This window comes from Eimeria acervulina, genomic scaffold (genome assembly GCF_000499425.1).
Source record: "Eimeria acervulina Houghton genomic scaffold, Eah_scaff18, whole genome shotgun sequence".
In the NCBI taxonomy this organism is placed as follows: Eukaryota; Apicomplexa; class Conoidasida; order Eucoccidiorida; family Eimeriidae; genus Eimeria; species Eimeria acervulina.
This window is the reverse complement of record NW_013548921.1, coordinates 1-127,865: the sequence shown is the minus strand read 5'-3', so window position 1 is coordinate 127,865 and position 127,865 is coordinate 1. Positions and strand designations below refer to the sequence as shown.

Sequence of the window (127,865 nt, the reverse complement as noted above, 5' to 3'; positions counted from 1 at the left end):
GCTGTACAGGCAAGACAGAGATAATGAGCATCTGTGAGGGCGTATATGCATATATATATGTATATATGCATATATGTATATATGCATATATGTATATATGCATATATGTATATATGTATATATGCATATATGTATGTATGCATATATGTATATATGCATATATGTATATATGCATATATACATATATACATATATGCATATATGTATATATGCATATATGTATATATGTGCGGAGAATAGAACGGACAGACTAAAGAAGCGACATAACAAACCAAAATGCAAGCATTACAGCAAACGAATGAACACGCACAATAATAAAAATACTATACACGGAGCAGAATAAACAAACGCAGAACGAACAGAAAAAACAAACAAAACAGGAACCGTCGCCGTGTGCATGCCGTTTATGTTGTCTCCTTTGTCTCCTTTGCCCCGTGCTCACCTTCAGCGATTATTAAATAATAGCGAAGAGGCTCGCCTTGAGAAAAAAAACAAATGGCAACACATTCAACAAGACAGCGTGTGTGCTGCGCCTCAGCTGTACGTACACCCCGCGCGTGTGCAAATGTCTGCAGGACGTCTCCGGAAGCTTCACTGGGGCCGCCACGAAGGCCTTATCGACTCCCCTCATTGAACAGATTACTGCAGCAAGAAGGCATGCGAACAGACTGCAGCGGCTGCTGCTGGCAGCAAGAGAGAGGAGAATCAATCAACACGCACGCCAGGCGCAGCAACACCAAAAGATACAACACACAACGGCTCCCTAAGCACACCTCACACACAAGACACTAACTCTCCGTTACACTGAAAGCGGCAGGGCATGCAGCAGATTCTGCTGCCGTTGTTTCTGCAGCTTGTGCTGTGGCTCCTGCCGCGGTTTTTGCTGCAGCTTGTGCTGCTGCAGTTTCTTTCTGCAGCTTCTGCTGCAATTTCATTTGCAGCTTCTACTGGAGGTCTTGATGCTACGCCATATGCGCCTGAGGGCGTTGGAAGGAGGTGTGGATTGGTTTGGGCTGAGTAGTTGACAGCAGAGAGGCCCCTGAGCTGTACATTACTGGACTGAGTAGACTTTTAACTGCTACGAATGAAGAGAAGCCTTTTATTATTATTTTTAAATAGAAGGGGGTTGCTAGCCAACACTGATACAGGTAGTGTACGCCTAAAGGATTGTCTTCGTTTGCGGATTTGGGGTGGTTTCGCTGCTGAAGAGGCAGAGGAGAGACAGGCTGTACGTACTCAGGACAAAGAAAAGACAAGAGATATGAAAGAGACAAAGATGTCCTTTATGTTAACAGAGCAGCTTCACTACTTGGTACGGATATTGAAGCTCAGCGCATCTTCAATGAACAGCCGAGCGATCTGTTTTCATGAACTCATGGACGAAGAACTCAACACAAAGGCCCTGCTAAATTATAATGGCGATGGGCTTTACTATGAGACTTTTCGGGTCTTCCATGTCGCATATTACACTTGCTGGTGTATTTTCTTATTTATATTATTTGTTATCTTATTTGTTTGTTTGTTTGATTGTTGGTTTGCTTGCTTGCTTGCTCGCTTGTTTGTTTGCTCGTCAATTCGTTCGTTTGTTCGTTCGCTCGTTCGTCTATCTGTTGTTTGTGTGCGTTGTTTGTTTGTTGGTTTGCCTGTTTGCTTGATTGCTTCCTTAATTGAGTGCTTGTTTGCTTACTTGCTTGATTATTTGTTCATTTGTTTGTTTGGCTGTTTGTTTAAACTTTTCCGTTGCCTTCAACCGCCTGTTTGCAACAGGCGGTGGCTTCCTCCGTTGAAATCCTTTCCTACTGAGAAGTGCTCGCATCTATTTTAAATTAAAAAACACAAGCTCTCTTGTCACTCAGAAGCGGCATCTATTATTAGTTATTAAGTATTTACTGTACAAATAATTTAACTTGAAACAACTGCCCCCGCTGCCTGTCGTATTCCGTGCTCCTGGCAATGCAGTGTGGCACTGTTAGCATTATTTTCTTGTGTCTTTCTTTGTCTGCACTTTGTATTTGATTGTTCTTTGTATTTGTTTGTATTCTGCATTTGTTTGTACTTGCTCTCCCGGTGTTAAATTGACCTCCCCATTGCAGTTCAACTTTTTGCCATGTTCCATACACTAGACCCCGCACAGGAACAGCAATAAAAAACACTTACATAAAAATAAGAAAGCAATAACAGCCATAATAATCAGAAGAATAAAACAAGAAAATACGGACGGCAGTATGTAGACGAAAAACGAACAGGTCCAAGGGTACATCAAAGACGAAGCAATAACTAGCAAAAAAGACAAATGGTGGAATAAACAAATGGCCCTCCAGATGAAACAGAAAATGAAAAAAACTTGCCGCGGAACAAGGAGCCGCTCTGTCCGTCTGACTCCACTTTTCGCTTCAGTGTTTCGCTACAGTGGCAGCTCTATTGCTGCTTTTAACTCTCGATGCTGACGAAATCTTATTTCGAATATAAGACACAATTTGAGTAGCGTTCCTACTCAATACAGGCTTTAGGCATCAAGATACGATTCGTGTGACGTAAAGCAGTTGCATACGCCAAAAATGTAAAATATATAAGGGAATACACCTTACCAAATGTACCAATGGAGTACCAGTCCAGTCTTCTTTAACACAACACACAAACCCATCCAGTTTCTCCTTTGTCTTTCGATGTTGTTTTCTTTGCTCTTGAACGAGAATAGCCGTTTGACGGCTCAGCGTTGTCAAAAAAAAACACTTAATACCGTTTGGAGGTTCCATCTTGTTCAAGAAGAAAGGCAGCAAAGAAAAAGGCAAATCAGCCTCCTTTCTGATTAGCGGCACATGCAAAAAAACGAAACGAAGAAGCCCCGCTATAAAGCCATTTACTCGTATTACATGACCATCCGCAACAAGTGAGAACAAAAACTTGAATCTCCTAATGCATGCAGCAAGACCATATCGGAAGCACTCACGTTGTACCTTCACCGGCCCCAGTTGGTTGCAGCTGTCAAGCGGTGCTAGTATTCCCATTCAATGATGTACCCTAAGAGGCAGGCAGACTCTGCACAGCCTGTCTTCACACCGGTGTAATAAGAGTCTGTATCGACTGCCTTCATATTGATATGTGCATGTGAAAGTCTGTAATGACGGTCTTAAGGTTGCCATACTAAGCGCTAATGCCTTCGGTCCTCCAGTGAAAAATCGAAGAGGTAGCGAAGCTGAAACACATCGAAAGGCTACTGAGACGGCGTATGCACTCTGCTAATCAACTATCTCCGTATTCAACTTGATGATGAACGAATGCTGCCTGTTGTTCATCTTCCTCTACGCACCTTCTTGCGGCCGTAAGTCCTTCCATAGAAACTGCGTCCTGCTGTTGCCTCCTCTAAACGGTTCAATCACTAACTTCTCTTTCATCTATCCCTCCTCTTCTACGTTCTTATGCGCAAGCAGTAATATCAGATTGATTTGCTAAAACGGGCAAAGACACACAGAGACCCGGCGAAGTGGTAGCGAAGGACTGTGCGGAGTCCCGGTCTTCCTGCCTCTGCTGGTGTTGTTAAAAGCGTTTTCCATATTAACACAGAAGTCAATTCTCTTAAAAACCCTGCAGATAAAGAAATATTCCAGCGCTTCACACCAAAGACACAAACCGACACAAACCGTGTTGCAGTCCTGACTCCGCGCCAGCCAAATGGTGCAACCAAGCCCCAAAGCAATGAAAATAAAGTTTCTGAGAGCTTCTTCTACAGTATAAAGGCTTCATTTTCTAACCCATTGGTGTTAGTACTTCAAACAAAGAGCCTGTGAATCCAACGCGCACAGAAGGACCGGTGCCTAGGCAGTGTGGTGTGGTGCTTTCCTGCTTTGTAACGCCACAGGGCGAGCGACGCTTTCCTAATCTTTTTCCCTTCGAGATAATGGCATTGTTCGGGGAGGACAAAAGTAAGTGGAAATGCCAACAGATAGAACCGAGACCTGCCGGACCCCAACTAACGCCAAACCGCTTCCTTGTGGGAATGCTTCTATGAGTATTGTGTTGGAATAGCTTCACATGGGCAGCATTACACATACAAGGCCAGCATTCGCTGACTCCGGGGTCTAATAATATCTGCTAGCGCTACGGCATGCAGAGGGGAGCGGGGGCTGCAGTCGCCTCCTTGATTTTGGTGTGGGGTCTCCGCAGTTACCGAGTTGGAGGCGTTCGTTACGCTTGCACGCAATGACCCCAGCATCTTGCACAGGCCGGAATTGGCATTCTTCAAGGAGTACCTGCTCTCCCTAGGCGCCAAACTGCCAGACCCTCCAGCAGAAGAACCAGAGGAACAGGAAGTCCGTCAGGTGTAAAGATGGATAGACCCGATCGACACGTAGGAGCAACCCGTTCTCGTGTGCCTGCCCCAGTGAGCCATGCCCCCTCTCTTTGAGAGATGCACGCTGACATGTTACTCTGGTGTGCGTATGGCTCTTCTGCAGTCTGAGGAGGATACGTTCGAACCTGAGTCGCTGAATGATGAGGAGGTCGTCGTGCCTGAGTCTACGCCTGCTCCACCTCTAGCACCCGCTGAGGAGAGGGAGCTAACTGACGAAGACTACGAGAAGCTCGCCAAGGCTAAGGAAGCAGCCACAGAAGCAGCTGAAGTAAGGGCTGCTGGGAAAGCTTAGCGACTCCTACTTGGAAACACGGGGGGTTCCATCATTTTATTCATTGCTGGATACCCCAGGATTGGCATGATGCTGTGTGAGCGTACAGGCAGGAGATCTCAACAGGGCAGTTGAGTCTTACACAGAGGCACTGCTGGTCGGCAACCCCACTGCGCTTCTATACACGCGTAGAGCCGATGTCCTGCTGAAACAGAAGAGATATGCTGCCGCAATTAGGGATTGCGACGAAGCGTTGAAGCTGAATCCTGACAATGCAAGGGCCTACCGAATCCGTGGCACTGCCAACAGGCAAGGAGTTGCACAACATTCTGTATTATGAGGGGATGCATTTTGGAGCTTTCACGGGGGGGCTTCAGCAGCGACGCTGCAGGAGTTTTCGTGCCTTACTTCAGGTACCTTGGACATTGGAAGCAAGCACACAGTGATATAGAGATGGGACAGAAGGTGCGTGGATTGCATACCGGAAGCTACTTATCGATTGAGTCCTCTTGAAAGCTGGGCTAACCCGCGAGTGCAAGTCTGCGCTGAGGTGTGGACGCGCAGATTGACTACGACGAGAACATTTGGGATATTCAAAAACTTGTTGAGCAAAAATACAAGATAATAGAGGAACACGAGAGAGCTGCTCAGCGCAAGAAAGAAGAAGTAGGGCAGCGCAACCTCTTCCTGAACATGTCACCATCGTTGCGCTACGTCCCGTCGTTCCTGCTTCGCATGTATGCAGTTTGAGGGTGCACATTTCGTATTTCTCAGAAAGAGAGAAAGGAGCGCGAGAGACGAGCAAGGGAGCAGCGAGCCAATGCGCAGAGGGCGTACGAAGAGCAGAAGAAGCGCGAAGCAGGTAGGAAGGCTTGAGCTGATAAAATCAAATAGCAGTTTGAGCATATATAGTGTATCGTACTGTAGTTCTCGTAGCTAGAAGATCTGTCGATTTTCTACAATATTTTTGGATGGTTGAATTTGGATTGTTTCAGGTGGACTGCCTGGTGGAATGCCATGTGGAATGCCTGGTGGAATGCCATGTGGAATGCCAGGTGGAATGCCTGGAGGCATGCCTGGAGGCATGCCTGGCGGAATGCCTGGTGGAATGCCTGGAGGGATGGGAGGCCTAGGTATGGTTTGTTCTGCATGTCGTTGGTACAAATCGAACACTCTAGTTGTTGCTATATAAGATGGAATATTTACGTTTGGCTCTGTGCGCGGTGTGTTTCTGCAGGTGGATTACTCGGCTCCATGAATGATCCTGACGTCCAGCAGTTGTTTTCAAACCCAAAGGCAAGTTCTTGAGCTGCTTCGATGTATTGAATGGCACTGCACAGATTTTGTAGGGTTTTGCTTTGTTCTGCTGGAATTTTTGCAGATGATGGCAGCGTTTCAAGACATTTTGACGAACCCAGGTAACATGGCGAAGTACAAGGATGACCCGGATATCGCAGAAGCCATTTCTAAGCTAACTCGTAAATTTGGTGGAGGCATGTCAGGCGGCTTTAACGTTCCACATTGACGCACTAGCAAGTACGAAGTCAGTTACCGCGCTTTGCTTCTACTTGCATGCAGTCATCCTGCAGCGTCTACGTTTCCGTTCTTATCTACTATTGACCAGCCGGTCTAGAAAGAAACTGAACACAACCATTATTTTTGCAGCCGCGTCTCTTTGAAATGCGTCTGCACGCGAGAAATTGTGGCATGACTTGAGTTCACAAGTGCGTGCCAAGTTGGATACTGCTGCGTCTGGTGGTTGGCGCTTTTACTGCCATCCGCCCAGGCGTTGCCCTTCACCCTGTTCATGTTGTTTATTCTTCGTAGTCACTGAGTAGTTGGGTGGTAGGGAAGAACATACCTGGAATGGAGACCATCCTTTCCATCCCTCAGCACGAGCAGCAGATTCGGCCCAGCGGGGAAGGAAGGACCGCGGCCCACCTGTAGTTAAGGAATGTGGTAGAAATCAAGTAATTTTCCTATCAGAATTGTTTCCCTACGGTAGGTTGGCGAATCAAAAACGTATTGAAGTTGGAATAGTGCGAGGCAGGAGGCGCCGAAATCGAGCACGTAGAGGATGAACCTGAAATTTTGCGGTGACCCACTGTGATGAAAATGAGGGTAGTTTCATTCGGCTCACTCTAATTGTGTGACAATATCCGCTAGCCACAGTTGCTTCAAGGTGAGGAGTAATTATGCATATGGACGTGTAGAAACGTCGCCTTTGGGTACTTACAAGATGCGTAGATAACAATATGCTGAACCAGATGAAGCCGCTCATGAACAAGATCGCCAGGCCTGAAGTAAAAGGTGATAGAACGCGTTCCCAGAGTTGTTGCATATATGGTATTAGTGCATACTCATGCCTAATGCCAGCGTGATGCTGAGATGAGTAGGCTTCTTGGAGTAGTAGTACAGCAACCCGCCGAGAATAGCCATGGACAGCGCACCACCAACCTGGATAAAGTAGCATAGCGAGGGCACAGGGAGGATTCAGACAAGTAGCCTTACATCTTGGACGAAAAAGTGGGCGATCAGTGAAAGGAAGCAGTATCCAGCGATGGAGAGGACTCTTGGCTTCGACTTTTCGAACTCGTCGCCCTCAATGGGGATGTCCTCAGGGCCGCCCACAAACATCTTAGAAATGGTGTGATGTGTAAACAGTGGGGATCCTTAATGACACAGTCTTAAGGATGCATCAAAATCTGACCAAAATGGGATGGTAAACGTAAACTTATGGACAGGATACCATCACCGCTGGTGCAGCTCGCCATGGCTGTCTGTACACTCCAGCCGCCGGTGACTTGAGGGCCGCGATCGGATGCGCTAGTTTATTTCTTCCTACTGAACAGGGGTCGTTTTGATTATATTGTATTATTCAGAGGGGATTATTTACTAATTTATACCAGGTTCAGCCGTAACGTTGAACCCGTTCATATCTACTCCGTTCCACGGGTCACTCCCCCACTAACTGCAGTCCTCAATTACGAAATCAGCGTGAAAGCCCCAGTCCCCCGGGGAAAGCAAACGAAATGGCCTGCATTATTTCGATTCCAACTAGATGCAGCGGGATTTTTACGTGATAACTAGATTGAATGCAAATGCCTTCCCAAATTGCACCACGCTGAAGACAGCTGCAGCCGCCTGCAATCAGCAGGAGCAGTGAGCAGCTCAGTAGCAGAGCAGCTCGGCATTAGGGCTTTGCATAATACATGTATCACCCAGCAAGTGTGCCAATTTATTTGCTTTCTCTCGCACCAAGGATCTAGCAGAATCCCTTCATACCCGAATTCCCGACAGCTTCGGGCGCCTTAAGCACTTGGCCAATATTTTCCCAGCTTATGATTCGCTAAAATGCTCCAGCCATATTGAATGCATAGTGCATACCGTCACAATGGATCGTCCTAGCGTAGGTGTGAGCGCTGCAGTTGCTTCGCACGCTCTAACCGCAGAACTACTTTTTCTTTGGTATTAGTGCAGCCGTGAGCATTGTTGCATTGCTTTAGAATCTAAAAACAGGCGCCAGAGTCGGTTCAAAATGTATTCTCCCGGCAAGACGGAAGTGAGTATAGGAAGGGCTAGAACGGCGCCCGGGTCAAATGGGCGTGAGAGAACTCTCACCTTTGGGCCTGGGCCATGCCACTCAGCTGGGCTGATGAGTAAACTTGAAGGTTCGCGCAGTTACATACTTTTGCCCTGCTTCTGGAAGACTTTCGGTCTCACTATTATTACGCGAGCCACATTTCAGGGTGCTGCACATGCCCCCAGTTATTAGCATGAGTAATAGCAAGAACAGCTGGTCGCCGTTTCCTTTACCCCGTTCAAGAGCATGTACTGCACCGGTCGTCTGGCGCAGCACTCAACCAAGCTTTTGCACAGCCGTCCTTACATCTATGAACTGATTCTAGTTGAATCAGCTGCAATAAAGGAAGCTGCGCTTTATGCATCACCATTCAGCAATTTAGAGACCCTACGCAAGATTGGACTCCCCGAGAAGTTAATCATACTGCCCACTGTAGCTCAAGGCTCCTGTCTTACAATGCGGATGTAGGGCCTTCCAGTTGCAACCAACTGCACAGACTGCATGCGTCAAGGGGAAAAAAAGAGGAGGTTTGCGCGTACTTCTTAGCAGTTCCAGGCACCCTGGTGTTTCCAATTCCCAAAATCCATTTAAGCTAATGCGTCTGTCTGAATGGGTTGTATTAATCGAATGCCATGATGATCCCTTACGAATCATCAAACGCGTGATAGCGTCGTAGTATCCCGTAGTGGTTTCATATGGACAGGATGCACCACCACTTGTGCGGCTTCTTTCAGATCCAAAAAGGCTCCCCCACGCGCCGCAAAAGCGAAAGGACGGACGGCGCCAGCGTGTATATCACGGGCCGTTCGTATATTCAGAAAAATGGTTATGGCTTTTTGGAAGCATCAGATGAATGTCCTTTCGTGGTCACCCCGGACTGCATTGTGAGCCCCTCTGGAGTGTGCGCACCCCTAAGGAGCCTGTATCCTCCTGCCTCCCGAGAAGGAAACACCCACTTCTGTTTCGTTCAGAGATACCGTGAGTGCGGGGGTGGAGGGTGCAGGTGTTTGACAAGGTCATTGAAGGAGTCACCTATACCAAAAAAGTCGTGCTGCGGAATCGTGAGAAGGTTGGGAGGCGGCTGAGGCTGGAAGTCGACCCCCAAAGTCCTTTTCGCATTTCCCCTTTAAAGTACCCCGTCGATGAGGCCATCGTACAGCCGGCCGCTGCCAGCAGCGGAGAACGCCCGCTTGCCTCCCGCGCCTCAGGCCTCGTAGCTACAGGAATGCGTGTTCAGGTAGGCATGCAGAGGGGCGTATTAACTCCCCAGCAACGACGACCAAACAGAAGTGCATCACTAGGCTGGCATTGCTAATTTGTACATTCACGCTCTTTTCAACCTGGAAGAAGAACTTTAGGAGGGCTTTTCGAGGAGTACGCCCCCAATAGGGCTGATATGCTTTCTTCCTTCGCCAAAGGAAGAAAACAGCTGTGCCTGCAAAACCATATGCTTCAAGGGCTGGTTTCCGTGCACTCTGCAGGTTTGGGTGTCCTTCACAGCGACGCCGCAGGCGCGTGAGGCCAGGGGTGTGTTGGAGGTGCACACGGAGACCGGGTCCTTCGCAGTGCCTGTAAATTGTTCAGCCTTGCAGTCTTAATCAATGCCTCCACGCATATAGCCAACCCCCTGCTTACTCCCCCATCATTACTTTTAAGTCATTATTCATATGCTGCCTCTGTGGCAAGTGAGAGACCAACACAATGCGTGCAGCGTCCCACAAAGCTCCCAAGTTGAAATTTGCCTGAGTCCTCTCATGCGCCACAAACAATACATCTTCAGCCGCAAATTCTGAGCTTTTCGGGTGCTGCTGAGGAGAAAGCTCTGAAGAGCAGGTGCAGGCGTGCAGGCCCCTCCACGTTGGGGTTCTCATGGCAGCACACTTTTGTCAGGCGATGCCACTAAGGAGAGAGCAGCAGCTGCTGCTGCGTCTCGTTTGTTGGCCTCCGTTGGCCTCTTTCTGCAGGTGGTGGCCCGCAAGGAACGTCCCCTGTTGGAATTGCTGCCCCGCTGCCTGACCTTCAAAGCAGTACGTCCAGGCGAAGCCGCTGTTTTGGAGTGAGGCAGCCCTTATACACTGCTGCTTTTACCCCTTATAACAACTAAAAGCATTCAGAGCTTCACTACCTTCAGCTGCAGCAGCAGCAACAGCAGCAGCTGCAGCGGATGCTGCAGCTCCTGCCCTTTCAGGATTTCTTCCCAGGGGCTCCGCTCCCTTTTTCCTTGCCGTTTTCTGCCCCTGTATGCTCCTTCCCCCTCTTCTTCTCTCCCCCCTATTTCTCGCCTTGACGCCAGGCTCCCTTTTGAAGGGCCCAAGCAGCTGCATCAGCTGCTGAGCAGCCTTCAGGGCCCCCGACCTAGCCTGCAGTCCCACCACCGCCAAAGGCAAGCCACCACGGATGTTGCCTGGCGTCTAAGTGCAGCTGCTGCTGTTTTTGTGGCCCGCAGGCTGTGTTTGAGAAATGCAGGGGGAGAGGCAGTCCTGAGGCCCGTGGTGGTGCCCGCTGCCACCCCCGCCCCTTCAGCTGTGTCTGGGAGGCCTGCAGCAGCTTCCTTAGCCGGTGCTGACGCTGATGGTGCTGTTCCTCCTAGTATTGCTGCTGTTGCTGTCCAGAGGGGGCACTGCAGGGTGGGGAGTAGCGAGGAAGAACCCTTTGAAGTATCTGATAGAGAGGTGTTTTTGCCGCGGGGGCCCGACAGTTCTGCTCTACTGCTGCGTTTCGTTCCGCGACGTCCTGGGCATTTTGCTGCTTCTCTTCTGCTGTTTTCTGCGGGGACTCCACAAGATAAAGCATCTTGCCTTGGTTTTGTTGAACTGAGGGGAGTGGCTGAGGCTGCTGCGCTGACTCTTAAAGATTTCTGCGGAGCCCAGTGGCCTGTAGGCCGCCTCGTGGGGCTGTTCGCCGGGCTATGTTCTTCGGTTGAGATCGATACGCACAAGGTTGCAGGCTCCGGCACTCGGAGGCAGCTGCTCCGGGGGGCAACAGCAACAGCAGCAGCAGCAGCGGCAGAAGCAGCAACAACGGCGGCGAGTGCAGTAGTCGTAACGGCGACAGTCGCAGGCGGACTCAGTGACGGAGATCTCAAGGCAGGGGCCACGCTCCTTAGTGAGGCTTCTATCATCCGAACGATGGCCAACTGGATGCCACGGCTGCTAGACTTTGGATGTTCTCTGGTACATCTGTGCCATCAGTAGCAACACCAACAACAGCAGCGACAACAGCAACTGCAGCACCGGCAGTTGGCTGCCTCTTGGCCTTTTTATTTTGTTGTGAGTCTCAAAAAGAACTGAGTGCCGCTTTAACTCATTGTCCCCTCCTCTCGGCCTTCTCTGATGCGCTGCAGCGTCAGGGTCCCCCTGTACTTCGCACGGTGACTCTTTGCAACGAAGGGAAACTCCCCATACGCGTCCAGTGGCGCGGCCATGCAGCAGCAGCAGCAGCAAACTGTGCTGCAGCTGCGTCAAAGGCCTTCTCTGTGTCCCCTCCTGAGGCAACCATCTTAGCCCAAAGCGTTGCCTCGTTCTCCTTCTCCGTCGACCCCAGACTACTGCCAGCCTGCTCTGCAGACAGCAGGAGCAGCAGCAGCCACACGAAAGGCAACGGTAGTTCATTTTCGTCAGAAGTTTCTCTTTGGGTGTGTGGGAGATGGCCCATGAACGCCATGCCGCTGTTGTATTTTTGAATTTGGGCTGGCTCTCTTCCTTACTCTCTCTGCCTCACTGTCTCTATCCCTCTTTTATATTTGCTGCTTGTCCTTATCTGTGCTTATAGATTCTGGGCGTCTCTCGTGGCGCTCTGCTTCCCCCACGTGTGCTACTGAGGCATTGCAAGAGCCCCACCTTCATCTCCTCAGAGGCGCAGCAGCAGCAGCAACCGTTACAGGCGAACAGCGGTGAGCTGCTGCGTTGGCTGCCGCTGTTGCTACCTCCTGAGCCCCCTCCACAGGCTGCTGAGAATGCTGAGAGAAGCAGAGCGACGGCTATGGAGGCTGCGCCAGCAGTCGAAGCAGATGAAGGACTCAGAGACTGGCAGCTGCTGCAGCTGCAGCAGCGCGTCAGCCTAGAGACCCCCAAAGTGCGGGTCTTCCCTCCCCCTCAGCTGCAGGGCCGCCGCGTCGTTTTAAGGCTCAGGCCTGCTGCAGTTCATGCCATCCCCTTCAGAGTGAGGAATGAGGGACTCACGCAAGTCCTGATAGCTGTACACCCCACCGTGAGAGCCTTAAAAGTCAGGTGGCAAGGCCCCCAACGCTGTAACAACAGCAGCTGCACCAGCTGCCTCTGCAAGAGCAGCAACCACAGCAGCACCTGCTGCGGCAGCGGCAGCAGCAACAGCGGCGACAGCAACAACAGTTGTTGCTGCTGCTGCTGCTGCAATGGCAGCAACAGGTGCAGCGAAGCAATCGCTGAAGGATACAAGACCGCTTGGTTTCTTCGCCTTGAAAACGAAGAAATGGAGGATTTTGAGAGAGAGAAAGATACGGCAAGCAACTATCTTGCGTACACCTTCCACCCTGAACCCTAAGCCCAAGCCGTAAGCACTCCATTTAGCCCCTTATTTTGCGGTTGTTGGAACGCGAAAACCGTTAGATGCATTCTTTTCTGCAGGTCTTCGGTCAGGGCCCGCAGCCTTTCGGTTTCTTTTGTCTTTCCTCCGACGGCGGAGGCCTCCTGGCCCCTCTCAGTGAAGAACAGCTGCTGCTGCGGCTGCTGCCGCTTTGCTGCGGCACCATATCTATAGAGCTTCCTCTTTCAGTCTTCCCTCCTTACCTCATCAGCAACCCCCCTCTGGCGGCTGCTCCTGTGCCGCAAAGAGCAGCGGCAGCAGCAGACCCTGCCGTTGCTGCTGCAGGAGAGCCCAAGCCGACAGCTGCAGCAGCAGCAGAAGCAGCAGCAGACACTGAAGACCTCCTGCAGTTGGCTGTGCCATTTTGTGTGGAGGTGGCTGTTCCCCTTGTGGCGTCGTCTTGGCCCCCACAACTCCACTTTGGCACTGTGAGGGAGTCGGCTGATAGCTTTTTCTTTCATCTCACCTGAACCAGCATGACCCACCAGTGCTATCAGCAGCAGCCGTAGCAGTAGCAGCAGTAGCAGCAACAGCAACAGCGGAGCCGGAGTGGCTGGTGAAGGCCGGCATTTTCTGTTGCTGCAGCTTACTGCTGGTTTTGTGTGTGTGCGTGTCTCCGTTGCTGTTGGACTTTGCAGGTGAGGGCGCACACACGCAGCAGTCGGGGCCTTCTCGTCCGCAACATATCCCAGTTTCCTGCCGCCGTCCGTCTTCGCCTGCCAACAGCAGCAGAAGAATTCTCTGCTGCTGCCACTACAGACTCGGCGCTGCTGCAGGCAGCCCAGATGAGCGCTGCGGGGGCCTTTCCCTGCCATTTCGCATCTTCCCTTGAGCGCGCCCCCATGGAGCTGCCTGTTGCTGCCGCAGCAGCAGCAACAGCGGCAGGTGCAACGCCAACAACAACGACGTCCCCGTCACCACTAGCATCTACAACAGCACAGGCAGGTGTTCCTTCTGCGAAGGCCGCTGCTGCTGCTAGCAACACTGGGTATGGCAACCCAGCAACAGCAAGAGCAGTAGCAGCAGCAGCGGCTGCAGACGGAGGTCAAGATGCCTCTGTGACGGCAGCAGTAGAGCCAGATGCCCGCGTGCCCTCCTGCGTGAAGTGTCTTTGCGTGGACGAGTCGTTGCGTTATTCTGAGCCCTTCTTCCGCCACCCGCGAAAGGCAGCTGCCGACGCTGCAGCAGCAGCAGCTGAGGCAGCAGCAGCTGAGGCAGCGGCAGCTGAGGCAGCAGCAGCAACCGCACCTACAGCAGGACACGCTGTAGATGGCAATGAGTTCGCTACATTGCAGGAACAGCACCTGGCCTTGCAGCAACATTTGGTCGAGTGGCAGCTCCAACTAGTGACCGCGCAGCAGCACCAGCAGCAGCAAGAGCATCAGCGGCGGCATCAAGATTGTCTGGAGCCGCAGGTAGTGGTAGGTTTGTCTGGGCAACTGATGGTGTATCCTTCTTACTTGCTGCTGCCCCCCGGGGGTGCCGCCGTATTCTTGGTGACCTTGAGGGCCTCTCACCCCCAGTCCCTTCGTTCCTTTTTGTTCGTAAGTCTTCCTCGCCGGCTTCCCTCTGTGGTCTATGTAAACCTCATATCTACTCAGTACAGAGTGTGTACACCTGCTAGCCCACTGCATCTTACTGGCAGAGACTGCCCGCCAGCTATAAGGACTAAGGGGGCAGCAGCTGCAGCGCTGCGGCGGGTTGTGTGTTGTGCTGTTCAGCTGGAGACTCTTGAGGGCTGTGAACTTCTCCCCATTGCAGTTGAAGCCCGAGCGGCTCTCCCGCTGCTGCGCCTAAGCACCCACCATCTGCAGCTGCCGCCGCTCTTCTTGCTGCAGCAGCGGCTGCTGCAGCAAAAGCTGACCCTGTACAACGACGGAGACCTTCCAGTCAGAGTTCGATGGACATCGCTTACACCCCTAGGAGATCAAAGAACTCAAGAGCAGCAGGAACAGCAGCAGCAGCACCAGGGGAAGGAGGGATTGCATCAGCAGCAGCTCTTCGGGTCGCTTGCGCCGGTGTCTGTTGGCAGTCGACAAGGCAGTTTGCTGCTCTCCCTGTATCCTGATGATTTCGTTTTAGCACCCCGCAGCAGCAGAGCCGCAGACATCTCCTGCGTAGCTCTTGCGGTGTCTCCTCAGCTCGAGGCGAGAGCGTTCTGCAGCGGGGAGGGCCTGCTGCTGCCCCTGCAGGTCTCCTTTTCTGCTGCCTCTAGCGGAGCCTCTGTCACGTACGCCCTCTTCTCGCAGCAGCAACTCAAGGCCGCGGCTGCGCTGCTCCAGCAAACAAGGTCGCAGCACCAGAACCAACCGCACATCCAGCAGCAGAGCCACACCCACAGCCGACAGTCTCATACACTCCACCCGATTCAACAGCACCAGGAATCACAGCACCAGCAACTACACCAGCAGCAACAGCAGCAGCACGAGCAACAGCACGTGCAACTGCAAGAGCACCAGAGCCCCAGAGGTGAGGATCTCAGCGACATCTGCACTTTTTCTTTGCGCGTGGGTGACGATGGCACTCGAGGAGCATCAGACGGATCTGCAGCAGTTGCTCTCAAGGCTGCTGGCATCGGCCGTTGGTTCTTCTTGCAGCAGCAGGAGGGTGATGTGGGGCAGACAGCAGAGATAGCTGACGAAGTCAGGACAGAAACAATCACAGCAGGGGGAGATAGCGTTTTTCTTTACCTCCTCGCTGTCAACAATTCACCCATTCCCGCCTTTCTCCAGCTGCAGGCGCTCGCACACGGACACCTGCAGCAGCAGCAGCAGCAGCACATGCACCAGCAGCAGCAACTGAAGCATCCCACACACTGGGACGACGGCAGACCTGCTGGAACCTTCCTCTGCCCTGACTGCAATAGCAGTAGCACCAGGGACAATAGATGTGGCGTAGGCACGGGCTACTGCACCAGAAGTGGACTAATCACCTCCTGGGGAGTGCTAATGGATCCGTGCGCTACCGCGCGGACAGACGGCAGCAACAGAAGCAGCAACGGCAACAAAACAAGCAGCTGCAGTAGCAACGCAAGCAGCAGCAGTAGCAGTAGCAACAGGAACAGCAGCAGATGCACCAGCAGCGGTAGTAGCAGCAGCAACAACCATAGGGCATTAAGTCCCCCCTCTCCGACACCTGAGGCCTTGCTGCTACAAGCGGTTTCTGCTGTTGCTCCCCCTGAGCTGCGGCAGCTTCTGCCTGGTTCGTTTGGTTTGGTAGACCGGCCTTCCTTCAAGACAGCTTCGGGCGTAAGGAAACTTCAGGCAGCAGCAGCACGGCAACGGCGGCAGAAGCTGTACCGCGCAGCCCGAGGAGGCTTGGTGCTCATTCCCCACCCCGAAAGCCGGCTGTTGCTGCAACAGCATCACGCCGTGCTTCTCGCGATTGAGATGTTCGCTGCCGTCCCTGCAGAGTTTGCCGCTGTCTTGCAACTGTGTCTCGAGCCTTTGCCGCTGCAGCTGCAGCAACAGCAGCTGCAACAACATCTGCAGCAGCAGCTGCAGCAGCAGCTGCTGCCGCAAGTAGCAATCATTCCACTCAAGGTGCCAGCAAGAGGGCAGCTGCTGCTGCTGCCACCCCTTCAGGAGCGCCTCCGCCTCCGCAGTGGCCTGCCGCCGCTGATATCCGCCCAAGTGATGCTGCAGCAGCAGAACTTGGAAGCGAGACAGCAGCAGAAAAAACTGCGACAAAAGCAGCAGCAGCTCACAGGCCTCTTTTCATATAGAAGAGGAGACAGACTTCTCCCTCTCAAAAATGCATTCTTTAGCGAACGCATTCCCCTCAAAGCAGTTGCGGCAACAGACGTGCAGGAGCAACAACACCAGCAGGAGCAGCAGCAGCAGCAGCAGCAGCAGCAGCAGCAAGATGATGAAGAGCAATGTGTAAGCTTTAAGGTAGAGAATAACACCAACCATTGGCTGCGAGTTCAATGGCTCTTGTACGATATTGGCCTTTGGGAAATGCAGCAGCAGCTGCAGCAACAGCTGCAGCAGGCAAACACCTTGAAAGCGCTAGCGCTTGAAACGTTGCGCCGACGCGCAGTCGATATGGCTCGTGAGGCAGCGGCAGCGGAAGCAGCAGCAGAAGCAGCAGAAGCAGCAGCCGCTGCTGCTGCGGCTGCTGCCCCCGTGGCATCAGTTGCAGCCACGCGAAAGCCTCAGAGGTCGCAGCAAGCAAAAGCCCCTGACATGGCGGCTCAGGCAGCAGCATCAGCAGCTGCTGCTGTTGCTGCTGCAGAGGAGGCGTCGATGAAAGCTACAGAGGCTGCGGCAGCTGCTGCTGGTGTGGGGATAGCAGAGGCCAGCAACGGGTGGCAGGCGTTAGCAGTGGCGAGCTTGGCAGATGCAGAAACAGCAGAAACAGTGGAAGGAGCCGCAGGAACAACCTCAGCCAATCCGACAGACTGTCCAGCACAACGTGCTCCACAGATGAAAGTTTTAATTGGTGCTCAAGGATACATGGGTGCAGCACACGTTTTGAACACAGCCACAGGAGAAGCGGCAGTCTCACCGAAAGCCGCAGCCACAGCCGCAGCCGCAGCCACAGCGGCAGCAGGAACAGCAACGACGGCAGCACCAGTAGGACTGCAAGCAGCAGCAGGGGCTGCAGCAGAAGGATTCGCCGAAGTGGAAGCATCAGCAAGGCGTACAGCGGGGCAGATGGGGGAAAATGAAGCTGCGCTGCTGCCTCCAGAGCATTGTTTGGTCACTGCAGCAACTCCTCTCTCGCGCGAGACGAGACTTGTTGCTGCTGCCGTTGCTGTCCTCAGCTCCCTGCGAGATCCTGCTGCACGAATCAACCAGCCCCTCTTGCAATCCGCGGCACCAAGAGCAGCAGTTGACCTCACAGCGGAGGTTTGCCCTCCTAGTGCTGCTGTTGCGCATGCCGCTGCTACTGATGCTGCTGCTGATTCTGCTGCTGCTGCCGAGTCGGAAGGAGGGAAGGGTCACGGACCAGGTGCAGGGGGTGCGTGGACAGCAACAGCAGCAGCAAGGCGATCCTCTAATTTTCTCTTTCAAGCAAAGGTTCCCCCCGGAGATGCAGCATGCTGCAGGAGCAGCTCCATGAACAGAAACCATTGTTGCAGCGTACAGCTGCAGTCGGTTCATGGAGGCGACCTGGTCTTGAGCCCTGCATCAGGCGGCACAGCTGGCCGTGCACCAGCCTCTGCAGTTGCAGGAGGTCATGAAGCAGTAAGTGGAGCAGCAGCAGCATCGGCGGCAACAACTGTGGCGCCTGCACCAACAGCACCAGCAGCAGCAGCAGATGTTCAGGGCTTCGTCGTTCCACGCCTGGACCCTTCTCCTTGTATTATAGCCCCTCACGGCCTCGCGGAAGTCTTTTTGCGTTGTGGGGCCCTCCAGATGGTCCCTGGAAAATACAGGCTAAGGGCAATTGCTCTCGCACAACCCATTCCTGCCGATATCGCGCGGCAGGAAGCAGCAGAAGCAGCAGCAGCACGAGCAGCACCTGCCGTTGCTGCTCCTTCACCCGCGAACAAGATGACCCAGGAGCGCAACTACTCCTCGCAGTGTTTGCCGCCACTGCAGCCCCCGCAAGCTGCACTTAGAACTCTAGCTATTCCCGTGGAGAGCTCCGGCGCCCCCATCAGCACCGGCACACAGCAGCAGAAGCAGCAGCATCTACAGCAGCAGCAACAGAAGCAGAGGGTGCAGCGGTCCGTGGGGGCGAATAAGTGCAGCACTGCGAAGGGCCGTTCTCCTTATTTGCCTTCTCTGCAAGGGAAACAGCAGAATTCATTTCTGACGGGTGTTGGCGGGCACGCTGCTGCTGCAGCTGCTGTTGCTGACGCCGCAGCTACTGCTGCACCTGCTTCTGCTGCAGCTGCAGCATGTGCTGTGCCTGGCCCCAACGCTTCTGTGGCAGCTCCTGCACAATGTACTGCTGCGCCCTTAATCATAGACTTCAGTATCTGCACGCGCCCTCCCACCTTGTGCGTGGCTTTAGGGGGGGAGCTCTCGACAGCAGCAGCAACGCCCGCTGCAGCTGCAGCTGACTCCGGCGCCGCATCAGCTGCAGCGTTCGCCGCAGCGGAGGAAGAAACAGCAGAGACGGGTGATCTGGGCACGCTTTGGTTTGCTGCTGGGGAGTCTGCAGGAGACAACTGCGACAGCAAGCCAACAGCAGAGTCAGCTTCTGCTGCTGCCTTCCCTGTCTGTAAGGAGCTGCTGCTGCAACCCGCCAGGCACTGCGCCTCAGTCCGCTGCGCAGTCTCTGTAACAGGAAAGGCCTTTAAGCTAATCAAAGCCGAGTTGCTGCAACAACAACAACAGCAGCACCAGCAGAAGCAGCAGCCTCAGCGGCAGCAATTGGAATTGCCTATCACAGAACAGTTGGTGGGTCGAGCAGTCGCCGAAGGGCATATGTATCGCATTCCGGCGCTGGGCCCCCGGTTTTCTGCAGCGACGAGATGAATAAGGGCAGAGCGCAGCAGTCCAAGGATAATGAAATTACTGCTGCTGCTGCTGTTGCAGCTGCTTCCGGTGCTGCTGTGGCTTGTACTGCTGCTGCTGTTGCCCTTGTTATTGCTGCTGCCACTGGTATTGCTGTTGTTGATGCAGGAACTGACTATCAAGCGGCGGCAGCAGCTGCGGTTGGTGGTGGAGTTCTCTCCGCCGTTCGAGGACGCGCGGCAACAGGGAGGAGACAGCAGCTGCAGCAGCAACAGCTGCTGCTGTGGTGAGCTGGCCATTACATTCCCAGCAACATCGCCGCCTTGCCGTGGAGACGAAGACGCAAGATTAGCGCATCGTCTGATGTTGCTTGCACGGCAAGCCAAGCAGCAGCATCAGCAGCGGCAGCAGCTGCAACCGGCAGCACACAACGAGGAGCCCCTCTGTGAGGCTCTTCTCAGTGGCATACTTCGGCTCTTGAGGCCCCAAGAAGATCCCAGGGCTTTCTTTTCTTTAGGCCTTGCAACCCTCCGGCAACAACAGCAGCGTGACAAGCAGCAACAACAACAACAACAACAACGCCTGCAGGACCAGGAGGAGCAGGAGCAACCAGAGCAGCAGGAGCAGCAGGAGCAGCAGCACACAGAGCTCTCCCTGCTGCACTGCGAGCAGCTGGTGCAGCTCCTCGATTCGTTGTGGCCGGTGGCTTCAGAAGCAGCAGCTGCCGGCCTTGCAGCTCGACGATCCTTCGCCACCTCCTCCGACCTTGATTACTCCAGCAGGTGCGCAGCAGCAGCAGCTGCTGCGGCTGTAGAAGCCCCTTCTGTTGTTCCCGCTGCAGCGGGGCCGGTGACGACCCAGGTTGTGCCTTTAAAGGGCGTCTGCAGAAAGACGATGCTGCTGCTTTTGGCTCCGCCGCAGCCGTCCACAGCAGCATCAGTAACAGCAACATCAGCAGCAAAGGGGGCTTGGGCTACCTACTGCGACCCCCACTCCCCTCTCCTGATTGACTTCGGTACAACACACATCCAGGCCCGCAGGCGGCCTAGCAGAGTGCTGCAGCTGCGCGCCGTCTCCACGGCAGCTGTGAGTTGGCAATTCGGCTTATGCAGCACCAGTGGCATCAGCCGCAGCCGCAGCAATAGCGGCAGCATGCGCAAAGTTCCCAAAATTGAGGAGACTGCCACTAAAGGAAGCACTGACCGCGTCCGTCAATCATCCTGCTCCCTCTAGAACCTCAACCCTATACCCTAAACCTTAAACACGAAACCCTACACGCTAATCCCCCAACGACGAACGCTAGGTGGTGGGCCCAGGTCTAGAAGGCGGGGTGTCATATGTTTCTTCAGGCATTTTTATCGACCGAGGAAGAGATAAAAGGAAGTCAAGAAGAAGCGTTTGTGTTGAGTCCAGCAGCTGGTACACTGCCCGGCATCGCAGGCGGAAGCAGAAACGGCAGTGGCAGCAGAAGCAGCTGCACCAGGGGCGCCGTCATACGCATACATTTCGCGTCCGCAAAAGACACAGAAAATTGTTGTTGCACCGCAGCTGCAATCTGCTTGCTGGTGCAGTGCAGCAAACGGAGTGGCCTGAGGGGCTTTCTTCGTTCGGTCTTTGTCTCTGCCTTCGCCGCTATTTCTATTTGCATTGTCCCCTCGCTGTTTACTTCGACTGCATCTGTGTCTTGAGCTGATGCACTCCCTCATGAGCCCGCGTTATTCCCTGTGTTGCGTCTGCGTGCATGTCTCCTTCTCCTCCCTTATTTTCGTTTGCGTTCTTGTGTGTTATTTATCTCTTTCTCTGGCCTTCTTTCTGTCTGTCTGCACCTTCATGCGCTTACTGAATCGGTGCGTCTCGTTTGCGCCCATGGCCATTCGTAGTTTGCTACTCTCTTTGCTGCAACTGTTGCTGTTTGTCTTCGGGCCCAGGCCAACTCATGTGGGCCCTCACTTCTCTCTCTTCCGGCTGTCTGCGGAGTTCGCCCCCACCCAGTTCGTTGCCCTGCGGGGCTTCGCCACGACAGACGAAGCCGCCGACATCTCCGCCAGCCTAGGGCTCAGCGAACCCCCCTACCCCAACCCCCGACGGAATGAAACCTGGGATATTCATCCCCGCCATAACCCCCTCATTGGCATCTCCTGTGACACTCATACAACCCGTAGTCCCCTCACTGACGCCTCCTGAGGTATTCATACACCACTTACCCCCGTTAATGACACCTCCTTAGATATTCACACACCCATAACCCCTCACTTGCACATCATGAGATATATATACACCCCATAGCCCCCTGGCTGATACCTCCTGAAGCACTCATAAACCCCCAACCCCCTAACTGATATGTGCGATATTCATACAGCCCCTTATTCCCTTCACTAACACCTCCCGGGAAAGCCCATATGCGCCCTAAGTTCCCTTACTGATACGTTTTGACAGGCATATACACCCCGGGCGCAATTCAGCTGAGGCGCAGCTGCTCTTTGCTGACTACGGCCAAACGGGGCTGCCTGCTCGCAATTGACGACCAGCAGAACCTATCTGGCAGCCATTTGCTCTAAACTAGGGATTCGTTAGGGTCCCAAGATGCAATATGTATAATACTCAGTTTGATACACGCAATACTACGAAAGGGCCCCCTTGGGGCCCTGTGGGTCAGTTTCTCGGTCTATTTTGCGACAGCATAGCGCCGTGCTCTCACTTGCGCTAATTAGTTCTGCTTAAAGGTTGGCGAAACGCTCTAGAGTCTAGGCAGCCTCATTTGCGCTGCAGGGTTAACTTCCTGCTGTCTTTCTCCTCTCTGCGGACGGCTGCTCCAATGGCCTCTGTAACCAGAGACAGTTAGTTGCTCTTTGCATCAGTCCTAGGAGAATCCCCGCCGCACGCGCTGCAAGAGTGCAGGGAAAACGCCCCTCAGAGGCAACGCTCCGTGCGTTTGCTGCTGCCGCCACACCAGCAAAGGGATATACAGCACCAACCAAGACGGTTCTCTCGCCAAGCAGTACCGGCAGCAGCAGCTGCTGCTCTTGCTGCTGCTGCGGGCCCGTACTCGGTTTAGCAGCCAGTCCGCACAGGGGACCAACGCCACGAAGGATGGCATTATCGCCCAGACCTTGTTCTACAAGCAGCAGAGACTGCCTGCTGTCTCTGACACGCCTGCTGTAACATCAGCAGGAGAAAGTCGGTACAAGCAGGCGAGCTGCTGACCGCTACGCAGGGTGGAACCCCCGCAGCTGTTTGCGTGCCCTCTGCAGCTGAGAAGCATAAGACTCAGAGGAGCTTTGAGGGCCCGATGGATTCCTCAGCAGTCTTTTCCTTTCGCGTTGAAACGCAGAGATACGTACGAAAGCCAACGGCCAACACGCAGCTCCTATGTTCTGCTCCGATAGCAGCGACTGGCAGCAATACCTATATATACATACTTTCTAGATACGCGCACATACGTCTATACGCTACATATATAAGCTATCAGGTATAGCTTATACCTGACAGCTTATATATGTACTAGCATATATTTGTATACACATATAGCTTTACATGCATTTCTAATACATATGCATAAATATGCATGAAATGGGCTGCAGCATGGGGAAGCAGACGCAAGTTGACAAGAAAGCCTTCCTTCCCCCTTGTCCTCTCTCTGCTCTTCATTACAGAGGGGGCAGCTCAAACCGCTGCAGATGCTGTAAGAACCAAACGCCAGTGTTCGCCCAGTAGTCCGCATCCGTCACTGGGCCATCGAGGCTATGGTTATCCTCTGGATACCAAAGCAACTTATTCTCCTTCCCTGCAGCAACAGAAGAAGCATCAGCAGGAGGTATACTAACACTAACACGTGCACCAAAGGAGGCACTGGCGGTGTGGAGAAAACGATATTCGCATGACCCACCATGGGCATTGAGGAGTCGCCAGAAAAGAAGGCCTTGTGAGGGCGGCACCTGCGGTGTGGCAGTAAACAGATACACAGGCCCTGCACCCTAACCCCTACACTCGAAGCAGCGGAAGAGGCACCAGTAGACGCCAAAGGAAGGAAAACACCCCTTGGCTCCACAATGCGAACGCTGCATCATGTGGGGAGGAAAGGCGGTGGGCCCTCCTGGTGCAGCAGCAGACGAAACTGTTGCTGCTGCTGCTGCAGTAAAGGCTGTTGCTGCTGCAGCAGGAGGACAGCACGGAGAAGCGCACCCGCTGGTCTTTGGCGCCCAGGGCCAGGAGAAGAGGCGTCTGCACGGCACTGACGAACTGTATCGGAGACAGCCGCTGCATTTGCTGTAGAGACGTCTCCGAAGGCGTCTTTGAGAAGAAGAAGTCCTCCCCACAAGACACCGGGAAGACGAAATCTGTCCACACCAAACGGCACAAGTAATGGCGACTGTCAGAGATGAAGGAGGAAGCAGAGACTACAGCGAGGGAGATAGACGAGGCACAAAGGGGGACAAAGACAAGCATTCAGAGACAGAGAAACGGAGACATAGAAAGACAGGGATAGAGAGAGACTCACGCAAATAATAAGGCGCACGGACCCAGCAACAGACACGCCAGGAGACAGCGACAGGCAAGCAGGCAAGAGAGGAGGCCGTAGACAGACAAAGACAACGAGAGGCAAGCGATGGGGAGGCCAGCGAGAGACAGAGAGAGCAGACAAAGCGGAAGGTGGTGAATAGAACGCCTGTAGAACTGTACTGAGCAGAGGAGAAGCGGCCAGAGCAGAGAGCAGCAGGGACCGTTGCGTGTATCGAGACAGAGATGGAGGTGTCTGGGAGAAAGATAAGAGGGGCACAAATAACGGAAACTGAAGAGAACAGACACAGTGCACCAAAGTAGGATCGAATAGGCAGGCACGGGGATGAGGAGTGCTACTGCTGCCGCTGCTGCTGCTGTTGCTTTCGGAGCGCACCGGGAATGTCCGACGTTGCGTACATCCCCGGTATGTACGTCACGGGGTTGCGGGTGGACGCGGCGCAGAAGAGAGAAGGAAACTGCAAGGGGGCGCAGCAGAGGATTTCGCAAAACAAGGAATAGACGTGCCTATGCATATGCATTCAACACTGTAGATACACTTCGTTCAACAAAGGCAGAAGAACATATATACATGTATACCTATTATTGCATATCTATATATAAATGGACATACATTATGAGGAAATCAACGTCCAAAGGAAATGCTCGGGCAAAAGCACACAGACAAACGCCAAGAAGGGAGCAAATAACAAAAAAAAACCTAGGCCACGCCAATCCAACTTGCAAGCACAAGCGAATAGAACACACAGAAGACAAGCAGCTGCATAGAGGCAGCAGCAGCAGAACAAGCCGCTGTTGCTGGCCAGTTGATCAGCTGTACAGACATTCCAACGGTCCCTGTGTCACGCCATTCCCCACACAACCCACGAGCATGGGGAACCTTAGAAAAGAACGACGCCTCCACGAAACGAGAAAAGCACCAACCGGCCTGGCCATAGTCGCTTGCAGACACAGAAACCCGCAAGCACGCATGTATGCAAACCTGCCTCGTACACGCATGAATGCGGTTTTCCCCCTGCCTACCTGTCCAATGAGGTGGCAAGTGAGGAAACCTCCGTGGGAGCCTCCGGCAACGACGCAGCGCGTCGAGTCATAGCCGAACCTAAACACCAAACAGCAAATACAAGAGGCAGCACCGGGTTGCCGATTGTTTCTTAGGGAGATAAGAGACAACTGCTGTCTGGACCTAGAGGCTGTCTCCTCTTGTATTCCTCATGCGCTATGAAAACCCGAGTCGGACAGAGGAACAATTGCAGCGGAGACGCTTGCGATTTAGAGGGCTTGTTCACGCCCGGCACAGACTCGCTAAAGTGGCGGGGTCCCTCAAGGGACAGACAAACCGCGCCAAGCTTAACAAGGAAGGCAAAAATCATATTTTCTCTGGTGCGGCCTGGTCACTGCAGGCTGCTTCACCTGCCGATTACTTGCTGCACAATCTCCGCCACGTCATCCACGTCCTGCCGGCCTGCCCGGCCTGCAGCAGCAGCAGCAGCAGCAAGCATCCCTCTCTAGGGATTTAGAGGCCCCTATTCGCGCTACTCTTGTGCGTATGCAACGCAACAGCGCAGCTGCAGAGACACTCGGGAGGCGGCAACGGAACCTGCTGAACTACTTGGGGGCGCCGGCAGTATCGAACTGCGGTAGCCCCTCAGAAGCCTAACAGTCGTGATGCTGCAGCGCAAGTGCTGCAGCACCACGACTGTAGGACAGAAACAAAGAAACGGAAGCAACTGGGCTGCACAGGCACCGCGACGGACCGTGCACCGACAGCAACTCCTCCTGACCAAAGCCCGCAGAGCCGCGGTAGTTCACCACCAGAACGTCGAAGCCCAAAGTTGTGAGGAAGAGGACATATCGGCTGTATGTACAGCTCGCGCAAGAATGGGGGCCCCCGTGAATGAGCACAGCCAAACTCGGGGCCGAGGGACCCTTCGGGGGCGCCCCGAGGCGGACCAGCCAGTGGCGTTGGGCTTCCAAGTGGTACAGCGAAAGCGTCAACATGTGCAGCTGCAGCTTCTTGACAGCCTGTGAAACAAGCAAATGTCAGACACAACGACACGCACAAAAAATAATAATTAGGGCCACAGCTGCGTTCAGCCGGCTTGCGTGTGACACCCCTGCATCTTTGCGGCTGCTGCTGTTACTGCTGCTGCTGAAGCTTCTGCTTCTGCTGCTGCGGCTGCTATTGCAGCACCAAACCATGGCGAACGCACCCAATGCAGCACAGCACGCACAACAAGGGGGAACACGAACTCTAAACCCGCGGCACTGATGAACAGAAGCAGCAGAAGCAACAGCAGCAGCAGCGCGCGCGCCGCTTACTCCGTTGAAAGCCCCCTCTGGTCCTCCCCGAAGGGAGAAGGCATCGAGGAGTTCGGCGACAACGGGAGGCTCCAAGACGTCCGTTTCATCCTGAGGCTTTTCCAGCACCGTCGGGTCTTTTATCTTGGCAACCGCCAGCACAGGTAGATGCACGGGGCTGCTGGCCTCAACAAGCAGCCAGGACCCCCGGGTGTCTCGCAGCAGCACGTCGCCTGCTGCTGCTGCGGCGGCGGCGGCCTTTAAGTCTGCAGGTGCATTCGGGCCGTGCGCGCATTCAAACTGCACCCGCCGCACGGCCAGGCCGCCAGCTGCAGCAGAGCACCCCACACCTGAGTCCCATCGGTCCCACAAAGGAGTTGCTCTTGAGCTGGGTAGGGGCCCCCATCTGCGTTGGAGGGGCCCCCAGTCAGCAGCTGTTTGCAGGTTAGTTCAAGAGAGAGGGCAGCTGGACAGCGACGGCTGTTGGGGTAGGTGGTGCCAGCTTCAGGGTTCTCTCGTGTTGCTGTTACCTTCAGCGTTTGCAGTGTCTGTAGAGACTGCAACGACAACCTGGCGACAGCCAATAAAAGTATTTGTCAGAAGGAATCCCCGGCTCCTCCAGGGGGGCAGCCGAAGACAGGAGAGACCCTGAAAGGCGCGCAGCCGATGGGCCCCCGAAGGCCCTGGCTGCCGCATGGGCCCCGCCACGCAAACGCAAGCGAGCTGCAATGAGTTAGGGAAGGCCTCCATCTCTTCTTCTGTGGCTCTGAGCACCTTGCTCTCTGGCTGCTGCCGCTGCTGCTGGGGAGGGGGGCCCACAGGGTGTTGCGGGCTAAGGCCGACAACTGTCCGCCGGTCCGTCACAGCCCAGGGGGCCCCCAGGCCCGCCCGCGTCACCGTAACAACACGGAGGCGAGTGTTGCCGAAGTGAGGCCTCGTCTCCTGCACAGTATAAACGCCGCTGTACAGACGGTGGCCCCTCTTTTAAGTAAAGCCCTGCCCGAAACTGGTGTCTGTCTGCGTGGTGTGTGCGTGTTGTTTCCTCGGCCTTAGAGGGTCTTAAGCTCGTGAGCCAGGAGCGTTCCTCTGTATTACTTGTGGGTTGTTCGCCAGCGCCAAGTAAGCGACTTCAAAGCTCAGCAGGGGCCCCTGGGACTCCGCAGCCACCTCACAAACACGCGGCTCCCAGGCGGCCCAGTCCTCCTCTCCTGACAGGCAAATCCAAGAGGGCAGGATGGCCTTCGGAGGCCCCTTGTCTTTGGAGTTGATGCCGCGCAACGCCTGCCCAACACCTCCACACATGAATGAAGCTAACCATACAGAAGAACGCCGGTTAATACAGAAGCGCAGACCCAGTCTGGGGACCCCCCCGCACACACACACACACACACACACACACACACACACACACACACACACACACACACACACACAGCACACACACACACACACACACACACACACACACACACACACACACACACACACACACACACACACACAGCAACGCATGCCTTAAGCCCCTCTTACCCTGAACCCCTAGCCCATGCCCTAAACCCTTCCCACCTCAAGCCCTCGGTCCCTGCTACAAACCCTCAAACCACCGCCACACCCGTGCTGAGACTCAGGCAGACAAAGAATGGCTGCAGGTGCATACCTGTAAGGTTCGGAAGGCAACTCTGTGCAGACAATGCCAGAGCCATCAGGGACAAAAGAAGCCTGCACAACCCAATAGATGCAAACTGTCAACCCTAAACCCTAGACACAAATCCCCTAAAAACTGTCGGCACTCTAAATAAACTTCTGCTCGAAGGCGCCCGTCCAATTTGAGAGAAGAGGGCCCTCCAAGGCCCAATGCAGGCCTCGAGCAGATGCATAGAGGATGCAGCTGAAACCCTAAACCCTCAACCCTCAATCTACCCTCCTTGGTGAGGAGACGAACCTGCGCACAGCTAACTCCACGTTCTCTGTGCTGCAGCGGGGCCAAGGCAGGTGGTGAGATGCTTCCGACGAGCACTACTCCTCTTGAGTGCTGCAGTAGCTGCTCCCCCCAGGTGTCCTTGTAGCAGAAGTTGTCTAAAGGCGAAGGCGCTTCCTTTGGAGACTCTTCCGCAACGTACAAGAACCTGCAGCGCAACACCCCGTCGGTCACCAGCAGTGTGCGTGCGCGTGGGGCCAGAGCAGTTGCAGGTGCATGCGAATGCGCAGCAGCACTTCCGGCCTCTCGAGCTTGTAGCTAGTTGCTGCTGCACGTCTGCACGCGGCAGCAAGCCTCAGCCTGGCATCCGAGAGCAGCAGCAAGCATCGTAGCAGGGTCGTACAAGTTCTCATCCTGAGGGCAGAAGGAGCCGCCCCCATATGGCCCCAGCCAGGGAATGCTGTGGGGAGCCAACAGAGACAAGGCACAACCTAAGAAGCCGCTGCCCGCTGTGCCCCATACCTCCAGACGATGCGCAGGCGCCCCCGATGCTGCAGCGCCAGACAGAGCCTTTGCCTCGGGAGGCACAGAGCTCACCTGCGCCACGAGACGCCCTGCAAGACACCCCACAAATTTTAGGCCTCAAAGAATCGACGCAACTAACAAGAAACCTGGAATGTTAAATCCTGGCTCCGGAAGCAATAGACACACGCAGAAGTGGAAGCGCATGCATGAAGCATCAACCCTAAGGAAGCCCCCCACTGTTCCATCTACTCCTCTTTCCCTTTCTTTTTCTCCTTTTATTTTTTCTTTCTCGCAGGGTTTAGACGGTGGAGCGACGCGCCTGAAGGAGAATAAAACTCGAGGGCAGGCCGAGTCTCTACAGGCGTCGCCGTAGGCGGCAGCCTGGCGAAGGGGGTAAAGGAGACCAAGACTTTCTTCTTCCTATCCAAAATGTTCTGTAGAGACACCCCACACTCCACACTCCACACACGCGCCCAGCAATGGATGCAACAACAACAATGGGGGCGCCAGCAGCAACAGGTGAAGCAGCTGGGCCATCACTAGCTGCGGCAGCAGCAGCAACATCCACAGAGCATGCAATACTGTAGCAGCCGAGAAACAGCAGCAGCAGCAACTGCTGCCGCTGTTGGCGGCGCGTCCGTTGATTGTCGGTCCTGACCTGCGAGCCGCTGCAGCGAATAAAAGAAGGGACACCATCAGGGCCCTCAGCAAACATTTGTGCTGATGAGATGTCTACGGCGTTCGCGCTGGAAACCTGCAGCCGCCGCTGCACCTCCTCCTGAGCGCATGCCACGCTGGCCTCACGCAAACCCCAAACCCTAAACACTGACTCACCCAGTCAGCCCACCAAACACCCCAGAGCACTCCAGGCTCGTTGCTATAGCCGTCCAACTTGCTGGTGCATCAAGCAGCAGCAACTTATTGGCTGCAGCTCTAGGCAAACACCAGCAGTAGGCAACGGCTTACCTCAAGGTCGCCAGCAGGGCTAGACAACCCTGCTGGCAGAGCCTGCAGCTGGTGCAACTGGTGTTGCTCATATTGCTGCCTCTCCTGCTGCTGCTGATGTCGCTCATGCTGCTGATGCTGCTGCCGTTGCTGTTGCTTCTGCTGCTGCTGCTCTTGTAGCGCCTGTTGATGCGACTGCTGCCCTTGCTGTTGTTTTTGCTGTTGCTGCTGCTGTTGGTGGTGGCTCTTTTCGTGGCGCCTCCTGTGAGGCATTTTCACGTCTCCGGCCGTACTTGCCCACCGTGTGAATCGTCGTGGAGAAGGTACTTGGTGTATCTCCAGCAGTAGCGCCGCACCTTTCAACCGCCTCTTAAGCTTATACTACGGGTTTGCTGCAGTAAATACGCCTTTGATTAGAAGAAATACTAGAACAAGGGACTCACAGCCGCCTCGGTCGCCTCTGTACCGTAGTAGCGAGAGGCGACAAATACGGACACTAGGAAAGAGTCGGTGGGCCTCTACACATTGGGATGGTGTTGCACGCTTGCAATAATTTAGAAACTAAACTCACTTCTTAATTAAAAAACACTCTAGAGCTTGCCACCTCGTAATATGCTGGTATGCTCGGTGTCTTGCATCCAGCCGGGGCCGCATGCAGCAGCAGCAGTGGCTGCAGCAGCCCGTGCAGTGCAGCTGCTGCTGTTGCTGCTCTGTGCTGCGTTCTGAGGGCCTCTTATGAGCACAGCTCCGGTTGACTGCTTTGTCGTGAGGATTTCTCCTCGGTTTCTGGACTACTGACTGAATCCCCGCGTTGCGAGGCACTTGGCTTCCCCTTTCCTCCCCGCGTTGCTGCTGCTGCTGCTGCTGCTGCAGCGGCGGCGGCGGTTATTGCATAAGTTGGGCGGGGGGGGCCTGCTGTAGATTTATCGTAGCAGCTACGGCCCGTTCTGTGAGGCACTCTTAGGCTTGTAACTTTCACCCCTTTTGGGTTTACGACGTCCCCCGGGGCCTGCTTCGTGCTTGCGTGGGTACTCTACGCCAGGAACGGCAGCAGCAGGTGAGGGCGCCGCTGCATCTATTTTCATCTGTTTTTGCACCTTTTATCTCTGCTACCTCTGCGAAAATGAGCGCCGCAGTGGAGCCTCCGCAGCGGCCGCCAGCGGCGCCTGGGGCCGGCGCGGCTCCCGCAGCAGTTGGCCCCTCTGACGCCGGGGGTTCTGGAGGAGGGGCCCCCCCGCCTGATTTGATTTTCCCGCCTGCAGACATGAGGGGCGTGATCGAGAAGACGGCGCAGTTTGTGGCGAAAAACGGGGCGGAGTTTGAGTCGAGGGTGTTGCGCGAGCAGAGTGCAACTAAATTTGGTTTTTTGCTGCCTAATAATCCTTATCATGCATTTTATAAGCTGAAGGTGCGGGAGTTCACGACGGGGGAGGCGGCCCCAACCCCGCAGGTGCCTCAAGCCATCCGGGACATGCAGCAGAAGCAGCAGCAGCAAAAGCAGAAGCAGCAACAGCTGCTGATGCTGACGCAGATAGGGGAGAGCGAGAAGGAGGGGGCGAAGCAGAAGCTGGAGCCTCCTCCACCGAATCAGTTCGTGCTGCAGCACCCTTGGGTAGCCCCTGTTGACTTGGACATAATTCGTTGTTGTGCTCAGTTTGTGGCGCGGAACGGGCAGAAGTTCTTAGCGGGTTTGGCGCAGCGAGAGCAGCAGAACCCTCAGTTTGCTTTCTTGAAACCGTCTCATCACTTGTTTTCGTATTTTGCTTCCCTCGTAGACGCATATACAAAGTGCCTTTTGCCCCAGAAAGAAACTCTGGAGGCGCTGCGGGAAACCGCAAGTGACCGGCAGGCGCTGCTGGCGCGGGTCCGGCGGCGCATGCAGTACGAGCGGCAGCAGTTAAAGCAGCGGCAGGAGAAAGAAAGCAAATCGCAAGAGGAGCGTCGGCTGATGATGTCGTTGGATTGGGAGTCCTTCCACATTGTTGAGACCATCGAATTCACGGAAGAGGACGAACGGCTGCCGCTCGCAGCCCCCATCGACTTCACCTCCGCCCCCAAAGAGCTGCCCAAGGCGCTCCTGGCAGATGACCAAGGTGCAGCAGACGCAGCAGCAGACGCAGCAGCGGGAGACCAGACGGATTCCATCGCGAAGCTCATTGAAGGCGCAGATGCAGACGCAGAGGACGAGGCCATGGAGACAGAAGATGAGGAAGATGCCACACAGCAACAACCTGAATCAGACAAAATGCCCCCCGAGGCCCAGGATGGAGCAGCTGCGGAAGCTGCTGCTGCAGCGCAACAGCAAGACGTATGCCAATATAACAGTGTCTCCTGCTTAGCTTCATCTTTCCAGTTGTTTATTGTCTGCTCCCATGCAAAGCTGCATGATTTTTCACTTGCATGCGTGGAACCCGTTCGCAAACATTCATGCATGAATGCAAGCAAACAGGTGCTGGGTGGGGTTGTGGCCCGTTGTTGGAGTGGAAGGAACGTGGTGGAGGCTGGTGGACCGATGATGAGAAGACGCCTTTACAGGCGGCTTTTCGTTCTGAGGGCCTCGGGGTGTCGTTAAGAGACACAACCAGCCCGCTGACTCTGCGCAGGGGAACTGAGTTGGCCGCGCCCCTCCCAGCGCTCCCTCCAATGGTGGCCTCCATTTGGTGTACTCACATGGCGTTTGTCGCTTTTGTTTCAGTCGCACTATTTTGCGTGGATCTCGTTGAAACCCTAGCTGTTTGATTCTCTCGTGCTTCTATCGGGCACATCTCTGCTGTCGCGAGCACTGTCTTTGTATTTTTTCTGCATAGGGCGCTCTACGCTTGCGAGCTACTTCTTCTTTTGTTTTCCCTCCTTGCTTCTCCATTTGTTGGTTTGTGCTTGATGCCATTCTTGTGTTCCGTCGCTTTGCTTTGTTCGTTATTTTTCCTGCTTACTTTTTCTTTGTCAGTGCATTCACATGCGCTTGCTTGATTTTTGAGTGGGTTCGCTCGCTTCTTTTGCAACAGTATGTTTGGTTTGCCTGAGGGTGGGGTTGTTGCGCTCCGTAGGCAGCGACGCCGCCTGCGACGCTGCGCGTGGTGAAGGGCTACGTGCGTACGAAGAAGCGGCAGGCAGCCGCGGGGGCCTCCAGCGGTTTCCAGCGCTGCCCCATTACGGGCCAGTTAATCCCTGCAGAGCAGATGAGCCAACACCTCCGCATTCTGTTGCTTGACCCCAAGTGGAAGTGAGGACTGGCACAGACAACTCGCCGCCTAAGGCAAACGTACTGCCGACAATATTGGCGATCTAAGCCAGATGCTAGGCACGCAGTCGACGGACATACGCGCAGGCGCGACCACTCAAGAAGTGGAGCTCGGCTAGCTGATGCTGCTGCTTCTGGTGCTGTTTTAGAGGGCGCTAGGGAATGCGTTGGGGTATTGTTCTGGTGTGTCTGCAGGGAGCAGAAGGATCGGTTCCTGGAGAAGGCCCAGGCGGAGTCTGCATTTGCCCCTTTGGAAGATGTGGAGGGGTATTTGGCGCAGTTTGTTGCTAAGAGGCCGGATCTGTTTGGGTCTGTAGACGATCATGCGGTGGGGCATTTTCTCGTTTTCTCTGTCCATTCTGCTGACTTGTGTGGTGAACTGTTGTTTGGTGCACTGCTTTGGTGGCGCGGCCTGCAACGTTGATTCTTCTTCCTCCCTATCCGCTTGCTTCTTACTCCGTTTCTGCGTCTCGCTGACGCTTTGTGCGTCCTTTTGTCGCATGGGTCTGCACATGTTTGTTTCTTCTTTGAAGTGAACGTTCCTTTGCCGGATAGGGGTTTTAGCCCGATGAAGGCTTAGTACTTTTGCCGCGCGTGTGTTGTATCCTCTCTACACCTCTAGATCTTTTCCGTCTCCTCTACGGCCGCATGCGGCTTCTTGTTACATGCGCCGATGGTCGGACGGTTGGCATTTGTTTCTGCACCTGTTTGTTTATCCATAGTGTATGCCACTGTACTGTTTGTAACGTCTTTTAATGTACTGTAGTGTGGTGTTCTTTCAAAGCCTTACTAGGAGCTTATTTGTCCGATGTTCGTTCCCTTCTCTCCTTAAAACACCCCCAAGCAACTGTGTTTGCGTGCGTTTGCGTTTTTCTCTTCGGTTCTCAGCGACTTGAGGCTGAGGCAGAAGTCGATCCTTTGCGAGCAGAGGCGACGGTTGCTGGGACGCGGGAGGGGGGAGGCGGGGGTGCGGTACCCGAGGCGAAGAGGCAACGGGTGGAGGGGACCCCTTCGCCTGCAACGGCAACTGGAGGGGGGACGCCATCGCTCCTGCTGCTGACAGTTGTCTGTCGGGAGGGAGAGGGCCTCGAGGCCCAGGAAGCACAGGTGGAAGTCGACCGGTCATTGACTGGCGCGCAGTTGAAGCAGTCGCTGCTGGATGCGGGCATCGGTGCAGAGACCCTCAGGGCACGCGATCTGCAGCTCTCCACCAGCCTCAATGGCCCTGCAATGCTAGTGAGTTGGCTGGTGGCCTGCCCAGCAAGACCAGCTGCTTCGTCTTATTCATAACGAAGCCTATGCTGACAAGCAGCAGCTGCTGCACAGTCTCATCCACAGCAGATAGTCTCCTGACCAGTTGCGTGCTAACCCCGCAGGAGGCCGAAACCAGCGGATGCAGATGCAGCGCAGGTGCCAGGTGCCATAGTAGGGGCTGAATGGCAGGCTGCTGTGGGGGGCTGCTGTGTCGTTCCTGCAGGACCATCTCACCTTGGCGGAGGCGGGGATCCGATCCTCGGAGGGAGTTTTGTACCTGTCTGTCGCTTCCCGCTGACCCCATTGTTACTGTTTAATTACCAAGGTTCTGCAGAGATTTATGTTCTTTTAATATCATAATTGCCTTTGGTGCATTGATGCACTCAGCACAGTTATTTGTACCGAGGAACGCTGGAGGGCCGAGTCCGACCCGACTTGTAATGCAATTATTCCGCCCCTCTTGGCAATCCCGCACAGCTTGCCGCCTGCAGCACAGCTAGCCCTAGCTAGCTAGCTGACCTGGCGAACAGACTAGCAGACACTCAGGGTCTTGGTGTTGTGCCCACCTCACCAGGTGTCTGTCCTGCCTAGAGTTTCGAGCGGGCAAGACCGCAACGAGGCAATACCGTAGTGTAGAGCATCGCTTGGAGGCGGGTTGCTTGTGTTGCCAGGGGCGGGCAGCTGCGACTGACACAGACCGCCTCGCATTAAATTTAGTCATTGAGACTCCTCTGAAGAGGGGCAGCTGTGCGCGAGCTGTAGTAGTTTGTTGATTTCTGCGGCGCAACAGGAGGAATGCAGAGGATCTCTGCAGATGCACAGAACATACCACGCTGCCGAAGGTTGGATTGTACACTGTATACCCGAGAGCACAGCTCAGGTGGTGCATGTGGCGCCTTCATGAGGTTCCATTGGTGGCTAAGGCGAAGTCAACGTTAAGGGCCTTTTAGCCAGGGTTTAGCGTTTTCTGCGGGTCCATTCAGGAAGGCAGCACTCGGTGTGATGGCACCGTCACGGTTATGCACTGCAGCTTCTTATGCTTTTTGAAGTACATCATACTGTAGACCTTGACATGACGGACATTGAGGTACTGTATTCTATTCTTTATGCCTTATGCATGGGCCTGTGTTCGGATGCATGTATATATATATTATATATATATATATATATATGCATATATATATATATGCTTTTTGCGCATATGACGGAATGGAAAGAGACAAACGGAGAAGTGTGCACATAGGAACAGGGTTGCAAAGGAAGCAACTGAAACACGCGTTCAGCACTCTGTCCTTGCTGGTTGACTAACAGGGTGGGTGTTGTCACTGAAGACTCCACGTTGCATTTCCGCTTTCTACCGAGAGAAACTTTGGATGTCAATGAATCGAATGGTTCCGCACACCTGATGATTTACAATGAAAAATTTCAGAATTGAGACGGTCACTTCATGAGGTTTAGATCCCTGAGTACCGTCCCCTTCGGGCGCGAAAGCATGAAATATAGCCAGAAATTTATTAGTCAGTAGTTATACTAAAGCCGTGGGACCTAAATAAAGAGATGCAAAAGGAACTAGGTAGGATAAGCGTCCCTGAAGTGGCTGGTGAGTTTATTTGACACATGCAGAAGCTGCACCCCCTTGGGCTGATAGAGCGCAGCTACCGTTGGCGTTCAGCGTTTAACCATCTCCATCTCCTTTGCCTTCTTCACTAGGATAAAGAAGGCATGAAATCCAATAGAAAGATTGAATCGTTTTATGTTGATCACATCTTTGCTGTTGTCATTTATTCCTGTTTGTCGACGCAACCTCCAACATCCTGTACGAAGGTGGGCCACTGGTTCGAACAGTGTGCCAGACATAGCTGCTGCTGCGCTTCGCGTGCACACCTTCGGGTTAAAGCTGAAGATGGAGCAGCATTTCCTTCTTAATTTTGACAGGCTTTTTTCGACAGATTGGGGCAAGAAAGATAGTAACGGCGGGGCGCGCAGTATCCTCGTGCGTGACCTGCCGAATCACCTCAGTTCTGAGCAGAGCACAGAGGCGCTGCGGCAGCTCTTCTCTGGCATTGTCCGAAGGGCGAACTACCTGCAAGTAAATCCCAAAGATGGTCAGAAGAACCAGGGGGATATTCTGCTGGTGCCTGCGAAGCAGGGATCATTAGCTCAAAGCAGCTGGCGGGCGAGTCGTTTGAACCCTAAGGAAGATACCGGAGATGCTGCGCAACGGAAGATTCCCCTATCCAACGGACACCGCAAACAGCTGCTGCAACAGCTCCCCTATGCTGTGTCCAGCATTCGCGTCGCCACCGACGTGCGCGGTGGCAGCATATACGCCGTTGTCAATTTTGCGCACGAGATACTCGCCAGCTTGGCCCTTCAACTCCTCGGAGAAACAGCTACGCTGCCAAACACTTCCACGTGGGGGCCGCTTGTCGATCTTCAATAAACTAAAACATACTTGACTTGTTTACCCGCAGTCTCACTTGCCAGGCCTTAAGGATACCCGTGATCTAGGTACCAAGCACGTTTTGCTTCCAGTGCAACCGCCACCGTTGTTAACATGGTTTGCTTGGGACATACATTCTCTCTGCTGCGCAGGCAAGTGCGACTTTCCCTGTATGAAACATGGAGCACTCCACTGGTGGTCGACCAGTATCATCTCTACGTGTCTGGCCTCCCCCCTGGTATCGCATTTATTTACCCATATGTTAGAATATATTGATCCTGATGTAGAGCTGCCGCATCGCCTGCACCACTGGCTGCGTAGGAGTGTCAAACAGCTCGTTGCTCCACGTAGCCTTGTGTTTGTTGACAATAGGGCAACGCTTGTCTCCTTCCCCACTTATTTTGAATGCAGGTGCTACAGCAGCTCGAGTCCACGATCTGCTAACCTCGGCGACAGGCATATCACCAGCGCACGTAAAGGTATATCGAAGCAGTTGGTGACGTGGAATCTTAAGTAACACCCGGTTGAGAAAAGAGTAAAACGTGTGGGGGGAGGAATGTTGCTGGGGTGCCATTTCAGGTGTCCTCAGTGGCCGGGATGCCATCTAGGAGAGGAGTACGGGAGTATGCGTTTCTCCGTTATGTGGACGAGGAAACAGCAGAAGAAGCGCTAAAGAGGCTCAAGGTGTTGCATCCCCGTTAACCGTGGTTCCTACCCACACCACTTCCTGGCACACGGTTTGCACCCAGGAGCTGTTATTATTGATCGATTACTGAGGCATTGCAAGCGGACCTTCACTTAGTTGTTTGCGTTCTCTTGAGTGCAGGACGTATCCAGCTCGCTCAAACTGATATTCCGAAGGGTTCACAGACACAGACACCGCGGAAAGTGCGCAATACGGGGACCCTCACACTTCTCGTGAAAGAGAATGGCATTGCGGCAATCATTAGATGCACCTGTGAAGGTCTTGCCGAAACGCGCAGGTCTTCAGTTTTTGTGTGGACTTTGCAGTCCTATTGAGCCACTAACGCACTCCGCTAACTGCAGCATCTTCATTGCAAACCTTCCCCCTCTGACGAATACTGTAAGTGAGGCAGCTCCGCCTTTGTTCCACTCATCATACACGGCTTCTTGGAGCACCATCGCTTCTAGATATTTCGACGGTGTTTCTGTTCCGTTTAGTCTATGCCTCGGCTCGTTGCGAGAGCTTTGATTCAGTTCTTGGATCTAAAAAAGTGGGTAGTTTTGTGTACTGCTGCCTTTGTTTGCTGCATTTTACAACAAGGAAGAGCTTAGGGAAATCTGTTCATATTTCCACGTTGTCCGAGCCGCTGAAGTCCACCCAACAAAGGTAACAAATTAATTAACTCATACGTGCTGACCCTCAACGGCTGTGTCACGAGTGGGCAGGGTGCATTTTCCGCCTTTATTGCTATGCCAGGCAATCGGCCTTGCTGTGTTTTAAATTGTATCCTCCTGTACACGAAGAAAGCTCTCTGGAAAATATGGCTGCTCGAGAAACTGGTGCCTTGGGTGTGGCCAATCTTGCTGTTGAGCTTTGCGTGTGAAGTCTGATAAGAAACCAGAAAGGCCTACTATAGCCTTGGTAGATCGATCTCTGCCATTGCAGAACTTTGGTTTCGTTCGCATGGCGTCGCACGAAGCAGCATTGGCAGCTATTACGCACCTTCATGGCATGGAGCTTCACGGAAGGGTAGGCACAAACCTTTAATTTTGTTAATATGTCGTTCTAATAACTCCTATCTTATTTCATCAGTGGCCTTAGGAAGAGAACATACCTCCACTTGGGCGCAGCGGCCTACCCCGCGTGAACATCAATCCAGGCTGGGCTCAAAGTATGGCACGCAACACGAAGTATGAGGTGTAAGAACTAAGGTAGGCAGCGAAAAAACAATACGCATTGGTCTTTGAGCAGACGCTCGCCTGTTCATGGAGCACTAGGACCCTCTCTTCTATTGAAGAGGAGCCGCTTGACGACTCGTGGGAGCGCGAGGAAGAGGTGAGCAGTCGTAGGTGTATCGCAGAGGCTGAAGAAGCGGCAAAGCACTGCACAGCACGCAGCAGTTAGGCCGTGGAAAAAAAGCAGGGAAGCAGCATGCTGATATGGCCTGTGGTCTCTCAGGCATACGCTGTAATGTCCGCACAGTGCATGGACTATGAAGTGCAGCAAGCGCAGCCGCCATCAGCTCTGGGGATGGGACTTGACACGCCTGCAAGGAGCCCCAGGGCGTCTGCGAAACGCTCCTCCTGTGAAGAAGCTGGGGGTGCCTTTTGGCTTTCAATTTTGGCTGAAAACGGCCCCGTTAACCTGGGGGAGTTGAGTAACAGAATGAAACGTCGCCATAGAGAAATACAGCAGTGGCACGAGCAAGAATGGGAAGAAGACGCAGAACCCCCCACAGCCTTCCATGCTCATGTCTCCGAGTCAGTGGTACAGTAGGAATTCATGCATTCCTACGTTTTTAGTTCTCTTTTCAGCTGTATGATAGAGTGCGCAGAATTTGTCAACAAGACTTGCCCAGTCGTGTTACGCAATTTCAAACAGTTGGCAATTCAGCAAGAAGCTATTGGCTGCACGGCCTCTACCCACCTGTTTGTAGCCTGAACTGAGACAATCGGTGGTGGCGGTCACCACCTTGTCCCACCAAATCGAAGTTTTCGCCAAGCGTCGTCAAGGCCGATTTGCGCTGTGCCGTTTGAAGCTCCCCAGGCCGCTGCGGCCAATGGCGATGTCATGTGTCCTCTGCAGTGAAACTGCTTTTCCTTGGCAGTTACTGCCATTTAGCGTCGTTCCAGTGAAACGGAGTGGCTGTCTACGGCTGCATTTTTGCATGAGATACGAGTATCTGAGAAACTGGCTGTCTTCCTGAATGTGTAAGTAATTCTTCACAGCCTGAGTCCCTGTAATGTCTCTTCCACGTTAAAATCCATGCCTTCAACGTACCTCCAGCTGTAAATAAATGCATTATTATTCTACTGAAAGGGGGCAACAGCAGGCTAACCCGTTTAACTTCGTGCTAGTCGTTGGTGATATGGATCAACACCAGCTTGTAAGTTACTTTCGAGGTACTCTCTAAATGTACGGAGTTCTAACTTAGACTTCAATGAAGAGAACCGCGGTCTTCTCTGCTGCATTGAGAAGAGCACGGGGCAGTCAATCCACGGACTGTTGAGTCGAATTCAAAGACGCGCTGAAGACCCCCGTTACTGACGGTGCTGACTTTGAGAGCCCGGGGCAGCTATTGCATGTAGTGTTCATTAGAGAGACTGCATGAGTGCTCTGGGAGTCCTATAGCTCGCAAATTGCTGCTGGAACCGAAGATCTGTAGCTCTCTGACTGTTCACGGCCACTGCGGGAACTTCGCAGTATAGGCTGAACAGTTGTGCATGTCAACCGCCGCGGCTACACGTCTACTTTGAGGCGTGTGTGGAAGACGATAAGTATCTCATCATTTTGCACTTCTAGCACTACTCAAGTGTGATTACCAGCTGTGCGTGGCCTTAACTGCAGCTTAGCATTGGTGGTCTGGTCTATTCGGTTGTTGCCGGCTTGCGTAGTGCAAATGTTGCCATGAAGCAGGGGGGTTGACTGTCGCATCAATACTTCACTTTTATAAAAACCACAAATTTTAACAAAGAAGTCAGGCTTTAGTTGGCTTGTGCTGTCGGTGTGGGCCTGCTCCGCAGTGCATCCCACTGTAGGGCGGCGGCCCGTTTCTGTAATGGTTTCATTGTGAATTTAGTAAGTAACAGGTAGTTGTCACCTATCCTTACTTCGTTTGATCAGATAGTGTATCTTGATTCATTTTTTAGTGCGTGGTTTTCTTCCGAATTCCTTGAAGTGCCGCACATCTCCCTGCGGGCCTTGTTGATCGTCTGCGGACTCCCTTCGTAGGTTTGCGCTCGTGCTCCCCCCTTTTTCAACTTACTATGGAAAGTTTAACTCTGCAGGATTTACTAGGATTCCGTCCGCATGGCTTCGCACTCAAAAAGCGTCAAAGGCGTTGCACCGTTGTCCCGTTTTGGGTCCTAAACCTAATCAGTCCGTATCTCTTTCACTGAACAAATAGCAGGACGCTGGGGAACCGGAAAATACTTTATGCGCATAAGTCTCATCACTGGAGGACTGATTTAAGGGATTGCGGTCTCCGCTGTAAACTCCACACAGATTGGATATTCCCAAAGTTCACAAACACCCGAAGCGCTGAGGAATTGGCGTCTCTACCATATGCTGCTTCCAACGTTGACTCGATAGGTATTGGCGAGACGTTTCGAAGGTTAAGCCGGAGTACGTTTTGACTCTCAGACAGTCGTGATTAATGGCGAAGTCGTGCCGTCCGTCTGGAACTGCGTTTGTAGCAATGCTTTGTTATGTCCCTTGGAAGTGGAGTCCACTAACGTGAGCCCTTCGGTTTCCACCATGCAGCCGGAGGGTTCCTTACCAGCATCCTTGGCAGGTGCCCCTCCGCCTTCGAGTCCTAGAGGCGGTGGCCGGACGACCAACCTCGGGGTTTCGACGCCTTCGTCCATGGCCCGCTTGCCAGAAGCGAGGAAAGCGGCTGGAGGTGAGCCTTCTAAGTGGGGGCTCAAGAAGGCATCCAGCATTCTTCTAGAGTTGGAGGCTGGGAAAAGGGAAGCGGAAGAAAGGAACGCTCTCAACTCGAAACTCTGCGAGCTTGGCACCGAATTGAGCAAAGTCAGGTACTGCATTAACACCATTTCATCCCGCAATTGCGCCTCGTGGGCTGCCTCCTCTCCAGCGTCTTAAAATCCTAAGCATAGCTTATTTTAGACCTGTTGCAGTTGCTGTGTACCGGCACTTCTGGCAGGTCCCTGAGATCTGTGACTCCATGCAGCCTTTGAAGCGTTTTGCCTTGTGGCAGGCGAGTAAATGACATTCTGGAGGCTGAAAACGCAGATCTTCGGGAACGTATTTTGCACCAGCAGGTGATAATTCCCTCGTAAAACTTGGCCTGTGCCAGTAGCCACTAGCCGCCCATGCACGAGCTGAAGCTGTTGCCAGAAAACGCATGGATTAACTGGTGATTTCCGATGGCTATACTGTACGGCGTGCGGAATCAAATTCTCATTTGATAGCGCGCCCCTAGCTTTCGGTCGCTACGCCCTGATACTGCCTCGTTCATAGCTCTGGGAGCATTTTCTTTGCAAGCCAGCACCTGCCTATCCAACCCCTTTTGCACTGTCTGCGTGCTGCCGTTGCAGCAAGCGTACCCAGAGGCCGCGGAAATCCGTGCCCTCGCTCGACGTTACGGACCCGACTTGGCCAAAAGCATCAGCCTCTTGATTGACGAGAACAAATCCTTGCGGCTGAAGTTGCAGGCTTCTATGCGCGCACAGGCCAGCCTACGGGGCACGGCCGCGAGCCTGGGCAATGCACTCAGAGAACATGAAGAACGTGCGTATGCAAGGGAACTTGCATCGGCGGGTCGCCCCTACATTCAAATACCAGCTTTCAGGGAGCCTGATCTTAACGCGACCACCAACGCGCTGTCGAAAAGTTGTCAAGATGTTTCTAGTGATCAGCAGGGGCCACCAGCTGGTGGAAACTTTGTTAAGCGGTACTGCGCTTGCTCGGAGAAGCTGCAGGAGATTCTGGATTGCATTGATTCGCAAATGGGGGACTATGAGAGGGGAGTATGGCAGACGCATATCAACGTACTGGAGGAGGAGAGAGACAGTCTGATGCTGAAGTGAGATTACAGAAAGCACAGCAGCTGAATGGTTGTTTCGATGTGCTCTTTGAAACAAAGATGTGGTTCTGATGGGAGCGAAGGGGATGAGAGCATCTGCCGTTGGACGGACCGAAATAATCATCTTGCATGGATTTGTCGTGGATGTGCGTTCTTCCGTATTCAGGACGATCGTGATGAGGCAACGATTAGCAGAGGTCCAGGCAAGAATTGTCTCTGATCCGTTCCTCGCCGCACGTTTTGGAGGAGTGGGCGCTGCCGAAGAGGCGCTAGGGTCGGGCCAGGGCCGGAATGCAATGATGGATCTGAGAGACACAATCGTCCAGCTCGCAACGGCACAAGCAAGTCTTTAAAAGCATATAAAGGCCTTCGCATATTTCACATTCTTATTCGGCCAAGAAGTACACGACTTGGACTTGAAATGCAAGTTTGTGCTCCTCTGCGTCTTTCAGGATGTCAACGCCGAGTTGGAAAGGCGGCTGGCAACCGAACGAAACATCTCCCGCAGTTGGCAGGCCAACCTTAGGGCTTTACAGCGAGAGGTAAGAATACTTGTTAGTTATCTCTGCGCGGTGTGACCAGAATCGTAACACCCCCGCCCCACTCAGTCCAGGTTGACTGCGGTGGGACATCTAGGGTGCAACTGGGCAGCCTACTTGGTTCCCACTTGGTTCTCTCTGCCCCAAAGCTGCGCCGGAGTACACTTCGGCACACTGCACTTTTCGCAGTTCCCCTACATCATGATATGCCTATGTTGTATGCAGCTCAGAGATCATCTGGCTGACCTGGCAGTTGCTTCCCGGGCTTCTGGGCTTCGATGCGACATGCTTCGAGGAACAATTGCCCAGGCAGGGGAGGCGGCTGCGCTCAAGGAGATTCAGGGATTTACAAGGAGCGAGAAGGAGAGTCTGAGGCTTTTACGTCTTGCAAGGGATAGAATAGCTGCCGATGCGCACAGTAAGTATATCTCGCTGCACGCGCGAATTGCTGCTCGTTCCCAAGTATTTTGACTGCGTTTCTTTAGTAGCCTGTCAGTTTCGCGGTTGGGGCAAATGTTCTACCTGGCTATTTGATAGTTACACCTGGTTGAAATATCGGCATCTATTTTTGCAACTTGGCTTTCGATGCCATTTCAGGGATCGAGAGCTACTCCATCAGAGTGCGGGAGCTAGAACAGGAAGTCGCCGATCTGCGGGTTAGACTCTGCAACTCAGCTGGTCATCCCCCCCCTCGATAAGTGTTGAGGCCCCGGATGCCGGGAGCCTTTTTGTACTATTGGACGTGGGTGTCGGATCCTGTCTGCGTGGCCTTGATCCAGCCTACAGTATACTGCAACTCCTCTGGCCGGAAAGGTCCCACCAGCTTGCCGGGCCATCGCTTGCATGTGGCCCCTTTTTCTTCCCATTTTCGGTAGCAGCTTCAGTCCCTGTGGCTGCATAGTGTTTTGCCCAGTACCGACGAATGAGGTCTGTACTGGCATTTCCTCTTCTTCAGCTATGAAAACAGAATTTTAAGAGGGCTTTGGGCTCAATCGAACTGCTGAGGTTTTGACTGGAATTTTTTATTGTTATGTTGCTTTGTCAGTTTAGAGCGAAGTGCGGGACTGTAGCTCCTCTCCACGTTTTTATCGGTAGCTTGTAGTGGCGAAGCTGCCGTTGGTTGCGTGCGTGTTGCGTTTAGTGCGACATGACACGGCTCGATACAGGGAACACAGAAGAATGGGAAGACGACGTTCAGGTGTTTGACTGCGACTACGACCCATGTGCTGTTCTGGCGGGGAGCAGCGCTGTTTCTTCTGACATTGACTATAGAGTAGCCGCACTGCGCACAGCCAAGCAGTTGTTGATCAACCGCGAAGAGACAGATAAGGTGATACGAGCACTGGAAGACAGAAAACGCCAGATACATGAGCAACAAGAGAACATTTTACCTGGTTCCGAAGCCACCCATTCAACAAAGCTTGGACCAGGGACCTCCACGCAACCAGCTGAATCTAACAGTGCATTTGGAATACTGGAGTTGCCTCCGATGCAAGATGCATTTTTCGGCAGCAGCATTGGCTCAGGAAGCTCCAGTGCAAAATTGTGGGATGCGCTGACCACAGATCAGACACGGGACATAATCCGGCGCCTTGCAGTGCTCCGGAAGATAGCGAGCAATGCTACCGTCTGCTTGGAGGAGCACCGGAAGGCTAGTGACTCCGTGGAAAAGTCTTCCCCTGAAGCTGACAATTCTGAGGGCTGGCAGAAATTGAAGCAGCTCAACAAAGATATCGACCAGAGAGAAGTTGCACTGCAGCAAGCTGAGGAAGCTATGCAGGCTCGATTAGCACTCCGTAGAGCGGAAGCTGAGCATAAGAAGAAGATGAGGAGGAAGGAGGAGGAATTTGAAGAACAGCGTCGCAAAGATGGCATAGAGGCGCGTGAATTGATGATGAGACAGCAGAAGCAATACGAGCAGCAGCTAGCAAAGGAGAGAGAGCGCTGTGAATCTCTCCGGAAGGAAATGGAGGTGCAGGCGATGGAGCTAGACCTACAGAGACAGCTAGCAGAGGAAAGGATTAGAGAGCGGTCACAGAAACAAAGTTTGGAGCTGGAAGAGGAGCTGCATAAGCTTCGCATGAAGCACAGGGAACTGGAATGTGAATTGCAGAGTATTAAAGCTGACGCAGCGCGTGAGGCATTGGCCCTCAAGTCCGCTGCAACCGAAGAGAGGGCTATTCTTTCCGCTGCTGCTCAAGCCGCCGAAAGGAAGGCAAACGAAGCCTTGAAGTTGGTAAGGGAGAAGGAATTAGAGCTGAAGGAGATGGAAGAGAAACTTAACCAGTCCCTTACAGGCGGCCCTGCTGCACCATGTTTATTGCATAATCCTGCCGAGAAGACACCAAAGAAAGAGCCCGTCACCGGCCTGAGTAAGCACTTGGATCGTCATTCAAAAAAGCACTCAGGGTATACTCAGGGTATACAGTGGGATTGCCAGCAGTTTGCTCACACTTTGACACAAAGGGATAGGTTGGAGATGCATCGGATCCTGCATGTGCGCTCTTATTAAACCCAGAGAAATTCCAGGCAGCAGCCCAGAAGGTGGCAATAGGACAAACATTTAGCCGGCTTGCAAGGAAAAAACGCTCGAAGACGATAAATTCGGCTCCTTCCATACGTAAGGGGCTTGTGTTTGAGCCATTTGAGCCCTTTACACCAAACGGAGTGCTAGCTGTAGAGTGTGAGGGAGAGCGCTGCATTTTGTAAAGCTACTGAGCAGTCTTGCCAAATGCTTTCTAGCACTGCATTGTTTGTTCCAGCTGTGCACGCGCCCGCATTTGACAAGGAGGGCGTGTCCTCAGGGACTGCGAATGCCTCCGGAAAGGCAGCACCGGAAGTCCTTTCGCCCAGATCGTCGTTCAAGAAGCTTGTTCTCGGAAAGTGCACATCTCTTGCCAGTGCTTTTAACCACATGGATGTTGATCACTCGGGGATTGTGAAGATTAGCGTAGGTTATGTCACAAGTGGAATGGCGGGACTCCTTGATTACATGCATCACGCGCCCTGCATTCCCCCGCGTCATTCAATACACTTGGAAACCTGGAGCCAGCGCAGCTTAGTCTTAGAGTTTATTTATGGTGGGCGTTTCACAGTTGAGTGAAGAGTGACCTTTGCCAAGCTTGTTCGCAAACTGCTGAGTTCACAATATGCCAAACGTTCCTGTCCATACATCAGTGTTCCCTCTCAGGAGTTCGCCAACTTCGTTGACGACTTGGGCATGAATCTGCCGTTCAGTGCTACGCACGACCTCTACAACAAACTTTGTGACCCTTGCGAGGGCATGTTGCTGCTCAGCAATTTCTACAAAAATCTTGAAGGAGAGACGTGCACCTTGACTGAGCTCCATCGAAGACTAGAAGAGGCAGGTCCAACTTTGGCCTAAGTGATGCACTGGCCACGCATTCGCAAGACAGCTCGTTTGAATTTGTCATCTATGCTTGGGTGGTGTTCCCCGCTCGTTATTTTCAAGTTGCCTCTCTCTTCTATTGTAAATGCAACGGCAGCCATTTGTAAGACCTTTATGCCTCCCTCTCATGCCCACCGAGGTGCTTATCGGCGACATTGTACGTTAGTCAAATCATTTTGCTGATTTTGGTAGGCTGTCCACGTCGTAGCCACTGCGGGTTAGTGCGCTTAGGGAATGCCATAGATATTTGGGGACGTGGAGCAGCCGTTCAATGACGCGGACATACATTCAGAGGGGCGCGTGACGCAGGATCAGTTCCTCACTATTGCTGGCCAAGCAGGAATCTCGCCAGCATGCGCGAATACTCTTTGGGCCGAAATGGACAGGTCCGTGACACTCGCTTTTTCATGTTTGAGGGGAATTACCTTCCTGAATAGGACGGGCACAGGTTTGATGGAGCATTTGCAGTCGCTTGTGTTCATCTGGTGCTCTCATGTTGCTCTGCTACTTTATGATTTTCTATGAAATATTGATTAAATAATACAGATGTATTTAAATTTATAATTATTTATGCAGGTCGAAACGGGGCAGCCTTCAACGAGAAAACGTCTTGCTTCTGCTGGAAGGTGAGCTCTTAGTTCCCAGGAATGGTATCATCGCAAGCATTCATTCAGAAACGTTTTTCCCGTGTATAGTGGTTTTGGGGGGGCAACGCTTTTTATCCCATGAGTTTCTATGCATATCATCTTACTACGCTGTCGTGTTCCCAGACAATGTGGATCCGGAAGAGGTTGAAAGAGTGGAGCGGGATGCAACTAACGTTCTGAATAACGTACTGAATGTCTTCTCGGGGGCGCCGAAGACTCCAAAACCTGAAGCAAAGATTTGCAAACGCTCATCCTTCAAAAAGCTCACTTGTATGGTCCCCTGAGATAGATGCGCTACGTTTGGAGTTTAATTTTCAGAGCGATACGTCTTCCCTAGAACTTGCCCACCTAGGCCTTCCCCAGGGTGCTTCGCCCGTAGAGTCCTGCTGGAGCTGGCTATCGTTGCCAAGGCTTTGGGTGACTGGAAATGTTAACTAACGTAGCAGTGTGTGCAGGAGCAAGCAGCAAAAGCGCCGGTTTTCCACGAATTTCTCCCCTGGGCACACAAATGGGCCAATTCGGTGCTTTACCTGTATAACCCTGCCGCTCCGCCCTTGCGATGTTTGCAGACACAGCTACCCACCAGGAACTTGGGTTTACAGACAATGAGGCACAGGTTGATGCGGTTTTGGCCGATTTTCCCCCGTGGGATTGTATGTACCCGGAAGACCGAAAGGCCATGATAGGAGACATGAAGACACGTACTGTGGAAGGAGGGGGGCTTATTCAAGCAGAAGCGGATCCCAAGTGTCCACTGTACGTCATTCTAAAGGGGACTGTTGACATATTAGAGCCGGTACGGAAATTCACAATGCAACTGTAGCCATTCAGATGGAGATCAAGACCAAGCCAGGCTAGATCTAGATAAAGTGGTTGGCGTTCCCTAGTACTGCTTACTCTCAGGCACACTCTCATGAATTTCGGTGATTCATTTTCAGTGCCTGTGGATAGGGATTTATTCAATACAGCCTTGTCGAGAACATGAGCGCGCCTTGCTTGCTGTTCTCTGATAACATAATTGAGGGAACGCCCAACGTAGCCTGTGCCAAGGCGGGTGAAGGCGAAGATGTTTTCTTGTATTCGCTTGAAAGAGGTGTCTTCGAGAGGTCATACGAGGTGAGAATCTTCAATAAGCAGCAATGCTGTTGCTGAAGGGTGCTTTTTTCCTGAGGCTGCTTGTTTTGTGACTCGTGCCAATTCCGTTGCTATATCTCAACTTATAACTTATCAGCCATTCGGCGCTATTTTTTTTGTTTGAATGTAGCCACTGGCTATTCAGAGACAGCGAGAAGTGGAGGAGTACCAAAAATTGCTCCGGAAAGTACCAGTGGTTAATAAGCTCAATCCAGAGTTGATGAGATGCCTTGCTGTGGTAAGGAGGTCCGGTATGTTTACGCTTCGTGCTACGCATCCTGTAGCTGCACTGAACGTCCTGGTCCTCCTCTGCGGGCAAGGTATTGAGCACGCACTCGATGTGTTTTGGGAATCTGTCAGACCTTCAGGAAGCAAACATTTCATGCAGGCGAGAAAATTATTGAGAAAGTGAGTGCCCTTGCCTGATATCGACTGCCGCATATGTCTGCCCGAGCAGCCTTTTTGCTTGGACGCGCCTTTACTGCGTAACTGAACTGCTTTCTAGAGTTAAAACGCAGCCGTGCAAGTGTCAATCACAGCTAAATCATTACCTGCACTGAAAGACCGCAAACGTATAGACTACAGAGATGCGGCGTTTCCGTCTTTGCAGGGAGACCCAGCAGACCGCGTACTGATGGTAAAAGATGGAGAGGCAGTCGCAGTGGGGTTCGCAGATTCAGATGAGGAGCTAGAGCTCCGAATTTACAGACCTCTTGATTTTTTTGGTGACATTACAACAGTCAAGGGGCGGTTTCACACTGCATCAGTCAAGGCCCAAACCGACTGCACCGTGAGTCCAGGCATCAAGCGGGCACTGCTAGCGCCAGGCGATAGTGCCACTGAGTTCAGTCCAGAGATGAACTCAGTGGCACTCTCAGGCCTGTTCCGATTTCAGGATGTGAGCCACCCATGCAAAGCGAGCTTCTGTTCATTGCCGATGCTTCAGGTCTTGTCGATTGAGAGCGGCATATTTTACAGTGTACTACGCAAGCTGGAAATGGAGTTCCGGAGGCGAAGTGGTCGTAGTTCCACAGTGGACAACAGTATCGTGAGCCTGCACAGTCAAGCAAAAGAAGGGGAAGAAAGTGGAGACGGAGGTACTTGGAACTGTTCAGGGACCACGGAAGAAGTTGAAGAAGGCAATAAGGCTGCTGTCCCTAAGGAAACTGAGAGCAACCAGGAGACATCCACGACACTGGCTATTCCTGAACAAGAAAAGACACTTGTTGACCAAGAACTCATCGAGAGACTGCTACAGGAAGACACGGAAAGGGTGTGCTACTAATTTGAGGAGTTTCTAGTGTGCATATTGTTGCGCGAACTCCATTGTGAAAGCTCCAGCCACAGTGGGTAGTTGAGGGCCGTTCAGGCACCACACCATTCGCCAAACCCTGTAAAAGCGGGGTGAATAGCAGTTGCATCCTTATTTGTGATGTGAAAGTAAACGGTTTTTGCTATGCGCGGCTGAGCAGATGAGGGAAGAATGCAGCTTGCTTTTAGAAGCACTTCCTGTGTTGAAGGATCTGCCGAAAGAGCGCCGGCAAGAACTGTGCAAGGTGAGGAAGCAAGTAGTCTGGCTCTGATAGGGGAGCGACTTTCGATTTTTTTCAGTGCTTATTACTCTGTAGAGCCCAATGAGTCTATTGGCACCATTTCATGGTTTCTCTAGTGCACCTGCAGCCCGGAAACGGCGGGGCTTGTTGCAAGATGGACTGCGCTGGATGATTACGCACAACCAGCAAAGGGTAGGCCAAAGGATAGAAACCGATTCATGGTGCTAGAACCGTGAGACTTATGAATGAGCTAGCGACGGCTAGTGCTGCGTCCCTATGGCCTGCTCAGCGTATGGTCCTAGAAATATATTTCCCAAACCAAGCAATTGTATTACAGGGCGAAGCCCCCGATAAGTTTTATGCTATCGAATCAGGAACAGTCTCTATCGAGATCTACCTAGGATGCGGTCAGAGGCCACCCTCTTAGAACCCTTGCAATGCAGTCTAAGTGCAGCTTTGAGACCTTTGGCCAGTTGGCCGAGGCTATGTTCTAGCCTGTTGTAGGTTGCTTCCCGTTGTATTTTGTCTCAGGCAAGATGCAGAAGATTGGGGAGATGACATCGGGGTCGTTTTTTGGGGAAATGTCCATAATTAAGCACGAACCAAGAGTAGCATCCATCATTGCCCTCACGCCTGTCTACGTAAGGAAGAAAACTCAAAATGCGCAGAAGCATGCGTATGAGCATGCGATTCACTATGCGCTGCTTGCTTGTACTGGCCTCTGTGTAGCGGGGTTCCTTTGGGGTGTACAAGCTTTCCATTGGCCTCCTTACAGCTTCCGTTTACCCTATTAAAAATACGGTAAACGGTGGCTGTAAGCTGATGGTCCAGAGACAGCAAAATTATTCATGCTGCATTCTCACTTTTTTGCAAGCATGTACATTTTTTGTGCATGTTCTGGCTGCGCATGAAATCTCAGGTTTATGCCCTGCAAGCTGGAGACTTTGAAGAGTTGTTAGGTGACCTGCATGACGCTTTTCTGGAGCATGCCAAATTAATGTATAGTCAGAAAACTGTCAAGTCTATGACGGGGGAGGACAAGCATAGTCAGCTGGTGAGTTCCAGAGAAGATATGGAACGTTTCTCAGCAAGCGGAACTGTTTTCATGTTGTCATTCCGTGCGGTAACAGCCTCACTACCACCTCGCCGACGGCTGCTTTCGATGGACATGCAGTTGGTGCATGCAGAGTGATGAAGAACTTCCCCAAGTGGTGCATCTTCTTTCCGGTGTCCATGTCATCAAGCTGCTAAGTCTCGAGCAACTGCGTGAGCTAGCATCTGCTTTCCAGGTCCGCGAGCCTCAAGGTCCACAACACATTTACGGGTTGAGGGCTAGCGATATATGAGTGGGAGATATCTGCAAAAGCCCTTCCACAAGTCATTTTGTGCATAATGTGCCACTTGTGTTCATTTACAACGCGGCCTAGTTTCTTTTGCAGTGAAGGGCCCTGGGCGAACACGTGCCTAAAGCCAAAAGTTTGTTTATGTCTGCTGTGGAGCTAACAGGTCGTGGAGATACGAGAGCGTGAAGTGATTATGCATGAGGGCGACCCAGCAGACAAGTTTTGCATTGTACTTGAGGGGATGGTTTCCATCCAAAAGTCTCCCGGACCCGGTAAACCTCGGAAAGAAGTTGCGGTAGTGAAGGCAGGCGAGTATCTAGGGGAAATCGGATTTCTGAACAACCAGCCTCGGACAGCAAGCTGTGTAGCCAAAACGAAGGTCAAGGTGAGACCTCAGGAGTAAAGTGCTTGCTGTCTCAAGTGCACTCACCCTAGCAAGTGTAATGCTGAAGTTTAATTCTAGAGGTCTGTAACACCGCTGTGCACTGCTGACCCTCAGCTGCTGTGTCTGGGCCGCGCTGAATTTGACAAGTACTTGGGCCACCTGGCAGATGCTTTTCTCCAGCAAGCGGAGAGCGCGTACTCTGCTTCCGAGGCTGAAATGCCGGCATGGCTCAGGGATTCGAAAACACAAGGGTCATCTCACCACCTTCATGCACTTCCAGATCCTAGTGGCGAAACAGAAGAGATAGAGGAGCAAGCCAGTTCAGAAATCCCCAGAACGGCGTCTGAAGATGCTGAGACCAAACCACACAAGGAAACGGGGGAGAAAAAATCGGTGGAGGGCGTCAGCGAAGGTGCACGTGCTGCTGCTGGTGCTTCAGTACACGAAGAGAACGAAAAGAAGAAGAAGAAAAAGAGATCGGGGAGCAAGGACACTCATAAGGAGAAGCATGGAACAGCAAACAGCAAAAGCTCCCGGACAGTTGCGCCCATTTCTCCAGGGGACCTGAATCGCTTGAGGGAACTCGTTGTGGGCACATTCAAGAACAAATACGGATCGCTTGCCCACGCATTTGCAGAAATGGACGTCAACAAAAGCGACATTGTAGATGCGGATGTAAATAGCACACCCATATTTTCCTCATGCGCTCCAGCTCCCTATTCGCCTGCACGACCTACCTTTGGTGTCTATTCCCTGAAACGCCAGCGTTGCTCGCAACCACTGTCGTGGATCCTGGTCGCCTGCACGACCTATCTTTGGTGCATATTCCATGCAAAGCCAGCGTTTCTCATAACCACTGTCGGTTATTCGCACTTAGGGCGCTTGTGAGCATGCATGCACACCTACTGATCAAGCTTCTTGGGGTGTTTGGTGAACAGGAGTTCTATGCTTTCACAAAGAAGAGCAGTATTCGGGGGTTCCAGAAACAGGAACTTGACGCCCTCTTTGACGAGCTGTGCCGCCCAATAAAGGGCCGACTGGTCGTGGGCAACCTGTATCGTAACGCTAGAGGCGTGGAGCCCACTGGGGCAGAAATCCACTTACGAGCCGTCGAGATTTATGGCTCTGCGTTGTCTGCCTTCGTGAAAGTTGTTGGCCTCGAAGCCACGGATCTGTGTACCAAAGAAAATTTCACGAGGTTAGTATGGGTCTTTGAAGCTAGCGCGCGGGGAATAGACAAAAAAGAGCTGTAGGCTTATGAGCTAGGCTTACATGCATTCAATTATATATGTTTGCAATGATATAAGTAATATGCACTACGAATACCAATAGTATGTACTACAAATTTATACTTAAGCATTATACCACATTTATAAGTAATAAATATAATCTGTCAATTTATTCATGTGTATAAAGTACAGTGTAGATGACTTGTGGTAAATCCATAATACTAAGTAAGATGTATACGCAAACTAAAGTATGTGTATTGCAGGCATTTGATATTATAAGTGACAGACCAAAATCATCTGTGTAAAGGAATATTTACCGGTTATTCCAGTGGCACAATTATTCTTTTTCTGAAATATTTGGTATATGCTGTTTTCTGAAATGCCTCTTGGTATATACAAAATGAACAAAACAAATAATATTTAATATATTCATATATCATCATTATTCTATATTTGTAATAGAGGCGTATACAAAATATATTTTAGTTGCTGAATGGAACTGTGCTGAGCTTCTAGATATATGCTCTGGACTCCACTATAAAATAATTTACTTCTTGCATTAGTGCAGGTGTAGGAAGAAAGATGTGGCCACTTCATTGGAGCCATTTGCTAAACATGTGGAACCATGCGCTTGCAGCTTGTGTGCTGAAGTTGGAGTTGACAACGACAAGGCCGAGAAGATCTGGGATGAATACGTCAAAGGGTGAGCTAAAAGTTATACAGGGGCTTGTGCCATAGGTTACTTCAGCTATATGAATTATTATCGTTCACACGCTGGCTGATGACGCCTCTCGAAGTGTACCCAACCACTATTAGCCTAACACCGCACTGCAGATCAAGCTGAACTGGATGCTGTGGTCGTGCGTCTGATCAATCTCAGGGTCCGGTCTGCGGATGGTCGCATTACCTTATCTACGCTCATCGGCCTCATGTCAGGTGAGGACTATCTGTGGCTTTGCCAGATCTCACAGCTGTGTTGGCGTGGCGGTTTTTTTCTGAATTAGGAACCGAATTACAAAGTTGCCCAAATAGTTGAACTGTGCTGGGGCGAACTGGGATTGGTGTTGCTTCTTGAGAGCAACGCGGAAGATGACGGGTGTAGTGGAGAGCAATAGTGGGCAGACAGCAGGCATTCTACAGAATTCGTCTCTTTAGGGTTTCGTTGTGAACTGTAGCGACAGGAGCTTTTCGAGTTGGGGTGGCCTAATGCTGTGTTATTCACTGCGAAAAGGAACAGAAGAATCCAGATACTTTTTTCTTGTACGATTCTGAAGGCCGAAAGCCTATCGGCGATTCTTGATAGCTATCTTTGGTACTCCCAAGACGAAGCTGTGTTGTGCTGTGTTTGATCTGCAGGTGAGCTATCAACGGACGAAGCGGCAGCGAAGGAAGCATCTGCCCGTTCTTGGGGCAACCGCATATGGGCTTTCTTTGGGGGGGAAGCTGGGGCTGAAAGAACTAAGGCTGGGGGGGATGGAAAGATGGACGTCGTAGAGCAAACTCTTCCCTATGAAGACCCTGCAGTTGTCCAGCGTGATGACCACCGAGCATTCTCGAGTGAAACGTCTCTCCTTCTTGAGTCCATAAAGCAGGAGCCTACATTGCAATTTCTCAACCCACAGCAACAAAGATATGTCGCATCTCTCATGCGACGAGACGTTTTCCCCGCATCAACTTGTATAGTAGAGGAAGGAGCAGAACCTGCTCTCATGTGGTGCAGCTCAGGAGAATTTGAAGTTTCCCAAGCTGCAAGTCCCTACACTAGGATATCACATCCATTGGTATCCGGTCATCTGCTTATCTGGGTTTCTTCCAAAGCTCTACGGCTTATATACGCACTTTGCAAGTAGTTTTACACCCATTTGACTGTACTGCAGCATCTATTCAAACCTTTTGCAGAAGGGTGGCCTGGGACCGTTGTGCTTTGGACTGATCTTTTCTAGTGGCTTGCGGCGAAGGGGTAGCATTCCGTTACTGTGCGTTTCAATTTCATGCAGGGCTTCTTTGGTGTTTCAGTTTTGCGGTCGCTGACAGCCGGAGAATTTTTTGGCCTGGAGGAGCTAGTTTCTGGGGAAAAGCTTAAGTGCGCATTGACCTCTCGACCGAGCACCAGCGAATGTGCGCTATGGGTACTAGACAGAGAAGTGTTTAATGATTCAGTGAAGGATATGCTAGCAAAGCGCAAGGCGTTCGTTCCTGTCGCCCAGTCTTTCCTCCACACGGTTCGCCTCGTTAGGGACTTGCCGGAGGAAAACATAGCAGCGGCAGCAAAGGCATGTAAGGTGGAGAGGTTCGCAGAGGGCCAGACTGTCTTCAAGATGGGCTTTCATGGCGATATGTTATGCTTTATCTATAAAGGTGAAGCAATCACACAGAAGCCTCAAGACGATGGAGGATTCCTTGAGCTGGCGAGACAGGGGGAAGGAGAGTACTTTGGTGAAATGGCACTGATAAGGAACACAAGACGCACGGCTTCGGTTGTCGCGGGAACGGAACTAGTTTTGTTCTGTCTAGACAAGGAGTCATTCGAAACTCTTCTTTTTCCACTTCAGGAAAAAATGGTACGCAAGGGCTTTCTTGCATTAGAATATACGCGGTTGGCATCTAAAAAAGCCGGCCCATCTGTTCAGCTTTTTTCTTGTTTTGCTCGATTCACTGTCTTGAGTTGAAATGCATGGGGCTGTGGACGATGCCGGCGCTGGTCAGTACTGGTACTTTTCAGTTGGTGGATTCCGCAGGATCACGGTTCAGGTTAGTGTACTGTTCGCGAAATGCATTCATTCCGGCATTGATGATATGCGACGCATGCAAATGCAGTGCTTTCCCGTGCAGCCTGTACGACGTTGGTTTGTAGCATGTGCATTTGGCTCAGGCAGCAAAGGCGGCCTCTACTTACAAACGGCAGGACGAGGGACCGCCGAGCGAGAATGAGACGAAGTCTGCAGAAGGGGCCCCTTTGACTCCTGCGCTTGTTACCCGCGATGCTGCCGAGGCCTGTGCGAAAAAGCGCACGCGCAAAAATTCGCTTGCACTACTTAATTATTCGAAGATCAGGGATCAAGAAAGGCAGGCAGAGAATGGGGAGAGCGACGCACCTGAAGACAAGTCCACCGCCCGCTGGCGATTAGCCCGGGAGCCTGAGTCAATCCACGAACCTCCTCCCCTGGACACACAGGGAGGTCGAAGTTGCCTTAAAGAGAAGAATCCTCAAAGTGGAGCTCGGAAACGCAGATCTCCTGTTAGGTTTGATGAGGGTTCTCTCTTACCTTCCGAGTCCTCGTCTGATGAAGCATGAAAGGAAGTATGTCTTTTCAGCTCTTCAGTATGCACTTCTGCTTCTTCAGACTTTGCCTGATCCATAGACAGAATTTATGGAGTTAGGGGGCAAGATTAGTGGCATTAGGGGAGAAAGGAGTCTCAAATTTTTGCACGGATATTTGGCATCTTCCATTGCCCGTCTTTTGGCTGTAGTGCGCGCGAAGCTTCAAGTTGTCAGCTTGCGTTTGTACTCAACTTGGGACCTTGTTAGCCTTAAGCGACCGTTAAAACACCGTCAGTGTGGAACTATAGCTGCTAGGTTTCTACTTTGAAAGGCTATACCCTCACAAATTTCAGGAAATAAATACTGGACGTGAAGAAGACGAGGGGACGTAGGGCATCAGGCATATAGAAGGGTGAGCAGGCACGGTTAAACGGTTCGTGCATTCCATTGGAAACTGCCGGCGGAGAGTTTTTGGCAAGTACGACAAGTCTTCGCCGAAACGCTTTTGTTGGGGCATCTCTTGTAAGGTCCTTGTTAAGGCTGGACTTACATTCATGCCAAAGTGTTCAACTTGCGCTAAAAGCCATGTATTAAGAACGGCCGGGAGTGAGGGCTGCACGGAAGCTACGTTGTATGCTCGCGGCATGGTGCAGAAGTAAACGTTCAAGTTAGGCCAAACCCAAATACTATTTGCTCAACCAGTTTAGGTAAACCTCACGCCAACCCTTTAGTAACAACTACGGAAAATACAGAAGTAGCCTGTTCTTGCCCTCATGCAAGTAGGCAAGCTTCAGACCGAAGTACATTACTACGGACTGTTCGTCCTCTTTCAGCTCTGAAGACTGTAGAATGCTATCTCTGCACGCATATTGCTGGGGTGGAACTTTTCCAATAACGGCTTAGCCCCTCACAACTAGTAGCAGAGGAAGAACATACCGTGCCTGGGGTAGCTTTGTGAAAGGGTCTGAGTCTGGTTCCACCTAGACTGCATAGCTGCAGCTTTGACATTTGTAAGTTGGGCATCTGAAGGAAGCGTGATCTCACTACGGGAAAGTTCCCCGGAGTGTGGGGAGAGCGTTGGACAGGGAATGGCAAGGAGTTGTATTGCTCGTCCGTGTCTGTCAGTGACAGCCGAGCAAGAGACAGCAAGAATATGCGCAAAAGCACCAATGTACCAGCTCTGCGGAGAGGACGGGGCCTCGGCCCCAGCAAGCAACGCACGTTCCGGAGTTTCCCACTGCTAGCAGTTCCTACCACAATGCCCTGAAAAAGCAAGTTATACGGCCTGGAAATGGGAAAATATATATATCATTTTTGAGTCGAGGAGCGATGAGGTCGCTTCTCCTTGGGTACCAGCACCTTTTAGTAGTCGCCCCGGATTGAGGTCTTTGGCTAGACTCACCTTTCTCCTACGCCACGAGAACGCCACGTAAGCTCCATAGCAAAGTACGCGGTGGCTCATATGGCATTTGCGAAATGTGGTCTAAGTTTATTAATTTTGCCTTCTAAAAGGTTCAACGACCACCCATGAACAAAAACGGTGATTCAACGACACGAAAAGGAGTTTAGTAGAACTGTGGAACGACACGTCGTGTCCTACACTGCGTCCTGTTTTAAATAATGCCATACGCAAGATGCAAGCCTTTGGTGCAATTCATGTGAATAGCGTAGCTGGATGCTCCCGCAGAAACAGTGTATGGAACGTTTCGTGATCACCTCCCAAAGTGGAACCAGGCGAGGTCTAGTGTCCACAGGCTCCGCAATTTCTATTTCTGTTGCGCATCAACTCTTGTCAAGGCAGCGTTTTACAAAAATAAATACGCAGATGCACCTGTACAATGTGTTTCCCGTTCAGAGGCATTACAGTCTAAAGAGATCCCTGATCGGCATAACCCCCACAAACACCACACCATCGTGGGCCGCCGACTACACCAGTGTTGCATGCATCGTGTCTCCAATTCCAACCCTTCAAGCCTGTATAATTATTTTACCCTGGTTGTCTTAAGTGTCTCTATGCGTAAGAGACACACCCAAGCTAGCTCATTGGCCTCGTGGGCCAGGCATTTGCGCACTAGTTGAGAGTGCCATGGCCATCCCTGCCGTCCATGGCTGCCGTTATGCCCAAAAGGACAGTGGATCTCGATTATTTCGAATGTATTGAGGTTAATCATGTCATTATTATCGCTTAGTTGATCCATATGCGGAACTTTCTGGACTCTATATGTTCCAGGTATCACCCGCCAGTCCCTGTGGCGCGGTAGGAGGGTGCCGCCGACTGCCCTACTCGACATGTCTACACTACGGACACCTCATCAACGGCTTGGTAATGTTTTGCCTAGGCTGAAATACCGCTTTTGAAGGCCCTGCATGCTTGGGGTTCGCCGGTTCAACCGGCCTACACCACCTGCGGGATGTGCCTGTGCTGATAGGAACAATTTCAAGGTAACTGCCAAATCACACAACTTCATGCTGTTTTTGCTCCGCACAGTCCATGCATTATGAGGCCAGTCAGGGTATCACCGCTAATGCGGCGGGCCTCCCCCAGCGGCTGCGCAAGCAACAGTCGTTCATCCGATGATATATCGAAGGGACTGGAAAGACCAAGCAGCACTTCCGCTGTAGAAGATACGAGAAAATGTGTAAGTGGTGGCGAGTTGCTGGTGCCAGAAGAGCTGAAAAATCATCTCTTTGGAAGAAGGAGGTCACATCCTGGAAGAGTCCAAGCCCTAGATGCTGAATCACCACTGTCTGCCGCTTCCACGCCGACCCGCAACACCATAAGATCAGCAGGAGGAATCAATAAAGATATCATGATACCTGATGCAGATAGAGTTCACGAGAAACTCCAGCAAATGTGGGATGACGGGGAGCTGTCACCCCGCGCGCCTCTTGACCGCTCTTTGGGCTACGTCTCTTCTTCCCCGAACAGCACGGGGAAGGGAGCTCCAAGTAGTTCAGCAACACCTGAATCTGCAGCTGGAGGAACTCAGTCATGCAGGCAGAATTTGCAGCAGCAGGGGGTGGGAGGTCCGTTGTTCATTAATGATGTCAGAGCGCTTCGGCAGATGGCACCCTTCAGCTCGACGGAGGAACAAGTTCTCACAAGATCACAACGAAGAAGAAGCAGTGCGAATCTCTTGCAGCAACTTGTAGCAGCACAGTCTTGTGGACAAGCGCACCTGGGACACAGTGAAACTTCCTCCCAGCAAGAGCAATGCATTACCCGAAAAGAACAACGGCAGCAGCATGAGCCAGTTTTTCATGGACAGCAGCTGAAGGGGCAGTGCGCTATCTCCGACATTCAGCAGCAGCAGTATCAATCTCAGACAGTGGTAGAAGCTCTGGATCTTTCCTTTGGTCAGGCAAGCGGACTCAATTCCGTGGCTGGTACCGATACTGTGTCACGGGGCATTGGAGCTCGCAAGCGGCGCGCCAGTAGCCCTGTAATCTCCACTGATTCGTTTTCCCCAAATGGATATCCTAAGAAAAATGATATTATTTCATCAGCTGATGGAGCGCCTCAGCCTCTTGGCCGCAAGCGCCTTTCTGCTCTTCGTCCATCTACGCATACCCTCGTCACTGTGGGTACAACTCCTGCCACAACCAAGGCGTCACTTAGACGCAATTCAGTTACCACGGCGGTGCCATATATAGGGGAAAGTGATGGCGATAGAGGGACGGTCGATATACCCATCAACTGCGTAGACAGCAACAGCAGCAGCAGCACGATAGAGTCCCCCTTCCAGAAGCATCCTCCACCTTCCCCTTCGGACTTCCCGGTCTCATCTCCTATTAACTCCAGGTCTTACTCCCCTCGGCAAAATGCTGCGACAGCGCCAAAGCAGCAGACCCACCACATGCAGTCTCATGGCGCTTCTGCTACTAGTGGCAGGCCACATATACGTAGCCCCATCGGGAAGCAGAAGCATGCACTGGGCAGTCCACTTCGGACGTCTCCCCGTCGTACACATGGTGAAGGGGGCCCATTCGGCCATCCATTCCAGACTCCACGGGCCGCTTGTAGCTCGTTGGAATCTCATGAGGATGCAACGGGTGTTTCCGTTCGCCAACGAGCCTCACAGCGTTGCATGTCACCCCTTCCGCCTGTGCCAACGACCGCCTCCAACCCGAGATCCGTGGGGGAGCAGCGGGAGGATGATGCCCGCGAACAAATCGCTTCGCTTGCGACAGAAGATGGGCCTGAAATGGCCAGTAACATTACACTGAAGGCGGCGTCTACTGGAAAAACCGCTGTGACGTCTCGCCGCGCTTCGGCGGTGCCAGCGTCACGCCTCAAGCTGGCTTCGGGCAACTCCAACGCCTCCATAGTACCGCTCAGGAGCGGCAGACAAGCAGGAGGGGAAAAGGGAGTGACGGAGACACCTGGAATGCGCAACGTTCCTCCTTCACCAAGGAAAAGTGCGACTCCTGCCTCCACCTGGCACAGACCGGGGCGGTCTGGCGGTGCTCCTCGTGTAACTGCATCGGAGAGGCAGTGCAAAAGCCATTCGATGCCTGCAACATCTAAACACTCACCTGACCTAGCTGAGAGGGCTGCCTCGGAGCCGCACAGCAAGGGCCATTGCCCAACCACTAGAGGGCCAGGCGATTCTCCCGCAGCAGCCGCTGCAACGCGCAGACGTTCGGCGGCGAGGCGCAGCACTGGACTGGTGCCATCAGCAGGAGCGTGTTCGCCTTGGGATCCAACCTCGCCGTCAGCGCGTCGCTCTGTTTGTGTATCACCGGTGGCTTCTCAGGATGTCACCGACGAGGCTTCTCTGCTTGGCACAGCAAGGAACCCCGTGCGCTTTGCAAAAGGTGCGGCGCTACAGGAACGCAAGCCAGTGGCAAGGGTTGGGAATTCACCGTGTGAAGCGGCAACCGAGAGTTCAGTGTCTTCAAGGAATAGTGAGGCTGATATTTGCCTTGGGGCCAGCAAAGGAGGACGCAGCTCAACACGAGGTCCCGCAGCAGGGAGAAGTGCAACAGTAAGCACCGCTCGGAGGGGTTTTACTCGCGCTACCCCATCACGCCCCTCTGCGGGAAAGCTTCGAGCCAACAGTGGCAAAGGGCTGTTTCATAGTGCAGCTGGACGGGGCAGTGCGAGTGCGCTGTCTATCATAAAGCCTAGACACCCTATTAGTGCTCCAGAGAAACAAAAGGGCGTCAATCGCATTACAGTGAGCTGCAAACCATCTGCAGGTGGGGTTCGCGGGCTACGTAATTCTCGCAATAAATTACCAGCATGCAGCTCAGGCCCTCGGGCAATATCCGCAGTAGCGGCCTTGCGGCAAGGCCGCCCGGAGGTAAAGTGTCATTCACCGATCCGCACGGACATGGAGTTTCAAGTTTCTGATTCGGCAGCAGTGAAATCTTCCGATGCGAATGCAACCGGATCTAAAGTAGATGCGAAGCATGCCGAGCTTGTTGAACAGGATGCGCGCAACAAAGGTCTTCACAGCAGCTGTCTGAGCAAGCCCGAACTTTTGAGCATACGCAGTGTAATATCTACGCCCCCCGCGCAATCAGAACGGGCTTGCCTCAAGGCCGCAGACGAAGGGCACAGAAGCTGCTCGAAATGCACAATCGGCTGGTCCGCAGTCTCCACCAGTACAAACTCTAGTGCAGGTATCGGTGTTTCTGCATCTGCAGCCTGCGCAGCACTGGCGGAGAATTCGTGGGGTAGCGTCACGGCGCATCCTCCGAGCAGGCGGCGCAGCAGCTCCCCGCATAGCCTAGCACTGCAAAAAGGTGCCGGCAACGACAATGGGGATGATAATCATCAATCAGGCACCTCTACGTCCCTGCGTCGAGCTTCAAGTGCCTGTAGCCTCGAAGATGGGGATGGGAAGCGCGTTTCAGCCCAACAACAAAAGAACGAGGCACTACACCAGGAGTGGGAGGGCCGCGATCGAGAGTACCAGGAAAAGCAGCAGAATTTGTTGCTAGAACAACAGCGAAGAGAGCGATTGCTTGCATGGGAACAACGCGAGGCTGAATTGCTGAAAAACCGGAAGGCTCTCTCCAAAGAAGAGCCTTCATTTTGGGGATTTGACCCATGTGAGTCACGGCTACTCTGCAGTCAGCTGATGCAAACTGCTCTCAGAGTGATCATAGTGGTGTTTCTACCACCTCTGTGTTGCAATGTCTTCGCTGGCTACTCTGTTTTCCACGGCTCCCTGATCTTTTGAACGCGTGGATTTGGTTGCAGCCAAGGAATGAGGTAACTTGTTCCTGTCTATGCTAGACTCAACGAAAAATCTGCCATTTTTCCTCTGATGCTCCTTAGTGAAAAAGCACGAGTTTATTACTTAATGTAATTTTGTGCATGTGTACTCAGTCATGGTTGATGAAGAGGAAGAGAAGGTCCTCACAACAGAAGAACTTCGTGTTGAGGTGTCGCGTTTCTTGAAGGGGGTAAGTCTTGTAATATTATCGTTCAAAGCTGAAGCACGTTCAATTATTCACGACTTGTGGTTTAATAGCTCACTCGTCAACTATCAGAAAACATTAAGACTTGGTGTTATGGATGGACCAGGACTTGCGTTTCCACTCACGAGCTGACTTGCTTCGCGTCGTGAAGAAGTTCAGCGAACAGACCAGAACGACGACGACAACCAGTAAGCCTAGAAATGCCCAATAATACTAATGTTACAGGTTCTACGTGAAGCGTGTCAATCTACTGTGGGACACTATCGTCCCGCTCTCCGCGTTTGGGTGTTCCTCCGTAGCGAGCTCGAGGCTGAACTTCACAAAAGTGGAGCAACGCGTCGTTCCAATGGCGGCCCGCCAAGTGCATGGTGAGGACTGCTTAATCTGTATGCTGACCGATACGTGGCAAATACCTTGAGCGATTAGAATGTGTACCAACACCACGCATCAACCCCAATATCTTCTCCTTAATCTGAAGTAGAAAGAAAGTCGAGGTTTCACTTGCAAAATTGCCTATGCTTAATGTGCTGGTTGCAATTGTACGTCGGTGGTGAAGCACCTCTTCTTTAAAAAATGGCATCAGCATGGATATTTGCTCGTTTGTTACAGGCACTGTGCCACACGAAAGACGCCGAAAGTCAATCCTTCGCAACAGCAATGGCTCGCAGCAGCCTTCTGAGGGACGCACGAGAAACCGAGGAATCAGCTTTTCCCCTTTCAACAAGGTGCGTCGTTGTCATTCCTAGAGCATTCTTAACCACCTGAATGAGCATGAAGCCCAACACTGAGGCTGATTGTGCTCAGCAATCTGAATCCGTACCCAGTGCATGTGCTGACCGTTATTCGGTCTTTGCAAACCACATCTAAAGTTGCGGAAACATTTTTTGTTCAGGTCCAGCTGTACATGCTTGATGAGCATGAACGGGCGAGCAAAGAAGCAGCCGCTCATTTGTCTCAGCAGGGGGAACAGCGACAACAGCTGCGCCAGAAGCTGGCGCACCAATTTCAACTGATGCTGCTGCGAGGCGATTCGGACTTGGAGCTGGCGCTGATACGTCGAGAATTAGCAAACCTGTACGACTCTGACGATGAGTAAGTCGTTGCGGAGTAGTTCTCCAAAACCGTTTTCCCTTGCTCAAACATGCCTTTTTGGTCAAGGTGGCCGCCAACGCCACCAAGCACGCATCCAATTTCTTTCGTCCCACAAAGCAGCTCGTTAGACGGGGTTCGACACATGCAATCCGTGTATGTGGCTTGGCTGCTTTCTAGGGATAGTATAGCCTTCTTATCGCCTACGCTGGCTCCGGGCCGCGGTGCCGAAGCAGAGAGTGGAACGTCTCCTAATCCTTCTCAGCAGGGTGGTGCAGAGATGCAGCTTAATGATGCTAGGGAGCCGACTGGGGCCGTAGCTTCAGAAGGAAGTGGACTAGGCAGGCTCCCCTTTACGGTTTCACCTTCTTGGAGGCAGAGACCCCACAATGTGTGGCAAGAAACCCCGGGGGCCTCGCAGACGGAACCCTGTGCTGAATGGAGCCCACCTCCAAGTCCTATAGAACACAGCCGTTTGAATACAGCTGGAGAGAAGGAAAGGGATCGATGCTGGGGAACGCCCATAACAGGTGCAGGCAGTGCCATTGGGGACAATCGTGAGCTTGGTCGCTCAGATAACGATGAAAATGCGAACTCCAACGCGACGCAGAGCTCCACAAATCTGAACCCTGCCAAGGACATGTTGGATTCGCAAGACCCAGTGAAAGAACTGCCCCCTAAGCACTTCGCGGCAGAAGCGACTAGGCGACCGTCTGTGCTGAGCCGGCGCCTTTCCGTGGTCCCCAACGCCCAGCCCATCTGACATCCCACTTGATATGTTTAGGTCAATTCACGCCTCTTTTAGTTGCTATTGATATGGTGCCTGGAGCATCCACAACTGTGGCTTCAAGATTATTTACAGGTTCAACTCTAGGGCAGTTGCGGTGTTATTCCAGGTGTAGCCCAGTGGGAACTGGGAATGTCCGCATCCCATCACTGCTGCCCGTGAGTTGGTGTATGGCCGCATGGATTTGTTCTGTCTTGGGAACAAACATGTTGTGTTGGTTTTCCGGTCTGCATATGTTCTTCCAGAGCAATGCCCTAAAGGATAACTATCCCTGCGACAGCACCTTTGGAACTAAAGCTGCATGCTGGCCCATGGGCATACAGGTAGCTTAACGTCTCTGCCTCACTAGGAAGCGGAAAGAAAACCCTTTCTGTAGCATGACCTGGGCATGACTATCTTCGATTGGAGCCTATATTCCATCAAATCCTTCGCCGATTTTCCAGTCACTGAGACATCACCTCAAGCGTGCTCCACTGCCTACCGAATCCAGGATCGCCATAAATTGTCTTCGCGCTTTGTGAACTCGCTTCTGCCTGAATATCGTGCGTAGAGACAGCATTGCAGCTGGAGGTGATGGGTTGCCTTGTCCTGGAACTTGAGATTAATTGTTCCGACTTGTGACGAATGTTTGGTGCAAGACCTCCCCAATTCATATTTGGACTATATATGCCAGTTCCACTTGCCCCCGAGTGTTACAACGCTGGTCTTTGTTTGCAGTGTCACGTAACCCCACTTGTGCGAGTGCTGCACATAATTTCCGAGAGCGTACTTCAAAATAATAGCAGCTTTAGCGCAACAATGTTCTTTGAAGAGGCTCTTCTGTATGGACAAATTTCATCGACTGCATCGGATCTGTTCTCTTTACTCCACAGAGCACAGCAGGTGCACTGAGCTATGCTGTGGCAGGCAGAGCCCTGTACTGGTAAAGCTTCAGTTATGAATTACGGGAACACTGAGGGGTCTTTTGTCAAAACTTTCCATCGTCGGTTTAGTTGCCTTCTACCTGCGCTCGCACTCCAACGTTCCAGTATCCACTGCACTTGCCCTTCGGCAAAGAGGTATCTTATGTTTGTCTTCCGGGGTCTTGCTGTCTAGTGAGCATCTAGCGACGGCACAAAGATTCTTCGTCTGGCGTCTAGCCTTGGGTAATGCTTCATCTCATGAGGCTGTGAGATCGAAAGGATCGTACCCACTGCATGGAAGCCTGCGTGCAGTGTCCACGCATCCCGCAGAAGGCGGAAATGAAATGGTGATGTTGGCATCCTCACTCTAAAGCCCCACAACTCAGAGACAAAGGATAAAAGTAAATAGAGGGCCACCAAAATTTATCCAGTTCCACGCCCAGGCTCTCTATGAAGGGGCTGGCGGGTGGCCGCCGGCGGAATCAAATGGCACATCGGGGACGGCCATCTTCTACGTTAAGCGTGTGTGTCCGTCGGCAAAAGTGAACCTATTCACAATTTATATCGACGGGCAAGTTTGGGGTTGACTACTTCTGGAGGAGGGTTACGAAGCATGACACCACACTAGCGTCCCTTTGGCTTTCGGTGTGTGTGAAACTACATCTGCTATTTAATTATAGAAGCGCAGCAAGTACATATCCCCTGCTGTGTCGAAGCCCGCCGGTTGCTACGCACATCTGTATGCTGCAGCAAGGCTGAATGGCTATGTTAAGGCGCGTCACCTGCAACCTGTGAGGCAACGACCAGAAGACCCGCCAAGGAAAACTGAAAACGGCAGCCTCCGACCATACGCACAATTGAATTTTCGTTTTTGTCTCCTACCCCTGGAAAGAGTATTCAACTGGTCGCTACAGTGAATAGGAACCTTGATAGCCCTTGTTTCCTCAGCAACGGAGGGCTTTCCGTCAAGATTTTGGGGGACTTGAGCAGTCCGGCTCAGGCCTAGTCCCACATTCACAGCGGATGGAAGGCAGTGACGGCTGCGCTTGCAACCCCGTTGTACGCGTATGCTGCTATAAGTGGAACACCTAAAAATGCCCTGGGAACGGTTTAAGCCTGAAGACAATTTGAAAGGTGGGGCGTTGTTGGAATCAAATTCGGCGTACATATGGTTGCACTTGCTCTTATGAAAGTTGCAGCACCCCTTCGGTGAGCAGATACGGTAGTCAGGCGTTTTGGACCGGGTATTCCAATTCCTTTTTGGCCCCGTTCAAGTGATGGGGGAGGGCGAACTGGAGGAATGAGCTCTATCTGTGTGCGTATATTGCGTCGGTTGCGGCGGTATATCACAGACGGAAAATATAATCGAGAGGTGACGACATCTCTGCTGTGATGAGAACGCCGCTGAGTTTCGGTCAGAAGCTCTTCCCTAGAGAGAGCTGCCCTGTGAGGCCCCCAGTATCTTTGCCAGCCACGTTGAGTTGCTGAGGCAGGAGTGGAAAATTCTCCCAAAATTCCAGTAACGCAGGTTCCTATAAGCTGCATATATCCCTGGCGGGGCGTATTTCATCTAGTTTGCCGTGAATCTAAATAGATTTTGTCCCGTCACTTGCGGGACTCGATTTCACAGGAATTGCTCAAGTCTATGGTATAGTTATGGGCCACGGGTTTCCATGCCGGTGCATTTTACTCCCCCATAGCACGGAATGGTAGCGCAAGGAACGAGCAGATTCCCTCGCATGGGTAGCGCGCTCCTACTTGTGGTGTCTGGTGCACCGCAGTTTTCGGATGGTACTACGGTGTATGCATTGGGGAATGTCAGCGTAGATCGCTCTACCCGTTATTTTCGAAAACGAAGCTCACCATAGTTTGAATAGAATGCCAGAGATCCAAGGCCGTCCACCAAATCAAGATATGGTAACAGCAGAGTGGGAGCTGACCAAGGATTGCACGAAAGGAGTTGAAGTCACCCTTAAAAAAGAGGGAAAGGGAACAACGTCAAACCATACAACTGACCCACTATATATCGTCAAGAACCTATCTTTTAGTCTATGTAGACTAGGCTGCAGAAGTGCAATTCACCGTCTGAGCACCACGTAGAGGGCTAAATAAATTTTGAAGTAAAAGAACAGGAATGCAGGCAAACGGACACCGTTTAGTCAGACGCAAACGTAGAGACGGTTCTGTATCCCGGGAGCCTTCTTCTTCAGAGCGTCTTGAGAAGCAATGCCTGTAATACTGCGCACCTAGGCACCTAAAGTGGCTGATCTAGCAGGCAATCTAGGAAATATATTTCACATTATTCATTGTGGTTGTATATTTTTAAACAATAGTGCACAGCAAATATCAACTGAGAATTCTTCGGATTTCATCCAAACGTATATTCAATGCAATTCATGATTTAACGGATTCAATAGCATTTTTGACTATTAAAAGCAACAACATTTACCGCAAGCCTTCACTAGCATTATAATATTGTTGAAGAGGCCTATTCACACCTTCCCTACTTGGAGCGAGGCCCAAGAATCCACTCTTCCCTATAATAACGACTGAAAGAATGTCCCTTGTGGATTCACTACGGAGTGAAGCGCTGTGTACACAGAAACTGTCTTACGCAGCTGCACAGCATCAGCACTCAGAGCAAAGAGACAGTTTATCTTTCTGTCTGCAGCATCTCGAACAAATACTGTAGATCTACAGTAAGGTCCTGTATATCCCTACATTCCACATGCTAATGATATTCTGTTGCGTGCCCCAAGCATAAAGCCGCACAAAACTGCCATACACTTCAGCCGGTTACTTACGTAACCGGCTGAAGTGTATGGCAGTTTAACGGAACAAAACAGGAGTCACGTTTTCTCCAACAAACAAAGCAAAGTACCCCCTCAAGCATTAACTCAATCTGAAATAAGAGGTACATTTAAGACAACTGCTTCTGCCCTCCAGACCGACTTAAGCCTTGGTCAGTCTCCAGGAGGGTCGGTGATCACCGACGTGAGCTGCAGCTGCAGAAGTCTAGACACATTATATCTTTATTAACCTGGGTATTAATTTATTATTACATTTCCACGTCAGCTGTTATTACTGATGCAGCTTTTCTGTCGTATGGCGAGCCATGGTTGCGTTCGGCAGACCACCTCCCCTGACTGACTGCATGCGTTTGAATGCTTGTCTTATCCTCTTCCCACGCTACCATCCAATAACGACTACTTGCTTACTGCTTGCATCCTGGACAATGTATTCTGCCTCGGTTTATCCGGTATCTCTGCCCTGTGAACTTCTTGGCCCACGGCGACCCGTCCCCTGGACTGCCCGTGTGCTACGTTCGTTCCCTGCACTGCATTTGTGGATGCCTTCTCATAACTGACTTGAAATTCGTGCTTGATTAGCAGGCTATTTCGGGTCTAACAGGGGAAAAGCCATTTCTAGGGAGAAACAACGAAAAAAAACTACCGCTTTGGATTTTTTTGCCTGCCCGCTTCCAGCGAGCCTTAAAACGCTTCCCCCCCCAGTACGTACCAGCACAACCACTGGCCACGGAACTGCAGAGGATAAGGTAAGATGATGACTATTTGAAGCACTGCTACTGTCTTAAGAGGACAAGCTTGCGTGAGAAGTCTGCGTGGGTTGAACTCGACCTCTTGCCCTGGCTATACTTTGGCTACATACAACTTTCTCCTAGGGTGGCGCCGCTGCCGTTACCCCTCATACGTGTGCGACATGCTTCTCGGGCAACTTGAAGAAATTGCAACACCATCTGCAGGGGAATGTCTTCAAGCAGGAATGGCACTCCTGAAGCAGGCGTGATGTTTCGTTCATCGGGAGGAGCTCGCCAGACATGCATCCTCATGCAACATCCAGCCGCATTGGATGATGATCTTGATTTTACAGAACCTTCTGGCCAGGGCTCTGTGTACAAAAGGTCCTCCAGGGAGGCAGAAGCAGGAGGAGATGAGACCAGGTTTCCAGTTGCTATCACACCTCACGCTCTGTTATCTCGGCTCATTTTGGTCATTGGTTTGTCGTTGACCCTGTTTTCCGTTGGGACTTTGCTCTTCATTAGTGGATTCTTCCTTTCGAAAGACGACTTGCCGTACATTAGCAACGGACGAATCATACCATTCCCTCCGTTGTTTCCTCACTTAGACCCGGCACGGCTCCAACTGAATAGAGAAGAGAGTGTGTACTATGTGGAGAGCAGTGGCCCTAGAGCCCCACGTAGCACAGGCAGTCACGTTGACAGCGACGGCTCCCCTAGGCCTTTGTATCTGGAGCAATTCACTGACCCAAAGCTCTTTCCATTGTCCTCAGAGCCCGAACCATGCCAGGTTCAGCCCTGTCGATCCTCTTGGGTGTCAGTAACACCATATGACCGCGTCGTTGTTTTTCTGATTGATGCAATGCGGTATGACTTTCTGCTTTGGGACCCGGATGCTTCGAGTGCTTGTGAAGACGACGCCACTAAGGAGTGTGTGAGAGCGCCTTCTGGGCTTCGGCCTTTCTACCGAAATCGCATGCCTTTGGCGCACGACCTTCTCCGCCGATCCGATGCAGACCTACAGCGTTTTCTCCTCAGCCTGGTGAAGAACAGGGAAATGTCCGCAGAGGAGTTGGGAAGCAGCGCTGCTGCACTGAAGAAGGACCTGAGTTCACGTGAAACCAAGCTGCCACCAAGTGCCTCACAGACGAGCCCTGCTTCTTTGCCTTCCACGTATAACTGGGGAGGGAACCGTTTCACTCGATTATACATCTTCGAAGCAGATCCGCCTACAGCCACTACGCAGCGTCTGAGTGGCCTCGCTACAGGAAGCATGCCGAGCTTTTTCAGCGTAAGATTCAGCGGATTTTCCACCCGACGTGTGCGCAAAGAGCGGCATAGTCGGTGGGAGCATGCCTTGGGAGGCTGGTTGTAGTAAGGAAGGCTGTAACTGTTGTGGCCTCTCTCTACGCAGAGTTGGGGGTGTACGCACTTGGCTTTGATCAACCAGTTTCATCTCTTGTGGCTGGGTTCACCGACATTTCTCAGGTCCGGGAGACGTTTTCTGCGCCAGCAGTAGACGTGGATAGCTTGCTGCTGCAGCTGAATGCAGCAAACAAGACCTCCGTCGCCATTGGTATGTCTGCAATGCCGCTGCTCTTATTTTCCTGCGTGTAACAAGCGCAAAATCCAAAACACCAGCGCCTTTTGTTTTGCTCCTGACTATCTGCCACAAAACAGGAGACGATACGTGGGATCGCCTGTTTGGTCACCTCTTAACTCGGGTGCACGCATTCCCGTCGTTGAATATCCAGGATTTGCACACAGTAGATGACGGAGTCGCCGCTAAACTTCCACGGGAATTTGCGTAAGGCTTCACTACTGGGTAGCGATGCGGTTTGCCCAATCTGCTTTCGGAGAGTTCGCCCTTCCCTAGACGACTTCGGGCTTTCTCTTTTCTCTTCCTTCTCCCAACACCTCTCCAGTCTAAGCATGCCCTGACGCAAGACGACCACTCAGATTGTATGGAGACTTGCCAGCCTGGACGTTTGGCTGAATTTTCAAGAGGGAATGCCATAATGATACACTGCACAGGTATGCGATGGCTGTATGCGTTGCAGGAAGGGCGACTGGACTCTCCTTGTCGGCCACGTTCTTGGTGTAGATCATGTGGGCCATGCAGCAGTCCTTGATTCTAATTTGATGCACAAGAAGCTGACAGAAATGAATGGCATGCTTAAGAATACTCTCAAATTGATGCTTAAACACGACTTTAGTGCAACGCCTACCAGGCCAACTCACACGCTCTTCCTGGTGTTTGGAGACCACGGAATGACTGAAGCAGGATCTCATGGAGGTGGTAGCAGCGAGGAAGTAGGTACAAGGAATACCGAAGTAGTCTCTGGACAGCTTTGATTTTTTGAGCGCAACGCAGCTTTGGCTAGCTTCAAGTGCAGTGGAAGAGTTGATCAATGGTTTAAAATGGGGAGAAATGATTCTTTTTTTGGCAGGACATCGTGTCGTTTGATTCCCGATGTTCAGAGTTTTTGAGTGCGGTTGTTTGCCATCCCAGGTCGAGGCTGGTCTTTTGTCGTTCTCGACGCTGCCGGCGATGCTAAGTCCCCGTACTGCGCAGATGCTTTCTCCTGATACACGGCTTTTTCCAGGTCGTCTGCCGACGTACTTGCAGAACCACGGTGCGTTCCGCGACAGCAGTGGGCGTCGGAGGGTTGGATCGGGTTCAGCACTTGATGCAGCCTCCCCAACAGCAGCACTAGGCTACGGATCGAGCCGAGTACGACAGGTTGGCCTGGCACCAACGCTCTCGTTACTCCTGGGACTTCCCATTCCATTTAATTCTATGGGGCGAATCATAGCAGACCTCGTCCCGAGCGTTGCAAGCTTTGTGCAGGAGTGCGCTTCAGAATCTCAGGGAACATCTCTGAGCACCTTCTCGTGCGGCACGAGCGATGGCAAGCCGTGCAGCGTGAAGGAGAGTGAAGATCTTGCAACTGCAAGGACAGTGCGCTGCAGTGACCTGGCCTACCTTACACAGCTGCATCACATCGTAGCGTGGCAACAGCACCGAGCCATTTTGACCCACGCAGCGCTAACTGGAAACGGGGCAGTGCTTACAGATCCTCATTTTGCGGCAATAAAGGTTAAATGGCTCAGGCTGTATTCTGAACTGGACAAGGAGATAAAGTCACTGCCTCAAGCAGCACACGTACCTCTGACTTCAGGTTCATCGGCGCCTAACTCCCGGCTCGGGGAGTTGGGCTCCACTATCTCGATGCCCACTGCTGGAATTGAGGGGGCAGATACTGAGCTGATTTCGCATTTGTCTCAACTCCGTCCAGATGGCGTTGGAAGTGGCAACGATGGAGATGTACACATAGGGACGGCCAAAGAAGCCAAAGAAGGCGCTGCATCTGCTTTACCTTCTCTAGTCCCATATTTGCTAGCGTCTGCGAATTTCTCGCAGGAAGCTTGGCAGGCCAGTGTCCGCCAGCTATGCACTTTTAATATAATGCTAATGGTTTGCGGCATCTTCATGGCCCTTAGCAGTCTCATCATTTTGGGGTTGGCTGCCTGGACCCTCCGGAACCCTTTTAGTAGCGGTGCAAACCATACCACTCGAAGGCGGGGTGCGCATAGCCTTCCAGACTCAGCCACCATTGCCCGGTGGCTATGCATGAGTACTTGCATTGGAGGAGGAACCTGGGCGGCAGTATGGGCCTTCCTGGAAGTTTTCAAATATCTACTGGCGGATTCTGCTTCTGCATTGGACTTATTCTTGTGGCGTCAGCTCCCAGCACTTTGCCTAACTGGTGCCTTGTCTTCGGTGGTTGCGCCTTTTGCCCGAAGCAGTCTGTCTCTGTGTCCACAACGTGGCTTGCTTCGTCGCTCACGGCAGGGAGAAGATGAGCCTCTTGTTCCGGGAAAACGACTTGCATGCGGATTAAGCAAACTGCTGCAGCAGGATTTATGTCTCTCCCACCTGTGTCTACGCCTCTTCAGCGGTGGGAGGTTCCACTGCTATGCCTCATTGCTCGTCCTGTGCATTCTACCCTTCAGTGACTGCTTTGTCGAGGGGGAATGCTCTATTGTCAAGTTTCTTATCGGCATATATTGCATTTCCGCTGCCCTCACTGCCTCTGCCACGCCATCAACCGGAAGAGAAAAGAACCAAGTTGTTGCTGCGTGAGTGCTAACGCAGCACAATTTCTTCACACGCCCTAGAAAGGCGTTGACTCAGTCACCGATGGAGCGGCTTTAGCACTAAATCGCACAGAATTACTTCATTCTTTGTGGCCTCTTCGGGTTAGGCATCGGTGCCCGTTGCACAGTGGAAGACGAACTCCCGCACTTACGCCCAAGTACGGGGTATTTTCGGGAACCTTCTCCTGTTGTGTGAATGCGTTTGACCTCAGATGTGTCGGACTCGCGCTGTGCGTTCGGATGGGAAGCGCTTTTGACCCATCTGCGCGTTCAGTGGAGAACGCGGGCGCAAACGCCTGGCCTTTGCAGATTGACTCCACTAGCGCCACCGTTTTCCTCATGCTTTGCACCTATTACGTAGTCGGAGTGGAGGAGTTACCGCTTGTCTCGCGGGTGTTTGGATATGACAACCACTGCGGATCTGAAGAAAATAACAGGTTTCGGATTGCAAGCTTTCATCCGCTAAGAGGGAGGAAGGGGGCTAGACCTTCCACGGTTGAACGCGCGATCTTCCTTGCCCAGGGTGCCATATCGGTACTCTGGTTTGCCTTTCCTCACGAATCGAAGTCGCAACAGTCAGTGTCCCAAGCTCCGCCGCATCATCAGGAACGATACGATACTCCTATCCACGATGCATTTGTATTAGTGTGGTCGGTCCTCGTCTTTCCATTTCAGGCCCTCGACACTGCCGGTGGCACGCTTTTTGGATGGGTCACAACACCGGAATCATGGCTCTTGAGTGCTCCACATTGTTTACTGGAAGTCCTCCCCTCCCAGCTCGTGGATGGGGGACGAGTGAAGTTGGTTCCGCTCTTCAATGTTCTCCTGCCGTGGGTAATCTATTTGTCCACTGCAGGGCTCTGGATGAGATTGGTACTAATTCTCTGCCGAATGAAGAAGCGCGAAAATGACCTTAGTAGGCAAATGCTACGCAGCGCGAAGGCGGAATCGACTACACTGGGAGAGGAACTTAAGACTTGCGTTAATGACCGTGGCCCATCTCAACAGCAAGTACAAATGAAGGGAGGTGTTCTTAGTCTGTGGAGCATAGAACTATGGGAATACTTCTCACACTACTTCTTCTTTACAGCTGTATGCCCGCTATGCATGTTCGCTATTCTTCTTGGAAGGGCGCAGTTGTGGCCGCTTTTGCTTTGCTGTATAAAGTGGCGGTTGCTTGTTTTTCTGGGCCGAGTGCTTGTCCTGGAGCCCCGTGGGACTCTCTCCAGAAAGTGCCCGTGCAGCTTCTGCATCGTGACATCTACAACTTCCGCAGCTTCTGTGAGAGATGCCACTGGCTACCGTAACGGAAGTGGAAGCACCAGCGGAGACTTCATTAAACCGAAGGCCGGAATGCAGTTCTTCCTTTCCAACGGCAGCTTCTGCATGCTGGCTGCTCTACTAACGCTAGATACATTTTTCGTGACAGGGCACAGGACGAAATTAAGCGCGCTTCCGATCGAAGCTGGCTTTGTGGGGTTGTTGGAGTTTCATCCCCTCTGGTCCTTTGTAACGTCGTTTCTGCACACCTACTTTGCCTACATTATCTGCTGTCCACTTATTTTTATGCTCGCCTTTTTGCGTACGGCGCATCTGGCAACAGACAAGGCCGCCCCCATCGCGTTAGCCCTAGAAGGATCCACAGCTCCTGAAGTGGTGCTGATGACTACCCTAATGATTGGAAAAGTCACTTTTGGGTAAGACTATCACATGCGAACGTTTTCGCGGTACGCTGGATAGCGACACTCAGTCCTGCCGAAGGGCAGAGGAAGCAGATGTGCATTTAAGTACATATGCAGAATGCAACATCAACAGACGGCAAACTACTCGCATAACTGCGGCTTTTGTGACCACAGGATTCTCACGGGAGTCACCTTTAAACACCTCTGTTCTCTACTATCTCTGACACTTCTTCGACAGCACCTCTTCGTAAGTTTTCACATCTGAAGCAGTGCGCTCGCGCCTGGACAAGCTCTCACCAGCTGCACAGAAATCCCCTATCTATCCCCTGGGTATTTGCAGATATGGCATTTGTTTGCCGTCAAGTTCCTGTATGATGCAACGGCGGCGTGTCTTACCTACGTCCTAATCGTCCTGACACTGTTCATTGTCGGCATCGGCGCGCAACGGACTATAAAGGTGAAACTGACTACCTGACATGACTCTTTCGCACCCCTTCTGACAAATTCGGCTCTTGTCAAGCTGCCAGGAGGGGTTGGTATGGTTTACCCAATGTCAACCACATGACTTCAAGACAAATTCGTTGGTTCTCAAAGCAACGAAAGAAGCCGGTGAGTATCCCGTCATTGCCATAACTGCTTGATGGGAGTCGAGTGTAACGCAACTTCGATGTCATCGGCGGGACACCGACAGTAGTTGTGCTATGACCGAAAGCTTGTATTTGGCAGCCTGCAGCATACAGAGCGCATCATCCATCGTTCTGCCGATTCTCTGCTTCACTGCCCTTTATAAGCGCTGGCAGAAAGGTATGCTTCACGGTGCATGCTTACTTTCTACCAACGATGCGCGCTCCCACCTTGTCACCAACACTTTCCATCATGATTCTCCTAAGATCCTGTTGTGCTCCCCTCATGCGGTAAACTGCGCCTCGCTCGTCAACTGGCTGTGTTGCATCATATGGCCCCGAAGGGAACGCATTCGGTACACCCGCGCTGCTTCCAGGCGCTCGGCCCTTTGTTACGAAAGGTGGCACACCGAGCGATAGTGGCGTGTGCGAGTACCCAGGGTGTGGCAAGTACCCCTGCACTGGTGGCCTAGGGTCAACCATAGGGACGAACATGTTGCGCCCCCGAGGTGGATTCCGCACGGACGGCAACTGACGATAGTAGTGTGGCTGATGGGCCAAAGGAACGTTCAGGTCAAGTCGTGCATTGTCCGCAGCGGCGTAGGACCCTGTAACTGGAAGTTCAGCTGCACCTGATTCTTTTGTGAACGGATCTCGACAAACCCGCGTTTGCTCTGCTTTCTTCACTGCCTCGTCGCGGGAGAGCTGACCTGCATATCGTACAACGCACGCATGGCTAGACATCCCCGTAAGCAGCTGTGCTGCCAGATATATTGAATGGTAAAACTACGGAGTAATCTCACGCAGTTCTCAAGCTCACTTGCATTCATTGCAAGATTGAAGAAAGCATTGAACAATGCTCGGAGACGCAGGCACCTGAAAAAAAGCACTGTACACTCCCGTATACCGAAGTCAAGTTCCCCGTAAAAAAAAGCAACACCAATTTGCGTCGCTGTCCTGTCAAGGTACCTCACCTTATGAAAGCTACAAGCCTGAAAATCCCGATCCTTGCTGCCATTTCCTTGTAAGCCGATACGCGCAACTCATTGAATTTCTTCTGCAGCTTGTCTATCGTGGTATTCGACTCAGCTTCTGTGGTCACCTTCTGCAGCCTGAACCAGTGCGCCCAGACGAGTCTTCGCACTAATTAGATCTGGCTAGGCCATCGGTCCGTCGGTACCACCGGCTAAATTCTGCCAATGCAACGTACCTTAGAAACGCCCACAACAGTCTCCTATCAACCATGTGTTGAATACACACTACAAGCCATCGAGGAGCAGGTTCACTGTTTGGGCCTCCGTTACTGTTGTTTGCTGCATTGCGTGGACTGCTTGAAGATTCTCCGATGAGTGCCTGCTCCATTAAAGCAACCTGCGGCTCACAAACGGCCAAATCCGCGAAGGCACAATCAACGGAGGAGACCGAAGGCCGAAGCCTTTGCTTCGGATGAGAATTACTGGCCAAGGTGCAAGAGCCCTATGCCGTGATTCTAATGAGCGTGCTAATAAGGGGTTCCACCTTGCTCTGCCTCTGATTGATTCCCTCTTGTTGCAGCTCAGCAACCTGCAAAGAAATATCCAAAGGATAACGCATGCGCTTCTCCGCCGGGAAACACCAGAGCCATGATTTGCTCCAAAAAGTGAATCAAAAGTGAACGGACGCCTCACCTTTGCCATCAGCCTTTCGTTTTCCGCCATGAGGAACATCTGTTCCTTGCGGAACTGCATAAGCCTTGACTCGATCGCGTCTTGTCTCCTCTCTTTGGACCCGTGTATGCCACCGATAAGGTCAACAAGCTGTTGGAAAGCCCAAGCCTTGTTCCAAAGGCTAGCGTCTGTTGGCATGCACGCTCGTGAAATCATTTCCACCGCTCTTCCTTTGAGTAGTGCCCGGAATGCAAGCCTCTTAGCTTCCTTTATTGGCATGAGCTTTGCTGCCTGGGCTCGCAGGTCTTCTTCCCTCTTTATTAATGTGTTTATAAATGCAGCCTGTGTCTTTGCCTTCTCTTCCAGCGCTTGTGTCGCCGTCCTTGATATGTCGTTCAGTTCCTTCATCTGGGCGAGCGAAGTTGTTAGAGTTTGCATGCTTGCAGTAAGAGCCTGTACTCTGCCTTGCTGTTCCATTAACTCTGACTCCTTGTTCTTTAGCTCCTTCTGATGCGTCTTCGCCTCGTTTTCCTGTGCCTGCAGGTCGTGCTTCCGTTTATCTTCAAAAGACTTCATAAGGCCGACTCGTTCGCGCTCAAAGTCCTGAGCTTTTGTCTTTAGCTGTTTTTCCAAAGACTGAACTTTCTCCTTCAGCTCGCGTACCGAAGCATCGCACCGCATCTTCATGCTACTCTGGCGGGCCAAAGCTTGCTTCTGCACTTCTTCACGTTTGCTCTTCTCCTCTTTTCGAAGCTTCTCCATTGCCTCTTCTCGCTCAGACGCGACCTTCCGTACTTCTTCAGCAAGCTTGACTTGGTGCTCTAAACGCAGCCGTTCAAGTTCTTCGCCGTGGTGTCTGTTGATTTCTGCTAGTTGAGCCTCGAGCTCGCTTATTCGACGGTTTGACGTGACAAGGCGACCCTCAAGGTCTTGAACGAGATCCTGCTCAACTGAGGACTTAATTCTTGGAGAAAAACGAGCTACGGAACCTGTAGATGCGAGCTTCTTAGGGGCCTTCTGGTCGGGTCTGGAGGTGCCTGGCCTTTCCAAAACCTCATCAGACCACGGTGTTGCATCTGCCTCCGACCTACCCGTCGGAAGTTTCGGTTGCTGCTTGGACAAAACTAGCGATTTTCGCGTCGCTGGAGGCCCAGAAGCGGAAGGCCGCTTCTCCGCCTTACCAGGTTGAGCTCGGCCTTGAGGTCCCCCATCTTTACTGTTATTTCTTGACCAGGCCTCCCTTCGAGGAAGTGTTGCCCACGCATCTTCGGAGTTCGCTTTCTTTAGAAGCCTCCCTGAGGCGTCTTGCTCGCCGGCTCCGTTCCGCTGACGAGCAACTGGCTTGCCACCATCATCCGAGCCCAGAGGCCTTGGTGAGGATGGGAGCCACTTTTCAGCGAGGGAAGACTCCGTTTGTTCAAGTTTTCTACGTGATACGATGCTCTGCCTGCTCCTGACAGGTAAACCTGATGGCTTGCGAGCAAAGGACGACTCCCGAGGTGTTAAAGCTACCCGTTTCGAGGCCTGCCGACTAAGTGGCTGAAAGTGCCCCTTCTCGATCTCCACAGAAGCACTTTTCATATCTCGTGCCTCCGTACTCCTAGCACTCATGGCCCTCATGATGACTGCGCTCTTGATTCGCTGCACTGCCTGCTGAGGAGAGTCTAGAGCCAAGAGTGGGTCCCTTACTCCCAGTTCGCGGTCCGCCGATCTATCCTTGGGATGCGGAGATCCCGGGATAAACAGAGAGCCCAAGGCATCTACCGGGGGAGGCGGTGGCGGCTTCTTCGAAGACCCATTTGGATGTCTAGGCGTCTGACCCTGACGGTACAACAAACTTTCGTTCGTATTCTTTGGGGCAAGCGGCAGCTTTCCCCGCCTTGGTGATTGCTGCCCTCGTGCTGCCGGTTTTTCTCTAGCCTCAGCGGGAGTCGACGGAAAGTCACCGCTGGAAGAGCTGTCTGAGGACAGCAGTAACTGCGAAGGCGCTTTTGCATATGCGGGTGCCATTGTCTCTTCTGCCCACTCAGCAGTCCGACGTCTTACGCACCGAGTTTCTCTGCCTCACTTCGTCCAGTGCACCAGGAACTGCATACCCTCAACCATGGGTAGAAAAAGCCCATGTATTGCGCCCAGCTTGCAGCCATGCAACAGTGCGGATCCCTTTAAGTGCATTCCCTTCCCCCACGGCGTATACGATCTCCATACAACACTGACATAGGTAGCAGGCCAGATGTCGGTGTGCTCATCTCCGCAGTCGCTGCCTTAGGTTTGCGATCAAACAGAGCCAGCGGGACCAGCTGAAGAAATGAGCAGTGGCAGTGAGCCTTCAGTAGTGATGTGGAAATGGTCTCTCATACACACCAGCAACCCTCCATATCAAATTGATCCAATCCGTCCTTGTTGGGGCCCTGCTCATCCAATGAGGTGGATTGCTCCGGTGTCTCGCTGGCGGCGTGTGCGAGCACAGCAACTGATTTAGCAGCGGGAACGGAAGTTGGCCGAATTTCTTGCAGTGACTCAAACCAGGCTTGTTCAAGAAGAGAAGTCTTAGCGTAGGACGAGGAGCAGCTTGAATGCAAGAGGAGACAATACATGGACATCGGATGGTCTTGTCAGCTGAGGCCCGAAGTCTGGAAGATGATTAGGGCATTCTGTCTTCAACTGTCAATCGACTATTCAACAACATTCACATCAGGCCTATTGCGAGAAAATTACTTGTCTTTCTCCAAAGGCGTGCGCCAAAATGATCATGAGGGCACTGCTACGGAAGTCCTGGTATGGCCGTGCGCGGTGCAGCTGCTGTATGTGCGGGACACCGCGTGAGAGCACCGCCTGTAAAAAAGGAGTATTCGCGCCAGTTTGTATATATGTATGTATATATATGCTCTTCTAAAGTCGATGAAATGTAAAAGTAAGACGTAGCACACTCAAACTATGTCTGCTGGCGCCCCAGTTCTCCATCGGTACTTCCCTCTGGACGCGAGGCAGCACACACGGGAGGATGGCTGATCTTCCAGGGGCGTTCCGGGCTTTACACTTACTTGCAGCATAGGTTTTTTTGCACCTTTTCCCCTGTGGATTAGCAGGGTGGCTCCCTCCGAGGCTTCACCACGGCAAAGCCGAGACGGCACGATCGGTCTGGTGTACGCCGGTGGACCAGTAGTGCTGGTTGTCGACATATGCAGCTGCCTTCGGGGATTACCCCAAACCGTCGTTGTGGTGAGATCTTTGATGAGAGTTTTATTTTTTCCAGGGAGGCGGTCGACTATCCTAAGTAGCGGATTACCCCCCGTACCTGTGGGAATTCCCGATGCAAGGTAGTGGCGGACGGCGAGCGTGGGCTGGAAGTGGGTCGCCTGGCGCTCCATTCGGCCATCCAGAGGGTGGCCCCTCTGGTTGGGTGCCAACGGTTCCTCCACCCTTCGTCTTCCTTCCTCCCGTCCCGCAGGCAAGTGGCCCTCGCTTGGGACGCCAGCAGCCTTCGCCTGAAGCAAATGGTTTGGCCAACACGTTCACTCCGCCCGCGACTCCCAGTATTCCATCAAGCTATAGGCAGAGCCGTCGGGCTGGAGATAGGTCTCTGTTTGCTCCTGTGGACAGAAGGGTCATTGTGCAGGCTGCGGGGAATTCCCTCCGCCGTCCTGACTCAGGTAGGTTTCGGGTGCGCAACGAAGGAACTCCCACAGGACACAACACCCAAACTACTCTGAGGACTACTGCCTGTCGAATAGAACACCACGGAGCGGCGTCTCCCCATGGAATTTCATCAGTTTCTGCAAACCGCACGCTCCGCCATACCGGTGGGCCTTCAAATGAAAGACCAGCGAATACTGTGGGGAGGTCCCGTTCGGGAAGCGGCGGTTACTCGACGACAGGGCGTACAGAGGATAGTTCCTTTGACGAGCTTGCGGTAGCTTTCAACACTATGAATTTTTCGGATGATCAGTTAGCCGGCACTCGAATGCCTTCGCTGCCCACTGTTGAGGATATGGAGAGACGGATGAGGAGTTCTGAAAGTTCATTTTTGGGAGTGTCTGCACTCCCATACACCAACGCGAGGGGCCTTTCACCAGCTAGAGGGTTCCAGTTCGTTTCTGCGCTGCAGCGACCAGGTTCTAGTGAGGCACATCACAGGAGCCACAGCAATGAGCAACGGCCGCCTTTGTCTTTTGTCGATGAGAGGTATCTGTGGAGCGGCGACGATGCAAGGCCCAGGCGCTCAAATGGAGATTTAAGTTATTTCTTGAGGAGCTCGAGGAGAAGCGAAGGGATGAACTTGCTTGATGACCTGTTTGGAGAAAGGCTTGGGGCTCGACTCCATGACAGTGTGGCCGCCAACATGCTTCGGTCGTTCCTCTCCCCCGTGACGAGCCCTGTAGCGCTACCTTGGCGAGGGCCATGGGAAGTTAGGGTGGGAGTTTCGCTTCCAGCTGCCCATCGAGCTGAACACCAGAGGCACCCCCGGCGCGTTACTAGGGGCCCGAATTCCTCTCTGGTGCTTATTGCGTCCGCATCAGCAGATCCGGAGAATTTTGACGTGCTCGAGCGTAGCATTGGGCGATTCATTGAGGAAATCGAACGTAGTTTTGCCTTCGAGGATTTGGACGACCTCGACATTCCCCTCATGCTTGTTGTCTCGGGAGGGGACGCTGGAGATGGAGACGAGTTTGTACCTCATATCTGGGCAGATGCTAGTGGACCCCGTGTTACGCTACAACAGATTTCGGAGGCACGAAGTCTCCGCGACAGTCTGGGCCAGCACACATTCAAATGGACTTTTGGGGAGGCCAAGCAGGTCGATGGAAACTCGACCACAGCTTCCCATGGCATGAAACCACCGGCAGGAACGAATAGGGGGATGGCCCAGCAGACGCAGAGAGGCTTGGGGTCGATTGACGCATCAACGGATGCCGTAGCTGATAGTTCAGGAGGAGGTGCACAATCGGAAACGCACAACGGCTACGATTGTTGTATCTGCTTGAGTGCCTTCGAAACTGGCGACGCTCTCTTGACGTTGCGGTGCCTTCATATTTTCCACGAGCGCTGCATAGACAGGTGGATCAAAACGAGTCACAGTGTTAAGTGCCCATTGTGTTCTACAAAAATCGCTGGGTCACCCAGTAGTGAACAGTTTGATGAATAGTGCACACGAGCACTGTACCTACATGCACTGTACCCCTGTGTTTAGGTGTGGGTGTTGCTGCGTCGGGCTCAGAAGCGCTTCGATGAGTGTTCCCACGCCCGTTGCAGCTGGTTGTCACTGGATTGTGGGTGTTCATGAGTTCCTGTCTTTTTGAGTTACGAACAAACGGAAGTTACCAATTGCCAGGGTCGTATAGACTGTTCATGGTTCTTAGGTTTTGGGAGCAGTGCTCCTGTTTTCCCTGTTACACACCACACCGTTGCTAGCACGATAGGCACCGTAACGCCTGCGGGCTGCAGTGGCGTGCTGACACTTGTCCAGCGATGAGAGTGTCCTCATCGTGGACTTCGATTTTTGGCACTCTTAATACTGTAACTATGCGTATATCCGCAACTGACGTGGCTCCCACTGGCACTGCTAATGAGTTTAGGCTACCTGCGACTTCCTAGCATGTGCTGCGGGGTAATTCCTCCCACTTCCCGGGCACTGGAATTCTTGAGCACTGTAGACGAAACTTCATAATCCATGGAGCCGCCATGCCCGAACCAATGTCGTCCAGCTTTACGGCATATTAGCGTGACTGGATAGCGGCGTGGACGCACATAAAAAACTCTGAGGACCAAGTCTGGCTAATTGATTGCCTAGTCCAGTCAGGGATATGCTTATTCATCGCTGTAGCACCCTCTACAGAATATGGAAGACGGTAGGACTGCGCGAACGCCGTGAGAAGTTCGCTCCTCTACTTAATGCTGCAGATACTCGTGCATGAATCCCTTTGACTCCCCTTAAGGGCTGGCAGCACTGAACACTTACGCACCACGGTCACCCTGCTGTAAGCATGCCTCCAACTACCTGTGGAGAGTAACTGAACTGTTCTGCGTGTTGCGTGTAAATACCACACAGTTGTAAACAGGCGCACTTCTGCATAGATGAAGCTCCTCGGAAATGCAAAAGATACCAAAACGCGAGAACTGTCGCGTATGGCGAAACTATCAGGTTCCGAGATGTGGTGGTGTTAACTGTTTTTCCGAGACAACAGCGCGGCGTTCCACCGCTCCAGCTGCCCACCGCCCATTGCATGACGAGTCTATTCGCCTACGCTGACGTGCGAATGGCTGGTGCCACCGCATGCTCCCCATACTCGGACAATATCTCTTCAGGATTCGCCGGCGGCGGTGCAGTAGCAATTTCCCTTCGTGTTGTACTAAAACAGGAAGACGTCTGGATTACAGGCAGTGGACGTGCTCACAGGAACAGAGCCGGATACAAGAACGCCATGACAAAGACCCAGATTGACAAAAAGACAATGAAAACAACACGTACCTGCACAACCACAAGACAATTTCAATGAGCATTTGTATGCAGCAAAGGACGCATGTCCATTGAAGCCTTTGCACTAAGGCTCTGTTGGTAGGTTATTTCACCAGAGCGCAACTAAGGCAGCACCAGCAGCACACCTCGGACCAACTACGCCACAGTTACCATGCTCACCCAATACCATATGGGACGGTAGTCTACACGAAGTCCAGCAGATCCCAAGACATCTTCCCACTTGCGCCCTTCTTGTGGCGTTGTGAGGCGAGGATCACGATTCGGATGTTCACGCCCCATACCTACCTGGGAGAACAAAAAGGCACACGAATGCTGGGCAACTTAGTATGTCAAAGATATCACTCTGTCCAATTGGTTACACCCTATCAGTCTCATATATTTAAGGAAAAAGGCGCCAAGCGCCACATGCGCCAAATGCAGATATGGCAGAGTGCCCGATGACGACTTACCGGTCTGCTTGTCGCCTCTGACTGAGCCATAAACTGAAGGGTGACCTGCACGTAGCCGAAGGTCTGCACATCTAGGCTCTCGTGAGCCCTATTTTGCAGCCTTAACTCTGCGTCAACCTCGATAGATGCCATTGTCTGGGCAACTCTTTCCAAGTACTTCCTCACTTCCAGGTTTACCTGCAAAGCACCCAAGGGTCATCACGAGTCTCAAAACGTGCTGCTACATTCCGGCAGCCAAATGTCCTCTTGATAAGCCCCCGGTAGGGAAACAAACCAGTTATGGAAATGAAGCGGGAAAACTATGTTTCTTTCCTTTAATCGTCATGACTGAATTGTTCACTATGTACCTCTCCAATAAATGGTGATTCGCCGATGTTGCGGAAGTCGTAGGCCGATATCTGAAGAATGCACGAATTGACGGGAGCTGCTACGCGCGAGTATACAACACGCCAGTTGAAAACAGCCGCCCCTGTTTTTGAATAATAGTGGACGTCCGTGCTCTGCAACAGAGGCTGAGATCCTTGATACTTGGTGCAATCCATTGTACATCGCAGGACAGCATCTACAGTTTCCTTGTTTGGACCCAAGTGCTTGAAATAAAGGCCACGGCAACCCCAAAGAACAACCCTGAATAAGAAACATCCAAAATAAGTGCATCGACTTTCCACATGAAAACGCACTATAGACGAGCGCCACAGATAAGTGTCTAAAGAGATCTGGCAATTCTGGACGCATTCGGCGGCAGCGCTTGAGTGGCAGCAGCACCCGAGCGAATCACCTTATCTCAATGTCCGTTGATGATGGCTTTTGCAGATTGAATCGAGGGACTTTGCCGGCCTTCTGAGAATCCATCATCTCCAACCACATCTCAATACTTCCAGTAACGCTACCGTTTGGCGTTCTTGACAGTGGTCTGTACTCCATGGGTACCTCATTCTTCTTCATGAAAGCTTGCCACTCTTTTGAGAACCAACTGCAGTCCATCACAAGGCTCAGCAAAATCCCCACACCACATCATCTCTTAATCGCAATTCGTCAGCGAACACCCTATTTAGCTGCTGTGCCTACGCAGGACACTCGTGCCTCTTGCAAACTACAGGACGTCCAGGCCAGTGAACAGAAATGAAGCTACTAGAACCCGTATACAGCCCACATCGATACTGCAAAGCGGGTCTACCAAACGTTCGCGCCGATGATACACTATACCATTCCAAACATGCTTACCGCTCTTCTAGGTCGATCACAGTGCTTCCTAGGAACACGTCATCCACTTGTTGAAGCAGCTTTTCATGCGCACTCCACACGCTAACCTCCAATCGCGATTCATCGGGGAATGCAACATCCCTCTCCCACATAGTAAAGAAGTCCGGGTTTAGCGTTCCAGGCTTGTTCTCAGCACGAAAGGGCATCTGTTAAAGCGAGAGAGGGCACATAACTACGTCATTCTCAGCCTGGCAACGAAACGTGCCAACACTTCTGGCTACATGCACTATCTGCTTCTGGAGCTAAGGCGGGGATCTATTAACTTCCTCGAAAGAGAGATCTCCAAGGAATTCCCCTGTCATAAGCGAGCATCAGTAAGGCGGGGTTGGACAGCCTCACCTTTGTCTTCCCAACTGAAAATACGAGGTATGGGTTCGCAACCGTCATTCCCTTGACCAAGTGGACGTTGATGGCTCGGATAACATACACCCTAATCTTGATCATCTTAGGGTAAGCTTCTTCCCCTCTGAAATGCTTTCGAAGGCGCGACTCATTCAGTGCCCATGGTACCATCGTTTGGTCCACGTGCTCAGACGGTTCATCTGAACGCATATGCTCCACAACCAAAAGAAACTGCACAGCACCCCGGGCAGAAACGCAATTCGAGGACCCGCTTCACTACAGATAAAACTGAATTTTCCCAACGTAATCAAAATCTCATTTTTTCATCAGGAGGACCTCCGCCTCACCATTGTGAGTAAGGTTGACAAAAAACTTAACAGATCCGGTCAGCTGCGTCACCCCCAAGGCTTTCTTCTTAAGAGGATCGGGAGGAAAGTCCACATCTACTAAGAAGTTCTCCACTGTGGTTTCGACGGAAGGCCGCTGAAACTGCTCCTTTGTCTTCTTCTCCGCCGCTCGTTTGCCCTCAGCGCACAAGACAAACCTGTGGGGAAATAAAATGACAACTCTTCAACAACGCCTATTCGAACTTCCAAGCCAATCTCTGAATACTCCTTACCACCTGTTGATTCGACTCTACATTGTCTACTACCAAGCTATATGCCTAAATTTCAGGAAACATCACACAGCCGGGTGGCAACAAATATTGTCGTCAATATCGTTTTATCTCGTGTTCCAGGCCTCACTTTGCGGGAATGAATACATTCAAGGTAAACATGCTGCCTGCCAAGAGGATTGGCCGATCCGATGGCAATGCATAAGATTGCACAAGGATCTTTGGCAACGAGTCCGGATTTAGCCAGACAGAGACTACACCCTATAGCAAGCCCCAACGCAGATAAATGACCCCTGCATGTACATGCTTCTGAATTCCTCTCTACGTCTATGTAACAAAATGCGTCGCCCCTCATCTAGTTTTTAGCAATATAGTGCAGGAGACGCAATTATAAGACATTTACAGAGAAAGGTGCCTCCGTGGAACCCTCAGGTCTGTCTCCCCAATATGTGCTAGGTGAATAGCTCTGCCTTCCATCTACCTTCAAAACGCTCTCAGGAGAAATTTTAGTTCCATGGCAGGACTCACCTCTGCGGACTGGTCGCACTTCAGAACTCCAACCTGATGAAGGTAGCGGGATTGATTCGCCTCAGCAGCGTCCCTGTCAGCAGAGCTGATCGCCTCCAGAACTACATTTACAGTGCTTAATCCCTTCTGATTTCTCCCCTTGGCGCCGAGCATTATGCCTCCTGTTGGTTCAAAGTCCACATCGACAGTACAAAATATAGGTATAAGCCGCTCACTGCAATTCGCTTGTGGAGCTTGCCGCAGCGAAATAATTTTTGTTACGCAAAATATGATCCTCCCCGAAGGAGGCATGGGCCCACGCACTCTCCGACTTACCCAACTTTTTCAAATTAACTGAGTCCTCATAGTCCCGTGAAGGCCTCACATCTTCCAATGCCGTCTCGACATCAGCGATCCACGGCATCAGAGGAATAAGGGAAAGGGAGAACTGCCCAATGAAATACTTGGGCTTGATTTTGCGGTCATACACCTGTGTTAAGCAACTTACACAAATAGAGGCATGCGTGAACTTCCTTTGCCATCCAAGTGCTCATCCACCTAGAATAAATGCAGTGAGTGGTGAAGGCTTTCGTTCTGTTGTGTGTAACCAGCACTTCATGGTCCGAGGTGGGTCTGCATGCATGCCTCGCAAATCCTGGATGCTTCACCAGCGAAGATATGCGACGAAAGGCAAGTGCACGCCAGATGCATTCTCATCAAAATGCTGCGCCCAGTCTAGCGCACCTGAATTGTGAGGGTGGGGTCATAGATTGGGTCTTCGGGAATATCCACATCCAGCGAAGCTACTTTTAAAATGTCGAAGCTTTCGTAAGCGCCGTTCGACCATCTCCTATTGGGGGTCTGCCAGAAGAAAAACCAGTGATGAGTGACAGATACACATGAGGCAAGTATTTTCACACGAATCCCGAACACCTCCAGGGGCCACCAAGAAAACTACGTTGCCCACTGATCTCCACAGAACACTATCCCAAGTTCCGTGGAGCATTTCGACGATGAATATCAGATGAATATCGGTTTGTTCCGACGTACACTTGGGTCTCCATCGGCATTCCTTTCATATTGAAGGGTTACTACCGTCCTATCCCGTCCTAACGATCCGAAGGACGGGACAGATACTACCAAAATGGGGTTACGAACACGTCTGATGCCTTCGAATTCCCCAAGTATGAGCTTGTTAAAGTCAATAGGCCGGCCTGAAGACATCCAAGCAGCGTTTCGATGGCCCCCATTAGCCATTAGTGACGGTGCCGAAAACAAAAGTGCAGCAACCCCAATCCCTGCAACCGGTTGCGCACAGACTACGCGCACAGCGAGAAGTCGGCAGACGACTACGCTTACCTTTTGGCGCCATAATCAAGTCCCGCACATTCAAACAGGACAGGCTGAGCTTGCACATACAGACGAGAGGTCTCATCGGATAAGCTGGCAGTGTTTCTGCGTCCTTCTTGCGAATAAGCTCAAAGCAAACAAGAATGTCTCCCCGATGCTTGTTCATCCGTTTTCCCCCCTTTAGCTTAATCCAACGGGGCTCTGCGACTGAAGGAACTTCCCCTGGCTGCAGTGTGGGCAAGCGCAGGCAGGAGACGATATACGCCAACCGCTTCAGATTGGATAACTCAAAAGAGCCTGAATCCTCCTCTTGTGCAACATTCAAACAAACTCAGCCCCACAAAAAACTGCAAATATGGAGAAATGAGCACCACACTGTAAGCAAACGGACCTTCAGCCTTCCTCTCAGACGGTCATAATGACAGACAGCTCTGCCAAGAAGCTGACGGCCCCAGGAGCGATCATCAAACACACTGGCAACGATGGGAACGACTGTGGGGAGACGAGTGGTGGTGTCGGTCTGAGAGCGTGCACCGAAAGCAGCAGGGGTCCACCTACAAGGGTGGGCAATCACCCATCCCAAGTGCCAGCATCAATCTACACTGATCATGGTGACCGGTTTAACGAGCGCAGTGGGGGCGAACTGGGAAGAGGGGACTGACGAGGCTCTAATACACACCATAAGTCTAAGATCCAGCTGCAAGCATTCCATGAAGACCGGATTGGAAGTGGCATCGCATGGCTCTGTTTCCTTTGTAACTCCAGCGCAGGTCACCTGTGCAATACGGCGCCGCATCTCGGAGCGATTGTTTGTCAACGCCAATTTTACAGTTTCGCCCTGCTACCTGTGAGCGAACTCCCGTTCAAAAAATGTCAGTGGAAGGAGCATGTGCAGCTTTTGCCTTTCTCTGCAGCAGCTGCGGAATTGGGAGTAGAATGCCACGCCAAACGCTACAGCGTAAAGAGACATAACCGTGCTTCCTAATCCGTTAGGCATACCTGCACCAAAGCGTTCGGGAGGGCACCGCTGGGGGACGATATCTTGCGGGCTGTGTATATGTATGTCCGCAGAATATATTCCGCTGCAACGATGTGCTTCCGCCTGCACCAGGGGCACCAAGCCAAACAAAACCGCGCACGCTTGAGATGCAGATTGAAACTACACAAAAGAGTGCCACGGGAGGTGTTATGCTCTTGTCAACGAGACAAGAAACACCGCGAGGCTGTCTTTCGCAGTACATCCTCACTTCGTTCTAGCAGCTGCATCTGTCTTGGCCTTTTCCAGTGTCATTAGCACAGCGGAGGGGGCTAAACTGTCCGAAAGATGCGGCATTGGATGCAGAGGGACCCATACGGGCGCCCGTGGGTTGTTTTGTACGTAGACAGGAATATTCGCCAGCCTACACAGCAACAGGTTTACCGCACACGATAGCATAGCAGTCCAAGTATTCTGCACCACGCGGCAGCTCCCGGCTCTGGATCCACCGGTCAAAGTTTGCCTTTATTATAGACATCTGCAGAAGAAACCTACGGCATTCGCTGGTACGCCACGCGAGTTGCGTGCGGCATATTCTTGGATATCCCCTTCGCATATACATTGATAATAACGTCCCACTGTTGTTTTTCGTCGTCAGGCACCTAAAGATAACTGACAAACTTCCAAACGCATGCAATTTAACCACAAGCGCCATCAGCGAGGAGTGGTCCAGTGCACTCCATACCGAACCAACACTTTTGGACAGAGCTATAGCCTGCCACCATGGACGAGCTTCTGGCAAATAACTCAGGGACTGTCATTTGCGTAATTTCCTTGAAAATGCATCCTTACGGCCATGCGCAATTCTGGAATGCGTCCATCTACTGGGGAGAAAACAAAATGGTCCTGGCCTTCAGGAGAAGCCCCCAAGAAGTAATTCGCCATGCCCTTTGCACCTTCCAGGGCAGCAGTCACTGCAGACGGTGCCTCCCCCATTTCACGTTCTCGCTGCTTCACTAAATCTCCTGAAGGCGGACACAATAAAGCACAGGCGAAAGATAAAACAAGCGTGTTCCCGTGCGCGCAGACTAACGCCATGCATTTATAACGGACAAGAACACAAAATGTGGTTTTTACCGGCCACCCATCGAGTTCTCTCTTTTAGAGGTCCGCAAGACACTTCAACGTAGACTCTATCGCCGGGAGCTCCTTGCACCTGAGGTGCAACACAAGGCCACAGCATACACCAACCATCACAGGAGAGTTCACCTCGCATTGCTTTCAATTTAGCTGTTCGGAAGGGCCTTAACGAACCTCATACACGTCCGAAAATAGAAGAATAGGAATTACGCGGGGGTCTTCGTAGGGAGCAGCTGCAACTGAATGAGCAGCAAGCAGCTCTGCATCCTTGTCAAGTCGTTCCGCCCGAGCGCTAAGCAGCAAACGACCCATGTACGTACACGGAGTCAGTTTGCCGCTTTGAGCAATGACTTCCGAGAAGTTAGGTATTTCTCCAACGTCAAATCCGTAGAAGTTGAACCATCTGCGCCCAAAGAGGAGCAGCAAACAATGAGATGCAGTTCTATCTTGCCCCCAATGCAGCACGCATGCATGCATTCGACAGCTGGCATTCTACTGCGTGCACAGATTAGCCGTCCTTCACACTGAAAGGCCGCCGTGACACGCACCGGGGGAGAATGTGGCGAGACCGCAACTCGGCGAAAGAAATGCGGCCCTGGGGGGGCAACAAAAAAATTACAGGAAGTGGGTGCATGTGTGCATATGCATAGGTGTAAAGCCCAATGAGAATGCAGATATATACACTAGGGAAGAGACGAGGTTTTACGGAAGGCGCACGACGGCTAGCAGTTCATCTGCACTCATGAAGTTCCAGTCCCAAACTTTGATCAAAATCGTATCCTCCGGGACGGGTGTCATGACGGGAATGCGGAAGCATTCGTTGAAGGTGTAGGAGCTCGTCGCACGCGCCTGTGCCTGCAGCCCATTACCAGCATTAAAGGAAAAGCACAGGGCCTTCTCTCTCGGCTACGCCGTTTATCCATGAAGAAGGAGAAGAAAGAGAGCAAAGCACAGCAGAGAGTAAACCGCTCACCGTGCGGACGCGACAACCAGCGAACTCGCAAACTACAAAAGGATCCCTCAGTCCTGAAAATACGCCAGCCAAACCCTCTGCGTTTTAATTATCTTTACGGATCGCATTCCGTATAGTCCGTCATGCTTTCACGGAGATGCAGGAACTTCATTCTACCCTCGATTCTGTTTCCTTTACCCTAGTGCAACTGCTTTCTTCGGATGCCCTCCAAAGCACCGCAAGCACTAGAATAGAAAACCTGAAATAAATCCAACTACACTTGGCTGCAGCAGTGCGGCCAGATGCACTTCATCTGGACCGCCTACTCACCTTTTGGGGCGGCCGGTAAGTCTTCCAAGCGATGAATTGTCACGTAAACGTGGAAAGGGCGCGTGCCCTCGCCTCGGACCAAGTCCTCTGGCGTGGTAGCAAAGACAAAACAAACCCAGCAAGGGCTTCAATTCTAGGCGCCCACAAGCCATCATGCACGCCACTTGCATTTTCCGTGCAAGGAAGCAGGGGGAAGTGCACTTCCGCAACAGAAAGACGTGGACACATAACATGCAAAAGCACACGAAAGGTTCTGGTGAAACCGCAAATCCACGTTCACATACAAGTGCAAAATGCAAACCCGAACAAATAGGATGGCTACCCATAGGTGCCCAGGGATAAGAATGCTGCAGTCAGGTTACAAGGCAACCGCACTGCTTACGGCGATTGTCAATTACAACATTTCGCAAGTCGTCAATAAATCCCTGGTTTTCATCGTCCGAGTCCTCCAACTCCTCCCCTGGGCTTGGAGGAGACTCGCCCGGGCCGCAGGCGAAGACAGTAACCCGAAGAGACCCCTGAAACAATAAAGACGGACGACCACCCAAACCGACAGACTGATGGCAAAATACCGACAAACACAGCCGAACGGTCAAGCAGACGTCTAAGAATTCAAAAATACGGTTTGGAGACGGAACAACACCCAAATGCAACACAGTAAAGACACGTGTCAAAGACCCTACTGAGACCGAAGCGGCAAGCGCGATGCACGAACATTAGTGGCAGAGGAACATAAAAGCAGCCATTCCTTGCGGACGCTAGTTGCAACGCCCAGCATCTGCAGGCGTTACAACACAAGCGTGGGCCTGCGACAAGCGCGGCTCAACGCGTTCTGCTCCTATTTTCTGCAAGTTTTGAACATATGTTTGAACATACGTGCAAGTCGGCTCCATCAGGGCTTTGTAGGGGCAGCGACTTCTTGACCTGGTGCGTCTTTCGTTTTTGCACGAGAGAGAGCTGCAGAGCGACGAGCCCGATGGTTGTGTTCCTCCAGAAGGCATTCGCTGCCTGGACTTCGAACTCAATAAATGACTTGGCCCACTCCTGAACACAAAAGGCAACAGGACAGCGTCCAATACAAACGAATAGGCATTGAGGGAATGTATAATGAAGTGGTCAGGTGCATCGCACAGCCCCGTGCAGTGCTGCATGAAACCCATGGGAAAACGCCTTCCCCAATTCAGTAACAGCTGTATCAAGCCAAAAACAATCGAAAGAGTTGAACGAAAGCGCATGCCTGCGCAGGCTGCCGCTGGAGGAGGGGATGGGGTCCACTACATTAGATACTTAGGGGAGCATGTACCGCCAGGGACGCAGGGTCAGATAGCTGCGTCTGCAGAAAAAGGAAGTCTATGCTTGGTGGCTTCGGGATGAGTCAAGCGGTGCATGATCCGAAAAGTATGCTATGCTCACGCTGGTGAAGAAGGGTACACAAAATGGGTGGCTTACCTCGCTGGAGAGTTCTAAGTCAGTCCACGTGTGTGACTCGTCCCAGGAGACGACATTTGCCTTTGCAAATTTTATATCTGAGCGGTACTCCCTTCCGCAGCAGCGCACAACGACGAGAGGATCTATTGGACGGCCTCTTTCTCGGACCAAGTTCAGGGCCTCGTGAATGGTGAACCCGACGCTGAAGCGTTTCTTCATGGTGCTGCTTGGGCCCCCCGATCCGTGCTAAGACAAAAGACACCTCATTATCGTACTTCAGTGCGAAAAGAAATAACGGTTTGCTGACCCAATAGTCGTCCAGAAACCCGCCCACGAGCATCGAGCCACCCTGTCAGCGCCTCGCGGGAAAAGCAGAGAAACACAACAAGCACCGTAAGGCTCCCTTCCACGATGCTCAGTCATGCACTGCATTGAAATGGCAGAGAAAGTTCAAAACAAAAATCGAAAAAGGTCCAAAAACAGAGAAAGCCCGCAAATAGTCCGTGCTGCGCCTCGTCGTTAACGAGGCTTCAGCAACGGGGTGGGTTGGCAGACCTGAATGCGCAAAACTACCTAGTATGGGCAGCAAAAATGACAAATGCAACCTAAACGAAATAAAGTATCCGCAAATGTTGTTCTACTATTCATCAACCCCTTCCGGTGGACCCTCCTCCCGCGCCCAAGGCGCCAGTCAGGCCCTGCAGCCTTGGTTGTTGTATTCGAACCTCATGCCCATCCATACAAGGGCTTTCCTTTGCCACAGAAGATATTTCAATTTAAATTGTTGTTTTTTCATTGTATTTCGGATGCGTTCAGTCGCTCATTTTGCCTGCACACGATTTGTCCCCCGAGCCACTGGCACGGTCTTGTGTCTGCTCCGACTGGCCACGGCTTGCTGCTGAGTAGCGGGTGGATCTGTTGAGCGAAGAATCACTGAGGCCTCTCATTATGTAAAGCCCCTTCCTCCGGTTCAGCAAGAACACAGTCAGCCATCTGCAAAGGCAGAACCCCCCTAAACTCCTCCTATGGCCATCTCGCCGAACCAGTGGACACACAGACACCCCGAAAGGGCTCTGCCCATTTCATCAGAAATATAGACAAAATTCGGTCGTTACAGCTCAGCCATGGATGCTTGTCTGCTTATCGCGGGCTGTTTAGTGAAACGTAAACCCCTAACCCTAGACTTTGAAGGTGAAACCCTACAATGACGGCGCTGCTGCAGGTACGCCCAAATGCTGCCATTCTACGTTACCACAGACTATACAGTGCAGCGTTCAAGTACTGCGCGAGCCACCGCTGTACAGACGCAGCTGTCAAGAGGCTGTGCGCACTGCCCTTCCTCCTGAGCTTGCTTTTGTTGTTGCACCGTGAGCCTTCTCATTGGGCCCGCAGGCACGCCTCTGGCTGCATACAAGGCACCCGCGGGTTTACAATCAGAGACAGAATGACTTTGGTATCTCACTCTCCTTTTTATGTTTCGCTTGAGTTGTGAAAACTTGGATGCCTTGCCACGTGTTGTGGGGACCCCGCTGGTCTGTTTGTTGCCTGTTCTATACAGGTGATGCATCCCCTTGTCTTTTGAGACTTTTCCCTGTGCTGTTGTTGCCACTTTCTGCTCATTTACCTTGTGGTGCTCTGTAGACTATCTCCAGCCCAGAAACTGCCAATGCCCTTTTTCCCCCCAGGGCAGCCTTGCTGACTATCCTGTTGTGACTATATGTGCGGTTTGTCTTCATCGAAGGGCCTGCACCTTCAGTTTTGTGGAGGCGGCGAGTGAACAAATATATCAAACGGGGCACTTAGAAAAGGTACAGCTGCACAAAAACGGACGATGGACAGCCCGGAATTTCGGTGCCACCTGCACGTACTAGGGCATGGCCCCAGCGGGGCCCTTCTTCAATGCGTTGCGAGGTGTATAGACAGTGTATGTAACGGCAACGCGTTGATTCAGGCAGAGGTCTTCTGCGAGAGTGCTCCCGGGCTGTCCCGCTGCTTCTGCTGGGGGTTTTACATACATGTTGGTAATGGAAACTCTGTCCACAGGACACACCTCAGGGGACGCCGTGTTGGAGAAGGGAGACACAAACACACGACCATCAACGAGACAAGCCCCAGCCCCGCCGGGGGCAACAAAAGGCCCCACCTGTTTGTTCAGCTGCAGCTGTTGCAGCACGGAAGAGGCGAAGATAAATACGTCGGGCGTTGTCTCTTCCTTAAACATCACCGGCTGCATTCGCGAAGCGTCTATGGGCACTCGGGGGCTGCAGCCTCGAGGGAATAGAGTTCCCTGACGGACTAGGCTGCGGCACAGCTGATGCACAAGCCCTTCGTCGTTATCCGGTGCTGCTGTTGCAGCTACTGCAGCAGCAGCAGCTGTTGCTGCGGGTTGCAGCGGCTGGGGCCGAGACAGCGACAGCACCTCTCCTGCTACTTCTGCCAAGGGGTCAGCGGTGGTGATGAGGACTTGAAGTTCGTTGACTTGCAAGGTGCAAGGGTTCCCAACCAAGTGCACGTTCATTGGTTGCTGCAGAAGCTGCTGCTGGTGCATCGGCTGCTGCGGCTGCACGGGCGGGGGACTGTAGGGGGGCTGCGGCAGGGGCTCGGGATGCATGGCGTCGCGGGTGCTGGGGACGATTACAAACTGCGTCTTGAGGCCTCTGGCTGCACTGTACAAGCACTGGAAGAATTCTTCAAACGCCTGACTGGGCTCCGGCATTTGCAGCAGCGAGGCGCACTTCGGGAAGTCGGAGGTGGCCGCAGAAGGGACAGAAGAGCAGACAGAGACAGGAAGCGGCTGCTGCAGATTCAAAGAAGATATGATGGGCCCGCAGATGATCGCCAAGTGGGGGACCTTTTCCTTTATCGTCTCTAGCAAGCACCTCAAGGCCTCGCGTCTGCAAAAATAAAGCCTTCTTGTGTTTTACCAGCTCTAGACACCGTAACAACTAGATGCGTTTTGCATTTCTTCCTTATGGCAATAAGTGCCCACTGCCTCATTATTATTGGCCACTTTGCGTTTTCGTATGTACAGGGATCAGTTGATTCACACAAGTATGGCAAGCCTTTGCTTATAAAGAGCTGTTCATTTCAAAGGACTGCAATGCATTCGTTTGGTTGCTCTTCTGTGCACATTTGTCCTGGTAAGAAGAAAGTGAAACGCCTTAAAAACGATAGGCAGGAAAGGGACAGACAGCAAGGAAGACGGGAGGAGAGGCGGAGGATTTAAGCAGAGGGCGAGGCAGATGACAGGGGATCACAAAATGATGAATATCGGCAAATGCACAATGGGAATTAAAATTAATGCGAGAGGGCAGGCAGCAGAAACAGAGACACAACCGGAACATGACACGACCATATAATCATACTGCAGCGAAGGCAGCGCAGAGGAGACATGTAAGGAGAGAAAGGCAACAGAACTGAAGAGCAACTGAAACAAGCAGTAGACAGCTGCACAGGCATATATGAACACATATATGAACACTGAGGAGACAACGGACACAGAAACAAACATGACGCACCTCAGCCGCCAGCCCCCATTCGTGCAGGGGACCACAAAGGAGCCTCTTGAGATGAGAATATGCACATTTTGATTTCTGTAGCAATTCAATACGTCCGCCACCTGCTGCAGCTGTTGCTGCTGCTGCTGTTGCTGTTGTTGCTGCTGCTGTTGCTCCTGAGGAGGGCAGCTCTGCAAAGCAGTGGAAAGTTGTCGACTAGGGTTCGTTGGGTCTAGTGACACTGCCTGAACACAATGCCGGAGAGACCGAGACAACGACGGCGACCCCACGGGAACGCCGCACTGAAAGGCGGAGACGAGGAGCTGCTGCCCGTAGCTGTCCTGCAGCAAAAGAGGAACGAAGGATTTCAAGACACCCACAGTAAAAAGACGTAAATATCTTACACGCACGCACGCCAGATGGGTAATCAATCAAAAAAGCAGCAGACCGAGAAGAACAACAAGTCCGCTCAGTGCCCCAAGCTAAAGGAGGAGGGAATTGACAAATATACAAGCATCTCAAGACAAATACCAAAGGGCGATACACAAGAACTGCAACTAGTTAACAACGACCGCAAAAAACCAAAGGGAAGACAAAAAACGCCATCCTGCAAATGTGACTCAAGAACAACACCACACAGACCTGCCCCCGCCCCTGGTGCTGCTACTGCTGCGGGTTTTGCTGCTCCCGAATCAAAGAACGGATTCCAGCAGAAGCCACAGCTGTGCCGGCATCCCCACCGCCGCCCCCGGCAGAGGGACCCCCCAGGAGAGCACCAGCGTTAGCGCCAGCAGCAGCAGCAACACTGGAATGTTCCTTCTTGCCTGTTGAAAGCGTCCTTTGGCAGCAACAACCATCCCTGGATACAGTAGCGCGTCTGGTGCGTGCGTGTGTCTGCGGAGGCGCGAGATACCCCACTGCTGCAGCTGCTGTTGCTGCTGCAGCATTGCAGCCTCGAGACAGAGCAGCTGCAAAGGCGTTTCCCCGTCAAGGGACTCGAGGATTGCGTTTGTCCAGTGCAGCTTCCGCGCCCCTTCTCCTGCCACTCGCCCCACAACCACCATTTCTCCCTAAACGGCACACCAGCCACAACCTATACGAGGCCAAAGGCGCATCCAAATGCGTATGTATATACATAGCTGTAGGCACATACCATATAAATACACATATGTGTGAATTTACATACGGGTGTATGGATACCTGTATGTTATACATATGTATGTTGCACAAGGGCACATCTAGATATATAATATTCATAATACACACACACACACACACACGTATATATATATATATATATATATATAGCGAATGAGACAAGGCCAAGGAGATGGGCAGAGCAAGTCAAGAAAGAGATAGGTGGTGTATGGTAGGATGCTCTTATGGGGGGAGGAATCTTTTTCGGGGAGTATGCACGGACTGAAGGAGTTGAGGACAGTTGTTGCTGCTCGCCATCTGCGTCCATGTCTGCTTGCTGCTGCCCCTTGAGCCCCGTCAGCATCTTCCGCTGCAGCTGCTGCAGCCGGTGCTGCTGCAGCAGGAAGTGCGCGCGCACTGTATCGCTCAAGGAGGAGCCGCAAGAGACCCCCAAACCACCCGGGGAAGAGTAATGAGGAGAAGAAGGGGCAAGAGGAGCTCCTGCTGTGGTGGAGGCCTCTGGGAAAATACCAATATAGACCTGGAAACAGGGACCGAGATAGTGATCGACGGAGGTGGAGATACACACAGAGACAGGTACAAAGGGTACACGTCCAGAATACACTCGCACTGCGCGCTGCTGCTGCCAAAGAGGTTCCCGCAGATGACTGCACTAAGTCAGAACGTGAAGGCGACAGACAGACAGAGGAGCAAAAAGAAGGAAACAAGTACAGGAAGCCAGCTAGGGAAACGGAGAGACTGAGACCAACAAGCAAACGGGAGCAAATGAACAACGATACAAATGGCAGTTGACAGAGAGACGGAGCGGGAAGAAAGCAGCAAGCCACGCGAATCAGACAGGGAAATCGCCGAGAGCGGGATAAAACGAGGCAAAAGAAAGCCCCTTGCCTGCTGCTTATTGATGCATCGGTTGCCGTCCATACAACCTTCAGGACAACCCAGCAGTACCTCCGTCTCCCCTGCGGCAAATAACAGGCACACAACTCCCTGCATGGCCTGTTGCTGGTGCTGCTGCTGCTTATTTCACATGTTCCACTACAACGGTTCGTGCTGTTTGCAAGCTTGTATGGTGTCTGAAATCGCTTCATGAGGTGCTATTGGCAGCATATATGTCTACAAAGCACCAGCCACTCTGAACGGCCCCACAAGTCTTTGACAAAGGCTGGTGGGGAGTTGGGTGGGGAGTTGGGAACAGCAGCTGCCATGTACGTACAGCTGGTGGGCACGAGCTGAAGCGTGACGGCCTACCCATGAAATCCTTCTGCTGCAGGGGAGGTTTCGCTGCAAGTATCTGTGGGATAATTTTGTTTAGGAGGAAACCAGCAGAATTCGGGGGGACTCTTTCTCCTGCGGCGCCCAGAATGACAGGTACGCCTGATGCTGCTTCCTCCAGCAACTGCTGCAGCCGCTGCAGCGACATCTCCTCCTGCACTTCGGCTGTCTCGCCCGCACGAGCGTGCTTTGCTGCTGCTGCAGCGCCAGCAGCACCCAGAGCTGCCCACACATCCCGAGTTTCCGCTGGTAGCAACCCCAACACGCTGCTGCTGCTGTCTTGCGCCAGCAGCCGCTGCAGCTCCCTGTACACCCCAGCTCGGTCCAGCAGGGGCTCTTCCGTCTTCATTTCGCCTGTTCCTATCTGCAACTGCAGCAACAGCAGCAACAGCACGTGCTGTAGCAACCGTAGCAGCAGTTGCAGTGCCGAGGGTTGCGGCGATAACACCAGTAGATGCAACCCCTGGAGACTCAGGAGAATGAAGGCACTTTGCAAAGGAGGGGGCTGTAGCTGAAAAGAGCAAAAGAGGGCCCTCGTTCCCAACCTCCGTCCGCAGCTGCAGTGGCCACTGGTTTAGGGCTAAGGGTTTCCTGTCTCTGGTTATTCTGCCTAAAAAGGCAAAACTACACACAATAAACAAAAAAACGACCAGCATTTAGAGTCTAGGCTTTCGGTTTAGGGTTTTCACTTGGAGGCTTCATGTTGTTGCGGCAGATCGAGTGCGTGGGGTGTGTTACTCGGGGTGGGGTTAGTAGAGAGCGCATTTCTTTTCGCCGCTTTTTGTTCAAAGAGGATAATTTCAGCTCAAAAAAACAAACCAGCATAAATTGTCTTCCCATAGCCTCCAACGTCTCCTCTGCCTCTGCTCCGCAAAAGGTGGAGTTGGAAGTACAGCTGCTGTCTTGGGGCCCCTTGTAGACTGTTGTTCGGCTGGAGCTGCTGCGCATGCACTGCAGCGTACTGCAGCATCATTAGCCGCAGCCACAGTGCCCCATACATACGCATCTGCATGAACCGCGCGAATGAGCACAGCAGCAGCTGCTGCAACATAGGGGTGCAGCAGCAGCACCACCACCACAGCCGCTGCTCTAGTAACGGCAGAATAAGCACCACCTAGAGATGCAGCGTCAGCAACATAAGCACCAGCAACAGGTTTGTGCTCTCGTTCGCAAACAGCAGCGACTCTGGAGTAGGGGCGGCGGCAGCTCCTGCACCTGGAGCACTTCAGCCCCTGCAGACGGGCCCCCGTCTTGGCTGCATGGAAGGGCTGCTGCTGCTGCCGCCGCGGCTGCTGCAGTGCATGCATGTGCGCACGTAAGATGCCAAGCGGCAGCCGATCACCCCTCGCGGCGGCAGCTCACTCATCAGGCTTTGGTGCTGCTGTAGCTGCTGCTGATCCTGATTCTGCTGCTGAGCCACGAAAGCCTCCCCAAAGGGTCCCCTTAGTCACGCCCATTGCCAAAGAGGCAACAATAGCAGCACCCGCGGCAGCAGCAGCTGCAACAGCGAACTATCACTTGAGCTTACTGGAGAGGAAGCTGCAACTGTGCAGCGCGGCAGATATTTGCCTGATCAAAGGCACAACGTGAGCCTCTGCAACTGATACTGCCGCAGCCTCCCGTTCTGGGGCTGTGGTCCCATCCGCTGCTAGCTTTGTTGCTCGTGCTGTTGTTGCTTCTTTCCCAAGTGTGTTGCTGCGGCTGTGTATTAAACCGGGGGCGTCTGCATGGCTGCTGCTCGTTTTGGTGCCTTCTTTCCCGCCAGATGCTGTTGTATTGGTGATGGATGCATCGTCACCTTGGGGTAGCTTCTGGTGCTGCCACTGCTGTTTGCTGCAGGTTGGCTCTTGTGTCCGTATCTCTGGAGCCTCAGGTTGTGCAGCAGTTGTGCAGATCTTTGCCTCATGACCTCCTCAAGGATTTCCCGCCTTCTCTGTTGCTGCTGCTGCACGAGCAGCAGCAGCAGCAACGGCAGCAGGGTGAGGCGGAGCAAACCTCCCTGCTGCTGGGACTAGCTGCGGCACTAGAACAGCGCTGCAGCGCCTCGAAGGGACTACCTTCCTTTGCACCCCATGCAGCAGTAGCAACAGGGAAGGCAGCAACAACAGGAGCTGCAACAACTGTTCCCGAGTTCGCTGTGGCGGTTCTGGAGGCGCAAACGAAAATTTTGCACAAACTGCGGGAGGTAGTGTTGGCGCTGTTTCTGCTGCTTCTGCTACAGCTGCCACTTAAGTTGGTGCTCCTGAGTGCTTCGTAATGCCAGTGTATTGTTGCTGCTGCTGCTGCAACTGGCATATGTTGCTGCTGCTGTCTTCTGGTCTCCACTTAGCTTTTAACGTGCTGCTGCTACTATATCTGCTGCCATTCAGGCCTTGCTGGAGCCTCTTACTGATTCGTTGGACCTTCCATACTACGCCGATGCGGCAACGGGCCAGCTAGCTCGGCACGCTGTTGAGCTGTTGCGGCGCAGTTGCAGCAGCAACAGCAAGCAGCTTCAGCAGCAGGTGCATCCGCTGCAGCAGCAACTACGCAATGCCTACCGCCGCTGCCGGTGCCTCATTCCTGCATCGTCGCCCAGCACTTTCCTATCACCGATCCTTGCTGTTGCACTGCAGCAACGCGTACTGCTGCTACACCCCCAGGTGATGCCGCTGCTGTCGGGACTCATATCAGCTGCAGCAGACGTTGCAGCCTTGCTGCACTGCAGCAACAGCAGTGCTAGTAGTACCACGGGAAGTCCCGGTGCTTGGTGCCCCTTGTCTGACGAGCAGCTGCTGCACGCTGGGCACGAGCTGTTGGCAACAGCAACGCATCTGTTTCCTTCCGAGTACTTTCAGCAGCACCAGCAGCAGCAAGTGCTGCTGCAGGAGGATACGTTGAGAACTTTGCTGCTCGAGGCCCCCAAAGACGGCGCTTTTCCCCCCATCAACACTATTAACCCACAACTTACCTCCCGCCCCCTCACAGATCGCCAGGACGGTACAACTCGCTGCACTTGCTGTTGCTGCTAGAAAAGACGTGCTACTTTTGTTCCGCCTGCTGCTACTCCTACTGGACTTGCCGCTGCTGCTGGATTTCATGCTGCTTAGGTAGTTGTTGAGGATGTAGCATCTCTGCATCCGCTGTTGCGTCTCGTGCCGTTGCTCCTGTGCCGTTGGCTGCTGCTGCGCCTATGCTGCACCGCCCTTGCTGCTGATGCTTCTCCCGCTGCGGCCGCTGCCCTGCCGCCTATTTCTGCGTTGCAGCTGATTCTCAATCTGCTTCATCCGTGAAAAGTAGTGAACTTGGCAACTTCTGTGGTGGTGTGATTCAGCATGGATCGATCTGCTGCAGCAGCTGCTGCTGCTGTTGCCGCCTGGGCGACCTCGCCTGGATTGGGTTGTTGCTGCGGGTCTCGACGTGCTGCTGCTGCGGCTGCTGCTACGCTCCTCACTTCCCCTTGTTCGTCCCTTACTGCTGCCCCTACTGCTTGACTCCTGTGGTGTCGACCTGCAGCTAGAACAACAGCACCAGCAGCAGCGGCTGCAACAACAACGGCAGCTGCACCAGAAGTTCTTTGCCTCTGCTGCTGCAAGGGCACTTAGAGACGGCCTTCATATGGCCGCGTACGTCACCTTCGTGGAAGGCCTTGCTGCCGCCCCTCCTCCCTTTTCCGCTGCACTTGTTGCAAGGCCATATACCAATGTGCAGCAGCAGTCTACAGCACCTTCTCTTCAGACAAGTAGTAACAGCGACAACAAGGAGTGCAGCAGCAGAAGCCGCAGCAGAATGTGTGTGTTCAAGCAAATGGCAGATGCTCTAGGAGGCCGAAGCAGACACAGCAGCAGCCCAGGCACAGTGGTTGCAGATGTGCTCCAGGTGCTGCTGCTGGAGAGGTTTCAGGGCGACGCAACGGCGCCTGGAAGCAACAGTAGCAGCAGCAGCAGTTGCTGCAGGCGGATACGCGCTGCCTTGCTAAACCTTATTGACCACACCACAGCAGAAGCGGCAGCAGCAGCAGCAGCGGAAGCAGCGAGGGATTTGCCCTGTGGCTGTGAAAAGTCTGCGCATCTCTTTGGCGCGCTGCTGCTGCTCTCATGTCCGCAACAGTGGACTTGCGACAGGCTCTGCTTCCTTGCATGCAACCACATTACCACTGGGCCATCTCTGCTGGTGCAACCGGACTGTCTCCTCGAGGCGGTTTCTCTCATTGGGGAAGCACCGCGTCGATTCATCTGCAGCGCTGCCACGCATCTGCTGTTGCTGCTGCAGCAGCAGCAGCAGCAAGAGCAGCAGCAGCAGTTACTTCGTGCCTGCGCGTGCCTCATCGACATGTATGACCCCTGTCTCTTAGAAGAGTGCAACAGAACATTGCAGCAGGAAGAGCGCAGCAGCTGCTTGCTGCAGCAGCAGGGGCACCTCTACCGCCTCCTGCTGCTACAGCGTCTATTTTCTGTGTCCCTGCAGCAGCGGCAGAGCGCAGCAGCGGCCTTGAAGGCTCTATTGCAGCTGCCTGCTTCTCTGGGGACGGATCCCGTCGGCGTGGCCCTGAGGTTGTGGTCAGAGCAGAGGCAACGACAGCAGCAGCAGGAGCAACAGCAGGTCTGTGGGCTGCTGCTGGAGGAAGCAGAAGTGCAGCTGCTTTGTGCTGCTGCTGTGAATAGGCGCCTCTGCGCCGCCACGCGTGCGGAGTCTCTGAACACTCTTCACGTGTATCTCCACGCCAGCCCTGCAGATGCGAGGCCTTTTCTGCGCAGCCTTTGCTGCTCCTTGCTAGCTGTACTGCCTGGGTACGTATTAAAAGGAGGCATTGCTGCTTCCGCTGCTGCTGCTGCTGCTTCCGCTGCCGCAGCGGCGGCAGAGGTGAGCGGTGCAGCGTGCGATGATGATAAGGAGCCGTTGCTCCTCTCTCTACTGGAGCTGCTGCGCTTTGCAGTGCATCCGCAACAGCAACTGCAGGAGCTGCTGCAGCTGCCTCTATTGCATCAGCAGCAGGAGCAGCACGCATTGCTGACAGCAGCAGCTCGTGCGCTGTCGCTTCCGCTTCTACTGCTGCCTCCCAAAGATCCGCTGCTGCACCCCGTACTGGAGGTGTACAGACACCTGCTCGGGGACGCATTGCTGCTGCTGTGTTTCTCCAAACAAGAGGCCTTGTCTCTCGCCTGTCTGCAGCTGTGCGCTGTGCTACTGTTTCACCCGCAGCAGTCTTTGCTGCTGCCGCACCGTATTTGCCCGATGGCTCCGCAGGTGGAGGCGCTGCTGCGAGCCCAGCAGCCTCAGCAGCAAACGCAGCAGCAGCACAAGCCGCGGCTGGTGCTGCCGACGTGGTTGTCTCTGCGCGTCGAGCTGCCTGTGGAAACGGAGACCTTCAGCTGCTGCACTGCAGCACAAGCTGCGTGGGCTAGCCGCAGCGAAGACTTGGCGTTTTTCGTGGCTAGCCAGCTAGCCAGCGACCCTCGCGCTCTTAAAGCAGCAGCAGCAGCCGCAGCAGCAACTGCAGCCTTTACCGCTGGAGGCGCTACAGCGCCAGTGCTGCAGCAAGATGAACCCGGGGTAGAAGACAGCAGCACACGGAGCAGCTCCCCTTCCAGTCCCCTTGCTTCCACTGGCGCTGCTGCCGCAACGGTAGCATCGGCAACCACAGCACCAGTTACAGCAGCAGTCGAATGCAGTGTGTGTCTCTGTCGTTCGCAGTCTGTGTATATGGGGTCTGCGCTGTCAGAGCCTTCCCCTGAAGGCACCAATAATAAAACTGAATTTGCTCTCATTCATCTTAGCCTGTCTCGCCAGACAGCGCAGCAGCTGCTCCTGCCTGTACACCCCACGCTGAAGAAACTCTTGGGCGTCTTGTCACACCCTCCGCTGCTGCAGGGGGCCCTACCACCGCTGCGCATGCAGCAGCAGCAGCAACAGCAGTGGCTAGGTGATAGCTACTGCACACTCCCAGTTGCTCTTTCTGCTTCGAGTCCTCCTTCTGCTCCTGCTGGCGGCAACCCGCCGTCCGATGCTACTACCTACGCCGAGGCTCTGCAGTACTGCAAAAGGATTACGGCAGCGCTGAAGCTTCCGGGAGATTCTGCTGCTACTGCTATTTGCTGCCTCCGCCGGGGAGGACTTGCAGCGGCAGCAGCAACGACGCGCTGCTGCTGCTGCGCTCTGTCTGTTGGCGCTGCCAAGGGCCTACGGGCCGTTGCTGTTGCAGTGAAACGGTACACCTATCCTTACCTGCAGCAGCTGGCGCAGCAGGTGGCAGAGACAATGCTGGGGGCGGAGGAGCAAACGGCAGCAGCAGCAGCAGTGGGATTGGAGGAGCTGATGCAACAACAGCCCGCCTCTGGTGGTGCTGCTGCAGTCTGCAGTAGCGAAATCGACCTCCTGCTGCTGGGCACGCAGCTGCTGACAGAGCTGCTACCTCTAGCAGCAGTTGCGGCGGCTCCTGCGGGGACACCCTGCAGTTGCAGCAGCAGCACCAACTTGAGCATCATCAGCAGTGAATGCGACTGCTGCAGCAGATGGATGATCCTCCCGAACCTTTCTCAGTTCTGTGGGAGCCTCCTTGGGGTGTCGTCGCAGCTACCGCTGCTGCGCCGGGCGGCGCTGCAGCTCGCTGCTGTTGCTTTGCCGCATTCTCTCCCTCCACGCCCCTGCAGTACCAGCAGCAGCATCAGGATTTGCCTGCCTCGAGCGCAGGCAAGCGAGCTGTTGGCACTTGATTCGACGGTCTTCGCAGCAGGCCTTGGCAACAGCAGCGGCAGCAGCAGCAGCGGCCGCAGCAACATCCTGCTGCAACTGCAGCTGCAGCAGCTGCTGCACCTGCACTCGCGCTTGGCGGCAGAGGATGAGGCATCAATGCAGGAGCAGCAGCCCCTAGCGGATGCCCTGGAGGCTCTGACGGTCTGCGTCGCTCACAACTCATTTGCTGTCGTTGCTGCTGCTGCTGCTGAGGCAGCAGCGGAGTGGCAGGAGCTAGCAGCATCAAGCCCAGCAGGCCCCGCACAGGACCACTACCAGCTGCATCAACTCCACTACCAACAGCAGCAACAGCAGACCCTCTTGGAGGCTCAGGTAAAGCTGCTGTTTTCGCTTATGGGCAAGGCCAATCCGGCGGTCCGCGTGGCCGCTTGGCGTTGTTTGCGGTGCTGTCTTCAAATGGCATCCGGCCTGTTGGAGCAGTTGCTACAGCAGCAGCAACAACACCAGCTGCAGCAACACCAGCTGCACCAGCAACAGCAGCAAGATTTGCTGCTGCGCATCTACTCTTGGACCTGTTCTGAAATCTGCCAGCGCTTATTGGTGCGAGAGGGTCTGCTGCCGGGAGGCTTTTGCTGCTGCTGCCCATCGAGCTGCAGGGAGGTGGCGGAGGCACTCCAGTGTCTATCTACGCTGCGCTGGAGCAGCAGACCTAGCAGCAGCAGCAGCAGCCCGAGCAACTGCAGCATTGGTATCTCAGCAGCTGGAATAAAAGCGGGGTACGCGACGCCTGCTGCTGCCGCCGCTGCTGCTGCCGCATTGGACGAGTGGGTCGCAAGTGAATCATTCGTGCACCGCACCTTTGCTGCTTTGCTGAGTTTTTGCAGTAGCAGCAGCATCACCACCAGTCATCTAGGCGCTGCGTCCCACAAGACTGCATTAAACGGTCTCACTGCAGCTCTTGAACTCCTGTGCTGCTCTGCCCAAACTCACTCGGGTTCTTTGTTGCAGCTGCTGCAGCAACCACAGCAGCGCCAGCAGCAGATCGATCAGACGGGCGCATCTGCTGTTGCATGCAACCAAAAGATCAGCAGCGATTCCAGAAGCAGCAGCAGCATCCTGAGCAGCATTGTTGAGGCGGTGTGTCCTCGGCCGCATCCCCTGCTGCTGCCTTTTCATTCTGCGGCAGGCGGCCCAGCATTCTCTGCTGCCGCTGCTGCTGCTGTTGCAGCGGCGGGCACTCAAGACGCAGCTGGTGCGTTTGCTGCTGCAGCAAAAGCAGCACCAGCTGAGGGGGCCTCAGTGTGCGTCCAGGAAATAACGAAGTGCTGCAGAGCGTTGCAGCTGTTGCTGACGCTTCTCGATGGGGCCGACACGCCCGGGCCGTTCCTTGGCAGCAACAACTGCGCTGTTGCTGCTGCTCCAACAGCAGCAGCTAGAGCTGACGCTGAGTCAATAGTCTTGCTGCGGCATGTAGAGGCATTAGTGCAGGCGGCGGCAGTGCTGCTGCTCCGGCCTCCGCCGTGCATCAGCTGCAGCCGCCCGTGCTGCTGCGGAGAGGAGCGTGACAACCGGCGGAGCAGGCACACTGCAGCTGTACCAGCAGCAGGAGCGACAGCAGCAGGTGTTGCTGCTGCTGGGTTCTATCCGAGGGCTATCGGTGATATTGTCCATGAGCTGCTGCTGCTCCTGCTGCGACTATTTGTCATCCTGCACGAACAGACGGCGCTGCAGGTCGCCAAGCAGCTTCCAGGAGAGACATCAGTGCTGCTGCTGCTACTCCAGCAGAGGGAGGAGTTGCAGCGGCAGCGACAGCAGCAGCAGCAACTGGATGACGACTTGCTGCAAACGCTTCAGGGTATCCAACTGGGCACTGCAGCAGCAGCATCTTCTGATGCTGCAACTGCGCAGAAGGCTGCCGCTGACTATTTGTGGGCGTCTCCTTCTCTGTGGCTGTTTATTGTGTTGTGCCTCCAGGTGAGCGTGAATTACTTACACCTGATTCACCTGGCATGCCTAGGGTCAGCTATCAGATGCCGCCTATTTGTCGCACGTAGATTGTTGCTCGTACTGCTGTTGGTTGTGCTACTCTTGTTGCGCCTGCTGGCTGTGGTGCGTCTCAGCCCGTGGGTGTCGGTGCTGCGAATTCGTTTGGGGTGCCTCGGGAGGCAGCAGCACTTACAGTGTGTCTGCTGAGGCTGTCGTACGACTCTTCTTCAAAGTATTTTAAGCAGTCCAAGGCCAAGCTGGAGGCGGAGGGGCTCCCAGAAGTCCCGCTTCCCTTCTCGGGGGGATCTCCCTTTCAACTGCCTCCGCTGCTGCCACCTCTCCCACCTGGGCACCTGCAACTGTATGGCGCAAAGGACACACAGCAGAAGCTGCAGCAGCCCATCTTGCTACCTACTGATCCGCGAATGGCCGTAGGGCTGTTCTCAGCCGCTGCTCTGCTCCTGCTGCAGCAGCTGCGCTGCCGCAGTCTTGCTGCTCTTTGCCCTGTCACCGCACACCAGCGGACTCCTCCGAGTTTGAGGCGCCACAGTGCGGCAGCAACAGCAGCAGCAGCAGCTGCTGCTGCTTCTGCCAGCCCTGCAGGCAGCAGAGGAAGGGGTCGCAGCAAAGTCTGTGGCCTCCTTTCCCCACCCCCGCAATTTCGACGGCAGCCGCAGCAGCAGCGCCCATCGAGCAGTTGTTGCAGCAGTCCGATGAATGCCTCTCATCTGTCTGTACACTCCATCTCTGCAGCAGCCCTAGCAGACACCAACCATTTTTGGCAGGAACACCAGCAACATGCTGACTCTGCATTCGGAGACGAGCAGCACCAGCAGCGACAGCAGCAGCAGCAGTCGCTGCTGCTGCAGCAAAACAGACAGGAATATCGTAACAGCTGTTTGCTCCATGCGCTGGGCGAGGTGCTGCTGCTGCTGTTTGCGGGGCATCCCACTGCAGCGACGGCTGCAGCTTGGACCCGCTTCATTTCCCCTCCTGACAACAGCAGCAGAAAGCCGGTGGAGCCGCTGCTTCTTCCCGCTCATCTGGCAGTAGCACTGGAATGCCTTCTTCATGGTGCTGCTGCTGCATCTCTGCTGAACTTTGCTGCTGCGTTGGGTGCGCGGAGGCCTCAACAGAAGCCTCCGTCACTGCGGCAGCAGCAGCAGCAGCAGCAGCGGGACGACGGTGTTGGGGACTTGGGGTCGCTTCTCAGCGTCAACAACTCTGGGCGTAGCTGCGGCAATCTTTTGCTGCATCGAGTGCTGCTGCTGCTACAACTGCTGTCAGCAGCGTGTACCTGCACACCAGATGGGTTTGCTGCTGCTGCTGCTGCCGCCCCTCCGCTACCTTTCGGTGCAGTGGTTGCTGCAGTCAGCGCCTTGTGGCGCCTCTGCTCTTTGCAGCAGGCACTTCTCAGCCTGGTAACCCTATATTCCATGCAGCAGTAGCAGCATCAGCCACAGCTGCTGTAGCAACAGCATTAGTCGCAACGGCGGTAGCTACGGTGGCGGAGTGCGTCGTTTATTGTGTTATTGTTACTGTTGCTTCTGTTTGTCGATCGTTTGCTTGCAGCTGCTGCAGTTTCTGCAGCGGTGTATTTCTGCACGGCAGCAGATTTCATTGCTGGGGGCGCCAAGCAGCAGAAGATCTGTAGGAGCTTCAGGCTTACTGCTGCTGGAGACGGGAGAGGAGCTCTTGAACCTCCGCTTGCAGGAAGCGGGTGTTGTTGCTGCTTTGGTGGACTCTGTGTGCAACTCTCTCGGCAGCAGCAACACCAGCAGCAGCAGGAGACAGCAGAAATTGCCGCCACGCCTACTTTGCAGCGTTCTGCTGCTGCTGCAGCACACCTTAGGCCCAGGCGTAGAGGGACCCCTCCTGATGCAGCTTATTGGAGCTCTTGCTGCTTCCCTGCGGCCACGGCTGCAGCAGCTGCTGCAGCGCAACACTAACAGGGCAGCTGAAGCTGCTGCTGCTAGTTCCGCCCGCCTGCAGTGGAGCCTTAGCCCCGCTGAGATGCTCTTGCTGTCTTCACAGCTCGGCTGTCTAGGCGCAGCAACAACATCAGCGGCAGCGGCAGCCGCCGAAAGGCAATGCCTTGCCCCCCTATTTGCCAACGGACCCCCAGGTGCGGCTCTTTAGATGCTTTAGATCCATACGGCGCTCGCGTATGATGGGGCACAAGGAGGGCATTCTGCCAATTTTGCTGCTGTTGCTTGACAACCACGCACTTTCAAAAGCAGCAGCTGCTGCTGCTGCTTTGCGCGCTATGGCTGGTGTTTATCGACTCGCTCTTGCGCTCTTACGCTTATATAGTCTCATTTTGTTTTTGCCGTTGCTGCTGCTGCTGCAGGCTCCTCACCTGGGAAGCCACGGGCATTTGGAGGAAGCGATAAGGAGTCGTTGGAGGATTTCGTGGCGCCGCTACTGCTGCGCCAGTTGCCTCTGCAGTTGGTAGCAGCCCTTTTGCACTTTTTAGTTTCTCTAACCGGAGCAACAGCACCAGCAGCAGCAGCAACAGGCGACCGTCTGGATATGCGCATCGCACAGCCACAGGCAGCGAATGAGGTCTCCTCCGTCTGTGGGTCTCCCCGCAAGTCAAAAGGGCCCCCCGTGCGTCGAGCAGCAGCGCGTGCTGTATTGCTGCTGCAGCACACCGCCGCTTTCCATGACGCTTTGGTTTTCCTCTTCATGGTCCGCCTCTCCCCAGAGGTTGTCTTCCAACTGCCGCTCCACAATTCAGGCAGAGACGCAAAGCAGCAGCATCAACAGCAGCAGCAGCAGCAACAGCAGCAGCAGCACTGGGGGGTCGCTCTGCGCGACGCGCTATTGTTGCTTTTGCACGTTTTCCTTTCAGACTTCCGCCCTGCCAGTAAACTCAAACAGCATGCGGGACCCCTTCTCGCTTCACTTCAGGATTGGATGGGGGTTTTGCAGCGCAAGCTAAAGTTGCACCAGCAACTCCAGCTGCAGCTGCTGCACGAAATACGGCATTTGCTTCTAAGCAGCATCCGAGCCCTAGGTACCCTGCGAGGCCCTGGAGGCCCCTAAACTGGGGTGCTGTTGGGAAGCCCGAGGGGTTGGGGCCTCACAGCACCACAGCACCCCGAGTGGCCCCTAGGGGCCCCGCTAGGGTCCCCTGAGACCGCCGCTCTGGCCTTGTTTTTGCACATTGTTTTTGTATTTGCTTCTGTGCTTTGCCCGGCAGTCTCCGTGGAGCATAACTAAAGCCTTAAATTTTGCAGTCCTTTGAGGCCCTCAGCCGCACACAGCAACAAAAGGCCAAGAGGGCCCCTAAACACTGCCTTATTCCTGAGAGCACCAAAATACTCCAAGTGTGGGGGCTGCATGCGGCTCTGTAGCACAGCAACACCGGTGGAGATAGTGCACGCGCCGCGGTGTATACGCTCCTCCACACCAGCGATCTTCACATGTGGATGTACATATATATATATATATATATATATATATAGGATTACATGTCCCTGTAATTGTTATATTGCACAGTGATATATATGTACATACGCACATACATAGGTAATACGCATCTAAGTACGTATATGGATATTGATATATACACATATATACTAGCACCTTTGCATATTGTTAAATGCAAAAATGTGAAGGTACTAACTCTATAGACAGCAGGAAGACGAGAGACATTTCCTGTCTCTTTGCTTTTGTTTGGCCCTGCTTCTGCCCGTAATTGCTTCCCTTCTTGCCTTGGAACTTGGGCGTGCCAGCGGCGACAAGCGAGATAGACGTCGAGGTGAGCCAAATCCAATGTTTTTCTCTTTGCCTTTGGTCGTTTCCTTTAAATGTTTTTGCATTCGTATTCATTCGTTTGCTGTCTTCTTGTCTCTGTATGTTTGCCTTTGCTTCTGCCTATTTGTCCCTGTTTGTATTTGCCCGTCCGGCTCTTTGATATGTCTCTCTTCTTGTTTCCCTTTTTCCCATTGGCCCCTTCCCCTTAAAACGACTCTTCTAGCGGCAGTGTCCGATTGCCACTGTCCCCCGCTCTTCCTGGGGTTGTTTGTTGCTTAAGAAGAACGGCACTTTCTATCTTGCTTTTTGCCTCCGTCTCTGTTCCTGTTTGTGTCACTGTTTATTTGTGTTCCTATTCCTACTCCTCTAAGACAATCGGCGCTCCCCTTTCCGTCTCTGTTTTTGTCTCTGTATTTTCCTTGTTTGCTTCTGTATGTTTCCGTCTGTATGCATCTTGCCTTGGTTTGTGTCATCCTCTTCTTTCTTTCTTTTTGTGTGTGTTTGCCTATGTTTGTTCTGTATTTTTGCTTGTGTTTGCTTATTACCCTCTGCTCCACTGTATCTTTTCATTGCCCCGCTTGCCGCTGTTGGTTTTGTCTCTCTCCGGGTGTCCCCGCTCCTTTCTATCTCTTCCGTGCAATTTCCATTTGCTGTTCCTCGTCTATTGTTGGTCCTTTTGTCTGTTTCCAATCGGCAGCCAAGCAAATGAAGGGGAGGAAAGGCCTGGCAGGAGACTGCAACCCCCCAAAATACGCAACTGCGATATTCGTACGTCGCAGGAGATAACGACAAACCGAGCAGCACTTGATAGTCCATGCGCACTACGGAAAGGAGATGCAGGAATTCCTAAGCAAAAGACCCCACCGTTGCCGTCTCCTCCCAGAAAGCTGTTCCGCTATACCGCTAGCTAGCTGGGCATACAGCCAGGTAGCTGTAATACCACGCTGTACATGCTGTCACATAGCTGCACATACAGCAGTTTGGCTGTACATCCAGCCAGCTGTACACACCGCCATCCAGCTGTACACACAGCCATCCAGCTGTACCCACAGCCAGTTAGCTGTGAATACAGCCTTCTGGCACTATGTCTCAGGGAGCGGGGCGTGGGGTTTCGCCTGTGGATTGGACGCTGACTGTTCCGGGCTAGGCCGGTCTTTCGTTAGCTACCTCGCACTGCCGCTAGCCAACTAGTCAGCTAGCCAGCCACTCCGCTAGCTAGCCAGATAGCTAACTGGCGCCTCCGGGTTGTGTCTGGAGGGAGCGGAGAAGGGTTTTGACGTCTTCGGGAGGCTGCCAGCCGTGGCTAGCGAATATTGTCGGCAGTTCATCCAGAAGTGCCTTTGGAGGTTGCTGCTTGAAATGCTTGGATATACAGAGAGACAAAGAACCCCTAAGAGACTCCAATGACGCAGTACCGCCCCCTGACTGGAACTTCGGATCCGCCTCCGGATGCTTCGCCAACAGACGACGCAGCAACGCCTCGTCTACAGCGCAGCAGCAACAGCAGCAACAATAGAAGTAGCAACGGCACCAGCAAAATTAGCATCACACAGTAGCAGCAGCAGAGAGAGAGTGGCAATGATGCAGACTATATCTAGACAGTAGTATTTGCAGAGACAGGAGAAGAAGCACAGGCAAACAACAGCACTCAAACAGCCGCACCTTCCTTCTTGAAGTACACCGTCTCCTCCCCTGTCCGTCTCTGGTCTAGAAACTTAACTCCCGAAAAATGACGAGGGGCTCCTGCTGTTGCTGTTGCTGTTGCTGCGACTGTTTGGCAGCACCCAACGCTGAGAGACCTGGCTGCTGTTGTTGTTGTGGCTGCGGAAGGACGTCTCCCGATGCCCCTTGTCGCGACACCCAACATTTTGTTGCGAGGTGTCTATGCACCTGAAATGTGTACTGGGGAACTTGAGATTTTCGGCTGCAGGTGGGTTGATTCGTGTGCCTGTGTGAGGGGTCGCCTAAGTGAACGAGTTGCTGCAAAAAATGCAGCAAATATAGGGAAGCAGAATAAGGAAACTGTCAGACGTAAATGAAGACGTGCGAAGAAGAAACGAGCAGTATCTACACTCGTAGACGCTCTTTCAGGTGTCTCGGCAGCTCTCCCGAGACGTTCAAAGAAGACGCCCTCCTCCTCCCTCCGCCTTTTGTATTTGCATGTATGCTTATAACTTTCATCCGCTAATTTGCAATCTCTATTCGAATATCTCTAGAGGCGGACGCCAAAGGCGGCTGTTCGCTGCACGCGAGTCGTTGGGGCTGAAAGCAACCCGATGGTAGCTCAATGGCAAATCGCCAGCGGTGCTTCCGCCTTTTCTGGAGGCTTTTTGCTGATTTTGACTCACCACACCTTAAGGGTTTAGCGTTCAGGGACTAGCGCTCAGAGCCTTGGCCCGCGGGTTCAGGCTTGTGGGTGACTCTCCGCAGCCACACATTTCTGTAGCTACAGACAACTGCATTCGCCTAGCCACACCAGGTGTAGGTACACCCCAGCCTCAAGCAGCTTCTTGGAAAGCTGCAACGCCTCGTCTTCCCGTTCCAAGGCAAACAGACAGCCCAAAGACTGCGCGGAAACCCTTCTCCCAGCGCATGGCGCGTCTGGGCTTTCGTGACGAGGGTTGAGGGTTTAGGGTTTTGGCTCGGGGACCGAAGATGAGCGGAGCCTTGAGCTTTGACCTCAAGGCTGAGACGGAAGCCCTAAGAGCCAAATACCTTGAAGTAGGGCCACTGAGGTTTGCTCTTCTCTGTATCTCTCGCATGTTGCTCAGCTACCTCCGTGCGTTTTTTTACATGTCCATTTGTGTTCCCGTGCCTTTTGATTGCTTATCTTCGCCTGCCTGTGTATATCTCTTTCAACTCTTGTTGCTGTGTGTATCTGTTGCCTCCGGCCGTCACTTTGTGCTTGTGTGTGGCGTCTTTCTCTCGTTGCCTTTACCTGATTTTCTCCGTTATATTCTGTTCTTCACTCCTTGTGCCCTGATACTCTTTCTCTCCCCCTCTGCCACTTTTGGGGCACACATGTAAAAACAAAGATGTCCGTATTTTTGCGGATGCGCATACATTGTACTTGATTTGAACTGGTGACTTAAGGATCTTCAGTCATGTTCATATCTAAATTTGTATACATATATACATATGTATCTTTATGTATGTTAGTAGTCGTTCATCATTATATATGCATATATGCATTGTATATATGGACGTGTCTATATGCATACTAATATGTAGTTTACGCATAGACATCCCCGGGCCTAGGGTGTGTATATTTGCAGATTTCCGGAAATATGCATGCCTGTAAAATATAACATGTATTTACGTGCATAAGTTCCTTTTCGAGTTTAAAGTGTACGGGTTGCGGCTTGCGCGCAGCAACTAGAAAGCGGCTGTCCCTGTCCGCGGTTGCAGTTTGAATTTGCCTCTCTTTTGATTTGTTCTCCCAACGTAAAGGACTTAAAGGACTCCGCAGATCTCCTCACAGAACTCCTTGAGATCGGCTTCTGCAGGTTCGATGCGGGGTGGAGTTTAGGATTTAGGGTTTAGTGCACTGGGCATACGCGGGGGATTTGGGATTGAGGGGCTGGCGTTTAGGCCATAGGCGTGTGGAACGGGGAGTTTTAGCGCAGGGCCGACACCTCCGCAAGCAACTCAAAAGCCTAAAATTGAGGGTTTAGGGTTTAGGGACTACGGTTGCGCTTCAGGTCGGACTGTCTTTTCCAGCTTGCGCTGGTGTATTTGAAGCTGGGGCATTACTCTCTCGCTAAGCGCCGGGTGGAGGCCCTTCTTCGAATGGTGCGTAGACCCTAATCACGTATCCGTATTCCATGAACACTAAACCGTGAGCTTTAAGCCCTTAACGGAGAGGAGACGGGTGCACGGTTTTAGCTGGAGAGGCCTTAGGGCGCAGGGTATAGGGATGATGCGTTTGGGGTTTAGGGTTTGGGCGTTCAGGAGCCGCGCAACTTGTCCGCGTTGTCTCTGCATAGTCTCATCCTGGATCGTGCAGCATACGGTAAGATATGCAGGGGATTAGGAGCTATGGCGATAAGTGGTAAGGTCTAGGGCTTAGAGTTTATGATTTAAGGTTTGGGGCGTCTGCTCAGATGGCGTCAGCGGCTCTCTTATCCTCGGCCTCATTGCAGGTTCGTCTCGTAAACTCCAACTCTTAGCCCGCTACAGCGGAGTCATCCAGAGGCTTCCTCCAACGTATTGAGGTTAAGGGTTTAGGTTTTAGGTTTAGAGCTTGCGTTGGTTCTGTGAGGGCGTGCAGGCGGCGCTCTGTTCTATTTCTTGCAATGGTTCAAAGCTCACTAGCAAACCCCATGTTTTGCCTTTAGGCATGCGATTGTTCCTTGACACTCAGGGGGCGTTTTGCCCTCAGGGAGCCCACCCCAACAAGTGAGATGGAGGTCCCTAGATAGGGGTCCCCATAGATAGGCCGCCAAGCCATGGGCAGCCAGGGCCACCAGTGTGTCCAAAACCCGATTTATTAGGGTCTCTCGAATCACGGGGGCCCCCGACAGGGGTGCCATATATCACAGAGCCCCTGCATGTTCGTTGAGGGCCAACATCTGAATGGGGCGTCTGGAGGGGCCCTCGAGTTAGGGGCCCCTTTTAAAAGCCTCCCTAGAGTATTCCGCTCAGCCCGTCTAGGGCTCCCAAGCCCTCCAGGGGCATTGAAGATTGGGGCCCTTTAAGAAAAAGCCCCACCAGTAGATACTTCGAGCGCGTTGCTCCAGGGGCTACAGTAGACTAGCGTGTCCTCATCGCGGATGAGGGCCCCCAGCAAAGGGCCCGAGGGGGCCCTTTGAAGAGTGCATCCTGGGCCGGTGGCCCAGGAACTTGCGGATTAGCTTTAGGGATTGTTTTCAAGGAAGCGTTTTATGCTTTGGCGTTTAGGGCTGTACCGCTGTTATTTTGCTCCCAAGGAGAGTTAAGGCGTTTGGCTCTAGAAAGGTCAGGATTTGACATCCTGTCTACGGTCTGGCGGGTAGAGACTGGGTTCCGCTGTAAGAGGAAATAGATGATCTGTCTGTCCGATGTGTACGTACACCCCGAATATATAAGGTGGCCATACACCCCATACTGCCAAAAATGGTTTGGATATTTGGCCTCTCACGAGGGCTTATTTCCTGCTGCTGCTACAGATGAAACTATTTCTGGTGCTGCAGCCGAGCTTCTGCAGCAGCTGTGGCTGAGACCAATTCTGCTACTGCAGCTGAAACTGTTGCTGCAGCTGAAGCAGCTGTGGTTATTCTGCGGCGCCCCTTCTTGGTGGAGCCGTTTCTGCATCCGGTGCTTCATCCGTTGCTGCTGCACATGGCGCTGCTCCAGCAGCGTCACTGCTGTGTGCTTGTGTGGGTTTGGTGTTGCACCGCGCTTCTTACGGTGTGTCTACGCCAGGGTTTGGGGTTTTGAGACCTTTAGAACATTCCCCCCATAGGCATGCCCCCCCCGTGGGCCCCCATTCCTTCTGCCTGCTGCGGGTTCTTCTCGGGGGCGTCCACGATGGAGGCCTCCGTTGTCGCCATGAGGGAAGCCACTGAAGAGGCGTCGCTCAAAGCAGTCTTAACAACTTTGGTTGGGTCTATAATGCCTATACACAACAATCATAGCATTAGCGCCCGGCAAAACCATCAGAACAACTAAGTAGGCGAAGGCAGTGCACCTACGGATGCAAATGCGGCTTTGCTAAAACAAAAAAAGCTGTAGTTACACTGCCACCACATTCCTGCCGTCCATCTCCACACGTGTTTTCCGAGGGAAGAAGCGGCAATGCCTGCCTCTCCGCGTTGTCTCTGTCCCTCAGTGAGTCACCAGATTCATGTAGGTGAGTTTTTCTCGCTCTCCGTGTCATTTGTGTGCTGTGAGCCCAAGCCGCCTGCAAATCCTCCCGTTGTGCCAGGCGTTCCCCCGCTTTTTATTCAGAATCGTCTGTGCCGGGCTGTCTCCTTTACTTTGCCTTGAGTTCGTGTATCTCTTTGTGCCGGGTGTTGCTCGCATGCACCGCAGTGTATGCCCACCTGCTTCAATCATGTTGACGTAGCAGCCTGTCTGTGCATTGAAACCCATCTTCTCGTCCTTGAGGCGCAACAAATTCCCCACCACCACCGCCCCCTCGTGTCCTGCGTTGTCTGCTATGAGCTTGCACGGTACTTGGCATGCTTTCTCCACAATCTCCACGCCCATCCGCTGCTCGGCGTTGTCTACCTTCAAGTCCTTCAAGCCCTAAACCCCAGCAAGCGGAACACACAACCTCAAGGCATCCAACAACGAAACACCAGCATCCGCAAACACTCCTAAAAGATGCCCAGCACACAAAAGCATGCGCAACACACGAAATACGCAGCGCTACAGAACCAAAACCAAAAACCCAAGAAAAAAGCCGAGTGAACTGCACACGACCAACAAAAACTACAAGCAGCTCGGGGCAACAGCGAACAGACACGAACAGCTACACAAGCAGGAGAGCAAACAGCAACAAGCATAACAAGGAACAATAGCAACTAACGGCACCACCATCAGCAACAGAAGTAGCAATACCAGCAACATGAACACAAACAGCAGGCAGCAACACTAGCAGCAGCACCTGCGAAGCATAGAGAAGAGCAACGCCTCCTCCTGGAACAATGCCTTCTTCAACGGCAGCTCTTGTGGCGCAAAGGGCATCTTGAATTCTATCCTTCGCCTCGCCTACGGCCACTTCAGATGCCCCGCCCACTTTTATCACCGCCACACCACCAGTCAGCCTCGCAAGCCGCTCCTGCAGCTTCTCCTTCTCATACTCTGCAGCCAAAGGCACATATATGTAATTTAGGCAATGCACACATACATATCCGCAATTTAATGCTTATATACATATACGCATGCACATGCACAGAGGAGTGCAAATGTACGTACAAAAGAGCAAACAGAAGTATGGGGTAGGGAACAAGCACAAGATCCATATGACCTTTGAAACGCAAGAATGGTCCCTAATGCTTCCTAAACCACTGAGAAGTAAAATAAAGCACGGCAGTCCAGTCCGAAGAAAAACAAACCAAACGTGAGATGCGGCTCTCTCCCACAAGCGCATATCAACAGAACGCGCATCCACTAGCACGCGCACGCAGAGACCGACGAGCAAAGCAAAACCGCCCGCACACTGACAGTTCCACCTGCCTGAGGAGGTTTGTTTGATGAGGTTCCTCAGCTGTTCACATCTCTCGGAGATGTCCGCCTTTGACCCGTTGCCTTCCATCATCAGCGTAGAATCCTTCGTCACCACTACGCTCTTCGCCTGTGCAACTCAAACCCCAATGGCCTTGCCTTGCTCTTCTTTATATGACCGTGCGTTTCCTGAAGTGCTTTTTCCTTTGCTAACCATACAACCGTGTGAACATTCAAATTTAATGGTTCATGGAAGGGGGAGTAAACACGTACTTTAGACGTGTGTAGGTTGACACACACGGTAAAGGCAGGTACAACCAATGTGCACTCATTATTCTTGTGCATACATGCAACATGCGTAGAAAAGGGGGAAGCGTTTCCTCATCAAACTGGTCAGATGATCACTGAGACGCGTCTGTGCAAACGAGGTGTCTGTGCAGCCCTTACGCGTCCCAGCATCCCCACAATGTCTGTCTTTTCCTCTCCAATGGACGGTGTGTCGTCGCTGAGCACCTGCAGCACCATACAAAACCAGAAGAAAGCTTCTGCACGTATACGTTCGAAGCAAAGGGCAGCAACCAACCAGTCCACGAACAAGCTGCCCATACATCCTCGACCCTTAGTCTCCAGCTCCGGAGCACGGGTAGTTAAGCCCTCGTGAGCAGGTACACCAGGACAAGGCTTAGGGTTTACCTTGCCCCCCGTAAGGGTGGCCAGATCGTAGAGCTGCGCTTTGCGGCCGTCTCCAAAGCCGGGGGCCTTCACTGCACAGACGCGGAGACCCAGGCGAAGTTTATTGACCACCAGAGTCGCGAGAGCCTCGCTGCATGCAGAAGCAAGCAATAAGGGCATGCGCGAGGTGCTGCACAGACGCCGCGTATCTATCCCCCGCTGCCCATAGAGCAACTTCTGTATGGACACACAAATGAACAGCTGATAGACGCCCCTCAAGGTAGCAGCAGTGAACGGAGACTACACACCTGAAATCTCGACTGCACCGCCTAACGCAAGCAAACAAAATAGTCTCGCCGCGCTTTGCAGGCAAGAGATACAGAAAGAAGACGCATGGACACCCCAGCCACCTCCCTCAGCCTCCTACAGCGAGGAATATGCGATAAATCAAAAACGCAAGCATGTGCGCGGTACCGCAACGCTTGCACATGGGAAGGGCCCCCCAAAGCCCAAAAAATCTACAGCATGCACGGAGACACACAACGCTTCGCACGGACACGGGTAAGAGGCTGTCCATATGGAGTGGCAAGGAGGGGAGGAGAGCCAAAGCCAGCTCCAAGAGATCAGAGGGCTGAAGGTGACGCATGGGGAGTTGAAGAGGAAAGAGGCCCCGTGTTTTCGAACTTCCATGGCTTGCATGCCTTCAATTGGGGTATACGTACCTCTCAACGTCCTCTGCAACGATGAGGAGGGCTGCCTGGTTCTGCAAGACGAATTCGAGGGCGGGGAGAAGCTGTTGTATTTGCGACAGTCGCTTGTCCACCAGCAGGACGTATGGGGAGTCCAGTTCAACCTTCTGTTCCTTCGCGTTCGTAATGAAGTAAGGGCTGAGGTACCCTCGGTCAAAGCGCAGCCCCTCCACCACCTCCAGCGCGTGCTGCAACGCCTTCCCCTCCGAGACAGTTATCGTTCCCTCACGGCCCACCTTCTTCATTGCCTCGCCTATCAGCGCCCCCACCTGCGCGTCACCGTTGGCGCTGATCGTTGCTACTGATACGATTTCCTCAGTCGTCGAGATTTCCTTACGAGACGCAGAAAGAGCCGACAGCACGTGCTCAACCGCCAGGTGGATGCCTGCAGCAGCCAACAAAGAATGAACGATATGCGGGACGCGTGCATTCAATCTTAATAACGGGCTTAAATGTTTTCAAACGACACTGGGAAAGTCCGTCACAATGCATGAAAGCGCATGATACTGAGTTCGCAAGCAAGTCTGCAAAGTGCACCTCGTAGTACGTCCATCGGGTTCATGCCAGCGTCGATCGCCTTGCACCCTTCTTTGAAAATGGCGCGACCCAGAATAGTCGCCGTCGTTGTGCCGTCACCCGCAATGTCATTTGTAGTGGCCGCCACTTGTTTTAGCAGCTGGGCGCCAAGGTTTTCCGTTTTGTTCCCCAACTCGATCGCCTTGGCAACGGTCACTCCATCCTTCGTTATCTTCGGCGAGCCGAACGGCTGAGCTATCACCACGTTGCGCCCTTTTGGCCCCAAAGTAACCCCTACTGCGTCCGCCAGGCGATTGCAACCTGAATGAAAACAAACGGCCCTGACGCCGAGGTCCCTCAAACTCCCGGCGCCTACACTGCCGATCGCACACTCGGGCCGATGGCAGTTTTACGCATTCACGCAGCGCACAAACGACGGCAGAAGCCCGAAAATCGCACACAGCAATGCTACAGCCGTCGAAGAAACGTTAAAACATCTAGAGCAACCACGAGTTCACTAGAGCTTAGCGAGGAACGAGAAGCTTCTATCCTCTTCGCAACCTCACCTGCCAGCATCTGCATGCGAGCATCTGAACCAAAGCGTATATCTTTAGAAGCGTTTCTGACTTGCTGCATTTGAGCAAATGACGAAGCTACGGCCTTCCTGCTGCTGCGAGCAGCGGCGGCTGCTGTAGAGGTCAGCATCTTGTAAGGTTTACGGTGTACGACCTAGGAGCTAGCGCTGCAGTACGAGTGTTTCAGGAAAAAGACCATTTCTCCTAAGAATCCTACCTACTTCCCATCGGTTCCAACGACGTGCAATATGTCAACTTGGGGCTGCCCCCAACGGCCCCACAAACCTTCCGGTGCGTCATCAGTGCTCGCAGGATCTCGACAGACGCGTAACTCGATATCCCTTTCCCCCCAGCGCAGGTCTACCTTAAATAACCAAAATAACGGAAAAACCGTTTGTAGGAAGCGAAATGCATGACGTGAGACCACAGAAGGTACCTGATTGCTCCTGTCTTCCCAGCATCAATTGAAGGCGCTGCTGTTGCAACGGGTTGTCTTGCTGCTGCCGCCCTCCTCTGGCTTTGTGTTGCGTCCCCTCCTTTTTTGGTGAAACATTTTTCATACAACGAATACCCATTTATTTAGTGCTTTCTAGCAAATAATGTGGCGTTCCTCTGCTCACTGGGGCTCCTGTGTACACGGAATCAAGTGTCGCGTGGTGGGGGTCCACAACATTGAGGGAGTACTTTAGTGAGCTGTAGCAAGTCGACATACTCGAGGTTAGCACTCCCAAAATCAGCTAAGCTAACATCCAGTCTCCAGGCTTCCTGGTAGCATCGCAACACATGCCAAGGGCAGAGAGGAGGCGGCCGCTGACGGGTAATACACTTTGGGGCAACTCTTGCTTCAGCGGAACTGCACATGCAACCATACACGAGTTGCAGGAGGGTGCGTGGCAGTGCAACACAGGCTGGTTCCTATTCACGTCAGTCCAAGGCCCTTCGGCTGCTTTGCCCGGGGCGCGCGACTTGGGGCTGAGAAGGGGGTCAAATGCTTTTTGGGAACTGTTGTATCTGACGCCCCTTCAGCCCACGACAGTCCTCAACTAAGATGGAGGATACTCGCTATACCGAAGCCGAAAAAAAAGTGAAAATGACGAAGGAGAAAGGCGAGCTGCGTCAGCCGTTTCTGCTTTCAAACGCAAATCACTCAGAGGCTAGCCCGCACGGTAGCGTAGCCACTGCTCAACTACGGCCATATTTACCATGCACCTGGGTTATGCACCGGTAGTTTAAGGCAGCCTTCTCAGCCTACCCAAAAATTTGCAGTTAACCACGGCTAGAGTGCAACATCAGTGCGGGCGAAGGAGCGGCACGCCCAGCGCCACGAGGCAACTCGGGAGTAGGGAAGAGCTGAAGGTGCTGTCGGCAGCGGAGTCGAGCTAGCTGTTGACAAAGATAGGGACATATATCACAATGAAAGAATAATTAGCGCCAGAGAACACACCGATGGAAATATGCGGGCTCCACTTTATTCGTAAGTGAGCAGCTGTCACCAAAGTATTACAAGCGGGCGAACTATACGCTGCACTGCTAACTCCAACGGAACCGCACGAGTCTTCAAGTGTCCTGCGTTGATATTATTATTCTGCCTTGTTTGGTGAAATTCCGGGCAAACGAGACCGTATATTCCTGCAGAAAGGCTTATCGTAAACCTTAAAATTGGCCTCGCCACCCGCTTGATTGTTATGCTGACTGCACCATGTCTCGCAAGATCATGAACATTTTGCGCGCATGTTTGTGCGATGAGATGTTGGAATGTATCGTCGACGGAGTCCATGCTTCCCTTTGCTCCACCAAACATCACTGCCAACGTTGAAGCGCTTTCCTCGTGAAAGCCGTTGTTGAGTTTGGCAAGAACCACAGCCGGTTGGGCACCTAGGAAGTAAGAAGACCAAAGTTTCGAAAGGAAATGGGAGTTATTGCAGATACGCGCAGTTGTGAGTCACAGCGCATCATAGGCAGGGTCTCGAAAGATTTGTCAGTGACCGTGTTGTTGGTACCCTCGATATACTTGTCCCTGAAGTCGTACTGCCTACGCCGGCAATGCCACCGAACAACAATCTCGCCATCGAATTATTGAAAATTCTTCGTCAAATATGTCAGGTGATAATCATGTTTTGCGGTGTAATGCCTGACTCTGCGCGCATCCGACGATGTCGTCGATCCGGGGCTTTTGGACGGATGATGTTTTGGAAGTCGCCGCACATGAGCCATCGGATTGTCTCCAAAACAACATCTGAAGATTGACGCATGCCTTTCCTTAGCAGTTATTTTGCTCGCCGCTCGACTTCCTCCTCACCATGTGAGGGTCTCCACTACGTTGAAACAAAGCTTGATGCTCCCAACGAGAGTGAACTGTATGCGGTTCATTTTGTGTAGTCCGCCGGCACTACAATGGTGCTCAAAACGGTCCTCTAACGGCCTATCGAGCAGAAAAGGTAAAATCTAATGTCGTAATCGAAATGAATCAAGTAATATTAGATAGAAAAGAAGCCTCGGGGCAAATATTGCTCGGCAACGACCCCAGGTTCTGCGCTGGCTGTGAGGCTGGCGCCCGGCCTAGGCGCCGACCCTCACAGGGGTCACAGGCGGGAGTTCGATTACCCTGGGTTTTCCCTTTTAAGATTATGAGGTGTGAAAGTGTTTTTTGTGGGTTATGCTTGTTATTTTTGGTTAGTCAAGGGAATATTCGCTGAGTGTGGCAATAGATATAGAGTGTGCACTTAAGTAAGTGTGCGTATAGGGTAACACGAAATAACAGCCGTTGGTGAGAGCTGTTCACTACATTTTGGGCGTTCACAGAATGGCTGGCTACCTGAGCCCTCGCTGTTATTTCATGTGTATGGGAACGTTTTCTTCAACTGTGCCCATTCCAGCGGGTCGTCAGGTCGGATCCTCCCTTAATTGTGTCTTCGAAAGGTCGAAGAGGCGGAATGCACGCAATTCTCCCCCAGTTTACGTAAGAACCTTTGCAATGCGTTGGAGTATGGACGATCCCTCTTTTATGGGAGGGTAATGCCACCAATCTTACCGTGGACGATGCATTGCTGTTGAAGGCGCTGGGAGGTCCACTATTTCGTCACGGCACGTAGGACTTAATGGTGTGTTCTGGAGGCTGCATGCGCGCCCTCTAAGCATGCCTTGGATTATTTCTTGGTGAACTGGTCCAAAGTAGAAGTGTGATGGCAGGGTGGGCCATTTCTGGGTTGAGCTTGTCCTTCACGGAGATAGTTTTACCCATTCTCGTGGTCCGTCAGCCATTGCTACAGAGGCTGCGCCAACGAAATGACTGGTAAATTGTACCTCCTCATCCCAGCTTCTTTTGTGGGTTCCACTCCCCAGCCCATGTCAAGTGGAGGTAGGAACTGCCGAATATTAATTCAAATAAGCACGGCGGTGGCTGGAGGCTCATCTGCAATGGCGTTCACCGTCTTTGTTTTTGTGCCCAACACTGGTCCGCCCGCACAGTGCTTGGAGGGCACGGCACTTTCCCAGTCACCTATGGTTCACTACTGTAATTCTTGAAAAGGCCTTCCCATACGCCTGTGGCCTCTAATTATGTGACATATGTTGTTGCAAATGAAGCATATGTGCCTCCTGATGCCCCCACGACTTGCTCTCTGTAGGATTTGCCGGCTTCCGCCTCTTCATTTATCGTGCTTGTTTTTGGATAAGGCTGGCATTTGCAGCCTCAATAGCAATAGGCTCTATATAGAAGCCATTAAAAAGTGTTTTTTCCTCATGACCAGGGTGATGGAAGCGGTTCCTTTTTTTCTTTTCGATGTTTGCGTACGCCTTCATCCTTACGCACAGCCACTTACGGATTGCCTCTATGCAAAGGGCAGCCCTGCTATGAGCCATTGGTATAGGCGCTATGGATCCACTTTTGAAATTCTGCTCACTAACGGCTAATGCTTCTCGATGGGGCCCTCCACCGATAGTTTCCCCTGTTTAGGCTCTCTTGGTTTGCCTTATCCTGTTCCCCTCCAGCCCTGGAGATAAACTTACATCGTATCGCATCTTGAAAAGCTCCCATGGCACGCGTATGGTCCCGAAAAGCATTGCATTTACTTTGAGATATAGCCCTTATTGCTGTGACACCTCTGTAAATCAAGATGATGCCACTAGTAGCAGAAGTCTTTGGGCTAATTTTGAAGAGGAAAGGACACCTCCAGAAAGTCAAGGAAGCTTTCCACTGCCCCTGCATCGCGGCACCCGTCACTTTTGGATTGTTCGAAAAAGTAAATGCATTCATCACGGTTTGCGTTCGCTGGAATTTTCAAATGGTTGTGGATACTGCGGTCACTTCAATGAGACAAGAAGCCCCGCAGTTGGTTGCTTTTCCGCCAAGGGGCACGCACATCTTGATCAATTTTCATTATCCTAAGGGGGGAAACTGGCTGAATTCGTAAAAGCCATTGTAGGGAGAAATGGCAGTAATGTTTTTGTCCCGGAGAGCCTCCAAGATTAATTAGTGTTTAGCATCAGACCCCTCAGTAGTGGGGGGTCACTTGTGCCACAAAGCAAATGGAGACCCCGATCTTAACTGAGGGCACTTGCGAGTTGCAAGATCTTCACAATGGACTGACCGCTTCTCCATTCTCCAGGAGGCCTTCGCGCAGCGGAATAAGGGACTAGAGCTACTGCGGGGAAAGGGGTCCTCTCTTGAGCTGCAACGCACCTTGCAGCAACTCCAGCTGCGAGGAAGTCCCTCACGCTAGCAAGCCCAAACTACCCATTTGGCTCGTTCAGACGCACTGGGAAGTGTTACATACTTACATGGCCCTCACTGGCCAGCGTATACTCAGGTATACAGACAGAACATGCCAAAGTGGGCGCAACCTGCTTCTGAAGAACGCTTGTACGAAGTACTACGACTCTATTGGAGTTCACGAGAATCCTCCGCCCAGCGGGAGGACTCTCGCTGGGCGGGTTTACTTTGTGTTCTAGGGTTTAGAATCTGGGGTTTGGGGGGCCAGTGCATGCATACGCTTCTTCCAGAAAGTGTAACGTCGCGTAGAAGAAGTATTTGGTAGTTAGTGGGACTGGAGCGAGAAATTTTGATGCCCTGGGGCAAATCAAATTCAAGTTGCGACCGTGTCTGTTGGGGCCGAGGAGCCATAAATACACGAGGTGAAGATCTTTTACGGGAAAGTTAGAATGCGAGTAGGGAATGCAGTTTCTGTCACATGCAAGACGACAATTAGAATCCAGGAGCACCACAAGTTGGGACTTGCCCCTAACAGCGGTTTTTCTATGCTTACATTGAAATGTTTTGCGTTGAGCGTGTTCGATTTCTTCCCTTTCTTCCACCAGTTTTCTGCTCACAGTTCGCCAGGTGTATACGGAGATCTCAGGATTTCTCGTTTCGTCCTTGCTCCTGCAGCCGCCAATAGCTGTTCTTTCTCATCCAAATTTCAGCAGTGCTTTCTTTCCTGCGGTTTGGAGCCTCAAGAAGGCTTTTTCTCTTCTCGCCTTCCTTTTTACATGAGGCTCGGCACATGTTCGATAGATATCGGCTGCCCTTTGCCTTGATCCTTGCTTCAGAAGAAATTAACTGTATCAATTGGAGGACAAATGCCGTCTTTAGACGCACAGCTTAAAGTGAAGATTCTTCTCGTGCGTATCATTCAGGCAATATGTGATTCCTGATATTTTCAATTTTGTTTGGATTTCCAGAGCAGCTCTACCAACTGCAGCATTGTTGAAATGTGAAGGTTCAATTTTCGTCGGCTGACGATTTGGCGATCAAGAGTGGCTCAGGCCCCACAAATTGATACTAGAATTTTCATTACAATCCATACCTTTTCCGCACCTCAAATATTGGCGTAGATTTGTTCAAAAGTATGAAGGTTTGGTGGAAGTACTAGACGCCCATTTATCCCGGCACCATTCCTTTTTTCAAATCCCTTTTCCGAAGATGATTTGTTCCCTACCGCTGCAAAAATAACGATTTGGAGCAAGCGGCAAACGGTTGACTTATTTGGTGGAGCATTCTTGACGCGTGGCGATTGGGATGAGCCGAGCAAAAGATCAAGGAAGTGACAGCACAGAAGGGAGCTTGCTGTTCGATGGACGTCGGTGCCTCGCATTAGCTTGATACGAGCAATTACGATGGACAATATGATCTACAGGTGAGTAGGCTTTTCCACCTACAGGTGCGTAAGCAGCAGAGCGAATGAATATTTGTTCGATACAAGAGCTTCGAAGGCTTCGCTGCCTCCAGAGCATGCCTAGACCCCAAAACCAGTCTCCTGACGCTCCATTCGTCAGTTCTCAGCAACGGCCTCCTAGGTGGCAAATAATAGCATATGAATAAAAGCATGTAATAGCAATTCGTCTTCGCGCTGATGATAGTGTAGATTGACCCCTACAGGCAGTACGTACGATGGGGAACCGAAGTTTTTAGCTAGGGTGATACTCTATCATCTAGTACTTGCAGTAACAAATAGCAGTGCTTAGGGTATGCGTTTCCCGAGGGAGTCTAGGTCTAGTACACGGTTGAGCGTTTTGTGCTTGCGGCTGAGAGCTTTCCCGTGCCGATGACGTACTTTCGGATTTGATTGTCCATTGTTCCGACCCGCTAATGACTGCTTCTTGAAAGTGCAAACACGAAATCACTTTTGGCTACTAAAAATTCATCTTTGAGGCACGGGAATTTAGACGCACCGACTGACGATGCTGCGTCGCTCCGCCGCGAAGAGTGACCGTCGTGTACCCGCCAGCGCACGCTGCAGGTCGATGGGAATCGCACAGTCATAGTTCCCACACCAAGTCAAAATTCAGTTTTGTCTGCATGGGCACCCTGTAAATTAGTTTGTACCTTTGTCCTCTATTAATTCCCTTCTTTTCCTCCCTTCTTCAAACCGTTTTCTTCGCATCGGGTATTCCCGGCCCTGCACTTCGGTATTCATGTCGAGCAACTGTCTGTACCTCGGAAAATGTTGCGTGTGCATATTCTCTCGTTGAGTCTCCTGAGCTGCGCAGTATTTAGCATGGGCAGCCCGATCTGCGGGTCTTCTGGCTCTAAAAGCATGGCGGCTGCGGCTTCTGAGCTTTACAACTCGATAGCCGCTACGAAGGCGGAAGAGGGGGAGCCGAACTTTGTGTTCTCGCCCTTCAGCATTCTTTCCGCCTTCCAAGTAGCTCAATTGGGAGCTCGGGGAGCCACAAGAGAGGAAATGGAAGGGCACTTACCCTCCTCCTCTCGCATTGAGCTCCCTGCCTTGCGTGGCGCCCCTGATGCCTGGGGAGCCCTGCCGCTTATGGAGCTGGAGACTGCAAACAGGATGTATGTGGAATCCTCCTCGGCCTCAGATGAACAATTTGGCCACTTCGCCCAGCAGGTATCCGAACGGCTCAACTGCGATGCTGTGTCCACGGACTTCGAGGACTCTGCGGCGGCGGCTGCTGCCATCAATGCATTTGTAGAGGGCAAGACGAAAGGGCACATAAAGCACATTGTACCTGCTTCTGCTTTGACACCGTCCAGTCGGATGGTTCTGGTAAACGCTTTGTATTTCAAAGCTCCTTGGGCTTCGCCCTTTTCGCCACACCGGACTGCTACCGGACCTTTTTACGTGAATGATACGCGGACGGGACGTAGC

At 52.6% G+C, this 127,865-nt stretch overlaps 19 protein-coding genes across 19 annotated transcripts; 12 read left to right on the top strand and 7 right to left on the bottom strand.

Annotated features, from left to right (window-relative positions):
- Positions 1–3,898: 3,898 nt before the first annotated feature.
- EAH_00004790 (58 kDa phosphoprotein, putative) lies at positions 3,899–6,147 on the top strand (the record flags this gene model as incomplete). Its single annotated transcript, XM_013393169.1, has 9 exons — positions 3,899–3,923; positions 4,165–4,310; positions 4,455–4,619; positions 4,732–4,931; positions 5,036–5,087; positions 5,187–5,288; positions 5,397–5,484; positions 5,618–5,760; positions 6,004–6,147. The coding sequence occupies 9 exons, from the start codon at positions 3,899–3,901 to the stop codon at positions 6,145–6,147; spliced, it is 1,065 nt and encodes a 354-aa protein (XP_013248623.1).
- Positions 6,148–6,390: 243 nt separating this feature from the next.
- EAH_00004780 (hypothetical protein, conserved) lies at positions 6,391–7,259 on the bottom strand (the record flags this gene model as incomplete). The annotated part of the gene is made up of 7 exons (XM_013393168.1): positions 6,391–6,423; positions 6,484–6,563; positions 6,623–6,705; positions 6,763–6,797; positions 6,859–6,920; positions 6,983–7,079; positions 7,134–7,259. The coding sequence occupies 7 exons, from the start codon at positions 7,257–7,259 to the stop codon at positions 6,391–6,393; spliced, it is 516 nt and encodes a 171-aa protein (XP_013248622.1).
- Positions 7,260–8,160: 901 nt separating this feature from the next.
- Positions 8,161–20,414, top strand: EAH_00004770 (hypothetical protein, conserved; the record flags this gene model as incomplete). Its single annotated transcript, XM_013393167.1, has 10 exons — positions 8,161–8,184; positions 8,940–9,089; positions 9,209–9,442; positions 9,687–9,732; positions 10,096–10,261; positions 10,652–11,378; positions 11,977–12,366; positions 12,810–13,196; positions 13,407–19,124; positions 19,350–20,414. 10 exons carry the CDS (start codon positions 8,161–8,163, stop codon positions 20,412–20,414), a joined length of 8,907 nt encoding a protein of 2,968 aa, XP_013248621.1.
- A 2,414-nt stretch (positions 20,415–22,828) lies between these two features.
- EAH_00004760 (acylamino-acid-releasing enzyme, putative) lies at positions 22,829–29,661 on the bottom strand (the record flags this gene model as incomplete). Its single annotated transcript, XM_013393166.1, has 16 exons — positions 22,829–22,965; positions 23,068–23,116; positions 23,364–23,518; positions 24,076–24,157; positions 24,723–24,801; positions 25,113–25,173; positions 25,457–25,724; positions 26,022–26,350; positions 26,531–26,942; positions 27,096–27,357; positions 27,658–27,719; positions 27,943–28,126; positions 28,322–28,532; positions 28,748–28,877; positions 29,102–29,242; positions 29,410–29,661. 16 exons carry the CDS (start codon positions 29,659–29,661, stop codon positions 22,829–22,831), a joined length of 2,814 nt encoding a protein of 937 aa, XP_013248620.1.
- Positions 29,662–30,511: 850 nt separating this feature from the next.
- EAH_00004750 (surp module domain-containing protein, putative) lies at positions 30,512–34,181 on the top strand (the record flags this gene model as incomplete). Its single annotated transcript, XM_013393165.1, has 5 exons — positions 30,512–31,696; positions 32,436–32,611; positions 32,825–32,957; positions 33,518–33,865; positions 34,107–34,181. The coding sequence occupies 5 exons, from the start codon at positions 30,512–30,514 to the stop codon at positions 34,179–34,181; spliced, it is 1,917 nt and encodes a 638-aa protein (XP_013248619.1).
- A 1,605-nt stretch (positions 34,182–35,786) lies between these two features.
- On the top strand, positions 35,787–39,099 carry EAH_00004740 (RNA recognition motif domain-containing protein, putative; the record flags this gene model as incomplete). The annotated part of the gene is made up of 10 exons (XM_013393164.1): positions 35,787–36,298; positions 36,479–36,564; positions 36,738–36,805; positions 36,906–37,010; positions 37,153–37,214; positions 37,338–37,410; positions 37,897–38,040; positions 38,263–38,346; positions 38,470–38,778; positions 39,058–39,099. The coding sequence occupies 10 exons, from the start codon at positions 35,787–35,789 to the stop codon at positions 39,097–39,099; spliced, it is 1,485 nt and encodes a 494-aa protein (XP_013248618.1).
- A 1,668-nt stretch (positions 39,100–40,767) lies between these two features.
- Positions 40,768–55,592, top strand: EAH_00004730 (CAMP-dependent protein kinase regulatory subunit, putative; the record flags this gene model as incomplete). Its single annotated transcript, XM_013393163.1, has 29 exons — positions 40,768–41,048; positions 41,231–41,294; positions 41,571–42,058; positions 42,225–42,306; positions 42,511–42,600; positions 42,823–43,015; positions 43,195–43,253; positions 43,739–44,969; positions 45,360–45,547; positions 46,250–46,392; positions 46,583–46,632; positions 46,777–46,923; positions 47,223–47,449; positions 47,605–47,769; positions 48,148–48,195; positions 48,398–49,060; positions 49,260–49,343; positions 49,630–49,747; positions 49,872–49,981; positions 50,260–50,394; positions 50,528–50,629; positions 50,847–51,068; positions 51,183–51,743; positions 52,007–52,266; positions 52,935–53,000; positions 53,178–53,233; positions 53,654–54,078; positions 54,295–54,858; positions 55,170–55,592. The coding sequence occupies 29 exons, from the start codon at positions 40,768–40,770 to the stop codon at positions 55,590–55,592; spliced, it is 7,245 nt and encodes a 2,414-aa protein (XP_013248617.1).
- A 2,492-nt stretch (positions 55,593–58,084) lies between these two features.
- Positions 58,085–63,843, top strand: EAH_00004720 (Proteophosphoglycan 5, related; the record flags this gene model as incomplete). Its single annotated transcript, XM_013393162.1, has 7 exons — positions 58,085–61,619; positions 61,900–61,976; positions 62,098–62,179; positions 62,291–62,359; positions 62,601–62,716; positions 62,884–63,083; positions 63,261–63,843. The coding sequence occupies 7 exons, from the start codon at positions 58,085–58,087 to the stop codon at positions 63,841–63,843; spliced, it is 4,662 nt and encodes a 1,553-aa protein (XP_013248616.1).
- A 4,732-nt stretch (positions 63,844–68,575) lies between these two features.
- On the top strand, positions 68,576–72,074 carry EAH_00004710 (hypothetical protein, conserved; the record flags this gene model as incomplete). The annotated part of the gene is made up of 6 exons (XM_013393161.1): positions 68,576–69,598; positions 69,796–69,883; positions 69,988–70,114; positions 70,368–70,620; positions 70,820–71,829; positions 72,056–72,074. 6 exons carry the CDS (start codon positions 68,576–68,578, stop codon positions 72,072–72,074), a joined length of 2,520 nt encoding a protein of 839 aa, XP_013248615.1.
- A 634-nt stretch (positions 72,075–72,708) lies between these two features.
- On the top strand, positions 72,709–74,169 carry EAH_00004700 (hypothetical protein; the record flags this gene model as incomplete). The annotated part of the gene is made up of 1 exon (XM_013393160.1): positions 72,709–74,169. One exon carries the CDS (start codon positions 72,709–72,711, stop codon positions 74,167–74,169), a length of 1,461 nt encoding a protein of 486 aa, XP_013248614.1.
- An 805-nt stretch (positions 74,170–74,974) lies between these two features.
- Positions 74,975–78,429, bottom strand: EAH_00004690 (tola protein., putative; the record flags this gene model as incomplete). Its single annotated transcript, XM_013393159.1, has 6 exons — positions 74,975–75,483; positions 75,594–75,649; positions 75,748–75,885; positions 75,984–76,144; positions 76,292–76,336; positions 76,441–78,429. 6 exons carry the CDS (start codon positions 78,427–78,429, stop codon positions 74,975–74,977), a joined length of 2,898 nt encoding a protein of 965 aa, XP_013248613.1.
- A 1,303-nt stretch (positions 78,430–79,732) lies between these two features.
- Positions 79,733–81,565, top strand: EAH_00004680 (zinc finger (C3HC4 RING finger) protein, putative; the record flags this gene model as incomplete). Its single annotated transcript, XM_013393158.1, has 1 exon — positions 79,733–81,565. One exon carries the CDS (start codon positions 79,733–79,735, stop codon positions 81,563–81,565), a length of 1,833 nt encoding a protein of 610 aa, XP_013248612.1.
- Positions 81,566–82,810: 1,245 nt separating this feature from the next.
- Positions 82,811–92,469, bottom strand: EAH_00004670 (C2 domain-containing protein, putative; the record flags this gene model as incomplete). The annotated part of the gene is made up of 29 exons (XM_013393157.1): positions 82,811–82,888; positions 83,057–83,182; positions 83,347–83,523; positions 83,694–83,973; positions 84,125–84,319; positions 84,571–84,755; positions 84,949–85,151; positions 85,299–85,495; positions 85,698–85,828; positions 86,096–86,256; positions 86,411–86,564; positions 86,819–86,935; positions 87,125–87,288; positions 87,434–87,650; positions 87,816–87,944; positions 88,104–88,199; positions 88,424–88,526; positions 88,672–88,824; positions 88,956–89,062; positions 89,253–89,425; positions 89,538–89,616; positions 89,715–89,943; positions 90,089–90,135; positions 90,258–90,395; positions 90,514–90,566; positions 90,823–90,909; positions 91,205–91,340; positions 91,699–91,866; positions 92,272–92,469. The coding sequence occupies 29 exons, from the start codon at positions 92,467–92,469 to the stop codon at positions 82,811–82,813; spliced, it is 4,281 nt and encodes a 1,426-aa protein (XP_013248611.1).
- Positions 92,470–94,117: 1,648 nt separating this feature from the next.
- Positions 94,118–98,526, bottom strand: EAH_00004660 (DNA polymerase alpha subunit, putative; the record flags this gene model as incomplete). The annotated part of the gene is made up of 5 exons (XM_013393156.1): positions 94,118–95,144; positions 95,769–96,088; positions 96,488–96,817; positions 97,168–97,425; positions 98,119–98,526. 5 exons carry the CDS (start codon positions 98,524–98,526, stop codon positions 94,118–94,120), a joined length of 2,343 nt encoding a protein of 780 aa, XP_013248610.1.
- Positions 98,527–99,497: 971 nt separating this feature from the next.
- EAH_00004650 (hypothetical protein, conserved) lies at positions 99,498–110,060 on the top strand (the record flags this gene model as incomplete). Its single annotated transcript, XM_013393155.1, has 8 exons — positions 99,498–99,763; positions 100,017–100,362; positions 100,547–101,156; positions 101,491–106,823; positions 106,970–108,256; positions 108,408–108,960; positions 109,186–109,854; positions 110,041–110,060. The coding sequence occupies 8 exons, from the start codon at positions 99,498–99,500 to the stop codon at positions 110,058–110,060; spliced, it is 9,084 nt and encodes a 3,027-aa protein (XP_013248609.1).
- A 1,764-nt stretch (positions 110,061–111,824) lies between these two features.
- Positions 111,825–112,464, bottom strand: EAH_00004640 (hypothetical protein, conserved; the record flags this gene model as incomplete). The annotated part of the gene is made up of 2 exons (XM_013393154.1): positions 111,825–112,081; positions 112,260–112,464. The coding sequence occupies 2 exons, from the start codon at positions 112,462–112,464 to the stop codon at positions 111,825–111,827; spliced, it is 462 nt and encodes a 153-aa protein (XP_013248608.1).
- A 788-nt stretch (positions 112,465–113,252) lies between these two features.
- On the top strand, positions 113,253–115,034 carry EAH_00004630 (hypothetical protein, conserved; the record flags this gene model as incomplete). Its single annotated transcript, XM_013393153.1, has 6 exons — positions 113,253–113,318; positions 113,970–114,103; positions 114,299–114,389; positions 114,534–114,609; positions 114,701–114,739; positions 114,961–115,034. The coding sequence occupies 6 exons, from the start codon at positions 113,253–113,255 to the stop codon at positions 115,032–115,034; spliced, it is 480 nt and encodes a 159-aa protein (XP_013248607.1).
- Positions 115,035–116,020: 986 nt separating this feature from the next.
- Positions 116,021–121,980, bottom strand: EAH_00004620 (heat shock protein 60, putative; the record flags this gene model as incomplete). Its single annotated transcript, XM_013393152.1, has 11 exons — positions 116,021–116,193; positions 116,621–116,825; positions 117,187–117,381; positions 117,739–117,876; positions 118,194–118,259; positions 118,440–118,569; positions 119,141–119,552; positions 119,804–120,024; positions 120,480–120,622; positions 120,943–121,023; positions 121,957–121,980. 11 exons carry the CDS (start codon positions 121,978–121,980, stop codon positions 116,021–116,023), a joined length of 1,788 nt encoding a protein of 595 aa, XP_013248606.1.
- Positions 121,981–127,253: 5,273 nt separating this feature from the next.
- Positions 127,254–127,763, top strand: EAH_00004610 (Serpin peptidase inhibitor, clade B (Ovalbumin),member 1, like 3, related, related; the record flags this gene model as incomplete). The annotated part of the gene is made up of 1 exon (XM_013393151.1): positions 127,254–127,763. A coding segment is annotated over one exon (510 nt), but the record flags the coding sequence as incomplete, so codon positions are not given.
- Positions 127,764–127,865: the final 102 nt, after the last annotated feature.